The sequence below is a fragment of the Perognathus longimembris genome, chromosome 8 (genome assembly GCF_023159225.1).
Source record: "Perognathus longimembris pacificus isolate PPM17 chromosome 8, ASM2315922v1, whole genome shotgun sequence".
NCBI lineage: Eukaryota > Metazoa > Chordata > Mammalia > Rodentia > Heteromyidae > Perognathus > Perognathus longimembris.
In genome coordinates, this window is record NC_063168.1 from 25,306,211 (window position 1) to 25,439,604 (window position 133,394).

General features: G+C 43.9%; 2 protein-coding genes and 1 long non-coding RNA gene across 7 annotated transcripts; 1 reads left to right on the forward strand and 2 right to left on the reverse strand.

The window, feature by feature from the left end:
- Positions 1 to 9,665: 9,665 nt before the first annotated feature.
- Add2 (adducin 2) lies at positions 9,666 to 58,970 on the reverse strand. Of its 2 annotated transcripts, XM_048352693.1 has the most exons (16): positions 58,937 to 58,970; positions 54,705 to 54,823; positions 48,761 to 48,976; positions 47,103 to 47,241; positions 40,960 to 41,111; positions 40,437 to 40,517; positions 38,188 to 38,337; positions 35,387 to 35,530; positions 32,034 to 32,132; positions 29,139 to 29,315; positions 24,348 to 24,605; positions 23,415 to 23,534; positions 22,313 to 22,402; positions 20,383 to 20,530; positions 19,020 to 19,145; positions 9,666 to 11,973 (listed from the first exon to the last, which is right to left on the reverse strand). In XM_048352693.1, exons 3-16 carry the CDS (start codon positions 48,941 to 48,943, stop codon positions 11,666 to 11,668), a joined length of 2,175 nt encoding a protein of 724 aa, XP_048208650.1. In that variant the 5' UTR covers positions 48,944 to 48,976; positions 54,705 to 54,823; positions 58,937 to 58,970; the 3' UTR covers positions 9,666 to 11,665. The 2 variants fall into 2 exon arrangements, with proteins under 2 accessions (XP_048208650.1, XP_048208651.1); XM_048352694.1 differs by lacking the exons at positions 9,666 to 11,973; positions 19,020 to 19,145; positions 20,383 to 20,530 and having other exon boundaries at positions 21,840 to 22,402; positions 48,761 to 48,977; positions 54,706 to 54,823.
- A 143-nt stretch (positions 58,971 to 59,113) lies between these two features.
- LOC125356868 lies at positions 59,114 to 71,216 on the forward strand. 4 transcript variants are annotated; one of them, XR_007211969.1, is made up of 4 exons: positions 59,114 to 59,304; positions 60,723 to 60,826; positions 63,927 to 64,131; positions 70,922 to 71,216. It is a non-coding gene; the product is annotated as an uncharacterized LOC125356868 (long non-coding RNA). The 4 variants fall into 4 exon arrangements; XR_007211968.1 differs by lacking the exon at positions 63,927 to 64,131 and having other exon boundaries at positions 70,922 to 71,213; XR_007211970.1 differs by lacking the exons at positions 63,927 to 64,131; positions 70,922 to 71,216 and adding an exon at positions 70,547 to 70,616.
- Positions 71,217 to 125,851: 54,635 nt separating this feature from the next.
- On the reverse strand, positions 125,852 to 130,977 carry Figla (folliculogenesis specific bHLH transcription factor). Its single transcript, XM_048352209.1, has 3 exons — positions 130,756 to 130,977; positions 127,571 to 127,723; positions 125,852 to 125,995 (listed from the first exon to the last, which is right to left on the reverse strand). The coding sequence occupies exons 1-3, from the start codon at positions 130,975 to 130,977 to the stop codon at positions 125,852 to 125,854; spliced, it is 519 nt and encodes a 172-aa protein (XP_048208166.1).
- Between the last annotated feature and the right edge of the window lie 2,417 nt (positions 130,978 to 133,394).

The following is a 133,394-nucleotide window of genomic DNA, read 5'->3' on the forward strand; positions in this document are numbered from 1 at the left end:
GCCACAGCGCCGCTTCTGGCCGTTTTCTGTATATGTGGTGCTGGGGAATCGAACCTAGGGCCTCGTGTATCCGAGGCAGGCACTCTTGCCACTAGGCTATATCCCCAGCCCCTTGTTATCATATTTCTTAATCACGGTCATTCAACTGGAGTGAGGTGGAATCTCAATGTTGTTTTGGTTTGCTTTTCTTTTATGACCAGAAATGTTGAGCATTTCCTCATGTGCCCATTGGCCATTCTTATTGCCTCTTCAGAGAAGTCTCTCTTTAAGTCTTTAGCCCACTTATTAATGGGGCAGTTGTGTCTTTAGGATTTGTTTTGGGGGGAATTTAAGTTTTGAGCTCTAAGTATCTCATAGATATGAGGCCCTTGTCTGTTGTGTGGCTACAGAAGATCTTCTCCCAATCTATGGGCATTCTGTTTATCTTGCTAGCTCTGTCCTTTGCCGTGCAGAAGCTCTGCAGTTTCATGCAATTTCATTTGTCCACCTTTCTTTGATTTGTTGTGTTTCTGGGTCTTCATTAAGAAAGTTTCAACCTGTGCCAAGGAACCCTAGTGTTCCTCCTATTCCTTCCTGTAATGTTTTCAGGGCATCTGCTTTTACCTCAAGGTCTTTGATCCATTTGGAACTGACTCTGGTGCAGGGTGATATATCAGGATCTAACATTAGTTTTCTACAGGTGTTAAACCAATTTTTCCAGCACCATTTGTTGAAGAGGCTGTCTTTCTTCCATCCTAGTTTTTTTTTGCTCCCTTATCAAAGATTAAGTGGCCATAGGTTTGCAAATTCATTTCTGGGTCTTCAGTTCTTTTTTTGCCATTGGTCCCCATGCCTGTTCTTGTGCCAATACCATGGTATTTTTTTTTTATTACTATAGCTTTGTAATGACACACTCTTGTGGGCAGGAGTGTACTGTCTTCTCCTTTCTCAGTCAAGTCCTGTGTGGATAAGAATAGGCTATGGGGTCACATTGGCCTTAGGTGTTTGTTTTCCAAGCCACCAGAATAGGTCTTTAATGATTCAGCCTTCCCCATAATTGTGGAGGGAGGAGAAGTTTGTCTTAAGGTTTCTCCTTCCCCTCCCCTCTCCCCTTCTCCATGCTGTTATCCTAAGCTGCACTAGTCCTTCCAAAAACATCTGCCCACACATTCAGAGTCACTTGTGTCACTCCTTCCAGGAGTCATCATTGTGAAAGAGCAGAGAGATGATAATACATGCAGAGTCATGTAAAGCTGGATAAAGAGGACATTCAGGTGGCCTACAACTACCTGCTCCAAATGGATACACCAGAACCACCTTCAGGGGAAGCTCAGGGGCTGGCAAGGGTGCAGACAAGGCAAAGGCCCAGTGGGCTGGCCACCAGACCAAACCTGGGGAAACCATTGTGTTCTTCCACCAAAATAAACTTCAAAGGTAGTGATAAGGCAAGAATGCTGGTTAATGACAGAGTGGAGCTTCCTTTCATCTGGATAATCTGGAGACATTAATTACACGTTCTTCCTTGGCTGCAGGAAGAACCATGTGGTTGTTACCATAGCAAGACTTCTCAACTTCCTGGAACTGAGTTGGGATGGGAGCCAGGAGTTCCATGCTCAGTCCTATCAATGTAGTGGTAAATTCCTTACCTCAAACCTTAGCTTCTTAAAATGAGAGAACTTGTAGTACTTGTGAAGCATTTTTTGGTTCCCGGGGCTATACTGTCTTAACTCAGGTGGATACCCAGTACCTCGGGAGGCCCAAAATCTTACTCTGCAGAACCAATATCTTGTGAGAATGTGTGGCTTTTCCATTAAGAGGGGACTAGTATAAGGACAAATCTGTTGACTGCAGAGCAACATCTGTTGACTGAAGGGTTACTAATGAGGCAGGGTATTTGAAGTTCCTCAGAAACGTCCACCTTACATGGAAGTAAAAGGGAATCAAAGGGTAGGCTGTGGTCTTGCTTTGCGTGTCAGGCCTCAGGCTGTGGTGTCTCTGATCCCAATATCCCTACTGCTGGTGCTTCAGCAAAGACTTAGTGGGATTTCTGAGGACTTGATCATGTAGAAGGCACAGCATAGAAGGTCCTAGATTAAAATGTTATCATATTCCTTTCAAAACCACCACTCCAGCATCTGAAACCTTCTACCTAGGAAATCCAACCTGCCCAAGCCTCAATCTGTTCTGGGGCAACAATGGTCCAAATGGAAAAAATCATTGAAAAAATCCTATTGCATGGTGTATTGCTTTTCTGCCCTTCCCTTCCTTGGACTTGAAGGACATTGTTTGATGAGAAGGGTGGGGGAGGAGATGGGAAGCCTCTCCTCTTCTTTTGCTATTGAAAAGATCCATTTTGAAATGCATGATGGTGCACTTTAAATTAGCCATAGCACTACAACTCTGACCTATCAGGAATATCTGTGAAACAACAAGGTAGGAAGAAATTCTGGGGCCATGGCTCCAGACTCTCCAAGTATGTTGTTCCCAGTACTTCCTCAATGTCCCCAATGTCACTGGGCACCACAGTTATGTAGGGTGGAGGATGAGCAGTTCACTGACTTACATGGGAGAGCCAAAGGAGCTCCCACTTGCACTGAAGGAGCAGATGAAGTGGGCATAGAAATGTGGGGTGGCTAGGGCACAGCATGGCGAAGCTAGCCATGCAGTTAGGGCCAGAAACAAAAGGTATCCAAGCAAGTTATTTGAGTAGAGTGCTGACTGGGGAAGGCACAGACCTTGGAGGATTTGAAGCAAGGATGCCAGTGGATGGGATTCTGGGGTGAGAGTGCCCTCTAAAGGTGCATTTGGCTGACAGTTTGGTTGGTGAAAGTCCTCACTCTCCTTATGAGACTATTCAGCAAGTACCTGAATAGGCAAGGCACATTTAGAAAAAGGCAAAAAAATTGCTACAAGGGGGCCCAAGAGAGGTGTAAGCCAGGGAGTGATCCATCTGTAGGTTCCACTGTACTCCCTGCCCCCTGGGAAATTTTCCTGCTTCTAGCCCCTTGGCCCAATAAATACCCCCTTACACAAAGACAGGGTGCTGGTCTCTCTCCTGTGAGAGCTAGCCCGTTAGCTCCTGTTTACAATAAATTCCTTTTGCTGTACAGGACTGTGTCTGCGTGGCTTTCTGGGCTGAAGTCTTCATCAACTTGAACAGATAAAATCAACTACTCCTCAGGAACTTTCAAAATCCTTTTGTAAGTTGTTGCTGCTGTACTTGCTCTTCACTTAGGGGCTCACTTGGTGATAAGAAGAGCTCACATAGAGCTTTTACCTCATGTTCTGTTATTTTCTAGTTCTAAACAAGCTAACAACAGCCAAATGAGGTGGGCACCTTTACAGGGAGGACTTGGAAAACCAGGTGGCTAGTAAATACGGCAATGCTGGAACTTGAATCCAAGCATCATGGCTCCAGAGTGCTCCCTCCCCTGCCTGGCCTCTTACCTCCCACCCCCCTCTGCAACATAGCAGCTATCACTGCCTTCCCTTATCATTTAACACATAGGCCAGTATCTAGTAGCCCTGAGCACCAAAATGCAGGAACACTTCTCACTGGAATCAGAAGTACAGGGATTTGTGGATTTGTATATTTTGGTGGAGAGGGAGTCTTGGTACCTTTTGGATCCCAAATGTTTGAGAACCTACAGCAGTCTGGGGAGGGGGGGGGTAGGAGTCCTTGAGTAAACTCCTTCATCTCTGTACCTCAGTTTCCTCATCTGCAGACTGGAGAAGGGGAAATAATATGACCTTAATGACCTGTTCCATCTTGAATATTCCACTGCATTGTTTCAAGTGGGGTGTGTGTGTGTGTGTGTGTGTGTGTGTGTGTGTGTGTGTGTGTGTGTGTGTGTACACATACGTATATACTTTGGATTAAACCTCAGGCTCTTAAGCTCTCTTTTGGCTTTTTTTCTTCAAGGCTAGTGCTTTACCACTTAAGTTACACCTCTACTTTCAGTTTTTTGTTAGTTAATTGAGTATAAAAACCTTAGTTTTCTGCCCCAGATGGCTTCAGATTAGGATCCTCAGCTCTCAGTCTCCTGGAGTAGCTAGGATTACAGGCATGAGTCACCAGTGCCCAATCACTGTGCTAAGTTTGTTTGGAAAATGTCTGCTATGTACTGGCCAATGTACTCTGCTAGGTCTTGGGGCCTCAGGGAGGAATGACAGCCTCAAAGGAGGGTGAGTTCTCTTAAGAGAAAATTGCAACTAGGTCTAGCCATCCCCCAGGACATTTGGGGCTGAGAGAGCCAGCGGCATAGCCATGTTGGGACAACCCCTTAGTGGTGCTGAAAAAGGCAGAGCTTCTCTTAGAACAATGGTGGTCATTGTACTTACAAGGAGCAGAGACCATCCCCAGCTGCTGGGCTTTGGACCTAATCACCTCTATGTGCCAGGACAGTTATAGAGGCCTCTGGGGGAGATTTTACAAAAGAAATGCTGACAGCTTGCCAGCATAGCCCTGGAATTACTGATTCCATAGCAAGGGGAATGATAGGAAATGATAGGTGGTGATAGGAAAAAAATAGCCACAATTCCATTTGTTGCTCAAGATTTGGATTAAACCTCAGGCTCTTAAGCTCTCTCTTGGCTTTTTTCTTCAAGGCTAGTGCTTTACCACTTAAGTTACACCTCTACTTTCAGTTTTTTTGTTAGTTAATTGGGTATAAAAACCTTAGTTTTCTGCCCCAGATGGCTTCAGATTAGGATCCTCAGCTCTCAGTCTCCTGGAGTAGCTAGGATTACAGGAGTGAGCCACCAGTGCCCAATCACAAATTAATTTGTGGGTCATGGGTTATATTTACATCAATACAGCAAGCTTATAGGCCCAGAGCAAGAGGCCACATACGTCAATGCCATAGTGTAGGGGATGGCTATGCCTTTAAGAGGGGACGACTGGCTCTAGCCCGTCCTGCCTCCTTCCAGCTTCAACCGGAAGAGAAGCCAGGCCAGCCCCCGCCTCTCAGTGGCGAGCATGTATGCCACCATGGCGCCCTGAGACCCCAGAGGGGTGGTCCTTGGGGGGCTGTGGTCTCCGCCCATAGAGGAAGTTCCGTGACTTCACCATGATGGACAGTTCATTAGCCAATCGCTAGTGCCTAGCTAGGCACTCCAAGTCCCTCCCCTTCCTACAGTCACTGCTGGTATAAGTGTATTTGCACTTCCCCTTATTAAACGGAAATTCAAGGAGCTTTCCCCGAAGCAGCCCACGTGTCTCGCGCTTTTGTTCTTAGTGAGTCAAAAGGGAGGAAGGGCCCTTCGCGTTCACACACGGGTTCCGAGGCTTTCATGTAACCCTCGTTCTGGCCTTGCTACCTGCTGGTCGGGCAGCTCCTGCTTGAGGACGAAAGGGGTTACATTGGAGATAGAGACAGCCTGACACCATAGTCTATAGTGGCAGAAATAAAACTTGTCACATGGAACCTGGGATTGTGAGACTGCAGCTCTCTCTCCCCAAAGTAGTTTCAGTGTTTAGGAGATGGCTGAAAGAGGAAGGTAACTCTCTATATGTTACTAGAACTAACTTCCTGGAAATGCAATCTGTGGAAAACAAATTGTAACCCTGAATTAGATCACCTCTGGGTGATTTGATGAAGCCAGTTTTCTATCCCAACAAGAAGGAGAGCCAGGATAGTTGTGACCTAGCCAACTACACTAGGAGCCCGGAGAAACGAGTAGCTGATAGAGATGAGTCACACACACCGGGAGCCAAGCACGTTCGATTTACTAGGTAATATCCGCAGATAAAAGAACAGCACATACATACATACATACATACAGAAATCCATGGGCAGAAACACCACCCTGAAACACGGTCAGACACCAAAGCATCAGAAGGGCTCAGGAAGTGGCTTTGGAAAGTTCTCGTGAAAATCAAAGGGCAGCTTTGGTGCTCAGAGATTCAAACAGAAAACTATACAAAACCAACCCATAAATATATATATTATATATGTATAGATATATATATATATAAAATTGCAAAATAAAAGCCCAAGAGACTAACCATCCATCTGCACATCAATGGCTCAAAAAGTGTTAGCGTAGAGAAAGGCAGAACTGTTTGTGGAAATGGTGCACAATCTGGGGAGCTGGCATTTCAGTAGCAGAAAGAGTATTTACATGGAACCCCTATTTGAAACCTCACAATACTGGGAATAGCTAAACACGGACAATGTATGTACAAGGGAAGACAGGAAGTAGTACTCTCATGTGACGATTGTCAGACACAGACATTTCACTGAAACCATCCACTGAACACTCCCTAGCTAGACTGGGTTCCTGCAGCCCTGTCCCCCAACAGACCATTCCAGGCTCTGAACTGCTGTGTCTTCCCACCCCAGCCTCCTGCCTCTTCCCAGGAGAGAGTGAATATTGGCAATTGACACTTGTAGAAAATTGCAGTCGTTTAAAGGTGGTTACTCTTGCCATATCATATGATCACTCAGAAAGCAGGACCATTAGGCATGAGGTGGAGTTAACACAAGGGGATGGGGGTCCTCAAATGTATTCCCATTGTACATGGGGCTGTGATGTTTTTCAAATGTGGTCTCTCCATCCTTGATCTAACTGTTATCTTCTGAGTCACATTAAAAAGGAAAAGCTGGCCCTCTGGCTTCGAAGAGTTATACAAAATTATTTTCTAGAAGAGGAATGAGTTTAGGGTCTTCCTATAGTTCCTCTCCTCCCACCCCCTAAACTCTGTAATACCTACACTTCTTAGAGTTAAGGGAAATTCCCCCTAACAACCATCCTCATTCTGTGCTTGAGAAAATTAAGAATGGAGCCACGGTCTTAACTTCTAGGAAGACTACAGTGCCTTCTCACACCAAGACTGACTCCACCCTTGTCTGAAAACCTCTCCTGTATCAGACACAACCATCTTCCTCCATCTCCAGGCCCTGACTTCTCAGTGATTGCCAAACTTTGGAGAAAATCTTGAAGACAAGTGGCACCAATCATCAATTTGGCAGAATTTTCTACCACCTAACTATGCAAGACATATATCCAATTGGAGATTCTTTCCCATTGTTCCTATGAGAGGCCTACTTATCCTGGAAACTGTCTACATATAAAAGTAAAAGGTGTTTTCTCCACTAAAGGATGCTCAGCCTGAAGTCCCCACACTGCCTGCTAGGTGACTGTGCTCCTGGGAGGCACAGGACGTGGTGTGTCTTGGAGACAGAACTCTATGCATGGTCTCTCATTTTCCACAAAATGTGTGTTACATCAAAATAGGTTGGTTAGACAAGGCTTTTGGAAATGATGACACTAATAGGCATGATTTTTCACTTTGAGGCACAAGTAGGAATGTATACAGATAACCAGAGAGCTTACTATATGACCATAAAGTCACTGCAGGCCTCTTGGTTCTTGTATTAATTCAGCCTTGGGTTCTCACAGTAAGAACAGGCATGATGATGTCCTGTTGGGTTTTGACTTGTGGCGTGACCTATCCTAACTGTGGCAGCAGAGAGGGCATTATCTTCTCTCTCATTTCTTCTTAGTCATTGAACTTAAAGTCTTAGGAAGTTCAGTGGGAAAGTTCAATGAGAAATATATAAACACTGGTTTCTCTATGCTCAGAGTCAGCTGTAATTCCACTACCCAACCAAGGGCTTCTGCACACCCACACGTGTGCATGAGGAAGGGACGTATTCTCAGCTGTTCAGCAGTCAAGAACTAATTACTCTTGGCCTAGAATTAGGACAATGTTGACCTGAAACAAAAGACCAGCACAGTGGCCTACAGTAGGCCATATATTCACTGCTTATGTATACCTTTCCAGAAAAGTCCAAACTTAAAACTCTGGGGAGTAAATCATGCCATTCTTTCAATTTTACAGCAGTCAAGAAGTGGATTTATAGTATTTCTGTGCATGAAGGCAACAGTGGTAGCCCTCATTACCGTATCTGGGAACTCATCTTGCCACAGCACTATCACATAGGGACCAGGATTTCAAGGCTCAGTCTACATGAAGGGAATTGCTTTACCATGAGCTTCTTACTGTGAGAACCTAGTGTTCCTCCTCCAAATCCCATGTCCTTTAAAAAGAACATTGCTGTCCACATTGGCAATACCTCTTTTTGTTTGCAAGAATGTTGATGGGGTCATTTTTTATGTGTATAACCCTTATGAAATAGAATTACCTGGGTTAACTGCTGGCCAGATGAACATCAGCCCATCAGAATTGGGGTGGAGGGTTTCCCTTGACAGCACTTTTTACAATCTGGGGGAAGGTCACATGGTATGGATGGCCCCTCAACATCACACCTGGACACCAACTACCAGCGCATGAAAAGCCATCAGAACCAAGTTTGTCTCTATAACTCTCTTCTCCATTCTACTCCTGCCCACCTTCCTTATGGAAACAGTTCAGAAACCTCTCTGTTCCCAGATCAGGCAAACACACTACAGGATTTTCTTGACCCTCCCTGTGGCAAAACCCAGCACCCTGGTTTAACTAGACATGAACCCTTTGCTTATACATTCTGAGTTTGCAGAATTTCATTTCCTCCAGTTTCATGCCAACCTTTCTGTTAACTTTTATGGAAAGCCAAATAAATTTCCTTTCCTTCACTTTTATTGCCTGGGGGTCCTGTTGCTTTGGGGAAAGGAGGGACTGCATTCTGTTTCTGTGGCACTAAAGGCAGCTACCAGGGGTATGTCTCCTCTAGCCTGGTGCTAAGTGCATCACATCCTTCATGTCCAAGGAAGAAACATGGCGGAATAATTCTATACCATTCCCAGCAATTCTACACCTAGACAAACAAGATACTAAGCATTAGTTCTTTGAATAGTTCCGTCTCCTTGATCTCATCAAAAATCTCTCTTAAGATACTATATCAAAAATTTTTGTGGCAAGGAATTCCAGGGTAGAAACTCTTTGTCACAGGCCATCAAACATGTCAGTGTTGACATTTTTGAGAATTCTCATTATACTTCACACTTCACACATTTCCCCTATTTCCATTCAGCCACCAAAGGGATTCTTCCACAAGGCCAGTCCTCAGTGGCTCCTGATAAAATCCAGCTCCTCCCATTTTCCTATGAGCCCATCATCATAGAATACCCTCTGACACTGCTGTTCTTCTGGAAAGTTCCTCTTTGTTTTGAAAACTTCACTCAGCCACTGCTCCTTTCAGGAAGGTTTCTCTGGCCCCTAAAGTAGTCAGTCAGTCATTACTTTCTCACATTTCCTTTGTTCCTTTCCTGTTTTGTAATTTGTCTACATGCCTCCTATGAATCTCTTGAGGGAAGGAGCTGTGTCCTATCCTCCTATTGGTTCCAAAACCCAAGATCAATGCTTACTTTCTGAATACGTGAGGAATGAACAAATTGGTCAATTATGAAGTGGATCCATGGCATAAATTGCAAGGATGATGTTCCAGCAAGGCTCTGACATTTTCACTTGAGGCCTCACTGCTGTAAAGGGAATAGAGTTTGTTGAGATGACATGTCTGAGCAACAACCACTCACACTGTATGTACCCAAAAACTGTATGTACCCAAGGGCATGCATGTCCACATCTCCTTTCTCTCAACATCCTTTGCCACTTACGATCCCAGTTACAATGATCTTTTTTTTTTCAATGTCAGCATAATGCCTGATGCAAAGTGGATGTTTAACAAATATTATGAAAGAATGAATGTGAAATCTACTTTTTTAAAGAAGGCATCAAAGGATTGGCTTTTAAAGGCATTTCCCATGGAACAGGTTTTTCTGAGGCATTCATGCCTCTGACCACTAGGATGTCCATCATAAGACGTGACCCAACCAGAAAGCAGAACAGAGGGAGGGGGCCAGGCAAGTGTTAAGCACAGACTTAAGAATCTGCATTTGGTTTTCAGCATAAGATTTTCCTTGGTGATATGTCAGTTTCCTTCCCCCCTCAAAACTAGCCAGCCATGAATTAGCATTTCCTGCCCCATCCAGAGGCTCTTCTCTCTCCTTTGTCAGAGGTCCAAATGGGCATTGCCACAGTCAATATTTATCAGGAGCAGAATGCCATGAACCCAGGTAATTACCTACCTTCATTACACGTGGAGTAGAGATCAGTCACAGAAATGGCTCGGACTAAAACAATCACCCTTAAAACTGTCCATCTACCATAGCTGTTAAGAGCAGGAACTCAGGGCTCAGAACCTGGGTTGAAATCTAAGGCTCCTGTTCTTTCTGAGAAAGTCAATGATTTGGGGGGTGAGGGTAGGTTCGGCTTCCTCATCATGAAGCAGAAATGACTTTATCCACTTCACGGGATTATGATGGGGGCCAGTAGGTATAATATATGTGAAACTTGCACAGCATCTACAGATAGTGCACAGAATAGAAAACTATGGTGAAGAACTTTCGAAAACATTTTAACAATAATTAGGATAAAAAGGAAGACACTGTGCTTTAAAGAAAATGGATTGTCTTGGAGCCAGAAATGTTCCTTAATTTGTGCCCCGTGGAACATAGTGTTAGCATTTAAAACCATAGCTGTGGCTGTGACCAGGCCCAGGATGAACAAAATGACAGAGCTGGAGACACCCAACTATTTCTCTGAGAGCTGATTCATGAGGGTTAACCCTGAACACATTTCTGACTCTCCCTCTGCTGGACCCTAGTGACTCAGGGTTGGAATCCCCTTATAGGAGCCAAGCTCAAGCTGCCAAGATTAGGACGCCAGTTCTGGTCAGAGAGCAAGTGCTCCTGGGTGTGAGAATAAGGTCAGGGTGGGGGCACTTGACCATAGGACAGATGTAGCCATACTGTTCCATATATCTTGCAAAGCTAGACAGATACAGCATTTCCAGTGCTACTTGTATCTTCTTTGTATGACTCAATGCTAGTGGATTTAAACATTCCAAAATTTCTGCCCTGAGCATGAGACTTTTTCTTATACTAACTTGGTTTTCGTTTTGAAGCACTGAAGATGCACAATTCAAACAGGGCAAGTTGCTGGGCTCTTACATCAGTTAAAGCTTTCCCCAATCATCAGGCTTACTTGACTTGTCCTTATGTCTGTCAACTCTTACAAGCTCTTCCACCCATCATTCAAGAGGTTCCATGAAGAAAGCTCAGGGTTAGTGTTTGGGGAAGTACAAGCTAAGCCATCAGCCTTGGGATCAAAGAGTAACTTCTTCTACAGAGGGGATGGGTTGATTTGTCTAATTACTTGGAGCAGCAGGGCTGGGCCCCAAAATGGAAAAGAGTAGAAAGGCTTCTTAATGTGGAGACAGCTCCTCCAGCATGAGATGGGTTTCCTGGGAAGAAACAGACCTTACCCCTGGGGAAGCCTTGACCATCTGATTCCATCTGAGCCTGTGAGAGTTCACAGCCCATTTCTGGCCTTCCTGTCCTGGGCTCAGATTGGAGGGCAACATCCTAACAAAGGTGGCCCATGACTAGGCAGTGTTGTACAGTTGAAAGAGCACTGGACTGGGAGTCAGGAGGCCAGAACTCTAGTGCAGGCTCACTGCAGGCTCTGCTGCTAACCAGCTGTATGACCTTGTGTAAGTCACCTGATTTCCCTGGGGTAACTGTAAGATGAAGGGTTGGTGGGGTGATCTTTAAGTTCCCCTTCTGAGTGTAATCCTGGGTCCTATTCTATCCCTCCTGGCCCTGTGCTTCCAGGGACAGAATTGGGAAAAGGAAAGGGGAGGAGGGAGAGGATGCACAGGGGAGTCCACAGTGCCACCAATCAGGACTCCACTTTCTCCTTCTTTTTGCTCTTTTTCAGGAAGGAGGGGGTTCGGAATTTCTTTTTCTTCTTTGAGGGAGACTTGGAAGGCGAACCCTCTGGGGACATGGGGCCACTGGTGACCGACTCAGTTTTGTCCTTGGAGGCATCGACATCCGTGTCGGCGTTGGTGGTCATCTGGCTCATGCCTCTGCTGAGCATCTCCTCTGCAGTCTGCTCTTCCTCCCTCCCGTTCACCACCACTCCTTCTGGCTGGGTTGTTTTGGGTTCGGTGGTGGCTTTGCTCTTTTCTATCTGCTTGGAATCTTCTAGGGGGGGAAAAAAAAGATCAGAAGGCATGACTTGTAATATTTTATTCAGGTAATAGTGTCCACTTTCAACAAAATCACTTCTAGGCAATTCTGTTTGCCAAGTCTAGAGTTATGGGTGGGGTAAACTGCTGGGGTAGGGAGCAGGGCTCTCAGGGGCAGAGGTTCTCATCTAAGCCCTGTGCCCCTTCTACATGGCCTGCCCTGGGGACATGGCATGGGCAAGGCAGTAACTATGCTCCTGTCTCCACACTTAGAAATGCCACAAGGTGTCAGGGGCCCAGCAGAGACTCAGTTCAGAGTAACTCTAGCGGGGAGAATCCGGAAACACACAGAGTAGAAGAGATAGGCTGTTGGAAGGGGAGGGTATGTCATAACCACCTTGGTGGAAGCATCTAAGAATTGTAAGCAGCCCAGTTCCACAGGTAAAACTGGTGTAGGAATGAAACCTATTCCATTCCTACACCAGCGGAGAACCTAGGAAATTTCTGAGGATCTTAGCAAGAGGCAGGGAGGTAAAGGCAGAAGGAGGATGAAATACTCTGATCTGTATGGACTTCAAATTTTAGAATATAAATGTTAGCAAAAGCAGCTTGGACCATTTTAGCGCTGCCAGGGCCCAGGTCTTATTTTGCCTGGAATGGTTTAGCACCATGTTCAAAGGCAGAGCTGCTTAAACTCCAGAAAGTAAATCCTCCAACCACCTTCCACCCACCCTGTTTCCATGCAGACTTGGAAATGCCTGAGAGGAGAGGGAGGAGGAAGGATGGTAAAGCCTCAGACTTTGAAAAAGCAGACTTACAAAGCAATGTGAAGCTCATCTGGCTCCTTCCTGCCCACCTCACAGCTGAAATCTGAGCACAACTGTCCTGTGGTAGGCAGCGTAAGGCCATGAGTTCCTGTCCAGTGTCCTTCCCATCCCAAGAGCTGAACGGTGTTTCAGTATATGGTGTGTGTGTGTGTGTGTGTGTGTGTGTGTGTGTGTGTGCATTGAGAGTGTGGGGGGTGGGTACTGTGAGTGTCCTGTGTTTCCAGGGCACACAAAGGAACCCCATATGCTCTACTGCATAGGAATGTGGGTAACAGGGGAAGATGTACCTGATGTTACTGAAGGAGGTATAGAAATAAGTTTGAAGAGTAGCCTAGGGGCTGACAGGGGTAAACGGGAAAATTTGGTTCTGTGGGTGATGGGCTAGAGAGTGCTAAACTTAGGGCAGCTAGAATGGCCTACATGGGCAAGAGCATCTCATCACAAGGCCTTTCCTCACTTCAGAAACTGGCAAGCCAGAGTCTTCCCCCAGACCTTTCCCATGGACAGTCTCCCTCTTAGCACCAGAGACTATGGCCACTGATTCCCATCCTTCTCACTGCCTGCCATGGCCTATCATCATTCAGCCACCACATTCTCCAGGGTCCTGTAGGCCTGTGGCCATCACCTGCAGTGCTCCCAAATAGCACAAATCAGTCTGGACACTATGCTCTCTCTGTTCACCTTCTTCCAACTTCTTTTCTGCGCTTATCTAGCTCAATTGACTTCCTGGTCCCTGAGCCCCTTTGTGTCATCCTAGCCTGCTTCTTGTTGTCTGCAAGCTCTTCTTTCTGTGTGTCCTCAACCTGCACTTCAAACCATGAATTGATTTGAATTTGTCTTCCTTAAGGCCTTCCCCAGTCCTCAATCCCACTACCATGCAGAATTCACTCTGTCCTTTTTGCCTCTGCTGTAAGCTTCTACCACAACTGAAAAACTATACTTGTTTGTCTGTGTTCTTCTCCTACCTACTATTAACTAAAGTAGGGAAAGATTATGACTATCTAGGTAACTGGCTCCTAGACTCTACTCAGAAAAGTCTGTGGAACCTCTGAGTGATTGAATGCATGAGCAAACAATGAATTGATTTATTTTAGCAAAGCCAGTAAAATCACTCTTTCTTGCCTATCACTACCTGTGTTGAACTGAATTCAACTATATAAATAACCACCAGCCTGAGTGCTACCCTTTGGCCCCAGTACCTATTTCTCTGGTCCTCACTCTTATCTTCCTCGGTTCTTGTACCTCCTACTGCTTTACTCTTCAGTCTAGACCCTTATGACAGGTGCCTCTCTTAGATGACCCATTAGGGATACAAGCTTGGGCCTTGCTGCTCTTGTACGAAGATGATTTTTATACTTGCCTTCTATTTCTACAAACATGCTTGTGAAACAAGAGAGGATCCCACTTTCTATTCAAGTGTCATTTGCTGCCCTAGTGGTGATGAGTGTCCTCACTCTAATGGCGCCCTATTCCACGCCTCCACCCGTGTCCCTTCACCCACATCTGTTCTGCTGCCAACCTCATTTACAACCACAGCCCCTACCATGTATCTAGGTTTAGAGGAGCAATGCTCAATGATCTTCACATCATGTAGAAAACAAGGGCCACACCTGTACACTCTGTACACCCTTATGACCTCAGATAGCTTTGTCATGTGACCTGTTCTGGGGAGTAGTGGTAAATGTGGAGCTAGAGGAACCATGTTCCCAATAGGGGTCACTACTTAACTATAGGGGTAGAAAATGCTGGCAGGTTTTATAGGTCAAGAGAGGAGGCAGTGGGGTAGGATGCCAGAAAGAAACAGGTATTGGGCCCCTGGAGAGCATCAAGGACTGGCTGAGAGCCTCGCCCTCTCCTCCATTAGTAGCACAGGGGAGTTAAACTGCAGAGTAGGCTGAGAGGGACACCAGAAAAAAAACCAAGGTGCATGTGGAAGCACATCTTCCCACATCCTCTAAGAACAACTAGCCTTTTCTCCTGAGTAGGGCACTTGGAGCTCTGAGAAGAGGAAACATGGAAAGTGAGTAGAGTAGAGCTTAGGCTGGAAAATGAGGGGCTCAGTCCAATGGTAGATGGTAGAGGAGGAACTGAGAGAGCAGGTGATTTGGGGCAAGAGTGGATTTAGGAGAGATGGCCCACTTCTAGAGCCTGTGGGTTGGGGAACAGTGGGCTGAAAGGCTTCTAGAGGATGAATGATAAGGAAGGTAGGGAAGTGCAGAGCTTGTTTAGACACTTTCAGACTTCATTTCTCAGTATTCCACAGCCTCAGCATCCAACCACTCCTTGTCTCTTGCTCTATCAATGTCCCTGAGCAGTTAATGTTGTGTGTCAACTTGAGTGAGTCAAGGAATACCCAGGTAACCCATTAAATATTATTTCTGGGTATGTCTATGCAGGTGTTTATAGAAGTTAGCACTTGAACCTGGTAGACTGAGTAAAGATCTGCCCTCACTAATATGATTGGGCATCCTCCAATCTGCACAGGACCCAAACAGAACAAAAGGGTGGAAAACAGTGAACTCTTTTCTTCTGCAGCTGGGGCATCCATCTTCTTGACTAGCATGTTGGAGCTCCTAGTTCTCAGGATTGAGGGTGAATTACAGCACTAGATGTCTTGGCTTATCAGCTTGCACACATGCTATTGTGTGATTTAGTCTCCATAGTCATGTGAAGCAATTCCCTAAGTCTCCTTTAGTATATCCACACATAAACTATTGGTTCTGTTTCTCTGGAAATTCTTAAGGCAGTGCCTTTCAAGAATGCCCACTTCCCCAGTTTCGTGACCACTACTGCCAGATAGTGTGTTCCATTTCTATCTGCCAGCTCCAAAGGCTGGCTCTAGCCATACTTTGTGCATCTTCTCCTAGTGTTTGACAATTTTTAATAAACATTCAGGTATGCAAACTGAGAAACATGGATTAAGAATGGCATATCCTTTCTCACATTTACGTCTCTGTAACTCCCACCCACTCACTACTGTTGAATGAATTTGACAACACCGTTAAGCACCCAAATGGTATTTAGGCATATAGTATTGCTGATGTTCAAATACGGCCACATGCACAGTGCCTTTAGGTATTCACATGCTTGTTTGGTCCCCTCCCATATACTGAATCCAGGCTAGCCCAGGGATTCACTAGAACCACTAGAACACAGAGAAAGTACCTAGAGCCAGCTTTGGGCCAAAGACTAAACACTGCCTGGATATAGCTTTAGGAAACTTGGACTATCATATAAAAAGTCTGACTGCCACAATAAAAACAGGTGTGATGCTGCATCACATGTAGAGAGAAGGAAGAAAATTGGAGAGGAGAGGAGAGAAATGGTGATGGGGTGGGGAGAGCACACCGAGAGCCTTCTGACTACTGCTGGCAAGGTGCTAGACATGTGAGTGTGCTATCTTGGAAATTCTGGCCAAGTGAAACTCCCAGTCAACTATAGCCCCCACTAACATCACAGGGAGTTTGGAGCCAGCAAACTAAGCCCAGTCAACTCTAGTAAATTCACAGTAGAACTAATTCTATAAAACTCTATACATATTATGAGTTAATAATTATGTAGTACTACATAATAAACCACTCAAGACTTAAAACATCAAGTACTATATGAGTTCTCACAATTCCAAGAACACCGTGCATATAACTAACTGATGTAAATACACTGCAGAGTGTTTTTCTATTCTTTAGCTGGAAATAATGCTGTAACCTATGGAAAGCAAAGATCCATATTATTCTCCTATTTTTCAGTGCTTTCACTTATTTGAGAGAGCTAAATTATTTAGTGGCATGTGATGTCAAATACGGGGACATTTCTTTACAGGTTCAGCCAGTAGTCCTCAGACCTCACTGCAGGATGGATTCAGCAGGGGCAGAAGCAGTCAGGGGACAGTCACAGAGATGGAGGTAGCACAGTAGTCAGATGTAAGTGAAGGGGACTATAGGAGTCTCCCTCAAAGAAGCTGATGGGATATGAGTCAGGACAAATGAGGTGCAACATTAAGGTGACTTCACACAAGAAGTTCTAACAAGTTAATGAATGAAAAAAAGTCACCCCTGATCAGATGGGTAAGCTTCCTGTGTGATGTTGCCTACCAGTAGATCAGTCCCATCTACCCTGGGGAATTGGCCAAGGTCGCCCTTCATTGATCACTCCACACCACTGCAGCCCATACCCTCATCATCTGGGGTCAGTGGCATTGTAGCTGTGCTCCCCAGCTGTCTATGGCATGGGAAAATCTTCAGGGAAGACTATACCTTTTGTTATTCTAACCTCTCAAGATGTTATTCTAACATTTCAGTTGCCACTCCATGGGCCTGGACCAGAGCAGATTCCTGTTACAGTGAATCTAATGTTAGTTGGTGGGTGAGCAGTCAACCTACCTATCACACACTCTTCTCCTTTCTCCCTCCTAGAGGCTGATGACGAATCACTACCCTTTGTCCTATTCATCTCATCAATCTCCCCTCTGTCTCTGTGCTTCATTTCTGCAGTTGGTACACAAATCCTAAAGACAGATGCTGGAGGTCCTAGGCAGTCCAGGCCCCCTGCTCATCATCCTTCAGAGGCAGCTGGCATCCAATGGCGATGGCCCTGGTCCATGGCCCTAGAAGAGGCCATGGACTCCTTAGAGGCATCCGTATATTATGAACAGAGACAGAGGGGAGTTCTGTCACAGAAGTGCTGAGAGTGGTCCCACTGCCCTGCTCTGTGGGGCTGGTTGCTTCTGGATGAGTGTGCGGGTTGTGTTTGTTCATCTATGTATACATCCAAGCCTCTAACACCAAAGCCTAGTCCATGCATGATGCAGGTGAATTTCATATCCAGGAAACCTCCTGAAGGCAGAGTTGTGAATAGTAAAGGAAAAAAATGGGATACTATATTCCTTTTGAAAGTCCCTCCCTCCCCGATTGCACACATTGGAGTGCATTATTAGTAAGCAGCCTCTCTATACTTACTACAGAGACAAGTATTCAGAATCGGAGGAAACTCCTTTGATGAAGGCACAAATGGGAAAAGAAAGGAAGACGTTGTGGAGACAGGTTGACAACACAACATCACAATGAGACGCAGTGAACACAAACAGTTGCGGACATCCACTTGGGGCTCTGGCCTCAAGCAGATGGGTTTCCTCTGGCAATGCCGGGCCTGCACTCCAAGCAGAAGTTGGCAGGGTGGGAGATCAGGGTGGAGCTTCTCTGAGTTAAACATGTGGCCATTTCACCCAGGAGGGAGAAAGTTCCAGCAAGCCAACCAACTTGCTGCCCTCTAGATGGCAGTGCAGCCCTCTCTGATTGGGTCTCTGGGGGATGAGGAGGAAGAGTCTTTTTGCCCAGGAGGGAGTCTGGGAGCCCATTACATACACTTTTATGATTTAGGTGGCCAGAAACATAACAGCATCATTGTCCCACCATATGTAGAATCATAACTATAATTAGATCATAAAATTAAGTTATGCTTTTACTCTTTCAAAACATGCTTTCATCAATACTTCCCTTACAAATATGAGAACCTTTAAAGAGGAAAATAGTAGCCCCCTTTGGTGGACAAGGTAAACTGAGGCCCAGAAAGGTTACCTGATTTGCTGAAATTAGCAGTTCAGTTGGGCCTTGAATTCATTTCTCTACACCAGTGTCTCTAGTGAAGTTTTCACAACTGGGCGTATACTTAGATATACCCAGAGAGATTTTATAACTCCAAGCTGTACCCTGTCCCCACACTCCCTCTAGACAACTTAAATTGGAAACACTAAGGTGGGCTCCCAGCAGCAGGACCTTGACACCTTCTCTGAGTGGTCCCAATGGGTAGGTGAGGTTGAGAAAGATACTACCAGCCTCTCCCTAGAAAAGTCAAAGAGAGTCTCAGGTCCCATCCCAGTCTTCATGGGTCAGAACCTTCATTTTAGTAATATCCTCAGGTGGCCTCTATGCAGGTAACAGTCTGAGCACCAGGCTGGCACATCTGGAAAGGCCCATCAGCCAGTGTGTCTTAACTGGAGATGAGAAGGTCAATCATTGGCTCATTCATCATTGCTTGGCAGGGGTTATACTGCAAGGTGTACTGTCATAGCTTTATGTCCAATTCCATAGAAGTAGCAGGGGAGAAAGCTTTTCCAAGGGTGCAGACAACACCTATTGAAAGGCAGCTACCTGCAATGTGCAGACATCCTCTGCTTCCATGTAGGTACCTTTCCTAGAAGAATGTTCTTCCACCCTCCTGTATGCTCTGCCCAACTCACCCTCTATCGATTTGGTAGGAGAAACTGCAGGGCTCTTAGTCTCTGCCTTTGATGGACTCTGCACTGGAGAAGCAGGTGTAGATTTCACAGGTGAGCCAGCCTCTTCAGTGGCAGTATCCTTCTCTCCTAAAAATACAGAAAAGCACTTTAGCATAGAGGTGGAGAGGGGAGGAGAAGAGAGGGTGGGAATAAAAATGATGGTTTATTTTTTCTACTTGGTCATTTCTCTCAGCTGAAGTTAGCTGTTTCTCCTAAGCTTTTAAAATTTCTTCTACTTCCTTGGGGAGGCAAATAGAAAGAAGCAAGAATGACAGCACATTTTCATCAAAGCACATTTCCCAATGACTATGGTACCTGGTTTGGAGGGTAAGATGATAGGAAATGTACATATGCTCAGACTAGACCCTGACTCTATGTCAATCTCTGAAGAGGACCAACCAGACAAATACCACCAATGGATGAGAGTAGGGCCCTAAACAGTCACTGATTGCCCTTAAACATGTTCATCATTTGTTTGCATAGAACTTATAAGTTAACTTAGCTAATTTGTACTTTCTACTCAAATAATCCCTAGCAATTAAAAAGTCATGGTTTAAAAACATACACATTTTTGCTGTTGGCACAGTTGGATTACAAGCTAGGAAATATTTTGTGTTCTGCTTACATGCCTGGTCCAGTGGGAAGACCGGTAGTAGAGGAGCACTCTACCCCGGGAGAATGATGGGACACAGGGGACACAGCTGAAAGGTGGATTTTATATCTCATACCCTAGGTGTACTTGAAGCAAGAAGAGACATCTCAAATTGGGTGTATTGGGGAGGCCTTCCTAACAGGAGGGGGACTTAGAGTGGAGCCTGCAGTGTTAATGACTTTGGAACAGGCTAGTCAAGAAGGGAGCAGTGCCAAAAAGGTACAAAACATAAATCAGGGCCTAATAAACATATCTGGGAGTCAACATGGAAACAAGACTGACTGAAGACTTTGAAATAAAGGAGGGCTGAGAGAAGACACAAAGGTGTCAACTGACTTCTAGGCCAAATGGTTTACACCAGACATCATAAGTCATTAATAATAATTACGATGACTATATCAATCTTATTACACCTACCATTTACCTGGTGTTTACCAACCTCACCTAAACCATAATTATAGGCACTATACTAAGTACTTTGCATTTAAATAACAACTCCTTTATTCCCAGGCAAGAGAGTCAAATGAGGTCACAAAGGCACTGTATAACTGTTAGGTACAGAGCAATAAAGGGGTATTATTGTGGCTAATAGGATATTTTTGGTGATAGCTTGTCTGAGCCTCCCCTGAAGCCTGGGAGGTTCTGAAGCCAGGGTTCCCCATTGTTATTTACCTTCCAGTTCTAGTTTCTTCCTCTCCACCTCTTTCTTGTACTCCTCCAGCTCCTGGTCAGTGAGTTGGCTGAAGGGGTTGGGCACAGTCTCCTCCGAATCATCTTTGGTATCTGCATCACCCTTGGACATCAGCTGGCTCTCTGTAGACTGAAAGTTAACCACAGAGTGTGTGTTGCTCTCTGAACGCTGTGGTGGAGGCCCGGGCCCATACTTCCTTTCAGACTCAGGTGGCTGCCAGCAGTCTTGCTAGGAATAGCGTGACATGCAGCTCCTTGGAAACAGCTCAGGGCCTTGGGGTAAGGCTTGTTTATTCCTCCCCATTGCTACCTTATCCTCAGACCCAGATTTTGCAACTGCCTGGATGAATGCAGGGGATCACCCTGAACCCCATGAAATAAAATCAAAGGATGCTCCCAAGCAGAAGGATGACACACCTTTATTACAATCCCTTTCTATGGGTACTTCCAAGCCATCACTATGCAATACAATCAGTGGCCCAATATCAGTCAGCCAAAGTCCAGCAAGCATAGCATTAGCTCAAGCAAGCTTCATGCCCGCAATTCCTACCCCCTCCCCTCCCTTCCCCTCTTCCACAGAAGTGCAAGCCACAACACACAGCATTAAATGCAACACAGCAGATTCAGCATTCTCAGTCCAGCGATCAGTCCTGTTTTGCAGTTATAAATGACAAGGGGGGCCAATGTCCTGAGTCTCAGATCTTCAACCTGCCTGTTCAGCAGGTCCCTGCAGGGATATTGGCAAAACCACGTTTCACCAGCTCTGTGGGCCTCTGTTACTGGGAGGATGACCAGTTGGATGCTGTGTAATCTGTGGGAATCCTCTGGCCCCTGTAGCTCAAGGTAATGACTAAAATTCAGACTCTAAAGCCTTTTTTTTCCTAATTTAGCATCCTCATCTTGGTCTTTAAGAATGCAGTGCTTTGAAGCTGAGAGGAAGCCAAGCCAAGCCAAGGTGAGGTGAGCTTAGAGTAGCCCATGCCCCTTGCAAAGGGGAGGCAGCAACAGGCCTGTTGCAAAGAGTTATGTGGTCAATGGAAGATCCAAGATCCCAAGGAGAGAGACTCTGAGGAAAGCTCTTGTTGTAAGTGGCAGAGACAGGTTTTAAACCATCTTGTTCACCATAGTGACTGTTCACCTCCCTTAGAATCATGGGCAATTTTAGGCTTGATCCTATGGCATGTTCACCCTGAGTGGGGTGGATGGCATGTGTGTGAAGACCTAGTGCTCACATTCTCTTAACAGTGGCACTGCAGCTTGATCTAAACTGTCTCCTCATCTCCATTTGCTCTGCAGAAAGGAACATTGCCTGCAGTTTCTAAATTTCACTGCTAAGGAAAACATCATGTCCATTGCTACCTTGCCAAGAGTAGCAGGGATTTTGAATTTTATACCGGCTGTTAAGTACAAAGTGAGACAACAGTCTAGCTCAAGCACAGAAGCAACAACATGAAGCAGGCCTGAGCAGGCAGCTGGGTGTCCCTCTCAGGGGGTTGGGAGCATCTTCTCAGAGCTGTGGTTGGATGATACCATATCTATGCAGAGAGGTTGAAACTCTGAGAGCTGGGCAGGCCCCGGGCACCTGGGAGCCTCCAGCCTCCGTGGGGCACTAACAAGGGCCATGTGGACTTCCACAGCAGGAGGTATGGCGTATGCAGCCGGCCAGCGGCACTCCTGTGGGCAGCTGGGCTCTGTTCCCCACCCCATGCCCATAAGGGCAATTAGCCATTGTCCTCCCAGGACCTTGCAGCCTCTGGGGGTGGACCTCTATTTCGTAGTAGGAGCCCCAGTGCTCAAGACCACAGAGGAAAGTGGGCATAAGGACTCAGGGGTCCTGCTGCCCAGTTCCAGGCATGGAAGACCCAGAAGGCAAATATGCTTCCCCTCCAGCCAGGGGCGGACTCTGCTGTACCGGGCTTCGGCTCTTCTCAGCAATGACGCTTGCCAGGAGCTGGGACTGTGGCCCTGCCGACTTCACGTCTTGTCGGTTTTGCTCTCGAATCTGTGTGGAAAGGGGAGAGAGAAGGTTCAGCATCAGAGTGTGAGAGAGCATGTTGGGGTACAGTGTATCCCAAGGCTGGGGTCTTGAAAGGCCCTCGAGTGGTGCAGGAGCCTGTCTCTTCTATTTTGACACAACCTACCTACCCCACGAGATGGCTCTCTACTATCTTCTGGAGTGATTCCTAGTTCATGCAAAACACCAGACACGATTAACTTTGACAAGTGTTTGTAAGAGGTGAATACTCCTAGGAAGTCCTTGAAGATTTTTTTTCAGTGTAAAATCAGGGTTTTGAGCTTGCTAAGCAGGTGCCCTACTGTAGAGCCATGCCTCCAACCCTTTTTGGTTATTTTGACACAGGGTCTGTCTGTCTGTCTGTCTGTCTGTCTGTCTCTCTCTGCTCAGGTGCATGCCTAGACTGCAATCCTACTATTTAATGATTTCCATAGTAGCTGGAATGTCAGGTGTGTACCAGCGTACCCAGCTTTGTCCATTGAGATGAAGTCTCACAAACTCCCCTATTCAGGCTGGCCTGGAACTACCATCCTCCCAATTTCAACCTCCCATATAGCTAGGGTGACAGGTGTGTGCAACCATACCCAACTATTCATTGAAAAGGAGTCTTGGAAACATTTTTCCCAGGCTGACCTGTTGAAGGTGGTCTGCAACAACTCACTTCATTAAAAGTATAAGGGAACGAACTTTCAGGCAAAGATCCAGAAATAATTACAAAGGATCTCAAAATCTTGAAAGTAAGCCAAAGGAAAAGAGCATAGAATTCACAAGAACTTGTTTAGTGTCTAGGTCTTGCAGGTGTATGTATAAAGCAAGTGTAAAGGGCAGTCCAGGACTGTGTAAGTCTAGCTCTCAGTACAGTGTCTGGAACACTGTCATTTCATGCTCCTGTGATCTGTGGGGGTATTGGTGAGTCAGCCTCTCCTGGAGCTTAGCTTACATTTGAAGGACTACAATCCCCTTTCTGACAAAGAGGGTGACACAGTAGCCACCAACTTACCTTGTTCCTCATGTCCAGCACTTCTTGAGGGTCAGTGTAGAGAGGCACAAATTGGTTTGGGTTTTCAATCCGTATTGGCATGCCACTGCTGGATTTCTCTACCTCATCAGCTTTCATCCACTGCGCAAGGCAAACCAGGTAGGTGAAGAAAGGAAAATGACCCCTGGCCTCCCCTTTGAGATCTGGGCCCACCAGCCTACATGGAAGGTCTTCTCTCCTCTTTGGCACCCTTTGAGAACAGTCTCCCAGAACAGATATGGGGGACAGACCCAGCTGACAAACAAGGCCCTCACAGAGAAGATGGGAGAGCAAGGGATCAGTTTAGACAGGAAGCCATTTGGGCTTCAGGATGAATCCAGGTAGATAGATTTGAGTTTCAAAGGGCTTTATATTGTTTCATGAACAACCAATCTGTTTTGCTGCCAGCTACTTTTGTGTTAGTGAAATATCTAATTGAGAGTCTGTATGTGAGCGGAATAACAAGAAGATAACTCTATATAAATGGCAAGTGCCTACTCCTTGAGTTTGAGTAGGCTTGTAGCCTAAATGTCAGATGCCCATCCCAGGAATTTCCCAGAAGCCTGCCTCCAGATGAAAGAGCAAGAAGCAAAGAAATGACTGTCTCAGGTCTTGTGCTGTCTGGCTTCCCCTGAGGGGTTCCACCTTGTAGACCCTCAAACTTGGTGCAGAAGAACAAAAACAGGTGGTCAGAAGTTCAGCAGAGCTGAGCTGCTGCTCCCAGAGGCCCACCAGGAAGTCATAAGAGGAAACTGTACAATCTTAGGCAAGGGGAGATTTTCTCTGCTTCCTTTATAAATCTGTTTATCCTCTCAAGTAGAGCCAGTCTCCTTCAACCCCCCCCCCCCCGCCCGCACACGTACCCTATCCGTTCCCCCCCTCGCCGCCCCCGGACTGTCCTGGGCTCCCTCTTACTGTTGTCTTGGGCCGGGGACTGCCCATGTTCCTCTGGACCTCATCAGCCACATTGACCCGCAGGTAGGTGTTGGGTGTGTTGAGCCAACGAGTCTTCTCCTTCTGCTGCTTCTGGGCATGTTGACGCAGAGCAGGGACTGGGGCACCATCCTCTTCAAATACGAAGGCTGTGACTGTGGCTGGGATTTCCACTTCACTTTTGTGTTTGGTTTTCTCTTGGACAAAGGGATGGCGGTATGTGTAGCCTGTTCTATAGCCCTGACAAGGAAAAAAATAGAAGCACTTAGCGGGGAGGAAAAAAGTGTCTGTACATGCATGTGTTCACACACATTCATATGTTGTGTCTTTCCAGTTAAAGGACTCAGTTTAAACCCAAATCTCCATGAGATAACTAATGTCTTCCCACTCTTCTAGCAGATTTCAGATCTATTTCCTCCTGGTCTCCAACTCAAGCCATCTGGTCAGGACTGAAAGTCCCTAGGACCTTATGAACATAGACAAAGCTCCTTCCTGCACACAGGCATGATCTGTTCTAGCACATATCAGGGGAACTAGAAAAATGCTGCTGCCTGAGTCCCCACTTTAGAGTTGCCCATTTCATTGCACAATGACATGGCCTGAGAATTGTTCAACTCAACAGTTGATCCAGTTACCTCTCCCTCCCTTGACTCTAACCCCCCTCAGCTATTTCCATCTAGGAACCCTGAACCTGACTTAAGACCCAGCGCAGAATCACATCCATGAAGGCAGCACCGAAGGCTGTTCAGCGAGAACAAACGGGAATTTGGGAACCAGTTAGAGCAACATTTAACTCTGTTTTCTTCTTTTATTTTTTAAAATTAAAATGGCATTAATGTATTTATCTGATTATAAAGTAAATATAAGGCCATGTAGAACAATTAAGCTATATAGAAAAATATTTGGGTAAAAATAAATGTTTGGCAAAAGCTCATCTCCAAATCCAACCACTAAAAATCTTCTGTCAGCACTATATAAATGTGTGTGTGTGTGTGTGTGTGTGTGTGTGTGTGTGTACTTAATTATCTGTAAAACTGGATACTTTAAATTATATGCAGTGTTCACTTGGTTCTCTTTCTTGGCAAATGATTGTATGTTCTCGGACCACATTTCTATTGATATGGTTTTCTTTTTCACACCAATAGCACCTTTTTCATATTAAGATTATTAATCTTTAGCTGCCAACGGGTGCTGCAAATATTTTTCTGTACTACATATCTTTTAACTTTATTTATGGTGGGGGAGTAGATTACAGAAATTCAAGTTTTGAATTCTTTAATGTAATGATATCTATCAATACTTATCATTACATTGTCATCCTTTTTAAAAAAATTTACCTTCCTTGACAAGGTCTTCCCAACATAGAAACACCGTAAATATAAATCTATGCTTTTCAGTAACTCTGTGAGTTTGCTTTTTATATTTTAATTTTTTAGAGGAAAGAGGCAGCAAATTTTGCCTTGCTTTCTTTTGGAATGGCTAGCAGTCTATCTTTTCCTCACTTGTTTATAAAATATGTGCTTACCTTGTACAGGGCTGGGGATATAGCCTAGTAGCAAGAGTGCCTGCCTCGGATACATGAGGCCCTAGGTTCGATTCCCCAGCACCACATATACAGAAAACGGCCAGAAGCGGCGCTGTGGCTCAAGTGGCAGAGTGCTAGCCTTGAGCTGGAAGAAGCCAGGGACAGTGCTCAGGCCCTGAGTCCAAGGCCCAGGACTGGCAAAAAAAAAAAAAAAAAAAAAAAATATGTGCTTACCTTGTACAAATTCTTACATAGCCTGGGTCTATTTGTGGATCGCCTCAACTGTTGAATGGGTTGGCTGTACATTTTGATGGTGTCCTACTGTTTAGTTAGTGAAGTCTTGTCACATTTTACCATGGAGTGGAATTAAACCCTAGTGATTTTATGTGTATGTGTGTTTGTGTTGGTTGTGGGGCTTGAACTTAGTGCCTGAGCACTGTCCCTGAGTTCTTTTGCTCAAGGCTAGCACTCTACCACTTGGAACCACAGCTGTACTTCTGGTTTTTGAGTGGTTAATTGGAGATAAGAGTCTCACAGGGACTTTTCTGCCCAGGCTGCCTTTGAACTATGATCCTCAGATCTCAGCCTCCTGAGTAGCCAGGATTACAGGTGTGAGTCACCAGTGCTCAGCTTTCCCAAATGATTTTGTTTGCAGCATTTTCCTAGCCATTCTGAATTTCATGTTAGAAGTATATTTTGGGGGTGTTTTGGGTCATTATTTTAGAAATGCATTAAGTCCTTGTACCTTCTCTCTCTCTTTTTTCTTCAGATAATTACGTTGAGATTATATATTGGTTTGGGGCCTATTACCTCTATAACTTTCTTGAATCTTCTGACCAAAAACAAATCATAGTTCTTCATTGATTGCAAGTTTTCTCTGATTTCAATCAAAAGTTTAAGGTTTCCTTAAAATGAGATTTGCTTAATGTTTGTAACTTTGCTGCATTTACATCTAAGATTATTTTCTCTGAATTGCTTTTATTTTGCAAAGCTGGGGTTCAGATCCAGGGCTTCATACATCATGCATGCTAGGCAGGCACTCGGCAGCTGAACTATGCCCCTAGACCTTGTTATCTTTTCACAACAGTTGATATTAAGATGTTTATTTTTGTACATATTTTCATTAAAATTGCTTTAAGATCCCTTCATTGTTTCTAATATTTTTTTCAGTTGATTTTTTTGGACTTCATAGGCCTGTAACTATAGTATTTATAAAGATTAGCAACCTTATTTCCTTTACACTTGTTATTCTTTTATCACACTGCCTGGGGTTCAGTTTCAATATTATCCCAGAATATCAAAGAATAATGCTAAGAGCAAGAATCATTGTTTTGCTTTAAAGTTTACTGGAAATATTTATAGCAATCCCATACTTCTACTGGCTCTTGTTTTAGGGAAATCATTTTAATCATGCTAAATAAGTATTCTCCTCTTTTAGTCAGTGACTACTGTTTTTACAAATTGATGTGAAATTTTTTTATCAAATATCTAAAAAAATTTTGCCACTACCTGGTTTGGATTCAGGGCCTCACACTTACTAGGCTCACTTGGCTGGTATTCTATCGCTTGAACCACATATCTAGCCCTGTGTTTTTCTAATTATGTTGGGGATAGAGTCTCAAATACTTTTTTTTTTGTCAAGCCATAGGGCTTGAACTCTGGGCCTGGGCACTGTCCCTGAGCTCTTCAGCTCAAGGCTAGTGCTCTACCACTTGAACCACAGCACCAGTCCTTTCAAAGACTTTCTGCCTAGGTTGACTTTGATCTTCAATCCTCCAGACCTACTAGTGCAGCTAGGACTACAGCCAAGAGCCAATGTTATCCAGATCAAATTACCTTTTGATGTTTATTAAAATGATAGGAGCTAGGCATTCATGGCTTAGATCTGTAATTCCAGCTACTCAAGACACTGAAATCTGAGGATCAGGAAAGTCTGTAAGACTCTTACCTCCAACCAATCATTAAAAAGCTGGATGTGGAGCTGTGGCTAAAGTTGTAGAGTACTAGCCTAAGCAAGAAAACTCAGGGGCAGCCTGAGTTCAAGCCCCAGGACCAGAAAACAAAAATAAGAATTTTTTTTACCTTTGACTCTCCAAAATAAGGAATTGTATTTAAAGGATTTCGAATATTAAGCTACTCTTGCATTCTAGGGAAGAGGCCTTATTTGGTTATTGTGTATATCATGATTCTAATATTATATAGATGTCGCTTTCTAGTTTTCAGTTCGTCTTTGCCATCATTGCTATGGTGTAGTAATTTTCCACTCTTCTCTGAAACACTGTCAATAGCGTAAAGGTTTAAAGGGATTCCTGTATGAAACTATCTAGTCTTGGTGCTTTAGGCATAGATTTCCAAGCACACAGATGGTAACAGGAGCTTCAGTTTCACTGTGGATTGCATCTTTTGTCCCTATAATGTGGTCCTCGTGGTCAGCCTGGTAAAAATATAAAGATGTCTTAGAAGAAAGAAAGCAGGGGAAACGTATTGATTACTCCAATCCTTGGCATAAATAGGATTAATTATTGCAATGACCTCAGGGCAGTAGCAATGATGGAGGAGAGAGAACCCAACAGAAATGTTATGAAGATAGATTCATCTTCACTTTCTGAACTACCTAAGGAATGATAGAGGTTTCTTTTCTTTACCACTAACTCTTCATTATATATGCTTGCCATTTGTTCTTTAATTGTCTCCTGATTATATCCTATGTCATTACTAAATTATTAGCCTCTGGAGGGAGGAAAAATATCTAAATGAATGAGACCACTTATGACAGCAGTTTCTTTATGTGACTCATTCATTCATTCACTTGCTGCAATAGGATATTATCACAAAGCTGCTGCCCAGGAATATGGAAACTGGTGTCTTTATGTGCCTCCTGCATTGAAATCATGATATTTCAGAAAGAAAGGTGGGGCCAATAACATAAGAGGCACAGACTAGGCTTCAATCTGAGAGAGGCTCACAATGTAAGAGGTGTTTTGACATTTATTGGATTACTGCTTTTTGTACAGCACTCAGCGGGCAGGAAGACAGCCACAGCCCTTAGTAAGGGATGGCCAAGGCTATCATTTAAGAAAACTCAATTACTGTTAGAACAACTACAAATTCTCAAAATGCCCATTTATGGGGCCTTCAACAACCTTGTTGTGACACTGGCAGTGTCTGTGACCCTCTCCTCACCTCCAGTGCCTTATAATGCCAGGTTCTGAAGGCTAAATTTCCATGACTGGCCTTGGAGGACTCACCAAGTTATCCAGCATCCTCATGAGGGCCTCAAACTCATGCTCACCCAGCCGGCTCTTCTGCATGGGCCCGAAGGTGCTCCCAGCCCACTGCACAGAGCCCACCTCGTGGGGCCTGTGCTTCTCCTGCTCCAGGAGGATGAGGTTCTCCACTCCTCCCGCGCTGGACAGAGCCGACACCTGCCGCAAGAAGAAGAGAGCATACGGGACCCCGCCTTCAATATGCTCTTGCATGCAACTGGACAATAAACACCACAGAGGAGAACTAGAAAGTATACATGTTAAACCTTAGGAATAAAACATTACATTTAAACAGCAGTACCTACATTGTGAGGAGTCTTTAATGTCATGGTTGTGAAGCATTAGAATAGTCCTGGTATCTATGGAGTGCTACATGAATGTGGCTGGTATGGGAGTTCTGAGCTGCCACCTACCCTGGGACTGGTCACTTATGGAGAAGGAGAAAGGGAAGAAAACAACCTATAACCTTGCAAGAGCTTCCTCCTTCCAATTCCCCCTTCCTCTTCCAGTTCCCATGGTGATGGGTAGCAGATATAGAACTGCCTGCACTTTGTCCCATCTGCCTGTCAGCAGAGCAGGAGGCTGCCTCTACCATGTAGGGATGGTGCAGTTTCCTAGAGCCCCAAACTGATGGGGAGCAAAGAGAACACTGTACCCAAGAGAAGAACTTGGCCTGGAACCATAAACATGATCATAGTCACGTCTGCTTGTTAGCCAAGGTCATTGGCAGAGAAGACTGGACTCACGATTGAAGCTCAGCTTTAGGGACGGCTACACTGCCCAAAAGGACCAGGTGCAATTCCAACAGCACCTGCAGATGGAGCTACCAATGCTTTTCCATGGTCCAGCCAACCAGCTCTAATTTTACACATCTTCTAGAATCTCTCATCTCTCTAGGAGCCTCTCTACCCCACTGGCTGGTCAAAAGGCATTGGAACGTTTCTAGGAGCTGGTTGCCTACATTGTCTAAAGTACCTTAACAAAGTCACATTAAACCAGTCCTGAACAGGAAGTGGCAGCAGCCTGAAGGGCTGACAGAGTCAGTGGCTGACAGCTCTGCCCTTTGATCAAAGGGCAGTGGTTTGTGACTGCCATCCTAAGCTATTTGGGAGGCTGAAGTTAGGAAGATCATAGCTCTTGGCCAGTCCCAGCAGAAAAGTCTGTGAGACTCCACTTGGTGGTATGTACTTGTCACCCCAGCAATGACAGAAAGCTAAAACAGGCAATTTATAGTCCTGGCATGTGTCTGGGTTGAAAGAAAGACAAAATCTTAAAAAGAGCCACTGAAAAACAGGGTGGAGGTATGGCTCAGGGGTAGTGCACCTGCTTAGTAAGTGTGAGGCCCTAAGTTCAAACCCCAGTACCTCCAAAAGACAAAAAAAAAAAATATCTAGGTATGGAGAGGGCAAGTGCCTTTTCTCATTGCAGGAGCTCCAACAGGTTCTGCTGCCACTCAGCAATCAGAGCTCGGGTCAGTGTCCTTGTTTGGGAGGGCAGAGCACTGTATCAGAGAGGCAGCACCTGGGTCCTGTGCCCTCTCCCCCTGGTCTCCAGTTAACTGCTGACGTTTGGGAAAGAGGAGGCTCACACCGTTTCCTATAACGCCTTGGCATGCCTGGCTTCACAACTCTCATCTCATTGGTGACTCAGAGAGAAAGGCTCTCCATAGAGTGCTGCTCTGCCAAGCCAGCCAGAACAGGGCAGATGGGGCACCAAGAGGGCCCTGCAAAGAGCTGATTCATCCTGGAGCAAGCAGCCTCCCCCTTTGTCCTAAAATACCACCCCCGCTGCTTCTCCATCTGAGGAGCCTCGTCCTCAGAGCAACCATCTCTACAATAGAAGAAACGGGTTCACGGAGGACAAATCCTCTCCCCAAGGACACACAGCCAGGGTTGGGGATGACGGAGTCCAGTACACCTGCTAACAAGTCTTCTGGGATTGAGCAAGGACTCCACCAAGTCACACACTCAAGAATGGGTGCTTCGTGGCCTCACAACCACCTTGCTGTCTGCAGAATACCATTTGTTTTCCTGTTGCTTCTCCACCAACTCCTCTAGAAGGTTCTGGTTTTTTTTGTTTTTCTTTTTTTTCTCTCTTTTTTCTTTTGCTAGTCCTGGGGCTTGGATTCAGGGCCTGAGCACTGTCTCTGGCTTCTTTTTGCTCAAGGCTAGCACTCTACCTCTTAAGCCACAGCACCACGTCCAGCTTTTTCTGTGTATATGGTGCTGAGGAATCGAACCCAGGGCTTCATGCCTGCTAGGCAAGCACTGTACATCTAAGCCACATTCCCAGCCCATCCTCTAGAGGCTCTATGATTTCCAATGGTTCCCACCTACCCCATTCTTACCAGTTAGGGCACTGCATGATGGGCTCCCCACACATCACCTGGAGGCTGCCCTAGCTGTTCAGGCTTCCATGTCAATACTCCAGCTGGCCTGCTCCCACTTCCCTTCCCAGATTGAACTATATTCTTTGCCTTTACAAACGTCTATCCTCACTCCACTCCACTCCCTCACACAAAATAAATAAAAAAACAAACACCTTTGTGCCTCCACTGGCACAGGTAGGTGTAGTGGGCACACCAGGTAACACAAGAACATGGTAAGGACTTTCATGTGCCCCATGACAGTTTCTCTCCTTGTCTAGTGGATGATCCCAGGCAGCTCTCTGGTGAGCCCAGGCACCTCCCTGTCCTGGGCTCTGGGCCCCCCAGACAATGGTGATCAACTGGCTCCAGTGAGGCAGAGAAATACAAGGTCAGGCTTAAAGGATCTCTCCTTTACCTCAGACTCACAGCCAGTAGGGCCACCACCATCACCCAGAGACTCTATTGAAGTTGACCCCAAAGTCAGCGTATTCCCAGAGGACATGGCTCACCTGTATCTCACATGCAGCCTGCAGGTGGAAGACCTTATAAAACGCCTCCTCCACAGAGTCGCCTAGAGCAACCACACCATGGTTTCTTAGCACCAGGATCTGGGAAGGAGAAAATAGCCAATTAAACCCCAAGCCTTCAAAACTTTTCTCTTGAGAGATTTTTCATTTTATTTAGATCAATTCCATACCCAAGCCCAGCGCCCCTCCCTCAGTTCTGTTTATTCTCCCTAAACAAATACCTCAATAATACCGAAAGCATCAAAGGGTTTTTGGTTTTGTTTTCTCTGTACTGGGGATTGAACCCAGGGCCTCATGTGTGCTAGGAAAGTGTCCTTACACTTGCAACCTGTCACCAGTCTGTTTTCATTTTTATTCTGTTTCTGAAACAGGGCCGTACTAACTTTGCTTGGGTTGGCCCTGAATTCCTGATGCTCCTGCTTCGATTATAAACATGTACTATTATACCTAGCTGAATAGGCATTTTCAAACTGAGACTATATAGCTTGATTTCTGTGGGCAATGCATGGGTTTTTAGGCCTTGGAGAACTCAGAACTCTGGAAAACTGGCTTGTGGTATTAAAGTGAATGAAACTATTTGATGTCCAATACAAGGGTCCAACCTAAAAACAGAAAAACAATAATCTTTTGGCTGAGCATTGGTGGCTTACATAATCCTAGCTATTCAGGGGCTGAGATCTGACAATAAAGGATGAAAGCCAGCCTGGTCAGGAAAGTCCATGAGACCTTTATCTCCAATAAGTTATCACAAAGCCAGAAGTAGAACTGTAGTGCATGTGGTGGGGCACTAGCCTTTAGCAAAATCAAAAAAAGGGATCAGAGGGCTGGGGATATGGCCTAGTGGCAAGAGTGCTTGCCTTGTATACATGAGGCCCTGGGTTCAATTCCCCAGCACCACATATACAGAAAACGGCCAGAAGTGGCCCTGTGGCTCAAGTGGCAGAGTGCTAGCCTTGAGCAGAAAGAAGCCAGGGACAGTGCTCAGGCCCTGAGTCCAAGCCCCAGGACTGGCCAAAACAAAACAAAACAAAACAAAACAAAAAAGGGATCAGGGACAGTCTCCGGCCCTGAGTTCAAGTCCCAGCACTGGGACAAGAAAACAACAACCCAACAACAATCTTTTGCCTCAGTGACTTGGTTGACTTGGGGGTTCCAAACCTTAGAAATGAGTTCTCTGAGAAGTAGCTCTGCAGAAAGATGTGATGGCATTGCCTCCCTGGGACAGAGGCCTCGTAAGCTTCTCTTTTTTGCAGGGGGTGAAGGGGGGTTCAGTCCTGGTGTCCTTGTAATCTTCCAATCTACTTGATTTTACAGGCAAGGAACTAGAAGTCTAAAAAACTGAAAGTCTCCAACTAATTAGAGGTAGACTCCAAACTAGACCAGCAAGAGGCAGGCAGAATAGGCAGGGAGACCAGAAATCAATGATTTTATCCTTGTAGAGCCTGGGCTAGGGCCTTGTGGTTCTGAACACGACATCCTCACTTGCTAAAAACAGCTAATTTTTCCTGTCAAATGCCAGAGAAATGAAAAGACAACTTTGGCTCACAAAAAATAAAATACTAGCAAACAACAAATACTCATCTCAAATTCTTGTAGTCATAGATGCAGATACCTCAGCCCAGCACTGCTAATACTATTCTGGATGTCAGAAAAGAAAGGTGAGATTTCTTGGCCCAGTTATAGATAGGGAGATGAACTCAGACAGCAAGCGACTTGAACAATAAGTGTCTTACCAAGATGGCAGCAAGTAACCACCAACCCAGGCTCCGTTTCAAAATTCTGCTGTGCTGAGCACTCCCAGCTCTGTCCCGTTATAAAGTAATGCTACAGCATTAAGCTAAGCAATGGTGAAGCCCCCATTTTTTTCTCTAGCAAGTTGGCAATGAATAAATAGATGTGGTAACAGTCAAGTTTAGAGAAACAACAGAGAAATGGCCTTCTTTGCACTAGATATGGATGCATTTGGGCAACATGAATTAAGAGTTCTAAAATGTGTGTCTGCAGAAATCTGTCCTAGGGAAATTGTCTGAAGTATGTGCAGAGATTTAGCTGAAAGGGTTTGTACCACAGTTTTGTTTATATTATAAGAAAATTCAGGAGGCAGGGCCCAACCACTGATGATTTTTCAGATGAAGTGGTGGCAGAGCCATTCACAAAATGAGGTCTAATTTAATTATTTAAAATGGTGACAGAAGGGCTGGGATGTAGCTCAGGGGCAAAGTGCTTGCCTTGCAAGTGCAATGACCTGGGTTCAATCTCCAGTACCAAAAAAGAAAAGACAAAAAAATTAGTGACAGGAAATACTCAATGACAGGCAAAGGTGTTTACAGTATATTGCTAAGAGAAGAAAGGATTTGTTTTACCATCCCAGTTATGTAAGTGTAATGGGGAGGCCAGATCTGCCTAGTGCCATTAATAGCTGTGGAGGGACTTCAGGTTGACTCCAGCTCAGATTAGAGCAGAAGCCAACTCCATCTCCACTAAGCCCTCCCCCACCCTATTCAGGGAAGCTCCCTTTACTATGTAGATTGACTACCTGAGGCCTGGGAGCTTCAAGGGAACCTGTGTCCTCCTCTTTATTATGATAAGTTATGTAGATTAACCATCTGAGGCCTGGGAGCTTCAAGGGAACCAGCTATGGGTAGGCATATCCGCCTGCATCATGTGATCCCCACCAAACCCATGCATCAATTCTAACTAGAATGATAGGTTAGTTCAAATGAATATTATGAGACAGACTGTAACTCTATTGGCCACCTGCGTGTGGCCTAGCATGCTCTGTAAGTGTTGTATCTTCATTGGTCACCTGCGTGTGACAAGTTTGTCTGTGATGTTTGCCTTATAACCAGGCTGGAAGGCCACATGGGGGTGGTCCCAGCTCCCGAGTCTGGGCTGCACACGTGCGGGCGGTCCCAGCTCCCGAGTCTGGGCCCTGCTCCTGCACACGTGGTCGGCAGTTTCGGCTCCCGAGTCCCGGCTGCAACCAAGGCCGGTCGGTTCACTTTTTGTTCACTTTTTACTTCCCCAATAAAACTGTCTTTTTGTCACCTTGTAGCCAGAGACTGTGTGGTGGACTCTTGGGGGAACCAGGAATCCCCTCCCTTGGGGGGAACCCTGTTTCATTGTAGCGAACCCCCACTCTACTTCAGTAAGTACATGTAAATAAATTTGAAATGTGCGTTAAAACCTCAGTAGTGTCATAGGTCTTTCTTTTTATTTCATTTACTTTTCTTAAAATTATCTGCAGCATCTGAATACTATAATGCAGTCACACTGGGGGTGTCAGTTCTTGACAAGGCCATTCCAGATCAGCTCCCCAGAAGAACTGAACAAACCTTGCAGGTGGGTCCAAGGCACTTCTGCAGGTTGATGCGATCAGCTTCCTGCTCCATTTCCCCATTGAAGTCATAATAAGCCATATCCCCCACCAGCAGGGCATTGTGGGAGACAGGCAGGAGGCCACACTTCATGGCAGACACCTGTAGAAAAACAATGGCTGCCTAGTGTCTGCAGCTCCAACCCTATAGCACAGCTGCCTTCCCCTCAAAGTAACATAGGCCACCTTTGTTCTGGAGCCAGCAGGGTGAAGGGAGCAGGCATGGGAGAGAGGCCATGGCCTCCTCCCCCACAGACTGGTGTGTTGCAGTCTGTAGTGGCTTTCTATCACTGTTTTCACACCAATATAGCAGCTGATAGAACTGATGGTGAGACAATGGAATACTACATAGCGATTAGGAATGGTGAAATATTGTTATTCGCAGGGAAGTGGTCAGAACTTGAACAAATAATGTTGAGCAAGACAAGCCTAGAACACAGAAAACAAAGGGGCATGATCTCCCTGGTATATGACTGTTAAGAAAGGGAGACGGAGAGACAGTAGAGACCAGGTCTGTGAAACCAAAAACTGCTTGTCAAATAGTATTTCCCACAGGATTGGGGGAGCGACCCAACAGTATGTAACTAAAACCAAACAACTACTCAACAAAAAGGTCAAAAATTGACCTCTCAGTAGAATACAATAGCTCAAAAGTGATGTATGTACGTTCATATAAGACTACTGTCGACATATTGTGTAATATCGGCATTACATTTAAAGCCCTAGGCGAATTTTCTTGGGCCTGGCCACATGGCTACTGTATATGTTCTTGATATATTGTATATTGTATATATGTCTACCTGACCTAGAGAAGGGATAGAAAAACAAGGCGTATGATATCACAAGAAATGTACACACTGCCCTACTATGTAACTGTACCCTTTTTGCACTACACCTTGTGAAAAAAAACTTGTGTTCAATTAATAAATAAATTAAATTAAAAAAAATAACAACAACAATGAAAAAAAAAAAGAACTGATGATGAGAAAGCACTCCAGAGAGCTACTGCTGCCATCCCCACTTTGCTCTTCCTTTGTGAGTCTGGGAAGAGGTGAGGGTGGTAGAGTCTGTATCAGGCTGGGGGGAAACAAGATTCAAATCCGCTGGAATGGGCTTTTGGAGACTTTCACCCATAGTTTCAGTGCACAAATGACCATGTCATCTTACTAACAGGAAAGGCCTCATCTTATGGCAATGGGAAAATATGAGCACCAGAGTCCAGGCTATATTCCCGATTCCTACTTCTCACCATCAGTGTGCATGGAGAGGTGTCAAAGGACCTGACCCTCCTTCACTCATTGGGCCCCATGTGTCATCCTGGCATTCTACAGAAATGCTAAACACAAATGTCTTGTAGTATCTTGGTCTCAAGGCTGCTAGGTCCTGGTGCTCATGGCTGCTGTGCTTCCCTAAGCAAGCAGTAGGCTTATGACAAGTCTTCTTGACCCTTGTAGGGGAGTGGTCTGGGGCAGGTGGAAGGAGGATTGGAGCAATGGCTAGAACTGGTTGTCTACTGACTCTCAAGTGATAATACAGTGTTTTACACAGGTGAGAGATGGTCAGTGACTATTTGGGGAGAACCTGTTTTTTCTAAGTGATTTCTTCTATGATTCCCCAGTTTTGCTGCTCATGTCTCTAGCTCTTAGTAACCCTAAGCAATGAAAAAGTGGAGAGATCATAGCTCCCACCCATACGCTATCTTCTGTTAAGAAATCCCCTCCCGGGCTGGGGATATAGCCTAGTGGCAAGAGTGCCTGCCTCGGATACACGAGGCCCTAGGTTCGATTCCCCAGCACCACATATACAGAAAACGGCCAGAAGTGGCGCTGTGGCTCAAGTGGCAGAGTGCTAGCCTTGAGCGGGAAGAAGCCAGGGACAGTGCTCAGGCCCTGAGTCCAAGGCCCAGGACTGACCAAAAAAAAAAAAAAAAAAAAAAAAAAAAAAGAAATCCCAATTCAAAGGGAATACCAAATTTGAGAGACACAGGGTAAAAAAAGAGAAATAACTACAAAAGCAATACTTGCAAAACTGTTTGGTGTAAGTGAACTGAACACCTCGGGGGGGGGGGGGGAGGAGGGAAAGGGGGGGAGGGAGGGGGGCATGAGGGACAAGGCAACAAACAGTACAAGAAATGTATCCAATGCCCAACGTATGATACTGTAACCTCTCTGTACATCAGTTTGATAATAAAAATTTGAGAAAAAAAAAAAAAAAGAAATCCCCTCCCAGGAAGTGGCAGTGTAGCTCAAGTGGTAGAGCACTAGCCTTGAGCTGACGAGCTCAGGGACAGTGCCCAGGCCCAGAAGTTCAAGCCTCACAACCAAAAACAACAAAAAACGAAAAAGAAATCTCCTCCCAGAGCCTGGGCTGTGTGGGTCAGAGGCAGTTTGTGGCCTGACAGGACTGAGTTGGATAGGAACTTGCAGGCACCATCCTCTGGGCACGTGGCCCACCTGTGCATAGCAGGATGCAGGGGGTGGGGGGCGTGCAGTGGAGTGGACATCCCACACCTTACCTGATGTGAAGACTTTGGTAGGTAAAAATGGAGGGAATGGGGTGAGGGTTTCTACACTGGGAACTCTCTCCTCACTTTGGCCTTGGGTCCAGATCTTTCCAAAACTGCCTTAAATAATAAGATTGCTGTATATCAGATGACTTAGGCCTTCCCTTGGAGAGAGAAACGGGTGCCCTGGATCGTGCTGTCATGTACGCGATGTGATCGTAATGGAGGGCTCGTGGATCTGACGGGGCCCCACTCACCGCTGCCGTGGCAGGTGTGTGCAGATGGATGACACAGCGCACATCGGGCCTGGCTGCATAGATGGCTGAGTGCAGGCAGAAGCCCGTGGTGTCCACTGGGAAGCAGCTGCTGCCCTTTTCTACCACCTCTCCCAGGATGTTCACCTTGATCTAAGATGGGGCAGAAAAGAAGTTTAGAAACTGAGGCAAGAAAGGACTCTCATTCATTTCCCAACAAATGTGGGTCCAACATTTGTTCCAGAAGCAATGGTTGGCCTTGACAGCCAGGGATAATAACCAGCGCTGCTCTCAGAGTATGTATAGTCTTTAGGGATCACAGATGCTTACAGTTCAGCAAAGAATGTTGCTAACGCAGCCACTCTTGGACTATTGTGCATGAGAATGACCTGGAGAGCCTGTCAAAATACAGAGATGACCCACAGGAGAGTCTGTGTTTGCAGAAACTTCCCAAGAGGCACCCATGCTGTGGGTTCTACTGTGAGTAGCGAGGAACTAGAAAAAGAGTCACTTATAGAATTCCCTAAAAGCAGCTAGGAGTAAGCGGGATTTTGTTTGTTTTGTTTTCATTTTAGGGTATTTGGTTTTAAGGCTCGCCTCAAACTCATGATGCCCCTGCCTCTGCCTCTCAAATTCTAGAATTATATACATGTGCCATTGTGGCCAGATATGAGGAATCTTCAATATCAGCCTCTCCAGATCAGACGCCTCTCCAAAAGAAGTCCAGTTTAAGCTGAGCCATTTCATTTTTTCAGAAAAGTTTTAAATCATCTGTAAAAGAGAACAGGGCTGGAGATATAGCTCAGGTATAGAACTCCAGCGTAGCAAGTGTAGTGCCCTGCATTTAAACCCTAGTTTTCTAACCCCCAAAGAAAAGTTAAAGAGAATTGTACACTGCACACTGCACACCCATTTATCAGCCATCCAAAAACCAGGTCTTACAGGACAAAAAAAATTCACCAGTTGTATTATCTGCCTTGACTCCAAGCAGTTTATGTGGATATGCATGTATATGTGCACACACGCAAGACAGAACAAGATGGGATGAGGGGAGGTGGAGAGAATGATAGTGGCTAGTCATAGTGTTCCCTACTTAATATAAACATTTTCAAAGAACACCAACATCAGAAAAGGTCACTTTATGACTGTAATATAAGACAAATGACCACTCCTTAATTGTGCTTAAGCAACAAAAACTGCTTAACACTGTGCAAGGATAAAGATACAACACTCCCCTCTGCTGACTACCAGAGGAATTGCTGTTTGTTAGCAAAGAAAGCTAAAAGCTTCACTCCACAGACACACACTCACCACTACCACCAACACCCTTCTCTTGCAAAGAAACTGGTAAAACATCCATATAGCCAATCTTAGAGTGTCCCTTTATCTTCATAGCACACATTACATGGCCACACCTCCTTGGAGACCCAGATCACCTAACACGGGCCCCCACATTCCAGTTCCCCATGTGCAATCTCCCTGCTGCTGCTGCTGGTTAACCTATTTACTACAGCTGTCTCTGAACACGAATAAGCTGGATTATAGTTTCTAAAAACCATATAACTTTGATCCTAAGGCTGAAGCACCCATGGCATCCTGAATCTAGCAGCCAGAGCAGTTCTATAAATCACCCCCATACCCATCCCAGAAAGTCCCACAGATCAGATAGGGAGCAAAGGAAGGAGACATCGGTCCCTGGTGTGAGGGAGGAACATGCTATTGACATGAACTAAAGTAGAAGTAACAATAATGTGCAAGAAATCCTCTGAAGAACTCAGCATGAATTCTATAAAACGGACATGACTTTGAAGGCATGCTCTGCTTCAAGACAGTCTTTTCAACCAGAAACTTTTCCATATTGATATCACTTTCTGCAAATCTGTTTCACCCTACTTAAGAGGAGTAGTCTGAGAGAGACCCAGAAGCAATCTCTGGCCTGGGGGCAGACAAGTTTTACATTATGTTGGTTCTTGTTTTAATGGCACCCCCTTATTACCAACTTGTGTGGTTCAGTGACAGGCTTAGCAATCCTATAAGTCTTCCCAGAGAACTCTAGGCCCATCTCTTCTCTTTTTCCCATCCTGTTGTGCTTTCTGCCTGCACCTCCTCAGTCTCTGTAACATTTTCTGCAGTGTGCAGACACATGTTCGTGTGTGTTCTCTGCTCCACTAGGGACAGGACCATAGTAGCTGATTTGGCCCTTCACTCTCAGAGCAGAGGGAGTGGACAGTCATGCATTAAATTGTACTCACCAGGCTGGAGGCTGTGACTTCACTGCAGGAAACGCCCTTAGGGCTGATTAGGAAGTGGTCCTGCTCCTTGCTGACTCTCAACTAGAAGAAAGACATACCTTGTCAGGAGCAAATAAGAACAGGGGACATTTCTGAGGACACAGTGTTTGGATTCCTTCTTACCCTAAATAGACTGTGCCCATCTTCTCCCAAAGAACTCCCCCCTGCCCCCACCATTAAGACATAAAGTGACCTGGCCTGTAATTTGAACTGAGAAAACGTAGCTTCAAGAGGAATCTCACAATGTTTGAGAACAGCCCTATACAGCAGCCAGGAGTTCCTCATTCCCATCCAAAGAAATCCCTACTGCGTAAGTTGTCTATTTTTGTGACTATGGTGACTAGAAATCTTGGAAGAGTTTAATGCATTTTGGTGACACGCCACCAACATGGCCCTGGTTATGCAAAAGACCAAGGGTTCTCTCTTTATGGTTTTGTGGGGGCCACCCACAGTGCCCCATTCTATTTCAACGTGCTCTCCTCACCGTGACATAGGTGTCACTCAGCTGGGCCCAGCCGTAGAGGTCCAGGAGTCGGTAGACACTGCTAATCTTGCACCGCATGAGCCTCTCCCCCTTGGCCAGGTTCAGGGAGTCAGCGGTGTGGAGGTCGTTGATGGGTGTCATCATGGAGAAGTCTGCAGGGACAACAGTGAGAACTGGGCTGTGTTCTCGTGGTCAGGAGATTTCATCAGCTCCTCACCCCTCCCTGCCTAGTCCTTGCTGTAGGCATCTCCAAATTTCACTAGCACTACAAGTGAATAAGAAATATCGCTAGGCTGGGGGTAAAACATTCTTTATTCTTACCTCAGGGGGAAAATGGTCACACAATGGATATTTTTGCCTAAGAAAGTCCTCTGCATATTGGAGCAAACATGAAATTGCTTTTGATGGAAAAAATATGCAAGACTCAAGGCCATAGAACAAAGCATGTCTGAGATGCCTCATGTTAGGGCATTACACCCAACAGGCCTTTATGAACCAATATATGGTACCCCTCCAGGGCATCTGTCCATTAAAGCAGCAGTCAAAAGGTCTACTTAGCCAAGAACAGCAATAAAATTCCCAAGTCAATGATTTTTTAATACAAATTGAATAGTCTTGGGTCCTTTCCTTCTTCTGTGAATCTTAAAGAATACTTATATGTCTTGTCTCATGACAGTTATGGCCAAATGCCATGTTCATGGCACAGATCTAACTGGGTCATTTATTCCAAGCATGTAAGAAGACACAGAGATGAAAATTCACAATCCACTGAAAACGAACAAATGAACGAACGAAAGAAGGAAGGAAGGAAGGAAGAAAGGAAGGAAAGAAAGAAAGAGAGGAAGAAAGGAGCAAGGGAGGAAGGAAAGAAGGAAGAAAGTTCTAAGGAAAATAAATCTAGACAGAGAACATCTATTTGGCATTGAACTCATGACACCTGGAACTTCCTTTCTCCACAGCCCTTGCTTCTGAGATCCTAGCCACATGCTCATCATGAGCTATAATGAATGCTTATGCTCTAAATATTTCATCAAGATACATAATGCTAAGTGAAATGAACTCCACGTTACAGAAACAAGTGCTATATCACTGTTGTAATTATTTGCAACATGCCATGTGAAACCATACCTTTTGTGGTTTTTTTCCTGTCTGTTTCTTTGATTGTTTTGTTTTGTTTTGTCTCTCTTGCATTCCCTCCCTGTGGTTGTACCCCCCACTATCACTGTACCTCATCTGAGTACCCTGGATACTGTATATAGGTGTATTAGAACTAGGGAAGGGAAAGGGAATACCAAATTTGAGAGACAAAGGATAAAAAGATAAACCATTCCAAAAGCAATACTTACAAAACCACTTGGTGTAAACCAACTGTACAACTCATGGGGGGAGAGTGATGAGGAAAGGGGGTGGGGGAAAAACGAGGGAGGAGGTAACAAGTTGAGCAAGAAATATACTCACTGCCTTACATATGAATCTGTAACCCCTCTGTACTACACTTTGACAATAAAGAAAAAAAGATACATAAAGCAAAAATTACCAGAAATACAAAATAATGAACAGAAATCAAATACATTTGTGACAAGAATATATTGACAAAAAATTGTGACAAAATCAAATGCAAATGGAAGATTAAATACTATGCCCTAGTGATTGCCTATGACTGTAAATCATTTAACTATATATTATTTATATAATCGAGCCACAAAAAAATCTTAATAAGTCCCCAGCACAGAAATTGAATATTAGGGCACATTTTCAACTACTTGGAACTTATACAACACATTCCATGATAGCCTTTAGAATAAAAATAGAATAGGCTGGGGGGTTGACTCAGTGGCAGAATATGTTCTTAGCATCTGTGAGGCCCTGGATTTGATTCTAGTGCCATAAAAAATAAATAAGCCGAGTGTTGGTGGTGCATACCTGCAATCCTAGCTTCTCAGGAGGCTGAGATCTGAGGATTGAGGTTCAAAGCTAGCCTGGGCAGGAAAGTCCATAAGACTGTTATTAATTAGCCACCAGAAAACAGGAATTGGTGCTGTGGCTCAAGTGGTAGAGCACTAGTCTTGAGCTGAAGAGCTCAGGGACAATGCTCAGGCCCAGAGTTCAAGCCCCACAACCACCACCACCAACAACAAAAGTGAAAATATAATCAAAATGTCAACTGTAAACTATGTAGAAATTAGCAATAAAAGAAATAAGATGGGTCAAAGTTCATAGGATGAAACCCAAACATATACTCATCCATACCCTTAAATGTCAATCATGGAATTTAAAAAATCAAATTAATTTTATTCTATTCTATAAAACTGTAAAGAGAAAAATAACCAAAGAAAAGTTACAGAAAATAATAGAATTGGCATGGGGTACCAGTGGCTTAGTCCTGTAGTCATAGCTACTAGGGAGGCTGGACTCAGGAGGATTGTGGGTCCAGTCCTGCCTTGGAAAAAGAGTTTGTGAGATCACATCTCAAAAGCAAAAGCTGGACTTGGTGGTGTGTATGTGTTATCCCCACTTCAGTGAGAATTCTAAAATGATGAGATTGAAGCCCAGGGGAGCCCAGGAAAGGATGTGAGCCCTATTTCAAAAATAACCAGTACTGCTTAATAATCAGCACAGAGCCCTGAGTTCAAACCAAAGTACCGAGGAAATAACCAAGAAAATAAATAAATTGGGTATGGTGACACACATTTGTAATTCTAACTCTTGGGAGGCTGGAGTTAGAAAGATTGTGAGTCTGAGGCCAGTTTGAGCTAGAGTTACTTGGAGACCAGCTGTTAGTGAGATCTTGTCTCAATAAAACCAAAAACCAAAACAAAAGAACAGAAAGATGAAACTGATATATAAGAAATGAGGAAAACTGATAAGAACCACTAAGTAAATTCAAGAACTGGCAATTCAAGATCCATAAATAAGCATCTGAACTAGTTGACAAAAATGCGTGACTACACAGAGCACGGTAGAGATGGGACATCATCTCATCGACTGCAAACTTTAATACAAAGACTAGATAAAAACTGTACAAGAAATGCACTGCTCAACAATCATTTGCATGAAAACGAACACAAAAGTCCTTGATAAAATTCTAGCAAATCAAATACAGAAGACTATTTTTGGAAAAATGTGTAAAGATCAGGAGTTATTTATTTCAGAAATTTAAAACAGGGGTTCAATAGTCAGAGGTCTCTTACTATAACTCATCCTGACAATAGTTCGAGGAAAGAAAAATCAATAGGTGTCTGTAATGCATTTTATAAAGCTGAACTTCCATTTCTGAGAAAGGCCTATTAGTGAGCCAGAATAAAGAGATATTTCCTCTTCATGATAAAGAGTAACTATCTCAAACTCAGTGGCAAGAGAATTTCCATTAAACTCAGAACCAAGATGAGGATGATTATTCTCTAATCTATTATTAAACATAGGACTGAAAGTAACATGAGAACTGGAAAAAAATACACCAAAGGCAAATGCTGGAATTATGGAGGCACTGACAGTCATTTGCAATCTGTAAATATGATCTTCAATATGCAAAACCTAAGAGAATTTATATATCTCCAGTAGAAAATGAAACAGAGAAGTATTCATTGAAAAAACCTACTGAGCTCTTTTTAAGTGAATATGAAAGACTCAAAGTTTGAACAGGGGGCTGGGAATATGGCCTAGTGGTAGAGTGCTTGCTTCACATTCATTAAGCCCTGGGTTTGATTCCTCAGCACCACATATACAGAAAAAGCTGGAAGTAGAGCTGTGGCTCAAGTGGTAGAGTGCTAACTTTGAGCAAAAAGAAGCCAGAGATAGTGCTCAGGCCCTGAGTTCAAGCCTCAGGATTGGAAAAAACCTGAACATCCTACATGTCTGTAAAAGATTTAAAATTCATTCATAAAAATTTCTTTAACCACTGCCTATGTACCAGTCACTACTCTCAGCTATAATATTCTAGAACCAAACACATAACTTTTCTAGGGAGCTTATAATCTAATATAAAAGTATAAATTCTCTACAAAGTCAATCTATTCATCTAATACAATGCCAACCAAAATCCCAAAGGGAGCCAGGTGTGCTGGTGGCTCATGTCTGTAATTCTAGCTACCCAGGAGGCTGAGATCTGAGGATTGAGGTTCAAAAACCAGCATGGGCAAGAAAGTCTTATCTTGAATTAACCAGCAAAAAGCCAAAAGTAGAGCTGGCTGAAGAAGTAGAGAGCCATCTTTGAAATGAAAAAACTAAGGGACCAGTATGTAGGCCCTGAGTTCAAGCCCCAGTATTGGCACATGCACATGCATGCACGCATACTGACACATAATCCCAAAGGGAACATGTTAAAGTAGATGCGGTGAGAATTTGACAAAAATAATTCTAAAGTTATTTTCAAGAATAAACTTTAACAAACAGTTAAGAAAACCCATCCCATTGGGTGGTAACATCTGGGGAAGGCGCTTCTCAGCGTGCAACTCAAAGCAGCACACACAAAGGAAAACAACAATGGATTCAATGCACAAAAATTTAAAAGTTCTAAAAATAACAACAAAAACAACACCCCACCATGAACGCAGTTAAAAGGCAAAGGAGAAACCAGACAAATCATTGTAATATATTTGACATAAAACCAGGGAACTAGAATTTGTTTATAAAGATTTGAAAAAATCTATAAGAAAAATACACCAATAGGAAAATTGACAAAGGCTATAGACAACTTATTACAAAAAGAAAATCATGCCCAATGTGTCTCTAAAAATATAAAAGAAATCCAACCTCATTAGTAATAAAATAAATGTATATTAAACCAAAATATAAATCACCTGTCAGATCAGGAGGCTAAAGGAAGTGGTGATTGTACTAAGATAGTGTAGAGGAAGGGGCCTCTAGCGTATTGCTGTTGGGAATGTAACTTGGTTCCCTTTTCTCTAGAATGAAGAAAAGATATAATCTTCTAGCATGCATTAATCTTGAACATGCATGTGCTTTGATCTAGCCATTGTACTTCTTGTCATTTATCTTTAAGAGAAAAGTTACAGATGCAATTGCAAACTTATTTACCAGGATGCTTTCTTCGCTGGTTTTTTTGTTTGTTTGTTTTGTTTTTTGGCCAGTTCTGAGGCTTGAACTCACGACCTGGGCACTGTCCCTGAGCTTCCTTTTGTTCAAGGTTAGCACTCTACCACTGGAGCCACAGCGCCGCTTTCAGCTTTTACTGTTTATGTGGTACTGAAGAAACAAACCTAGGGCTTTATGCATGCTAGGCAAGCACTCTATCACAAAGCTGCATTCCTAGCCCTCTTCATGGTTGTTCTTAATAGCAAAAAGCTGAAGCATCCTGGAAATCCAACAATGAGAAATTGATTAAACAGCATGTACCCACCAAAACTTACACTGCAGAACAACATTTTCTTATGTGGAAAACATAGTTGGAATGTTATTAAAATTATATGTATCATATGATTTTTACATATTTGTTTTTATATTTATATGTTTTATATTTTTGTATAACTTTTATATGTTAAAGAGAAAAGGTTGACAGAATATATACCAAATGATTAATAATAATTATTTCTGGGGTTTGGGTACACAAGGTAGTGATTTTTGCTTGTCTTTCTTGACTATTTCTTAATTTTCAACCATCACCTTGTATTAATCATATTGAAGTAGAACATACATATATATACATATATATGTGTGTATATATATATACACAGGATATATACATATATAGGATATATATAGATATATGTATATATATATCTATATATATATATATCCTGTGGGCAGAGATTCATAGCCTAGAAAGCTGGGGTTATGCGTAGCCCTAGATCCTCTTTGCATTCATTTATGGTAACAGGTTGAGATGCCTAGTGGAATATGGACACACAGTTTTCCATGGCCCCCTCTCATCCCCTGAAGTCACCTCTATCCTCCCATTTCTGGCATCACAGATAACTCTCCTATGGGTTTTTAAATCGGAGTAACATCAGAAGCAGAGCCAGGCATCTCCCTGGCTTCTGCTCAGCTCCCCCAGGCCTGCTAATGCAACTGCAGGCTTACACCGTTGCTTGGCAACCAAGCTGCTGCTTGCTGCTGCTCCTTGTTCCTTTCCCTACCCCATCCCTCCTCCTTTCCTGCTGGCAGCTCCCCAGGCACCCACTTACTCATGGAAGATGTTGGGAAGACTGTGTGGGAGGTGCTGGCCATGAAGTCTGCAATCTGCCGCAGGGCCCAGATGTTGGAGGAGTTGTTGCCCTTCTTCATTTGCTCCTGGATGAGGCCTTCCAGTTCCTCCCTGAAAGACTGAAGCAGATCCGGAGATGCTAGTCCTCTCAGAGCCTCTCTCAGAGACAACTGGAGGTCACTTAGCTTTAGTTGCTCAATGATGAGCTCTTCTACTCCTGGTTCAGCTAGGGTGAGGCCCTGCTTGGGGCCTCCTAGGCATCAGAGGCAAGTCCACTAAGGTCTCTCCAGATTGCTGTGTGGGAGTACCAAGGACATGCTAGAAATGACTCCTATGCTCCCTTTTCCTTGTGGGCTGGAATCCAGATTCCAGGTCCTTCCTGCATCTGTATTATGGCCAAGGGCCATGTCCATCAGATAGGGCAGAACTTCACTATAGAAATTAAGGACATTTTTTATACACAGAACTGAATTAGGAAAAATACTGCCTTTCCTCTCCATTAGCCATACCTATGGCTCTTCTGGGCCTGTTTCCTTGTGTGCTTAATGAAAGGCTGAGGAAGGGCAGAAGGATCTGATGAACTTTAAGGTCATTTCTACTTTTGAAATCCTACTCTTCTCCCCACCTTTTCACCCCAACAGGCAGTAAATATGGCATCTTGGCCACGAGGTGGCAGCAGGAAACATGGGAGGAAAGGAGCTGTTTGCTGTTGGAGATCCTGTAAAGGACAGAAAGAACCCTTCACTAGTCCTAGCCCACCAGAGGCCCTGAAACCTGGCTGGTGCTAATGCAGCCACTGTCCTAGACACTCTTTAGGGCTCTTCTCAACCCAATGCCTTTTAGCACCTGGCAGTTTTCTCCAGGCTCCCCACAAAATGCCATCAAGACCCTATGTCCCCTGTCTACGAGGTTTGCACAGATTCCTTCCACAAGAGATCCTTCACCATGAATGTCTGTAGGAAGGGGGTAGGGCTGAGGCAGAACTAGGCCTACCCTCCAGAGCCCGTCCTGACAAGTAACAGGAGATAGCTGCTTCTTCTCTGGGCTTCCCAAGCCTAAAGATCACCCCACTCTCCTTGTCTCCCTCCAGTGCTCTGCCTCCCCATCCGAGGGTGGCAGCCCCCTCTGCCCAAGCAGGACAGCAGGCCACATTGCCCTTTCCCAGGCCTCTAGGATCAAGTCTGGAGAAACCCACATCCCAAGTTAGCTTTCCTTCCTGGGTTCCTGTCCCACAGCTCCGCACCCTCTCCTTCTCACCCCTATATTGAGTCTTACTTTGTGGTGTTCAGTAAAGGGAACCCCCTGCTGGCTCCAGTTTATATGGATTCGCTTGTTCCTTGTTACAGGAGAGAAGACTGGAAACAGGCTCTGAAGGAACACCGCAAACAGGAGCCGGTGTCCTGTTTTCCCACTTCCACAGCAAAACTGTGGCTGGCTCTGGCCATCCACCAGGGACCAGGGAGGAATCAAACTCCCACGTAGCCAGGCCTTTCTTGCTCAGCAGGCCTAAAACCCTAGCAATGCTGAGCAAGGGAAGAGGAGTTACTGGTCTTTCAGGTTCCCTAGAGAATCAGCCAGCCCTTCTCCCCGCCTCTTTTACCCTGCCTCCCTCCCTTGCCCTCTCTGCCGCCCACTCACTGGGCTCTGCAGGATCATGGTGACACGCTTCTTCTGCTCCATCAGGTTGAAGTCCTGCCTTAGGTCGGCCGCACGGTTGCGAAGGCGCAGGTACTCAGGGTCGTCCTCAGAGAAGCGGTCAAAGTAGTGCTGCCCCTGGGGAGGTGGCGGAGAAGTGGCCTCGGGGACCGTCTCTTCACTCATTTTCCTGCTGGGGATACAATCTGCTCACCAAACCCTGTAGCAAAAGGACAGAGAAAGTGCATGATGGTGCTCCTGGTTGGGCCATAGGCTTAGGGTCCAGCTGGATTCACAGTGGGCTGTGCCACTTCCCAGGAGGTTAGAGCACAGACACCCAGTGGCAAAGCAGGCTGATGGGCAGAGGACACTAATGAATCATCAGGTGCAGTACAAGTAAGGGCCACACTGGGGGTGAAGTAGAGCTCCTCAGTGGAAACATGATGTGCAAAACTTTTTGAGCATTTTTGTAATGCATACCTACCTACATGGGGTGGCTATTCACGGGTTCAGTACCTCATTTAAAGTGTAAGCCTCCTATGAAACTGGGGTGTGGCTTGGTGGTAGAGCATATGTCTAGCATGCAGGAGGCCCTTGTTTCAATATCTGGCATTACTAGTTAAGCAGAGATAGATAGAACCCTTCTTTTACAAAGCCTCCTCAAAAACTATGGAGGAGAAACTGCTACTAACTGTCAGCTTATAGAATGCCCCAGCCCAGACATAAGATCTGCCCTTGGCAATGTGACTCCACCCTTAATGATAGCTGAGGGGCTTGTGGGTCACCTCCCACCCTAGCCTCATGAGGGCATCGAGGTCCCCCTGGGAGACAGTTCCGATGCCATTTTCCTTACTCCTTTACAGGAACTTGGCCTTGTCGGCTCTGCTGGCAATAAACTTTTCTGCTCTATGTGACTTTGTCCATGGCCTGTGGTCTTCTGGGATAATTTCCTTTCACTAACGAAGACCACTGCTACTAAAATGTGGGAAACACTTTGCTTATCATTTTCCTTTAGAACTTTGCTATTCTGAATCCAATTCTTCTACCAAGTTTTTTTTTTAAGTATGGAATTTTTGTTAAAGGAAAATTTATTCTCTACTAGACAAAGAATAACATGGTTTGAGGACAGGCATGCTGTCATGTCCTTGAGTTCCATACACTGAGCTTGAGCCCCTGCAGTGAGAACCAGGGAAGTCTTGAGAGTCAGACTGGAAAAAAGTTTGGCATACTTCTACTAATGCTTTAAAAAAAAAATGTACAAGAGTAAAAAGTGAGGGAATATCTTCTGATGCCCCTCTGAAAAATGAGACTGCAGTTTTAGCCCTCACTTCCCAGCCATAGAACTTGGGATAAACCAGTCTCCCTTCATGTATTATCTCTGCTAACCATTCTAGCCCTGAAGTCTATGCCATGCCCCTCCACCACCCAGTGCCACTGGGAAAAGAGCAAAAGGCAGGATGTACTTTAGCAATAATAATGAGGTTCTGAATGGATCTGTGGAGATACAAATAGCATTAAATTGAATTAGAACTCTGGGTCTCATCTGTAACCTGCCAATGTCTTGCTTTCCCTCCTTGAAGAACATTCTTGGGCTCACATTCTATGAGAGGACTATGCGCCTTCTTGTGCTCTGGGAACACATCCCTCCCAGTTCTGATCTGCACTTGACCTTCAGCTGACTCTTGCCTCCCTGCTGCCTTGCTGTCCTGTATGACCCAACCTCAACCCTCATTTCAGCCAGCAGCTCATACAAAGGAGGCCCTGCTGGTGGTCAGAAGAACATGGTGTTGAATATGAACTGCCTGTGAGCTCTTCTTCCATTTCTATCAGGAGCCCACTCTCTTATAGTGTCTTTCAGTGGGATGGGTAGAGGATGGTGCTATGGAAAGCCCAGGGAGCACAAATGGGTTCCCATAGTATTGGGTTAGAATAGAAAACCAGAGAGCTGCAGTTGTTACTGTTCTTTTCATGTTTCCTGTTAGGGAAAAGTGACTAGCAAGTGCAAGGGAATGCATGTTGTCAGAGTCGCTCAAGGGTTGGTTGATGGTCTGAACCATTGTCCAGAGCAGTGGATCTCAACTTTGGCTACACACTGGAATTACCAGCAGACTTTTAAAACTAAGAACACCAGAGCTTCTGATATAGTCATCTGGTGTGCCCTGGACAACAGGGTTAGTGGCTACGGGGTACTGGGATTTGAACAAGGGGTTTTGTAATTACTAGGCAGGCACGCTATCACTTGAGCCATACTCCCATTCCTTTTTGCATCCTCCCTCCTTTTTTGTCCTGGTAGTAGAGCTTAAACTTGACCTTGCACTTTTACTTAGTTTATTTTTGCTCAAGGCTGGTGCTCTACCACTTGAGACATACCTCCACTTCTGAGTAATTGAAGATAACATCATAGTCATCATAGTCATCTTCTGAAAACCCTTACCAGACTGTTCCCAAAGCAACACCTCCCCACTTACCAGTTGTGTTGATATTTGGTAAAAAGAGTTGGGAATGAGAGACAAGGATAAGGGGAAGAACTGCTGGAAATGTGACAGTAACTCAAAAAATATGCTCTAAAGAAAGATATTGAAATGGATATGGCCAATTGGTAGGACAATTTCAGGTTATAGTTAGTAATACTTACATCCAAGCCTTCCATCTAAAAATGGAAAGAGGGCGATTGAGTGCTCAGGAGTTTTTCTTTGTTCAGGAGTGGGTTTGCTCTGGGCCAGAAGTCAAATGGCCACCTTGCCACTTCTATGACTCCCCAGCTGCATGGGCATGGAGAAGTCATTTCCCCTCTCTGGTCTCACCTTATCCATCTCTCAAGGAGGGAGTGAACAGAATGACCTCTGGGACTCCCTTCCAGCTCTGGCACTATAGGGTCTGTCTGAATTGGAGACAGATATATGTGTTCAGAAAAAGGCAATATTTGGAAGATCTGGCTTTTCTAGAGTGAGGAACCTCCTTGTTTCCCTCATGGCCTGTCCCTCAAGCCTGATCCCCAAAGAGAAACGTGTAAAGAACACACATGTGCAACTGACAGTGGCCTTGTGGGATCAGGTTGATCCTATGCACGTGGGGTCAGTTAAAATAATTTCACCTCCATCATGCTTCTATCCAACCTCATCCCTGGACCTTGGGAATAAGAAGGGACTGCAAGGTCGAATACAATGATATTGCACTGGAGCTGTGCATTCATGTGGTCACCACCACACTCTCCTGGGCAGACAGCACTGCAGACCCAAATTCTTCTCAAGGCATTCCCCTCATTCAACCCCACCACTGCTTTGCTTAGTGACTCACTGGGGCAAATGATTGTCATTGGCACTCTCAAAGACCTGAATTGTGGATGTTATTTTTAAAACAGTAACAAGCAATCCCCAGTGAGTACTTTGGATGTGAGCATGAGATGTAAGCTCCCTGTGTTCCCTAAGACTCCAGGCCACCGGCTCCAGAATGACCCACACTCTCAGGTTCTCTAGTCTTGGGCTTATATGGGCCAACATAGTCTCATACTAAGCCTGCCTGGCCTCAACCCTACCCATCCAGGCAAGAAATGTTGGGTTCTCTCTTCTTGCTTTTGGAGTGGTTGCACTGCCCAAGAACAGGTTTGGGAAGCTTATAAAGCAACTCACCCCTCCATTAAAGCACAAAGAAACAAGATATTCAAGGCCCAAGGGAGAGAAGTCCACACTACCATGTCCCTAGACACCTTCCCCTTCTCAGAGCTCAGCCCATAGGGCTGTTCCAGAGGCGCTCCCATGGGAGGAGCCCATGGGTAGATGTCCTGATTCCATTACCATGACAACAGGACTTGGTCAGACCCTTGTGCTCCTCCTTTCCCTTCCTGCAGTGCTGTTTAGATGATCAAAATTACATGCAGAGGGCCTAAACGTTAAAAGCACAGACACTGGAACAAGAAATAAATAGGTCCAAATATCAATTGTGCCACTTATTAGATGTGTGATCTTGGACCAACTAATATAACTGCTCTGTGCCTTTTTTTCCATATGTAAAACAGAAATTGTACTCATTTGTCTTAAAAGGAGGCTGTGAAGATTATCAGACTTTATGAACCTTAAGTACTTAATACAGGGCCTGTGATACATGAAGGGTACTATTAACTCTTTGCTCTTATTAGGTGTCATTTAGGAGCTACAATCATCTTCGCATTAGGAATTTGAGTAATGAGAGGGTTGTGATTGAGCTGTAAACAGGTGCACAGTAAATAATTGAAATTATTGGCTTTATGTTTGTTCAGCTATAACAAAAAGAGGAACCTCCAGAAAAAGACTGGTGAGAATGCCCAGTTTCCTGACCAGGTAATGGGAATACATCAGCCTGGTCCAAAAGAGACCAATGTTTATTAGGCCAAGTATGGTAAAAGGAAGAAAATACTGGATCTTTGTTTCCAGTTTCTGTCACAGAGCTTCAAAAATCCTTAGAGATTTTTTTTTCTTCTTCTAATGTACACAAGATAGTAGAAATATCTTCTGTTGTTCATACTTTGCCTTTCAGGGAGACCTGTTTCCTAAAGTGACTCATGTGGCTTCTGGCCAAGCACATGACTAGAAAGTTGCAACTGCAGCTCCATCCTCCACATGCTTCACAAACTGAGTTCAATAAGAGGGAAAATGATTTAATCAACCATACCTCTCTATTGAAGCTTCCTGATTAAGAAAATAAAAGCAAAAACCTGCACACTGAGGTTACAGACACCTCTTGATCATTACAGGCATTGAGAGAGTGGTATATCTGCCAGGCACTGCTGGCTCAGGCCTGTACTCCTAGCTACTCAGGAGGCTGAGATCCGAGGATAGCAGTTTGAGGCCGGCCCAATTAGGAAAATCTCTGTGAGACTCTTATCTCCAATTAACCACTCAAAAACCAGAAATGACTCTGTGATTCAAGTGGTAGAGCCTTGAACACAAAGAGACTCAGGAACAGTACCCAGGCCCTGAGTTCAAGCCCCACAACAGACCCAAAGAGAGAAGAAAAAAAAATTACAAAGCTCTGCATGTCCCTCTATCCCAACCCAGACTCTGTCCAGTGTTTTTCATTTGTCCGACTCTGACTTTAATCTTTTATAATAAAACTATTCAAGTAGCTCGCTTTTTATGAATCATTCTAATGAACTTCTGAACCTGAAGAGGGGCTGTAGGGACCTTCCCCAACCACTCTACACACGTAAAGCTAAGGAAGACAGAAGTGCAGGTGGCCTAAGGATCTAAATTGTGGCTGATGTCTGAAGTACAAGCAGTCTTTTTGGCGACTTTGACTTTAGCTTTTGGTAGCTACTTTGTGGGTCCTTTAACTTGGGCACACAATTCTTCAATTGAATTGAACTATACAACAGCCAATTGGTGACAGAATTAGTGACATCACACTAGGCAACTTCTATTCATGATTTATTTCCACACCCTGGAGCACTCTATGAGAAAGATATTGTCCCCACTTCAGGTAAAGAAACTAAATCAGAGAGGGTAGCAAATTTGTCCAAAGTCACTTGGGCAACAGTGGATTCATCCAAGATAGTGTCTGCCTCCTGGTCTTCTCTTCACTCCAGCATGCTGTCTGCAAACACCTGCTAGGCCACCTAGTGGAGGAGTGATTAGGCTGGAGAACTGGAACTGGAAAGCCAGGTGGTAGCTGCAAACAGGCAGATTACTGAGGTGATGGAGAATTTCCTACCAGCAGGAGCAGCTCAGGAATGGGAGGATAGGATAGCTGCTTGTAAGGTGGTGAGCTTTCTCCTGAAGCTGGTGCCCACCAGAGGCCCATGCCCTTGCTGGGGATGGAACAGAGGTAAGGGGCCGGGCCTACTGACTTCCCTAGCTCTCATGTCTGCAAGATAGAGGGAGTGTGGAGCAATGACCTGAGTGTCTGGAAGTTCATCCTCACTCATGGATCCAACTTCATAGTATGCATCATCCCCAAAAGCCATGGCTACTTACCTGGTGGCTGGTTCAGGCCTGTTCAAGAATCTGTCCCCTCAGTGCTGTGTCTTCACACACCGCTCCCCACTCAGGATCGACAGCCACGTCTACACAACATCACACATCCAGGGATAAACTGGAAAACATAAGCAGCAAACATCAGGATTTCTACCCTGACTTTTCATCCATTTTCTTTTATGGACAGCAAGGAGATGCTTAAAAATGAATTTTTATTTTAAAAATAAATGTTATCCATAAAAAAAGTTCTTGCTATCTTCACAGTTTGGATTATCATTCCTTGTCCATCCCTTTCCAGCCTCAAAGCAGGCTGCTCTGCATGGTGGAGGGGGTTGAAGGAGGATGTTCTGCAAGAGACCATGGGGACGAGGGGTAATGTTGACAAGTTGCTGAGCTGGGAGAGCTAAGGCTCCTTCCTCATGGTCAGAGTCCAGAATTGGTCCTGAACCCCAATTGTATCACTGTAAATAAAGAAGCCTCCAGGAATTGTTCCATTCCTTTTCTTATCAGTACAGTGTGCTAACCAATTGCACCACTGGAGCTCCATTCCTTTTCTTTCTAGATGAGATACTGACAGTGTGATCTGGGGATCTGAATGCTAGGGTGAATGGGATGGCCATTTGTATCAAAGCATAGGTACCTGTCTGGAAGAGTCTTGAGTAAAAGTTCTCCCTAGTATCACCAGACATCAGGCCTGCCCACCCAGAAACACTTCGCCAACCACCACTAAGCTAACAGATGCTGTTGGTGATGCTGAGGTTCAGCCCACAAGGTAGAAAACACCGAAAATATGTCATCTCCAGGAAGTGGGAAAGCCTAAGATTTAACACAGGTCATGAATTGATGGGTCCAGAACAATTCCAACTACAGTTCAAGCAGAAGAAAGCCCCCACCCATTAATACCAGGTTCACAGATTATAAAGTACTCCTAAAAGAAGGTGTTAACATCTTACAAACATGGGAGGTAGCTATTTCAAACTTCCTGGAGACCAAGCTCTTCAAAAGATTAATCACAAAAAATTTTCAAGTGATATCTTTTATTTTCACTTGAGTGGCCTATGGTTCAGCCTTGCAGATGCTGGGGTATCTGCCTGATGGCATGCAACAACCCTAGCCATCACCCAAATGTTCCCCTGCCTAGAGCTCTAGCTCAGCTCAGCTCCATCCTGACCTGATGCTATTCCTAATAGAGGCATGTGGGAGGCTTGTCCCACTAGGGAGTAGCAAGGAGAATGGAGTTGGTGGGTACAGGCTGCCTATTGGGGTTCAGGACAGTTGCATGCAGATTTGGTCTCCTCAGCCCTGATATTCAGTATACTAGTAATTATTTCTTGGCTCAGCACGCAGCACGTCCAGCACTACATGTCCAGTGCTCACCAGCACAGGAGCCCTCCCTTCCAGAATGAACCCTAGGTGGGGTTCCTTATATCCCCATAAACACACTGCTATCCCTAAAGACCAGCCGTGCAGCCAGGCGAGTTTTCTCAGCTCAAGCATAGCTTCCTCCTCTCGCCTGGTCCGTCCATGTCATAAGCAGCTAAGGCTGGAATTGTTGGAAGCTGAGCAATTTCTTGTGTGTAGTAATACAATATTTTGTCCCCACAAGGGACATATGCTATATAAAGTCAGACCTCTTTGCAGCCAGCCCAGGCAGTAAAGTCTGTGGGACTCATATCTCCAATAAACTACTCAGAAAAGGCTGGAAGTAGCTCTGTGGTTCAAGCGGTAGAGCACTAGCCTTGAGCACAGAGGCTCAAGGACAGCCCCCAGGCCCTGAATTCAAGCCCTAGGACCAGAAAAAATAAATAAGTAAAAGAAGGCAGACATCTGTTTCTTGGTGAACAAAATAAAGCACTAAACAAAATCATTCATATCCCATTCTCTATTGATATTGAGATTCCACCATAAGAGCTCCAAGAATAAGGCTGCTATTCTAGGGCCTCTGATGACTTTGCCTAGGACAACTCTCTGACCCTGCGGCAGAATCAAGCCTAGTGTTGCTGCCCATCAGCTTGAGGCTTCCCAGCACATACTTGGCTCCTCTCAGCTTCTAGCCATCCGTCGCTTTCAGCAGAGCTGAGAAGCAGGGGGCAGTGTGAGCCATACATGATGCCCAAGTAAAAGAACAGACACCTGATACCCTCCTACTTAGGATGTAGCAATTGGGAAGGTCATGATCCAAGGCCAGCCCAGAGAAAATTCTCCAGGAGACTCCCATCTCAATCAATAAAAATTGGTTCTATCTAGCATCTATTTGTCATCCCTGCTACATAGAAGGCATAAATAGAAGAATCACAGAGGCTGGCCTGGGCATAAATGCTGAGATACCCTTCTTGAAAAACAGTTAGAGAAGGAAGAGCTGGGATTATAGCTCAAGTGGTAGAAAAACTGCCTGGCAGTTCAAATCCCACCAATAAAAGTAAATAAAAGCTCAAGGACCTAAAAGGGAGCCTGGACTCTTCCCAATTTTTGCCCTATGCATCTAACTGGTCACCAAGATTTCTAGCTTTATGTCTGAAATTTTTGTTTCTCCAGGATCCTGAATCATGACTTCATCGATCCTCCTCTGCTTCAATAATCTCTCTTTTGTCATCCTTTTCCCACACACCATCCACAATCAGTTTCCAGAGTCACTGTTCAGAAAGAATAAGTTAGGCCTCTGCCTACCACAGAACTGCTGAATTCTTGCCCTTTTACCATGGGCAGGGGGCCTGTATCGTTTTATAGACCTGCTCGTCCACAAGACTTTCTGTCAGCTATTCTTTTGCCTTTTCCAAATATAAACTCTTAATTTTGAATTTGTGTTTTCAACCCAATTGCATATTTCATGTTATAAAATCAACCTCCAGTGAGGGGACTATGCTTTTCTCTCTCTGCCCACCCCTTTCTCCTTGAGAACGGCCACTTTGTAGGGTGATGGTCCACCTTTTACCACCCACCACCCTACCGTCCCTGCCTGCCATGCTCTGAGGGCTACTTGCTGGACCTGAAGTTGCCACGTAGACTCTCCATGGGCACTCATGTCTGCCAGCAACACTCCTCCTGAAGCTCAGGAGTCCTGTCTCCTGAGAGACTGTCCCCACAGCCTCCCTCAGGCTGACACATCTTTGGCTCACCTCTTTTATTCCACATGCAACCTAACAGCAACTTCTCTTTCCCTGAGCTCCAGGAGCATGGGAGCCCCTATGTTAGGCATTTCACACCCAGGCATACAGTGCTGGGGCTGGGATTAGGCTGGTGTTGAATGGATGCTAACTGAACCCCAACAATGTAATTAAGAGTGCACTGGGAAATCAAATCTGACCAGTTTAACAAAGTGGTCTTGAGGTCCACCCAATCTCTGTGTTCCTAAAGAGGAGGAACTGAGGGGAGCTCATAGAACCCCAAGCAGCCCATTTCAGGGCAAGGTGCCAGGTGGTCATGGTGGCATTGTGCAGGTGCCCTAGTGTTTATGTCACATCTTCTTAAACTTGGTGCTTTGAGGCCCTCTAGCCACTCTTCTACCTTGAAATACAATCCTGACATCTGACTGTACCTAATTAGTTCAACTCCACAATGCAACATAGGAAGACAAAGTAATAGGCAATATCACATATCACACAGCAGGCCCTACAGTCCTCTGGGCCCACCGGACCCCATTCTGTCTCTCCCACTTCTCCCATCCAGAACCCTCATTCTGCTCAGGGGGCCCTGGAGCTCCATTCTGAACACTCCTTACCAGTCTGAACATGCATACCTCTTTCCCTCCTCAGCAAAGTCCCTGCTTGGCATTTACCCTGGGGCCATAAATCATGAACATGCACCCTGTCAGGGAGCTGTTTCTTCCCTGCCCCACCAAGACCAAGTACATATGCCCATTGGAGTATGAAATCACATTTTAACGGATTGCTCCTTGTAGTTGTAGAAAGAGCAGAAGGTCAACAAGGAGGATAACAGAAGCCAAAGTTGCCTCGCCTTTTGCTAAAATCTGCTTAAGTTCTGTGTACCCCAGGAGAGGTAGGTGATTATCTCCCTGCTATAGGGTCTCCAGACCTGAACTTGGCACCTACAGCCCCAAAGGAAGAATACCCATAGACCACCACTTCCTAGCTGCCCACTACTGTCATAGTCACAGCTACCACTCAGGGCTGCCCAGCCTGTCAGCCCCACCCTGCCCCCTCCCAGGTCAGTCCTGGGTGAGGAAGCTTGGCGCAGCTGTGAGCCAAGACCTGGAGTCAAAATCCAAACTCACCGACCCTTGAATATGACACTCGAGTCACTCCTGGCCATGCTGGTGCTGCTGCTTTACAGAATAAGTGGAGGCAGTTGAATAAGAGGCTGACCACACCCAGCCTGGTATGTCCAGATAAAGAGGGCACTCACACCTCAGCTTATCATCATGTCTTCACATGTTTCTGAATTCTTCAAAGTTCCACATCAGATATTCACTATTGTGATCATTTAGGACAAAAGTAGTTTCAAAGAAGAAAAGAAAGAAGGAGAGAGGTGGTAAAGTCTCACTGTGTCCATCTCTGGAAGCCCATTAGCTGGAAGAGTGTGTTAATGGCTACCGGGTGAAGGCTCCTAGAGGACTAACTTCTGGACATTCCTGATGCTCTGGTAAATAAGCTTTTCCTTCTCTTACTCCTCAGAACTTGTATGTTGTGGACTGGATCAGATCCAGCTGTGCTTCCTAATTGCAGACTTGGAACTGGTTCCATTCCCACTCACTGGACAGCACTGGCATTCCCGGTATCTACTAGTACTCAGGAGTGAGCAAGAACTGGAGATGGACATGAGAGGAAAGATATCTGGGTTTTTCAGATGAGGAAACTGAGTAACTGAATTTGGGTCACAGAGCTGGTTAAGGGCAGGGCCTGAGTTTGAAGCCATCCAATTCCAGAGCTTGTTTCCACTACGTTTTCCATCTTCCTTCAAGGGAAGGTGAGTGGATGCCAGGGGGCCAGCAGAGCAGTGGGGAATGGAAATCAACAATGGCCACTACCCAAAGCCCAAGCTTCATCCCTGGGTAGATGCCCTGATGATTTGGTTCTGCTCTTGGCAAAACGTCTTAGAGCTGAGCCCCCAACACAAAAACAAACAAGGATTAGGAGTCAAGGGTGGAAGTGGTACCTCTGGTACTCAGTCAGACAAGGTGGGCCATGCTTTGGGATGAGGAGGAGGATGCTGGCCCTCCACAGATAGGTTGTGATGGTGTCAGATGGCCACAGATCACCTGTGCATGCTTCCATGGTTGCTGAGACACAAAGTGAGATCTCACTTCTGAGCACTGCTTCATCTGGACTCAGAGACAGTTCTAAACATCTGCTTCAAGCTCAGACTGGCTCACTCCTGGGACCCACGGGTGTAATTCCTAAACCTAGCTCTCAAAGGCCTACAGTGGGGATTGGGACTTATGGGCAGGTTGTTGTAGTATTTGGTGGGGGCAAGGGATAGAGAGTGCCCAGCAAAGACTCGGGAAGGCATCAGGTGGTTTCTAACCTAGAGGCTCTACTGTTGGATTTTTAATCCTCTCAGTCAGGTGGCTCTGCCACTGATCTCAAAACCAAATTGCCTTCATATCTTCATGAAGGGAAAAGAGGGGGCATTCAGGACACCCTGGAATACAGAGGTATCACTGAACAAGTAGGATAGCTGGGCTCAGCCTTCCTATACGTAGTCCCTCCAGTGAAAAGGTCAGCTGACCTTGGAGAATACACAGATAAAAGCACTGTGAAACAGCCAATCGAGCTGATTGTCCTCTGAACCACGTTCCCCACCTACAGATCTCTGAAAATGGAGTCGGAGATCCTTTTAAACAATCAGCTATCCACCTTTTTGCCTTTACATAAAACTGTACCTAAGGCCAATAAAGCTACATGTTGAAAAGTTTCAACTCGATCAAGTAGAAACATAAAACAAGGATTCTTCTATTGGGCTCAATCTGAGAACTTTTGTTCTGTAAGAAAGAAATGCATCCCACTGAATCATGAGGCAAGGGTCTCCAAGTGCCTCCCCCCCTATTCCCCCACTCACAGCCAAGAGATTAGAAAGCAGCTATTAGACAGTGTATTCCCCATATCTAACATTATAAATTATATCCTAGGCCAGCAGAAATGGACCTAGATGCTCTTTTAGCACAGTGAGTACAAAATTGCTTGTTGGTTTCATCTTATTTGGGTTTAGGAGTATTTTGTTTCACTAACTGGACACATAAGAAAATAAGGAGACATCTGGCATCCAGGATAGGATGACAATGTGACCTCATCCTCCCCTATCTCCTTTGGAGAAGCTCTGAAAAGTCACAACTCCAGTGTGATTTGGAACTTGCTGGTTTGGGGGTGGGGAGGAGGGAGAGAGCCAGGTGCCAGGCCCAGGAAAGGAAGATGGTGGGAAGTAGTAGAAGATGGTGCCAACTGTCTTGGGTGGGAGGTTCTGAGGGCCCCCATGGGAACTGCTGAGCTGCAGACATCCATGTGGAGACATCCCCAAAGCATGAGCCACAAGGCTCACACCATCACAGTCTGTCAGGAATGAGATGGTGAAAATTGGGTACATGTTACTGACTTTCCACAGCTCTCCCTGATAAGTCTGTAGGGTTTATATTTTTTTATTGTGATAATGTTGGGAGGGGAGAACTATTCCTACTTATGTATATTTTTGAGTATTTGCCTATCCATGTCAAAGATAGTGTCATGTGCTCCCCAAACATAATTCATCTATTACCTAGGCACCCACATTTCCTAGCCCACTCTCTCTGGATAGGGGCAAATGGGAATGTAAGCCACAGGATGTAAGTAGAAGTGATGAGCACCACCTTTGGCCTAGACAACTGCTCTAGTATGGAGCTGTTATGTCTCCCAAAGGCCCATGTGTTAAAGGCTTGGGAGAACCTTTAAAGAAACAAGATTAATGGGAGGTAGTCAGAGTGCTTTAATACACACTTGGGGGTGTGCCCTCAAGAGGGACTGTGGGACCTCCACAATCTCGTCCTCTCTTTTGTACCTAGGATGAAGTAAAGGAGCTTCTTCCACCCACCATGTACTCCTACATGATACAGTGCTGCCATAGGGCCAGAGTAATGGGGTTCACTGGTCACAGATAAAACCTCAGTAACTAGACCAAATAAACCTTTCATCTTTCTCAGATGATTTCTCTAGGGTAGTTGTTACAGTAACAGAAAGTTGACTAGCATAGCCATAAGAACAAAGGTACTGTCTTCACACTCTTTCTCAGTCATTGGATCCTGGGTAGATGTAGAGAACCCTGTGGAAGCTTCCAGGCCTGAGGGATGATGTAGCCGCCAAATAGAAGAAAGCCCACTGAGCATTGGTGTTTCTAAGGTGGTTGTTACAGCACATAGTCTACACTGAAAAACAATCACACCTTGTCTTTAGCTAGGGATAGTTTTCTATTAACTGTATGGTCTTTGCTTCCATTCCATTTATTCCAGCATCTTACTCAGGGTTACCAATTATCCATGCATAGAATCTCTGTCTTCAAAATTGATCATTTTTCTTCTCACTAGTTTTATTGTTGACATTTTTCCTTCCTTGCATTCTAACCATTTGACATTGCTAGGTTCCAAATCAATTATTTTTTTTTTCAGATAGTCTCATTATATAGCCCAGGCTTCCCTCAAACTCATGATCCTTTTTCCTCCATTTCATGAATATTGGGATTCAATGGTTGCAATTCAGCAAAATTGTGGTACATTTTAATTCTTTTGATGGGCCAACACTGGGGTTTGAACTCATGGTTTTGTGCTTGCTAGGCACATATTTTACTGCTTTCAGCCATGTCACCAGCCTTAATTATTACACTTAACGTTTTATTTTTTAATACTTTCTCTAATCTGTAGTTTTGTTTCAGGCCTTTTTGTGTTAGTCTATTTTCTCCTTATAACTTTCCTCTTCTTTTTTTTTCAGAAAGTATATCTTTTTAAACTAGACAAAGGCTATCAAATAGTTTCTGACATTTTTATTCTGGTTGTTTTAGCAGGTTGTTATCAGAGGTAAATGATTCTTTTGAGTCTTCCAGATTTATTTTCCTCTAAAGTGTTTTCTCTCAAGATACTTGTAATTTATTTTCTTTTAGTTTACTCTCAGAAAGGGTGAAATCAAGTCGCCTAAGATATCACCTTCAGGGGAAAATGGTTTCTAGCAAAAGATGATCAGGAAGCTATGTGTTTTTCAGAAATCTAGTGTAATGTTTTATGCCTCCAGGCAATTTCTGCACTGACATGGCCAGAGCAATTGCCCAATATTAGTCAGACATCAAAGGACAACTATCAAGAAAGCCAGCCCAATCTTACATTCAGGTTACAAAATCGGTGTTTCTGCTACAGGAAACCTAATAAAGTTCAACCAAACTCATTGTAGGTGGTAGAGTAACTGGACTATTAACTCAGATCCAAGGAAATAATTAGGTGAACCCACAAACCTTACAAAATGACCTTCTATTTCACTATTTCCACAAAACTATTGCTAAGATATAAGAAGGGAATGAAAAATCAACATCGTAACAATTTAGGACTGTCAGATACTGGTGACTCTATGACGTGGAAGTGAGTCACAGTAAACACAAAGAAGACATTCGATTCTGGTCCCAGAAGTGATTTGACAGTGAGGGATAAAAAATAAACATTGGCCAGGTGCTGGTGGCTCACACTTCTAATCGTAGGTACTCAAGAGGCTGAGATCTAAGGACTGTGGTTCAAAGCCAGCCTGAGCAGGAAAATCCACGAGAGTCTTATTTCCAATAAACTACTCACAAAAAGCTGGAAGTGGCACTATGGCTCATATGGTAGAGCACTAGCCTTGAGCCAAAGAAGCTCAGGGACAGCACCCAGGTCTAGAGTTCAAGCTCCAGGACCAGCAATAATGAACAAATAAATGGATATATGCTGGCACTACCATGTTTCTTCAAATCTAAGACATACATGGATTGATACACCATTATCTTAAATATTACTGAGAAAGAAAAAATGCTTCTAGTTATATCACCACAGATTGGAAAACAATTTCCAGTTTGGGAGTTGTTGTTTTTTAATGCAGGGAAAATGTGTCTTACAATTGATGAAGCATAGGAACCCAAGTTAGACATTAGTGTCATCACATAGTAGGTAGCAGGTCATCTTCAAGGTCAGGAAGTCAAGAGAAACAGACCATGGGGAATTTAGGAGAGCTTCTCAACAGCCTATTGACAGACATTGTTTGCTAACTGTCTATCTGCTTTTGCAGTACTGTGTTCTGAGATCCAGGATAACCGGGAGACTTATGGACAAAGCTCTCAAGTAGGTTTTCACTCCATGTACACCCATGGTATGATGAGGAAGGAGCCTTTTCCTTGTGAAACAGGAGCATCATATCATGAGACAAGACTAGTTCAGCATGAGAAGGCCAAAGCTGAAAAGATGCGATGGAAATGCAATGGCTGCTTCACTGGGTAATAAATATTATAATGGTAGAAAGATTCCAGAGGGACGAACGGATAGTAGACGTTCAACCACTGGTCATTCTAAATCGATACTAGCCTTCTAAAAGTTCTCACAGGTCTGCCATCCGATTCTGCTTGTATTTTCTCAATGGTGGAATGCAGCAATTAAAATGTAAAACTATAGAGATTGATGAATTACTCAAGAGGAGTCCAGAACTCTTCCCATCCTAACAACTCAGAGAACTGGCTCTACCATGCAGCACCATGGGTAAGAATCCAACTTTAAAGGCCTAAGGCTCTACATCCTTCTAGCTGTAACTTAATTTTTCCAAACTTCAATATCTTCATTTATACAAGGTGAAGAAAAGCAGTCATTCCTCCAAGGCTTGTTTGAGACAATATATATAAAAGGCTTAGGCCTTGCACAGGGCCTAAGGAATAGTAAGGACTCAATAGATGGTAGATTTCCACTACTAAATCATTCCTAGCACTGTTTACTAATATTGTAACAGCTTAATTTTATAAGTTGCTGTCTGGATTCTATCTTGCCAGCAAGCATGCATCTGGGCTGGTTGCCTCCTCAATGTTCTCAAGGGAATGTCAACGAATCTGTGAGATGGAGCTTAATAAAATCAGGAGGTTATGCATGTAGCTAAATTTCTGTACTAAACACACAGGTTTTTGGCCGATAAGCACTTTAAATGGTTGGCTCCACTTGCCTTTCTCAGTACTTGCTCTTGTTTGAGTGTCCCTGCCTCCTGCTGAAATTTAATTGGCATTGTAATAGTATTATGAGGCAGGAGCTTTAAGAGGTTACTATGTCAGAGTACTACCCTCATGAGTGGATTAGGGCCATTATCTCCAGAGTGGGCTCTTGGTAAAAGGATAAGATTGGCTCATTTTTCTCTAAGACCATAGTGCCCATATCTGCTTCTCCTTCTATAGCAAGAAGGCCTTTATCAGATGCTGAAACTATGGTCTTAGACTTCCCAGTCTGTAGCACTATAAACTAAATAAACTTTTAATCTTCACAGAGTGCCCAGTATTCTGTTATAACAGTAGAAGATGCAAGGAGAACAGTAAGCTAGAGTCTCCAGTTCTGGTTACAATGCTCTTTGCATCAGTGGTAAAGAACACCTGGGTTGGGCTGCAAGGTTTTCCAGGAAACTCCTTAGTGTCTTTGGCCAAGCCATTGATTATAGGCAGTTAAAGGCTGGCTCAGTCATCTCCTACCATGTTCAAGCCTTGGGAGGGTCTTCTGGTGCTTCTTAGGAGACAATAGTAGGGAGTGAGATTTTTCTGTCTGAGAAAAATTAAAAATAGCAAAGCCTGCAAACCTAGACTGGAAATTCATGACATGTATGAAGTGCATAAATGCAAGAGGGACCCTATCTTTGATCACTCAAAGAAAGAGCAGAGAGCATTTGAACCAATTCCATGAGGCTTCATGTACTAGTTAGAAAACAAATGAAATGTATTAGCCCAAAGAAAAGAACCAACCAAAAGTGCCAACTGATCCTGCCTAACATCCTTCTCTGACAGTGCACATTCACATGATGTTAGCTATTGCATGCTACCTCAGGGAAAAGTGGACCCACATGGCATTAAGTGGAAGAACTAGTAGTTGGAATAAATGTATACTTTTCATCAGGAGCTATTTCTAGACATTGGGCCAGGGCCTGTCCCATTATGAGCTCTGTGCTATTGGGTGAGGAACTCTGCAGCTGTGTGACCTTGGGCAAGTTTTACACAGTGTGCCACACGTCTACACAGCAGTCCTGGCAGTTGTCTCCTGAGAAATGTGCCACTGACATTTCTGGGTGGCTTCTTCACAGAGGGTTCGAACTTGACTCTATCAGCTCCCAGTGAAGGCGGGTACCTGTATAAGGTATGTATGTCTCTGCTCTCCAACCCCATTCTTGATTCCACATATGGTACATGTATGGAGTCAAGCACTGTGGTTGTTACCTCCTATGCCAAAGTCTTTGCAAATGTAATTAAAATAAGGATCTTATGATGATATTATCTAGGTTACCCATCATAAGAGTCCTTATAAGAGAGGCAGAGAGAGGGAGACCCGGCACACTTAGAAGAAAATATCATAGAAGCATGGAGCCAGAGAGTGGAATGATGTGGCTAAGGAGTCACCTAAAGTTGGAAGAGTCAAGGAAGGACCCTCCTGTAGAGCCTCTGGGGGGCGGGGCGCGGGGCGCAGACCTTTGCTGACATCTAGATTTCTGACTTCTGGCTTCCAGAAGTTTCCCTGAACTTCACCAACATGAATATGTACACAGATCCCCTGAGGATCTTAGGAGCTATAGATTCTGATTCAGCAGGTTTATGTGAGGCCTGAGATTCTGCATTTCTCAAAGATCCCTGATGATATTGCCGCTATTTGGCCATACCACACTTAGAGTAGCAAGGGTGTAAAAGCACCCTGTGATCAGCAGCACCACGGTGACAAAGAAACCACTGGGATAGAGAAGATGTTGTAGATCTGGACACCCACAGGGTGGGGCCACTGTGACTGTGCAGAAGCTCTGCTGTTAGCTGTGGGATCGAGAGTGGATGCAAGTCATTGACCTTTGGTGGCACTTGTCCCAGGGTTCAATCGATGCTTTTGAATTGAACAGCTCACCCAGGCGATGCTAATGTGTTCTGACTGTTCCAGTTCATCACTCTTAACAGGGTCAACCAAGGATGGCCTTGACCTTTTAGTCAGGAAGACAAGTGAAAAACACTCCTCATCTCTGGCTTACATCTCCAAGATCAGAACAACTTCTAGGAGAATGGAAACCTTGTCAACAGTATCCTCTTTTTCTAATTTCAATGCACTTGTTGAAAATGACAAACCATTATTTTTGTCTTAATATATTAATAAGCAAAACTTGATCAAAAAGGAGATAAGAATTTGCCTCTAGTGTAGCCTAAGCTCTTCCATGACTAGACAATACGAAGCTCAGGGAAGTAGACAAGGGAAGAAGGGCTACTGGCACAAACACTCCAGAATGAGGTAGAAATAGCTTTGCCCAATAATAAACCCTATGCTAAAGAAAATAAGCCAGCCAGCAAACCAACAAAAAGCTGGTCCATCACTGATTTAGTGCAGGAGTGGGCAGATGTTTCTTAATCTGAATTTTCACTGCATGAGTCCTCCTAACTCATGCCAGGTAACACATGGTTATATGTCTAAGACGCTTCACAAAAATCATGGTCTATACTCAAGACAGTCCCAAGGCTTTAGGTCAGGCACTGACTCCAATCAATCAGTAGCAGCCACCTTAGAGAGGTTGAGTGCTTCCCTGATTCAATTAGGAAGAATGCTGGGATTGATCCCCAGTGCCCGCCATGGGCTCAGGCAAGCAGTGGCCCTGTGACTTTTCTTTCAGGACAACAGGATAGTCATCTTGGCTTTCAAGCTTCACAGTGTCATCTCTCACTTTTGCGCCACATGAAACTCTCCGATCAGACAAAGACCACTTCCTCCACCCCAGCACGTGACAGCACTGTCTCCATGGCTGGGCTCCAGTCCCACCTTTCCCATTCCCTTTATTACTTGGTCTTTTGAATCTCCAGCACCTCATCCTCCCTCCTCTCCTTAGCTCTGGGACCTCTTATTCATCACCTAAGTGCCTTCTTTTTTTTTTTTGGCCAGTCCTGGGCCTTGGACTGAGCACTGTCCCTGGCTTCTTCCCGCTCAAGGCTAGCACTCTGCCACTTGAGCCACAGCGCCGCTTCTGGCCGTTTTCTGTATATGTGGTGCTGGGGAATCGAACCTAGGGCCTCGTGTATCCGAGGCAGGCACTCTTGCCACTAGGCTATATCCCCAGCCCCCTAAGTGCCTTCTTTATCTGCTGTTATTTGTTCTCTGTAGGTGAGTCAGACCAAAAGTGATTAAAGTATGAACATCTCACTTTTTCCAAACTCCTCAGTCCCTTGTCTTCTGTTATGATTTCAATGCTCCCTCCAAGACCTGTGTTGAAATTTATTGCCATTTAATGTTGAGGGTGCATCTCAAGAGATAGAGCTATTACCTAGTATGCATGAGGCTCTGGTCTCAATTTCTGACAGAAAGAAAAAAAGGGGAGGAGGAAGGAAGGGAGGGGGAGAGGAAGAAAGGAAAGAAAGGGATGAAAGGAGGAAGGGAGAAAGGGAGGAAAAAAGGAGAAAGGAAGGAGAGAGGGACATCAAACAAAATGAATGGACATTGTAACAATTTTAATGACTTCTTAGAGAAGAAGTGATTAGGTTATGAGGACTCTGCTTTCATGAAGGGATTAAGGCAATTGGTTCAGGAGTGGATTGACTGTTCAGTGAGATAGTTTCTGACAAAAAGGACCAGTTCAGCCAGGTGTGGTGGCATGTACCAGTGGAGCCTGAAGCAGGAGGCTAGAAGTGTGGTTCCACCATGGACAACACAGCAAGGACCCCATTAGGAAAGAATGAAAGGCTACATGCCAGTGGCTTGTGCCTATTCCTAGCTACTCAGAAAGCTGAGATCTGAGGGCTCAAGGTTCAAAGCCAGCCCAGGGAAAGAAATTCAAGAGACTCTTAAGCGCCAAAATGCCACAAGTAAAGATGTGGCTTAAGTGGTAAGATACCAGCCTTGAACAAATAAACTCAAAAAGAACACGAGACCCTTAGTTTAAACCACAGTACTGTCATAAGAGAGACAGACAGAGAGATAAAGACAAACAGACAGAGATATGGACAGAGACAGAGAAACAGAGGGGGAAGGGAAGAAGAGGAAGGGAGGCAAAGAGAAAGGAAGAAAGAAAGGTTTTACTTGGTGTATATTTACATGTATTTTAAGTGCTAGAGATCAAACCCAAGGCCTTGTACACAGTCTACCATTGAATTACATCCTTAGCCCACCTAACTCTTCTCTGTTCATTATATCCACTTGCCATGTGATGTGTCTTTCATCAGATGTGGCCCTTCTTGGACTTCCCAGCATCCAGAACTATAAGCCAGATAAAATTCTATTATATTTTGTAATAGCAGCAGGAACAGAACAGAGACATGCTGCCTCAAGTCCAAGAAGAGCCTGCCATGCCTCACGGGCTTTTTTGATCTTTTGCATGTCAAACTAACAGGGAAGTGAGATGGGTGAGGATGGAACCTTTAAGGAAGGATGTGGAAATTTAGGGTTATTGTGTTAAGAGAAGCTTTGTCAGGTTTGAGGATAACAGTAGTAAAGAAAAAAGTGGATTCGTAAGACATAATGCTCCCCATTTCATACGTCTTCCCATTCTGCAATGAAGAAAGTCAAGCAAAGCCCTAGGTTGTTATGAATCACTTCTGCTGGTCACTTAAGTCCAACCTTAAAGCTGCAGGAGCGTTCTCTGTCTGGACCTCATGAGATGCAGCCTTATGTATAGGCCTCATGTTAACCTTCATGGTTTTTTTTTTCTCTTGTGTAGCTTTAAGGGACATTTCTAATAGCTGTCTGCAAATGATGGTTCCAAAGTGAAAAGAACTAAGAGGCCCTTAAAGCACACCCAACTAGAGATCCAAAGAAGAGGGGTCCATTAGCACCTTGAATCCCCTCAGACCAAAAGAGTGGGTCGTGAGTTGATATCAGGGTGACTGCTAATCACACAGAGTCCCCCAGTGAGGAGTTACATTCAGTGACCAGATATCAAATCCAGTTTCACTGGTACTGAAGATACTCAATGGAAAAGGTGCTTTGTGTGAAAATGTGTTGAATATTCTAGAAAAAAATAGCTATGAACTCCGCTGTGTTGTGGGTTGCTTTATGATGAAGTATACTTTACACAGGCAGTAACCATCCCCATTGGGGAAAGTCTTTTGACCTCTGGCTTTTGGGGCCTCACCTACCCCACTCTACACACAGGCACAATTCCTGTCCTGTCTCCCCTTTCTCATCTTCTCTCTATCCTGTACCTTCCCCCCTTGACAGTCTTCTACATAGACGCTTTCCCTGAAGGCTTGTCCTGTCCTCCCAGGTAGGCAAATCAATGCAGAAAAACACAGGTGTTCTTTGTAATATTTCTGATGGTGAGAATAGGGAGGTCTCATTGAAGATCATTAGGGCCTGTTGGTATGATTTTTCCCATTAACCTCTCAAGGATACGTGTGCATCCAGCTCTTGCTGAATCTCACTGGTACAGGCCATCAAAGATGACCTCTCCTGGGCCTATACCAGCCCAGCCACTCCTCAGCCTTCCCACTGCCCCATGCTGCTGGGGTAGCACTAGTGGGAGGCAGACTGAGGAAGATTCCAGGCCATTTCCTCACTCATGCTGAAGCTCCAGTGGCATCTAGATAGCCCTAACACCCACCAGAGAGATTTGCCATGTTTCAGCTTCCACATAGCCATCCTAATCCCCAGCTTCAATGTGGAAACTTCCTGAAGGGACAAATCTCTGGGTGACTTTACCATGTCTTGTTTGTTTTTCAGCTCTGCCCTTATGTGTTTAAACTGCCTACATAAAGCTCCTTCTGTTGAGATGCTTGAAGACGTTATTTGCCTTGTTGGATCCTGACTGAGATATAGCCCAACCCAACCCTCCTTTTCCTTTTCATTAAACCTATGACAAAAACAAGGTCAAAAAAGATGTGATTTGTATAAAAGAAAATACACTGGTACTTATGATTAGTGGCTGAATTGAGCTTCTTAGTGTCAGCCCTCTGTGCTTCTACAAAATATGGAAGGAAATATTTCCTTTTTACTTTTAATTCAGGAGAGCCAACTCATTGGACTCAACCATTTTGAAACATGTGACTTCTGAGGAAGAGCCACGGCCAGACTTCAGTCCTTTCACTCTCTCAACAGGCCCTCTGGAAACTAGGAGCCACTGAACTGCACCAGGTTTTGACCAGAACCAGCTCATAGCCTGCTTCCAGGCTTTAGTTTCCATTTCTAAGGACCCAAAAATTGTATGAAAAACCATTTCCAAAAGCATTTAGAAATGTCTCTCAATATAGGCTGCAGATTTTTGGACCAGATGGCTTTGTAACTTTGCAAAGTAGACTTAATTTTATAGTTATTTAAATATGCCACATATTTTAAATCCACAGTGCTTCTGCTAATTAACACTTCGTAATTTCTCAAGAGTCCCACAGGCAATTGTTACCACTTGTAACTGGTGAAAGATTGTGTCAGGAAAATGAATCCTATTTCTCTTCCAAATAGCAGCTCTGGGATAGTGTATGTGAAACACCTCACCTCTCTCCCTCTGTGTGAGTGGAGTGGTGTTAGAAGGCGAGTGTGATTTGCTGATGTTTGGAGGACCATAGGAGCGCAACACTACATCCAGCCCTTGGACAAAGATGCTCTTCAAGGCAGACACTATAACAAACACACACACACACACACACACACACACACACACACACACACACACACACACACACACTATGCAGAGGGCAAAATGGCATGGTCTATGAAAGTTGCTGACCACAGATGTGGAATGTGGGTGGAAATCCTGAGCCCCAATTAACCAAGCCACTTAACCATCCTCCCCCACACCTTTTTGCCTCAAGTTTGATCATTTACAGATTTAACTAATATTTCCCATTTTTGAAAGCCAGTGTTCCAGGATGATATTTCATCCTTCCAACACCAATGTGATCTACTAAGACAGCAGTTAGGGAGGCACACAGAGAGGCCTGTCTAATGCAGGCCTCCTTTCTTTAACACAACAGCAGGGCCTGGCTGATAGGAAACAGGGGTCCTGAGAAGTTGATGGACACCTAAGAGCAAAGGTGTGCCTAGAACTTCCTGCCACTGTCCCAGCTACTCCCATCTCGGAGCTATTTCCTCTTTGTGGGAGAAGGAGACATAGCAGAAGTCTGACAATGAGGTAGAAACAGAAGTAACCTCAGAGACTACGTGTAATTGGGAAAAAGCTCATTGTGCAAAAACTTCCTTGAACTTCTGAGAATAACAGATCTAGGACCGGTTACCTCTGCCACTACACTGGAAGTTTCAGAGGGCAGAGCTGTGTCTGCTGTTGTCCATCAGTGTACGCCCAGCATCTGGATTTGCCCTCCCTGAGAGATGCTCCATCACAATGGGCTTGGTGAATGGAGTGCAATGCTTCAGGCAGTGAGGTGACACTCGAGGCCCTTCTAATCACAGCCATTCCCCCAGGGACACTGAGCATGAGCAGCTGCTTGGTCTTATGCCTAGGGAGAGGCCTCAGCAGACCACCCCCACCCCCACCCCCCTACTCCCCAACTAAGAGGTGCTGCCAAACCCTGCTGGCTCTTGGCTGCTCCCCTGGGTCACTGTCCTCATTAGGCAGCATCTGTTCAGTGGCTAGCCCACGCATGTCACATCAGAAAACACAGGCTGTCTCTCCTGTGTACAACCACCTTCGGTTACCCTTAACCAAACCTGTCCGTCATTAACCAGCCAGCAGGCTTCATATTGAAAATCACATGGGGAAAATCTGGCATGGAGGAGGCACAAGAGGGATTATTCACCCTTCATTTTTAAAATATGAAATCCCAGATATTCTGTTGGACCCAATTCCCAGAGGCAATAGTTATGGTCATATTTTCAATACTTCCACTCCCACCCTTCACACACAGGGTTAGGAGCATGAAGCACTACAGGCAACTGTGACAACAAGACATACTTCTGTAGAAAGACAGACTAAAGTTAGCAATTTGCAACTAAGTCAAGAAGTAATAAACAACAACAACAACAACCCAATAGTATGAGGCCTTTACAGTTCATATGTGTCAACCAACCAGAAACAGTTCTGGAATTAACCAGTGACACTTCTTAAAGCCACCCTACAAACATTTAGGTCCACAGCCTGCCCAATGGCTAGGCTTACCACAAGCCGGCCATTCATTTCTGTCTACCTGGGAAATGGGTGCTTGTTGCAAGCCCCTGAGGTAAGTCACATACCTATGCAAAACAAAGCATCTCCTGAGCTCTGGTGTACACACACACACACACACACACACACACACACACACACACACACACACACTGCAGAGAAGCCAGGACACTAAAGTGGCTTTGTCTTGGGGAAAAAGCACTGTATGTGTTTAAGAGACTGGGAATCTAGTCCTGAGGCATCCTCTGATGGCTCTCATGAGTGTGGGTAGAAGGGACTGCTCCAGACAAAGGGCTCAGCAGACTGAAGCCACCTCTAGGCTGAGGCCACTGTTTGCCTGTGGAAGTCAGTGGTTCTCCTTTGGGAACATGAAGTAAACAAAGGAACTATGCAGAGAGCATTACAATGCCACAGCTCACTCCCCAGCTATTGAGAGGAGAGGTAAATGCAGGAATTAAATTTGAGCCCCAGTGTTATGAATGTCACAAGAAGAATCATTGAAACGCCTGATAGAAAGGTACCAAGCTTTGACTTCCATCTCTGTTCCTCCATCTGTCTGAACCTTTCACTGCTAATTATTTCCCATCTCATCACAGTCCCTCCTGCTCACAGTCGCCCATATGTATCATTTAGCATTCAAGAATTCTGTGCACTGACACAGACATTGAAAAAAAAAAGACATGCTTCAATAAATTGGCTATTTTTATTAGCCCAAGGTCCGAGGCCCATCTCCATGCAATTTGCCATAGGCTACAATTTTGCAGAATATTTTCCCTGAGTTTTTCTGGCAGCAGATATTGCTTCTTGTGGGGAGACGTGAAATCACTGCTGGCTCATCTTCTCCCCAATGATCCCTGGCTGCTTTTTGAGGAGGTTTTAATTATGCATAGGAAGGGAAGGTGGTGCATGAATAAATCACCAAGCCACGATCAAGACGTGCTGCATTGAGATCAAGCCTGGTGGTTAAAGCAAACCAACTTTCTGTTAGCCAGAGTTTTTTGGTTTGCATCAATAATGAGGGGTTGGGTCCCTGAATCTTTGCAAAGGATGCCATCTGACATGTTCAAGTTTGAGCCAATGTCAGCTTGTCAAGTGTTGATTTTAATTTCCTCCCGGCAGCCTGGCCATATACATCATTGCTAGCTGACAAAGGAAGAAATGCTATTGATGTAGTCTTTTGCAGTAAGGGTGACTACATATTTGATATTTTAAAACAGGTTATCAAAAAATGTGGTATGAGTGGTAAAATACATTAAGGATCAGAGGCAACGCAGTGGAAACAAATGGAAGACTATATCTGGGCTCCCAATTTACAGATTACATAACTGCTGTTTCTGTGCCAGCTGAGAAGGTTTTAATATTGTTAATAATACAGTAAAGGTTGGCATATTTTCAGAAATGGCTTGCTGCACTGATAAAGAAAGGATTGCCTTTCTTGTCCCCAAGTCCCAGAGCTTTTCACAGACACACAAAAGCCCATCCTGAGCAGCAGATGAGCAGACTTCATCTCTGTTGTCAAGGAAACCAGTCTGTTCATAGCTCTAGAATTAGAAAGCCTGGGCCTGGCCCCACAGTGCCTTCCGCCCACTCCTCCTGGAGGAGACTGCCATCTCTTCCCCCAACGTATGCCAGCATGCTGAAGACCCCTTCTCTAGCAAGATTCCTAGCACATCACTAGAGTGGGATTCCACTGGCAACCCAAACCATCCAGCAGATGAGCACACAAATAAACTCATGTGGAAAAATGAATTTTTCTACACAAAGAAGACAAAGAACAATTGGCAAGGGCCTGGGACACGTGTCAAATGATTAACCCGTGCTATCAGGAATGGCTCAGAGTTAATAGGATTGCCCAGTGCCGGCCCTGCACTTTTTCTCTCTACAATAACTGTCTCACCTCCATTTCTCCAAAAGGAGCCTTAGCCCATTGCATCCACCAAGGGGCTGAACTTGATATTCAGATCTGAGGCAGGAAATGTATCCCTGAAAGGTCTTTGAAATAGAGTCAGGAGTAGCATAAAGATCTGAGAGAAGGGGAGAGGGAACCCCACTGGAGGAAGCTAATGAGAATGATGTGTATCTTTGGGAACATGCTTGTTTGAAATTTGTGGACAGAGTGATAAATTAAGGGAGACTGTGAGGATCACCTACCAAGCACAGTCTTGACAGAATGGTTCATCTGCAAACTCCCAGGCTACATACGTACCGCACAAGAGCAATGCTATCCATAATGGACCACAGTACACAAGTGATCCCATGAGAGGGTTGAAAACTGGAGTTGAACTTTAGAGAACAGTATGGAGGTTCCTCAAAAAGCTCAGCATAGACATAACCTATGACCCAGCCATACACTCCTAGGCATCTATCCTGAACAACAGGTCTCAGGATACCATAAAGACATCTGCACATCCATGTTTATCACTGCACAATTCACAATAGCCAAAATATGGAAACAACCCAGATGCCCCACTACAGATGAATGGATTAAAAAAATGTGGTACCTGTACACAATGGAATACTACATAGCAATTAGAAATGATTTTAAAAAATTGGTATTCGCAGAGAAATGGTCAAAGCTTGAACAAATAATGTTGAGAGAGACAAGCCTAGAACACAGAGAATAAAGGGGCACGGTCTCCTTGATATATGACTGTTGGGGGCAGGTGGGGAGGGGAACAACAATAGAGACCAGGTTTGCAAAATAACAAACTTCTTTTCAAATGGTATTTCCACAACTTTGGGTCAGCGACTTTACATTATGTATCTAAAACCAAACAACTACTAAACAAACATAAAAAGGCATAGAATAGACCTATCAGTGGATCACAATAGCTCAACAGCTATGTACATATGATCATATAAGACGAGGATAAGCAAAAAGAACTCCAAGAGAAGGGCACAGGAGGTTTCTATTGTTGATGTGATGTTTAATGTTCTAAGTGAATCTCCTTTGGTATACCCTACGTGGTTACTGTATATGATTTTGGTACACTGGATATTGTATATATGCCTACCTTATGTAGGGAAGGGAAAGAAAAATGAGGGTGTAATAGAAATCACAAGAAATGTACTCACTACCTTATTATGTAACTGTACCCCCTTTGTACAACACCTTGTCAATAAAATTTAATTAATAAAAAAAACTGGGGTTGAAAAACTCCTGTTGCCTTGTATTTGAGCTGTTCTTTTTCTATGTTTAGGTAGATAAATCATTCATCATTATGCCTACAGGACTTAGCACAGTAACTCGTACAGGCTACACCATATAGTAGCCTACGTATAGCAGGCCATACCAGGAGTGTATAAGTATAGGAGTATATAAGTATACACTATGTTGCTTGTATAATTCTGGAATCATCTACCAATGTAGTTCTGAGAATATATCTTTTCAATAGACAACACATGACTGTACTCAGTCTTCCGAACTCCCCAAGCCGATCTGTGTCTGAACCCTCTGCCTGACATTACACTTACTTGAATATGTATTTTTATCACAAATAAACCAACAGCCCTGAAGAATCACATGCTAACCTTTCTTCCATCCCTATACCCCTGAAGAATAGTTTGTAGTGGCATCATAGAGTATTAATGAAAGTTTGCTGAGTTTTCATGAATGGATGAATTCCTATTCTGGACATTGTGAAATCATCTTCAAAAAGTGTGCATAACTTTCTTTAAGTTTGTCTTTCACTCTTTGTTTTTTAGATTTTTTTCTCTAAATTTTATTGTCAAGGTGATGCACAGAGGGGTTACAGTTTCATAAGTCAGATAATGAGAACATTTCCTCTTGAACAGTGTCATCCTCTAAGTGTACAGAATTTTATAGGGATGGTAGCTCACATCTGTAATCCCAGCTACTTAAGAATTGGGACCATCATGGTTCAAAGCCAACCTGGACAAAAAGTAACTGAGAACCTATATCATAATATAATCCAGGTGTGTTGTTTCATAGCTGTAACCTCAACTATTCAGGAGAAAGAGGGACTGGGAAGTCTTGACACTGGCCCCAGGCAAAAATGAAACCCTACCATAAAAAAAAAACAGCAAAAAGTTCTGCAGGTATGGCTCAAATGGTGGGGAGTGCTTGCTTAGCAAGCACAAGTAGGGAAATAATTTTTTAAGATTTTCATTGGTAGAATTTCAAACAATATTAGCTAGAGTTTCATTCCTACTGGTGCTTTGTCCAACTACTCAATTATTGCAGTTGCTTTATTATCAGCAATAATGATGGAGAAGTCCAAGTGAGAAACCTGACCAGGGAATTAAAGGCCTAAGAGCCACTCTGAATAAAACCCTTCCAGCCCACACAGGACTTTGGCTTGGGATTTACAAAATAATTAACTGAAAAACAAATGACTTTTTGACCTGTAGGACTAGACTTTAATTAGAAAGACATACACCTGGGTTTCTCCTGGAAGAATCTCCTAGTTAAGCAACTGGAAATTGAAAATATCTCAAATCCTGTGGCAGAATTTCTCAAACTCCATGACAAATATAGATCCCAGTAGTGCTTTTTGAACCCCACCCCGCTTCCTCTCTGATTCACTGTACTTCATGCTCAGCTACCACAGGCCTTGCTCTCCAAACCTCCACTTCTCTCCCCCGCTCCCCACTGCCCCAGGCTGCTCTGCCTTGTTCCTGATGTCCTCCTCCCTCCCTTCCTGTCACTGCATCCTGACAACCTCAACATTACTATGCAAATATTTCTCCTCTGCCCAACTGGCCCACCTCTCCTCCAAGCCCACTCTCTGCTCCCCCTCTTAACACACAAGGCTGACATGCCTCTCTCCCCTCAGGAGAGTGGGACTGACAAAGGAAGAAGCCACAAAACACAAAGCCCAGTGAGGCTGACTGCAGGGGAGCAAAGAACAATCAGACGGCCAGGAATGACGGTCCCATCACATAGAAAAAGACTATAGTGTAGGAGGGAGGATTCCATAGGCACAAAGGCATACGTGAAAGAAGCAGAGGTTGGCATGGAGCTGGAATAAAGGGGGCCCCAGCTGAGCTGAGGTTTGGAGTTTTAACCATCCTGCTCTGACAAAATATCATTGGTATAAAGTTGAAACAGCATGAATTGCTTTGGCTTTCTCTAGGGGACAACTCATGTTAGGGTGAAATTTAAACTGTTTCTGCAACTGAGAAGACAGAAACGTTATGACAGCTCCTCGCTTGTGCTGGCCTGGAGGTTTTAAGTATCTCTACATAACACCCCTCCAGGTTCATGGTATAAGCATGACAGTCCTCAAAGACTGTTACCACATCTACTTGATATTTCTAAGCCAAATAAGACTTGACACAGTTTTATGTAATGAGATCAGCTATCTAGTCTATATTACTTCTAGAACCTTCCATGTGTCTTTGAAGACAATATCCAGCTCAGAAAACCTTAATAATGCTTTCCCTATTTTAGACATTAAGAAAATCGGTTTCTCCACAGGCCTTCTTTAAAAAAAAAAAAGTAAATTAAATAATCTCTGTTTGAAAATAGAATCATTAGTCCATCCAGGACTCTCATGAATACACAGCCCAGGGGAGAGGGAAGTCACACCTGTGATAAGAGGCTGACACTGTTGTCAGTTCTTTCTTCCAGGTTCCCTGTTATGATTCCCTCTCTGTAAGAACTCCTGGATATGACTCAGCTTCTCCTCATCTAGAGGCCAAAAGAGCAAGGCCTGGAGCAGATTCATTCATTCATTCATTCATTCATTCTCTCTTTCTTTCAGATTCATATACATACATACACAGACACACACACACACACACATATCACCTCTGCTTTTCACTATATCCTTGTTTGTCTGTAGTGCTGGGGATTGAACCTAGCATTTCACATGTGACAAGAAAGCACACAATATGCTGAGCTATATCCTCAATATTCAACTCCTACTCCTCCTCCTCCTCCTCCTCCTCCTCCTCCTCCTCCTCCTCTTCCTCCTCCTCCTCCTCTTCCTTTTCCTCCTTCTCCTCCTCCTCTTCCCTTCTCCCTTCTTCTTCTCCTCCTTTTCCTCCTCCTCCTCCTCCATCTTTTTTTTTGCCAGTCTTGGGCCTGGGCACTGTCCCTAGGCTTCTTTTGTTCAAGGCTAGCGCTATGCCACTTGAGCCAGAGTGCCACTTCTGGCTTTTTCTGTGTAGTTTACTGGAGATAAGAGTCTCACAGGGACTTTTCTGCCTGGGCTGGCTTCGAACTGCAGTCCTTAGATCTCAGCCTCCTGAATAGCTAGGATTACAGGCATGAGCTGCCAGTGCCCAGCTTTATTCCCATTCTTTACAGGGGGAATTATTATCCTCATTTTCTAGAAAAGGAAACAGAGGCACACCCACAATTTCAGCAAGTTGCTCTGGAATACACAGGTAATGAGCTGAACTTGAGCCTGGTGTATCTGACTCCAAACTAGTTTCCTGTGAGGTCTTCATTAGCTTCTATAGCTTGTTTAATTTTTCAAGTTAAGCACACTTAGGAGACCTAACCATTAACAAAAGCACAAATCTTTACTAAAGAAAGACTAGAATCTTTAAAGTGATCACAAATGTTGCAAGGACTTCTAGTTTAGCATGCTGGCTGACAATCCACATCTCACCCTCCTACAACTTTTCACTGAAAGGCAATGTCAACTGGCACTCAAAGCCAATGAATAACTCCTATGAGCTCCAAGAATCCTGCTGGTAATTTCCTTACAGGCAGAGGATGGATAAAAATGACTTATCACAAGACCTGTGAGACTGGAAGAGAGGCTGGAAAAGTGGCTGGAGCAGGCACGGGAAGAGAGACAGCTCATGGACTGGAAGGTGATGCTGCACCCCTCCTTGGGGCTAACCTTCCACCCTGCTCAGGGGCTGAACTCTAGGAAGCTTAGCCACCTTCCACAGTAACAAGAAAGCTGCTTCTCAAATGCCATACCATTTCACACCCAAATCATCCCTGTGTGAATATTTCATGCTTCCTCCAAACCAGAGTGTCAGCATCAGTCACATGACGTGGCCAGGGACACAGGTGGACTCCAATGCTATGTTGCAGGCAGTGATTTGAAGACACACAAAAAAAAGCTGCAAATCCATCTCCAGCTACTAATAAGGACATTTGTCTATAACAAAGTCATAAAATGATTAACAAAAATCACTGGGATAAGTATGCATCTAAACAAATTAGGAGTTATAACACATACATTACAGACAATAAAATTCCTGGTAGAAAGCTCTAGATCCTTTATCGGTTTGAACCCAGCTGGAAAAGTCCCTGTGAGACTCTTATCTCCAATTAACCACTCAAAAACTGGAAATGGAGCTGTGGCTCAAGTGGTAGAGGGCTAGCCTTGAGCAAAAGAGCTTAAGGACAGTAGCCAGATTCTGAGTTCAAGCCCTATGACCAACACCCCTCCCCACAAAAAACCCCTCTAAATCCTTAAAGACTAAGAAAAAACAAACAATATTGTGTGCCAAATACCCTAGTATTAGACTATACATATAAATTAAAAACCTCAAGAATGTATGAAAGATAGCAAGCTTACAAAGATAAAGGGTGAGATTATAGAGGCTTATGGGCAGGGAAGAGGACAATGAGGGAACTGTACAGAATTTGAACAGTTTGATTAATTAGACTCAGACATGCTCCTCATTATCCACATGTTCCCAATGCACAGTCAGGAGGTCCCTGACAGATTCAGATAGTGAGGTGTATATCGGCCATTTTAGTGAGCAATTCCACCACAAGCATCTAGAGCTGTGTGAGATGCCAGTTCACACAGACACTCTGGCGAAACCCTTCTTCATTCTACAGTGTATCATTCTACATTGTATTATTTAGTCCTCAGGAAGAGAGGGGAAGGAAGGAGGCGAGGAGATGTTTTAGTTTTTGAGGTTTCAGTCTAAGATTTTTTTTGTGCGAGCCCTTAAAATATAAACAGGGTGCTCCCATCTCCTTTGCCATCTCCCATTGGCCTTGAATGGAAGGAGATAATGAAACAGAGGGACACTTTGTCCTATAGAGAAAGTAACAACAACCAAAAAAATCACATGGCGAGCCATCAGCAAACAGAAAAATGATGAGAGTGTAAGGACAATCGGGGACACCTGTTAGCATGGCAGACCCTGAAGGACCATACAAAGAAAGCCAGTGAGCCCTCCTGCCACTGCTAGAATCTTCCATGTGGTTTTGAGAGTCACTAAATTTAAATGCTCAGTGCCCCACACCTATGACCTTGTCAAGTACACAGTGCTTTGACTGAAATTGTAACATGCAGGACAGCCTGGCTTGAGGAGAGGGAGGAAAGGCGGTCAGTGTTTAGTGAAGACTGTCCTGCTGGACACGTTACTTCTATTTTCTCCTGGAGGAGATGGCCATGTGGCTTTTTGTGATCAATGCCACCTGAACACAAGTGTTTCTGGGAAGATGCCCTGCAGAGTGCTCCCTCTGCTGCATCCACTAGCAGCTTTCATGTGGCAGGACAGACCCCACCACCACCACCACTCAACAGCCCTACAAGCAAGAGCAAGAGATCATCTCTGCTGGGTTCAGCCATGGGGATCATAGGGTGGCCTGATGTGCAGTGTAACTGTTCTGTGGAGGCCTGAGTGAGTCACCATTAGCTGCAGCAATAGTGCAGAATAAGAGGCAAAAGCAGGTAGGCAGTATACCTGTACTCTCAGTACTCCCTCTGGCTCCTCAACTACTGGGAGGCTGAGGCAGGGGATCACCTGAACCCAGAAGTCAAAGGCCAGGCCTGGCAACATAGTGACACTGTGTCTCAAAAGTAAATAGAGGTAGACAGAGGTGCAAATCTCTCCACCTGAAAGTCTTGGGGAATTCATGAAAGGCACTGACCCTCCTATAGTTAATAGAAGATGGACTTGGGCCATTTTAATTGCATATTAACAGAAAAAAAACCCACAAATTAAAAGTAGGCTAAAGGTCTTCTAGATACCTGGGTGAAATATAATAAAGTATTTATAGGGGCTGGGGATATAGCCTAGTGGCAAGAGCTCTTGCCTCGCATACATGAAGCCCTGGGTTCGATTCCCCAGCACCACATATACAGAAAATGGCCAGAAGTGGCGCTGTGACTCAAGTGGCAGAGTGCTAGCCTTGAGCAAAAAGAAGCCAGGGACAGTGCTCAGGCCCTGAGTCCAAGGCCCAGGACTGGCAAAAAAAAGTATTTATAAAGATTTATACTGAGCCTGGTACACACCTGTGATCCCAACAATTCTGAAGGCTGATACAGAAGGATCAATAATTGGAGGCAAAGCTAGGCATGGTGGTTAACATCTATAATCCTTGCTACTCAAGAGTCCTACAGCAGGCTGGCAACTTAGTAATGAGATCACATCTTAAATAAACAAAATTTTAAAGGCAAATCAGACCTCAGAGGAACCTCAATAAACCATAAAAATTGAAGCATATTCTCCAACTACAAATTGAAACTAGGTAATAAGTTTTAATGAGAAAAAAAACACCTGCTACCTAGATATCCCCCAAACCCTCCCCATATATATATCAACCACTAGGGGATAAGTCAGAGTCATATTTAAAAGCAAACTTATTAACAAGAAAAAAATATCTAGGCAATTCTAAAAGTTAGAAAAAAACAGTAAAGATAAAGGGAAAGGATTTGGAGAGTACTTTGCTTGAGCCACTTCACTTGAGCCACACTGAAGCTGGAGGAAAGCAAGTTAGGTAAACTAATGAAAGGCCCAGAGGAAATTGTTTATGAAATCTAAAAGCTAGTTATAAAGATAGATACATTCCTAGCAACTTGATAAAGAACAAATAAGTACCTAAATATAAGGCTGGAGACATGGCTCAAGTGGTAGAGTAAAAGAGTGAGAGAAATGAGAGCCAAAGAGGGAGGGAGGGAAAGAAAAAGGTAGGCAAAAGAGGAAGAGAAGAAAGGAAGGGAAAGAAAATTAAAAGGGGAAGGAAAGGGAAGCTAGGTGGCTCACATCTGTAATTCTAGACTCCTAGGAGGCTGGAAAATCATTAAGCTAGGCTGGGCAGAAATCTGTGAGATTCTATTTCCACTGCAGGCAAAACAAGCCCAGGCAATGATATGGGACCAAGGGTGGAAGAAAGAACCAAGTGATGGAACCAGGCTAGGCCTGGCCTTGGCTACATACACTGGATGTTGATCTTTAATGTGGCAATCTCTAGAAAAGATTGTATTTTCTACAATCCACATTCATGAAGAGTCTACAAGAAACACAAAAACATATTGGTGACTGATTCATCATCCATCACACTGTCTCTGCCAGGATGTTCTCTTCAAAATACCACACATATTAGAGAGGTAGAAGGGAATCACAGTTGACCTGGGAACAACTCACCCCAAGATGTAGTACCAGCAGAATATGCTACAACACAGATGAACTGGCCTTCTATGGATGGCCAGGATCTAGACCCTTAATTCTCTATGTGGGACCAAAGCAAGCCTCCAACTTGAGCCCTAAAAGTATTATTTGCACTCAAACTAAAACACTCTTTCCTTGATAAAATTCATACTATAACTTGTAACTACAATGTATAATTATTTAACATAATTGATATTATAATTTACTAACTTCCCTCTCTCCCCTTTCTCCTTTTCCTCTTTTTCCTTCCCCATTCTTCTCTCACTTTCCTGATCCCTCAATCCCGCACTAACCACTCTGGAGACAGGATGTCACCATCATAATAACAGCTGTACACATTCAATGACCCAGCCATGAGCTCCCAAGCAAATCTGTTACCCAAGATATAAAATAGGAAGTCCAATTGGATTGGACGATTATAAACTGTGAGGACCCTAACAGATCAAAAGGTGTTTATCAGAGAATCTGTTTGGTTCAATCTAACTAATCGAGTACCATTATAAGCTGTACACTTAGTATGTTTAATGGTAAGAGGCTGAGACTACAAATTCCTTATTCTACTTCATCTTTTCCTTGACATTCCTGACTCTGCAAATTTGAGAACCTGAACTGGATCTTTTTATAGAGAAACAAGTCTGCTCCTGTTTGTTCACCTGAAAATATATGATTAATTATGTCACCCAAAAATTCATACACTAGGTCCAATGAAACGATGAACAACTTAACCACATCTCCTTGATACCAGCTCCTCAAACAGCAGAACTAAGTTTTGGGTGTTACCTTTTGGGGGGAAGGGGTTTTCCTAGATTTTGAACTCAGGGCCTCATGCTTACTAGCCAAGCACTCTACCAGTAAAGCATCCCCAGTCTTTTTTATATTTGTTTGTTTTTTAGTTAGGGTCTCCTTCTTTTGCCTAGGCCACTGACTTCTGCCTCCCAAGTATCTGGGATTATAGAAATGCACAATCAAACCTATTATCTAACTTTTTAATGTCATTTCTTTCAGGTGAAGCAAATTAGTCACCTTCAACGATAAATGGACTGCTAGTTGGAGAGGATTTGTAGTGTTGTTTAGTTGTGGGGCTTGAACTCAGGGCCTGGGAACTGACCTTGAGCTCTTTTGCACAAGCCTAGCACTCTACCACTTTGAGCCTCAGAGCCACTTCCAGTTTTTGAGTAATTAATTGGAGATAAGAGGTTCACAGGAACATTTCTGCCCCTGCTGGCTTTGAATTGTGATCCTCAGATCCCTGTCTCCTGAGTAGCTAGGATTACAGGCAAGGGCCACCAGCACCTGGCTTGAGAGGAAATTTTATTTTTTTAATTATTTTTAAGTAGGTGTGCAAAGAGGTTTCAATTCAATGTATCTGTTCATAAGTACAATCCAACTTGATCAACATCACCCCTTCCATCCACAAGACAGGGGATTTGTGAAGAAAATAGGATGATGTCTGTGATCCAAGTAATCAAGTTCAAGGCAAAACTTCAAGTCAGACTCAACTGAAACCCACTGAGCCTTCAACACTTGGCTGTAGAACAACAGGAAATGAAAGAAAAAGAATACCATAACGCCGCAAAGCTATGCTGTGTCTTTGGGACTTTCCTTTGTTTGTAATCAAATCCATTCAAGCCCTCCTGTGCTCTGGATAGGAAGATTTGGCAAGACTATCAGCTACCACTACTTGGAAGCAAAGATAGGTGGAGCACAGTTCAAGGTCAGGCTAGGCAAAAGCATGAGACCCTATCTGGAAACACAACAATGGCAATAAAAAGCATAAGGCCCTGAGTTCAATCTTTAGTACTAGAAAAAGAAAAGCTTTCATACGAACAAAATATTTTCTTTTGGTGTGTAACATTTCAAACAAGTGTGTACAATTCTGATAGATTTTCTGGATTTATTTTTAAAGAAACATTGGAGTAGCAGCTTCCTGGAAACTGCGATATGACATTTAAAGACAAACACAAGTTCTTAGGAAGGTAGGTTTGCCTTTCAAAGCAGATTTACAGTTTGCCAAGCAAATTAAGACATTGTCTTCGACTTGCTTCTTCAGAATTACTCATACTACTTTGGATAGTGAATTCTAGAATACTTGTGTTTCATCAAAAAGTTTATTGGCTACTCCAAGGCAAGCTGTTTATGTAACTGCTTCAAATGTGACAGGAAATTATTTTTTATAAGAATTTCCTTTCTTTCTTTCTTTTTTTGGTATTCTCGTTTACTTGGTAGGTGCTCTTACCACGGAGCAACATCTCAATCCCTGTTTTTGACTGGTTATATTTAGGATAGGCTCTCTCTTCCTGACCAGTTATTCAGTCTGTCTATGTTGGGCTCCTCATTATAACATGAACCACCAGGACCAGATCTCCCCTGAAAATGGATCTCCTCAAATTGTTCTGCCCACCTGGCCTTGAATTGCCATCCTCTCACTCTAGAAACACTCGGTTAAATAACCCCAGAACATAAGGGTGCACTAGCATCTATGTCTTGTTGATATTTTTAATAATTCAAATGAGTTTAATTTGGCAATTTAGGGTCTTGATATCATCTGTCTACAAATTCATTTAGCATTGATCGTGAAGACATTCAGACTTAATATTCAGAATAAAATACATTTGGTTATTGTAAAGCTGGGCAAATATGTGACAGAAGGTGGAGCAAATCTTTAATAGCTCTGCTAAACATTGCATAGTATTAAAAGCACATTGAGAATGTTTTACCAAGCACCGATGGTTTAATTGTCTAAACAGAACATTTGCATAGAAGAAAAGAAGGCTGTTATCAGCTGTTGCCAGTGATCTGGCTGACAAAAAAAAAATCACTCCGCAAACACCACCTAGAATGCAGATTGGTAAACAGAACCAGGCAGCATCCCAAGGAGAATGGCACTTAGCCTGGTTTGGATGGCACTACCCGGAATGCCTACACAGTCACAGTCTTTTAACATCAGAGATATGCTTGGGTTTGTTCTTTAGCCCAAGCTGGCCTAAAATTCATGATCCTTCTGCCTCTACCACCCAAGTGCTGAGATGACAGATATGCACCACCACTCCCAGACTGTGTGCATACAAACCTATATAAGAAGCCACTACACACTTAGATGGTATATATTGTATACGGGGTACATCTCCTGGCTGAAGCATTGTTATGCTGTAGTTGGTGAATGCGGCCTCCCAATTAAGGAGGCCAGGGAGCGCTTCCTTGAGAAAGTGACATTTGAGCTGTTACTGTAGGAATGCATTAAAAATTAACAGTAAACTGGCATAAAAAGTGTTTGAAGCCAGGGCACTAGTACATACAAAGGCCCTGTGGTGGGTCAGAGCATGGCAAGCCCAGTGAATCAAAGGAAGGATACTTGAGGTACAGCAGAATTGAGGAGCCTTGAGAGGCCAGTGGGGGTGACACATAGAGCCATCCAGCTACTTCATCACTCACTCAGTAACCAAATATTTACTAATAACCTGTTCCAAGCCCTAGAAGAGACACTGCTGCAAACAGGATAGATAGGTAGGGAGACCATTTTCCAAGTTTATATCCTGGATGGATAATAAATATCATACTTTCAAAACCTTGGTGATAAAAGCTCTGAGGAGAATTAAGAGTGGTATGGTTGGGTGAAAAGAGGACAGGCAAAAGTAGGGTGACAGACCGGATGCCTATAGTCACAAAGAACCTCTCCCATGAGACTTAGTCATGTCAAGAGATGAACAGTGTTGCTCCAGGATAGAAGTGTGGCACACACCAGCTTCATCAAGCAAAGTCAGGGTGGACCACCTGGAGAGTGCATGGAAAGAGGGCAACACCCCCTCTTCATGTCCTGCCCCAAACACATAATGTGAGCTCAATTCTGTGGCGACCAGACAAACCCTAAATGAAAACCATGACACAAGCACTGTCCTGAGACCTTGAAAATGTCGAAAGTCACAAAAGCTAAGGGGAGATGAAGGAACTGGTCCAGACACAAGGAGTCCAGACAGGCATGGTCTTGGAGCAAGTCCTAGACTAGGAAAAATTCATTTTATTTTGCTGTAGAGAATATCAGAACTGTCCATGGCAGAGGACAAATGTCAATGGTCAAAAATTGCATTTGGGGGCTGGGGATATGGCCTAGTGGCAAGCGTGCCTGCCTTGGATACACGAGGCCCTGGGTTCGATTCCCCAGCACCACATATACAGAAAACGGCCAGAAGCGGCGCTGTGGCTCAAGTGGCAGAGTGCTAGCCTTGAGCGGGAAGAAGCCAGGGACAGTGCTCAGGCCCTGAGTCCAAGGCCCAGGACTGGCCCAAAAAAAAAAAAAAAAAAAAAAAAAAAAAAATTGCATTTGGCTATGTAAAAGGAAGTCTTTGGAAGACACACTGAAGTCTTGGGCAAGTGGCAGCAGGGTATCTACACTTTGCTCAAGCAATTTGGAAAATACCATGTCTATGCAGGTGAGTGTGTGTGTGTATATATATATATATATATATATATATATATATATATATATATATATACATGTGTGTATTCATAGCACAGACACACTGTAAGATTGCCCAGTGAGGAGGTAAAAGTTAGGATTCTATGCAAATGACAAGAAAGAAAAAACAAAAGAAGAACCCATGGAAGAGCATTGTAGACCAAGGGAACAGCTGGTGCAAAGGCCCACAGGTCAGAAGACATTTGGCGAGTTGAAGGAACAGGAAGAAACTCAATGACGGCTAAAGCTGAGTGGGCAAAGGGGTTACATGTCATGAAATTAGGACAAAGAGGAATTGTGCCTTTTTACGAAGAGTAGTAGGAAGCACCGATGGGTTTTAAGCAGGATGGCATGGTTGAATTTGCACTTATGAAGCAGAGAGTATGGAGAGGGGGCAGGGCACCCGCGGGCAGGAAGAGGCAGTTAGAGGCTAGCAGCAGGCAGCAGGTGGAAATGATGGAGCTTGGCCTTGGGCATGGGGGAGCCAAAGAACAGTGCTTGCCCTGGGGGTATATAGGAGACAAAGATTCAAACAGGACTTGGTGTGGCCTGGATGTGCCTGCTGGTCAGCCAAGAGAACAGAACCTATTATTCATGTACTGCCACCCTTCCCTGGTGCAGGGTGTTTGCTCTGGACAGTGACACAAAGCACCGAAGCAGAGGTGACATCCTTCCTGCTGGGAAGGGCCTTTCAATGTGAAGGGCTGGTTTCCTCCTCAAGCCCACACACCTCTGAGTGCATATGGGTGATTCTGACATCCCAGCACAAAACAAGAAAGCGCTATGAGCGAGCGAGGAGCAGGTGGGAGAGGGCAGACTCCACCCTCCATGGTCCTCCCAAGAGAGCAGCTGTCTCTGCTAACAGCATATTGCCTGTCTTTCTTGAGAAAGCACAGCAGATGTGATGCTTTTTATATAATGCCCGATTACCCCAAGGAATGTCACCATTTTTATGATTAATCAGTCACATGCACTCAAGGACATGTGTGAGGTGTGCTTTGAAGGACAACAAAAGACCCTGAAGAGAGAAGAGATATGGAGCCCTACCCTGTAGCCAATTGTTAGAGAAATAAATTAACTGCATGCGTTACATAACTACCTCTCACTGCAGATGCCAAGATAAGGGCGATTTTCATCTAAATTCATTGTGAAACAAAACCTACAGGTTATGTAAATGATGGGGGAGAACTGCAAACAACAGATACTCCCTTTTCAGAACCCCAAGAATAATGAGCTTTGGAGTCTGCTGTTATGATAATCACATCTAAAATCCCACCAATAAATGAAATGGCTCATGTACTTGAAAGGATTCTTCCAAGAAGGAAAGGAACCAAGCTGAAATATTCCATCTCTCTTTGTAAGGCCCAGCTCACATGTCACCCGCTTTGTCCTGTTTTCTCTGATCTTTAGAGCAGAATTAATGGGCTTCTCCTCTGAGTGCTTATAACACTCATGAGCAAGAATTATTTATCATGGTAAATCTCAGATGACTGTCTTTGATTGCGGTACCTGGCATGCCACTCAGTTTCCTTTTTATTCTGGGGCTTTTAAAGAAGATGCAAATAGGAAAAGCATCAGCAGCCCTAGAGCTGCCAGCTGCTGTCACTCATAAATCTGTTAATGACAGCAGGCATGCATACTGCATGTTAACCCTGTTAGTCCTCACCATCACCTTTAAAAGACAGGAACCATGTTTCCAGGTATGGTGCCACACACCTGTAATCACAGCTGTGTGGAAAGCAAAGGCAGGAAGGCAAAAACATAAGACCTTATCTATCCCCCTAAAAAATCACTACAGCAAAACGGGGCTGTGGGAATGGATCCAGTGGCAGAGCACCTAACCAGCAAACATGAGGCCCTGAGTTCAAGGTACAACAAAAAAAGAAAAGAAATGTAGGGACCGCCAAGATGAGGAAATGGGAGAAATGTCCGAAGTCACAGCACCAGTAATTGTGGACACCAGGCCAGGTAACTTGACTCTGCCACCTCACAGATGGGTTAAGATGGGAGCACAGTGGCCTAGAAGGCAAGAACCTGGAAGCAAGTCTTCCTATTGTGGTGTGTGATCCCACTCAGGGTCTTGTCCACTCTAAGCAAGCACTCTACCACTGAACTTCAGCTCAGGCTCTCAAGTTTATTTGGTAGTTCACTGGCTGTGCAGCACAACAACACTTGCTGAGCTCCTTGAAATACCACTATGTCTTGGAGTTCCTTCATTCCCAAAGTTCTAGCTTTCATCTGAGTTTCCTGGAAGATAGAAACAGCCCCTTCCTGGCCTTCCCGCCCTCCACCACAACCTGAGCTTCCAGATTAGCACCTGAGCCAAATGGTTTTGATGAAACAAATAACATGGGATACATTTACTTGAACATCACTGCTCTATAATTGTCTTTACTCACCTCACAGCTTTTTGTCTTATTTGTGTTTGGTAGTTGTGGGGTTTGAACTCAGGGCCCAACACTTGCTAAGCAGGTTCTCTACTACTTAAGCCATACCCCAGCCTTCACAGGCTTTAAAGACAAAAGGAGGCTTTGGGCTAAGAGATGGGAGACAACAATGATTTAGCAAATGGCCACTAAGCTCTGGAAACTTATACACCAAAGATGATTCGCCCAGGAAGCAGTCCCCAAGATTGCACTGCAGAGCTGTAGGATAAATGCTCTCCCATCATGCCCTGTGCCTCCCATCACCACCCAGCAGTCACTCAGGCAAGAGAAACTCATCTTGTCTCTTGCTATACCCTTTCTATCTTCCACATGCATCGTGTTCCAAATAAGCAACTCTCTATGGGCCAGTGGTTGGGAGCCATTTCCAGTTTCAGACTGACCTTCTAAAACAGTACTCAGTGATTAAAATAAAATTTCCTTCATGTTCAGTGGATTGCCATTTCAAGTTTTTTCTTTTGTATAGCTAAGCCAGCTATCAATGCTAAAAGGACCCTTTCAGCCACTGCCTACTGATGTGAGGTTTATTATGACCTGTGCTTTCCTGGAAATTTCTAATGGCATAAGATGATAATGGCTTTTAAATACTCTTGAGATGGTGTTGTGGATAGAAGCAGGTGTCCTCTTGCTACTGATGGACTACCTCTGCCCAGAACCTAGGAGAGCTTAGAATCCTTCAGGACAGGTTGTAGAGCACAGCACAGTCTCCATGATGCTTGCCTGGGGATGTCACTCTTCCTTGTAGAGAACATGACGACACAAATACCCTCCTCCCTACCCCAACTCTCCACAGGTAAGATTAAAAATGTCACCCATCTAAATACAAATAAAAAAGTCTTTTTTGACTCTACACTATGTCTCTGTATCTTTTGTGTTTGATGCTCTTTGCCAGGAGACATGGAGTTACCCAGTGGGAGGAGGGAAGGAAGAGTTGGGGAGAGAGAAAGAAAATCAAAAGGAGAGATTTGTGGCTCCTTTCCCTACCTCCATAGGCTCACTTTGGGCCCACCTGGGATCCAAGACAGAAAATTTCCTATCTGGAAATGGAGACTTGTGCTTTGGTTCCCCGTGATTACAATGTTATGACCACTCACATGGTCCCTACAGACCTGGGCCACTGGCCAGGTCTCTGAGCCACCCCCCTACCCCTCACACACACACCACACATTCCCTGGTAATGCATTCTGCATGTACTACTTTCACCAAGGCAGCAATATGGTTAAGAGATTTGGGAGATTGTAGAGAGGTACGTTCCAAATTCCATTAGAACACGTTAAAGAAAATGACATTAGCTTAGGAGTGCAAACATACATCAAGCCATTAAATAATTTAAAGAGCTCTTAGAATTACATGGAGTCATGTGAGCTTGGGCCCTCAAAATGCTTGAGTTGTACTGAGCTAAAATGTTTGGAGGATTAAACTGGAGGCTGATGCTAGAAACCTGAATTCAATAGGAAGCACTCTCTTGGGAGGATAACTACAAGTGTAACAGGGTCCTCTTCTGGCCACCTCTTTTTTTTGTGTGTGTGTGTGTGTGTGTGTGCGTGTTTGTGTGCGTGTGTGTGCGTGTGTTTCACTGCCTACACAGTATTTACTTCCCAAACAGAACCTAGAGTTTATGTTATGGAAACAAGCTCACTTAAAAACTGGATTTACCGGGCTGGGAATATGGCCTAGTGGCAAGAGAGCCTGCCTCATATACATGAGGCTCTGGGTTCAATTCCCCAGTACCATATATATGGAAAAAGGCCAGAAGTGGTGCTGTGGCTCAAGTGGCAGAGTGCTAGCCTTGAGCAAAAGGAAGCCAGGGACAGTGTTCAGGCCCTGAGTCCAAGGCCCAGGACTGGCAAAAAAACAAAACAAAACAAAAACTGGATCTACCAATCTTCCCTGACATAGCAGCAACCATTTGAAACAACCCTGGCCCAATAATGTCCAGGCAAGACCCTGCTAGGAATTCTGAGACAGCCTAATTTCCAGATGGAAATGCCATCCCTTCTCCTCTCCAAGTGTGGAAGGTAGAGAGAAGACTGGAAGTGGAGTAGCTGGTTTGCAAGCTTTTAAGAGAAGCAACCCTCTTGCTGAGCATAGCAGGCACAGGTCAGTAGCCTGGTTATGGCTGCACCATCCTGAACTGCTACCCCAGCCAATCGCTGACTTGCTAGGTGGGACAAATGATCCCTTACTTGGCTAAACTGCTATAGCTGGGTTTCTGCTTCCCATTGTGGAAGGCAATCCTTAGCCAATGTAGAGTGTTATACAGACAAAAGATCCCTGTCAGGCACATTCTGGAATCAACAGAGTAAACACGGTCCTTGTGGGAGAATCATCTTGAGCTCTTTTGTGCCTTACTTGCCTGATGATGCACTAAGAAAAAATTACAATGTCTCTCAAATTCTAATAGCCAGGGAGCCTTTTCTTTCATTTTACATCTTTTTGGAATGGTGTTCCACCAAATACATTTCAGGAAGCCAGGTTCCAAACATACTTATTCTTTATCTCTTGGACCAAAGAAATAGCATGCCCCTCTATGATATACAAATTCTCAGCAAAAACTGAAATAGAAACTTTGTAAGCAGTGCAATATCTACCAAAGTTTTGTGTCCATTTGAAACCTGTGAATATGTCCTTATTTAGATATTAGGTCTGTACAAATAATCCATGTTTTCTTATGTGTGGGATATCTAGATTTTTTTTAAGACATGAAAGTAAAGGGGGGGGGGGGTTGACGGGAGAGAGGACCAGCAGGAGGTGATGGGGGAAGAGGAAGGAATGGTGGGTGAATGTCACTTAAGTAAGTACATAGTATACAAGTATGAAAATTACACAATGAAATCAATGGTTTTTTTAAAGGGAAAAAAATCAGGGCAGGCCTGTGCAGACTAATCAAGATAGAGCCATAGTGGATTAGGACAAGTCCTCACTTGTGCTGTCAGAATCCTTATAGGAGAGGAAGGTTTGCACACACAAAGCCAGAGAAGGCATACACACAGATGAGATCAGGGGATCTGCCTTCTACCCAAAGGTACTAGAGACAGGGAAGGACCCACCCTTTAAGTCCTGAGAGGGAGGACCGCCCTGCCAACACCATGATTTTAGACCTGAGAATACATTTCTATTGTCCGGGCACACCAGTTTTCAGTATTTTCTAAACTAATGTGCTTTGCAAAATTATGACACTTTTTCCTGTGGGGGTGGATATTAAGGGTCAACATTGACCCTCTCTTCTTACAGCTCCTCCTTTACATTTTAGATGGTTGTAAGAGATGTATATTTTTCCTGTCACTTCCTTGATATCTAGTAGTATCTTGGAAACTTGGACATTAAAAAAGAATTAACTAATGTGTAAATAGCAATGTCTAAAAGAGCAGTTTCTCAGCAACCCAGGACTTGCCATTAAACACCTGGCTTGAGTCGGTGTGTCTCAGCCGAGTTTGGGCTGGCACGCAGCCCTGGTCTCTTCGGCTCAGACAATCTAGAATTCCAGTGGGGATCTTCTACATGTATGACATGTTACTCAAAGACATAAAGATGGATGGGGCTGGTTGGAATCAGGCTCAGGGCCCTTTGTAACAAAGGAAAATTTGAGCAGTCATTTGTGAGACTGGGAACCCCAGCCCAGGAGCATGAACTAATGTTCCAGGAATGTTCCTGGAAAGAATAATCACCTTCATGCATCCCAGAAACTGCAAGTGAGGAAAAACCTTAAACATAAATTCCAGAATTTCCTATTTACTTATATGTTAATCACAGTCTAGCAGTTAAATTCTACACCCTTCAACAGTGCTCTTCCATGGGAAAATAGAATTGATGTTATATAGCTAAAACAAAATAAAACTTCAATATGATAACCCACGGCATTAATTTTCCATTATCTAAAAATCAAAAGACTTCCTTATAGAAAAGTTTTTACAAGTCTAGTTTCATAGTTATAGAAAATACTTTGGATTCCTTCTTGATTTGCTGACTTTTGGATAATTGTGTGGTGTCTGGAACATCTTTTGGGTATTATCCTAACAGTCTTTTAGTCTAGTTTCTCCACATTAACATTTTTCCCCCACCTCCCCACCCTCACTCCCCAGCCCCTCTCCCACGTTCTCCTTCACTTTCTACTTAGGCTTTTAATTCCAGCCTGTGGATGGACAAATGGAATTTATTGGCTTTGGTGTCTTCTGTTGGTTTTTCTTTTCCATTTTGATACCAAAGCCTTCAATAACAAATCTGCCTGACAATCCCAGATTGTCTCACTCTGTGTCTCCTCATCTGATAGGTTCTCAGATGTTTAATGCCTAGGTCACACAGTTTTCCCCACAAAAGTTGTCTTTTTTGTACTAATTCTCCAAGTTCATTCCATTTCTTAACAAGTTGATCATTTTCAAATCCTATGACTCTTATACATTTGTATCCAGTATCTCCTGTGGTTGAAAGGTATGACTAGTTGTTTGTAACTGGTTTTCACCTCCAGTTAGAGCCTTTTACAAATAGTTACGTGTTCTTCTTTAAGGTCTATAGTTCGTTTCACATACTTTGATGCAGACTCTTGTCTCATCTATTGCTCCAAATCTTGAAAAAAAATTCCTTTGATGGCTCATCATACACACGTACACACACACACACACACACACACACACACACACACACACGTGGCTTAGTAAATATGATAAAATTCTAGAAAGAAGGTATGATGGCCCTTAACAAATTTTGTTGATGTAGCTGTTTTCTGTTTTGTTGCAGTTCAAATTTTTTTAATTATATTGGTGTACAGAGGGGTTATCATTACAATGTCAGGAAATGAGTACCTTTCTTTTTTGATAATGTCATCCCTTCCCCCCAGTTTTCCCATCCTGTGTCCATCCACAAGTTTTACAGTTCACCTGTTGTCCCTCCATTTCTGTGCCCCTCTTACTATCCCAAAGACTAATAAAAGAACAAACAAGGGGCTGGGAATATGGCCTAGTGGCAAGAGCGCTTGCCTCGTATACATGAAGCCCTGGGTTCAATTCCCCAGCACCACATATATAGAAAATGGCCAGAAGTGGCGCTGTGGCTCAAGTGGCAGAGTGCTAGCCTTGAGCAAAAGGAAGCCAGGGACAGTGCTCAGGCCCTGAGTCCAAGCCCCAGGAAAGGCCAAAAAAAAAAAAAAAAAAAAAAAAAAAAAGAACAAACAAGACAAAAAGAAAACAGAAACAACAAAGAAAAATCTCATTTCCATTTCCTGGAGTTCATTTCAGTATATATTATTTTATATTATCAGAAGCACGTAGGTCTTGTGCCTTTGTGTTCCCCTCCTAAAAGTATCCTCTTTTGGTCTATGTGTGAATGCCTAGAGACTTGTATAATTTATGTGTTGGTGTACTTTAGATCTACCTTTTTCATATGAGAGAAGACACGCACTGAGCTTTGCTTGCCTGTGATTTCTTCCAGGTCCATTCATTTCCCTGCAAGTGACATATTATTCTAATGGCTGTATAAAACTCCATTGTGCATAGGTACCATATTTTTTGGATTCACTCTTCTATTGTAGAACATCCAAGCTGGTTCCATAACTTGACTATTGTGAATATTGCATGGATTGCAAGTGTCTTTATGGTATCTTGGCTTGTGATGTTCTGGGTAGATGCCCAGTAATGGGATGGCTGGGTCATAGGGAAGATCTACGTTTAGATTTTTGAGTAATCTCCAGACTGCTGCCCAGAGTAGTTGCACTAGTTTACATTCCCACCAACAGGTTGTACCTTGTCTTGACAGATTTGAATTTGTTTCCTGTATGCCAACCTATCTTTGTTGATGCCTCCACTGTTTATCTTTCAATTTGGGCAATTTCTGTAGTTTGGAGAAAAGTTAATTTTTATCACTAATATTTGGTGCATGTGGTTGACATCTGACACAATCATAAAGTATGTCCTTGACATGTTTAGTGTACTCTACTGCTGAATTAGTTCCAGCAGCCTGGATTTCAACAGCTGTGGCCTCAGCTAATTAGGGGCTCTCAGTTTCTTGCACTCTCTTACTGAGCAAGGGGGTTCTGCATTATTTTCCTTCTTTGGCTATCAAATGAAACCAAGCTTTGAATTCAGAAGTTGTCCCTGAATGGGCAACTCTTTACTTCAGGCCTCTTCTTGGTGTTTGAGGTGGCCTGCCACAGTTTAGTGCCCTTGACTGCCCATTTACCCCTAACAGCAGGAGGGTAGTAGCTTTTGGGGGGTCTCAAGTCAAATCAAATAGTCTTGGTGCCCTCTGCTTTGGGGATGCTCACGTCAAATTGCAGGGTCTTGGTGACCTCTGCTTTTGGGGGGCTCAAGTCTAATGGCACAGTCTTGGTAACTTTTGAGGACACCTTGCCCTTGCAGAGTTTAATCTCTTCAGCAGCTGAACATCCTCAGCAGCCAGGTTCCCAATGGCTCTACCTTCAACTAGTGGGGTATTGGACATGTGTTGCACACTGTTGGTACTCAAGGAGTACTCTTGGAGTTGGTACTCTTAGAGTCCAAGAGTTTGGCCCTTGACTTAGGGATTAATTTTTGAAGCTGAGAGCCCAGGGTTTGGCCTCCTCTCTGGGGGCTCACAATAATAATGCCCCTTCTTGTTGGATGAGGTGGGCCTTGGAAGTTTAATCTCCTCTGCTGCTGATTTAGACTTGGCAGCCTCAAGTATTATAGCTTGGGCTCACAGGATTTCAGGTTTTAAGTTGATAATGATGCTGTAGTTGGTCACTAAGGTGGCTCTGCCCACATTTCTCTCCTTTAAGGCAGAGATATGAGACAGTAGATACTTGTTTGGAGGCTCCATCCTTGCCTATTTGAGGGCATACAGTGGTTGTACAACTGCTACTACAGATCATCAAAGAGGGTCTGCACAGTGACTTCCTCCATGGCAGAGATATGAACCCAGTAGATGATGCCCTGAGGACTCTGTTCTTCACTACTTGGGGGTCCATGGTGGTTGGACAATTGTTGCCACTGGTCACCTAGAAAGATCTGAGCAGAAGGTTCTCCACCTTATACAAATAATCCTCAGTGGAGGGCACGCTGGTGGGTCTGACTTCTGCTACTTGCTGTTGGTAGTCCACAAGGTTCTGTGTAGATTGCCATTCTCCATGGCAAAAATAGAAACACTGGTAGATAGTGGTCTTGGGACTCTGTCCTCTACTTGGGAGCCCACAGGACCCAAGTACTTGCCATAGCTGATTATCACAGGGGTCCCATGCAATTCACTTTCTGAACATAAATAGAGGTCACCCCTGAAGATGGATGGTGGTAGCTTTGTCTTCTGCTCTCTACTTTTGGGGCCATATGTCCCTGCTTCCCCCTGCTTGGGGGACCAGGGCTGTGTTCTTCCTGTGTCTTACCCTATAGGATGCCCTCCAATAGATATCTCACTAAGACTATCTTTAACTACAAAAACAATTTCAAATTAGCAGCTACTGTACCCTAGATTATATGAACTGTAGCATGTTCCATGATTCTTATTCTAGAACCTAAAGCAATATAAATTATTTGAACAATTGGAGACTAGAATGTGAATGTCGGGTGGTGACTCTAGCTACAAAGTGCCTCTATGATTCTGTGGGCAGGGATGGAGGAAGGATGGCATCACACATTAATGGAGCGGAACCTGTGCTCCTTCATAATTTTCCCTTAGTCCCTTGTGTATGAGCTTAAAGAATGACATCCAAAGAAACCAATGATTTCTAAGGCATGGGTGTGGTAACTGTACAGAAGCTGTACAGAAGGGTCCAGAGAAATTGAAGGCTTATCTGACTTTGGGCAATTGGAGGCTCTAGACTTGGGAAACTAGAAGACAAAAGGTGAGGTGAAGGCAGGCCGGGCCCAGAGGCTTAAGAACAGAAGATGAAGGGCACTCCATGGTACTGGTAGCCACCTCAGGAGACAGGTCTGCAGGCCAGCGCTGCCCTGACCACTGCAGCCCACTCCACCACGGCCACCACCACCCCAAGGGCGCCCCTGGTGTGCCTGCCACAGAGCTGTTTGCTCCCACCACACCACCCCCAAATAACCGAAACTGAGCTTTTTAAAGTCACAAATTGCAGCTCTTTGTAGAGACACTTAACGTATGTTACAAAGTTTATTCATTTACTCAAGCCATAAATACGTATTGCCTATGATAGATCTACTTTTTTCATCGAAAAAATTAATGCCATCTACTCCCATGAAGTGGTTGTGATGATTAGACTTGTAATATCTATATCTATATCTATATCTATATCTATATATCATGAATACAACTTAACATGCAGGAAGTAGTAAATATTATATCCAGCCAACAAGATTTGCTGATGGAAAGATTTGCTGAAGGAAACAGAGAACCAAGCACAACTCCAACATATTTGGCTTGAGCAACTTGAAGGACAACATAAGAAAAATGCAGAGAGAGAAGTGAGGAGAGGAATCAGAAGCTTTAACAGGTCCATGTTAGGATGGGCCTGAGATGCCTGTAAAATATCGCCCTAGCAATGTCAGGAAAGAGTAGGTACAAAATTCTGCACCTTTACATAGCTCCATGCAAAGGAAGATCCAAAGACCAGTACAGCGGCAATAGCACCACCACCTGGGAGCTTGGTGGACATGCAGAGGCCCAGCCACACCCAGCACTATAGAAGGGAACCTCCATTTTAACAGTCTCCCCTAGTGATCCATGGTGCATCTTAAAATCCAAAGAACTACTGAGCTAGAGTTGTGGGGAGAATTACTTCAGACTCAACACCACATAAATATAAATGTAGCCTAAACCGAAGGCCTATATGAGCTTTCAGAACAGCATGTACAGCAAAGGCAAGTCGGAGCCCTGGAGCTGGCTCAAGCTTAGAGTTCTGGTAGAGGGAAAGGGAACTGCACAAGGGAAGGAGGACAGCCAGCCAGTGAAGCAAAGGGCAAGTAGGTAAGCAAGGTGTTCCAGATGACCAGATAGCAGAATGTTCCAGGAAGTAGTCATCTATGTTCAACGCTGCTCATGAGTAGAGTAAGGCAAGAACAGAGAATACTCGGTAGATTTGCTTCTGTGCGTATCATCATTACCACCCTTGGCAAGAACAGGCTAGTGTCATAGAACAAGCCCAAGTATGGGGGTGGGAGGAGCAGGCAGAAGGGAGCAATGGCAACTGGTTCTGGGAGTTTTGCCAAGAAGAGAGTAATAAGGAAGTAGCTGGAGATGTTGAGGTGGGAGATACTGGAGCATGCTGCCTGCCAATGAGAATGCTGCAATCTAGAAAGATAGACATATTTAAAAAAAAAAAAAAAAAGGCACCAGGAGAAAATGGCTGCTGCAGCAAAGAAAGGCCCAGTGCCTTGACGATGACTTTGAGAAGGTGGGAGGGAAAGGGCTGAGACCTGGAAGCCCTTAAGAGCAGATCACTCACCTGAGCAGCAGGTCAAGCAGTGGGAAGACGGGGTGCTCTGTCAAGTCAGAGGCACTCCGAAAGGTTGGAGGCGAGGAAAGAGATTTAGAAAAAAGAGGGGGAAAATAGTCATCATTTTGGAAGTAGGAATATCTCAAAATTTATAGGTGTTCTTTTGAGATTTTGGGCTATACATGTTTTTTTAAAAACCAGGCTCTCCCTTAGAAGGCTACATTTCTCCAAAACTTTCCTGCAGTAGTGTAGACAGTCATGAGTCAGGAGAAAGTACATCTTTCCCATTAATTCTCATTGTTCCTGTAAGCATTTTCTTACGTTAAAAGTCAGGAGCAGCAGAGCAAAGCTAGACAAGGGAGTCGTCAGAGCAAGACAGTGATACAAAAGGACAGGAGCCTTCTGTCTCCTCCATGAGATGTACGACTGAGGGTGATGGGAATTAGAGATGGGAAAACGCAAGATGCCTCAAGGGAGAAGTCTTTCCTCTCCTTACAATGCACAAGAACTGCGGGGAGATTTCTCCTGAGACAAAACACTCAGGTAAACACCAAATACTATTAATTGTCTGTGATTGAGTTTTGAATATGCCCAAAGTCAGTAACACCTCTTTAGTTACCTTCCTTCCTGCTTGGAAATCAATCAAGTTGAACAATCATAATTCTTGGCAACACTCCCTAATCCAGCTACATAAAACCCATTTCTGTGATGTGTAAATTAAAAGGCACACTCGCCCCCTCATTCCGCAGTACTTTCTCCCATCTTTTATATTCAGGGCTTGCCTGAGTGGTGTGCACATGCCCTAATTGAACCCTACAGCCACCTCCCTCCCTTTCTCTTCCTTCAATAACCCATCACCTTGGAGGTGCACACCTTCCCACTGGCACTCTGTTCCTTCCCGTTGGCTCTCCTTCTGGTCAATCTCCTCATTCTCTGAGGACATCAGCTCCTGGTTGACCATCCCCCTCCCATCACCATCCTTATTCATTCCTGATGGCTTCCACTTCCACACAGTGACTCATCCAATGCCAGCCTCACATCCCCATGGCCTTTGATGCCAGTCATCTTCTCATCCCACCTCAACCGTGACCATTTCTCACCATGGTCATACCCCACATGTTTTGCTACAGGGAATTGATTTTGGACAATACCGGTGTTTGAATCTAAGCGCATGATGCCAGCCCTTTGTGCTTTTGTTTGTTTTAGATACTTGCACTTTTGCCCTGGCCAACTTTGGACAGCGATCTTCCTACTTGTACCTCCTGAGTAGCTAGGATTACAGGTGTAGGCCTCCATGCATAGTCTCATACATCATGTCTTGCCATCACTAGTAAGACTACTTCCAACAGCTGGGTGTCAATTCCCCATTCTTTGACCCTCCCTTTCCGGTATGCCTCCTCTTGTATCCCTGACCTCACAATTATCCAATGTCGCTGAGACCTCCTAGTCACTTTTTCACTACCCCTTTCTACTCCTCCCAAAGTTTAAATGAAATGATCCTGGTGTAACCACTCCCTTACATAACACCTGCAATTGCCCTGCCCCTCTCCCCCTCCACTGTTCTCAGCTAGCAGAGCCCCACCCTTGGTTAAATACTGCATGATCTTGCTCCCTATCTGTTCCTCAGCTGCTGAGCCTTGCACACAACTGTGCAGGAAGGACTCACTTCAGAAATGTCCTCCATCCCTTTCACATCATTTCTTACCACTGCTAGGCAATCTGCCCTTCCCTGGCATAGACTCTTCAAGAGTCTGTTCACCTCTCCCCAGATCCTCATAGGCTGCTCACCCCACTCTCAGCTGATAAAGTGACCTCAAATAGCACAGTGAGCATACCCACAGTCATTTAGCACCACTCATCATCAGATCCATTGGCTCAATCCCTTGAGCTCCATGCCACCTCCCAGGGCCCTTCCCTGGCCACGCGGGCTAGGCAGTCTCCTCCTGTCACTCTGGGCTGCCAGAATTCTCTTCTGCATAGCAGGTATCAGTGCTTGGCACTGTTCATTCCTTTGTTTGTATGGTTAGCTTTTCCCTCCTGACTGGAGTGGGAATAGTTGGCTCTGGGTGGCATCCCACTGCCTGTAGCTGTGGCTGCAGTAAGCTTGTGGGTCCAGCAAGCTTGTGTGGACTGATTGGTTGATTCACTGTCAAGTCATCCAAACTAACCTACCACTGTGACAAATTCCTTGTTGTTGCTAGCATACATCAAGCAAATTTAAATGTACATTTTCTTCAGCATCTCTCACTTGCCTCATCCTGTAAAAATTAACAGTGAGGCTGCTATCTGAGCCATACTTACCTACTTTAAAAAGGTATTTGCTGAACTAACAATAAAACAAACAGAACTCAGAGTAAGCAAATTAAATGGAATCAGTATTCCTCTCTTCCTAAGGGACCACGTGTAGCCCCTCACAATACAAATTGCAAAATCCTCATGTAAAGAATTCTGGAAACTTCTTGTGCAGGAAGCAAGGATCTGCTCCTGACTTCATCTCTTGAAAATCACTTTCATCTTAAGCAGCTTGCATCCTCCCATCAAGCCCTCTGCATGCTTCTGTCCTGTCTCTTTGAGACTAAGAAACCACCACCCCTTCGGCTGGGAATGAATGGTACAGCCTTATTGACATTTTAAAGACAAGCAAGCAATCAGCCAAGAGATGCTATGGCATTTAAGCACATGAAAAGACACTTAGCAGTACTGATCACTGGAGAAGTGCAAATGAGCATCAAACTACTCTACACCTACTATGAAGGCCAGAGAGTAACTAGAACTCTCCTACATTATGAGTAAAATGGCACAGACATTTTGAAGAACAGAGTGGCAGTTGTGTATGAAGTTAAGCACATATCACCCTTCACTGCAATCCTCCTCTTAGATGTTAGCCCAAGAGAACTGTACTAACTGTTCTCATAAAAGTGTATATGCCAAAAGATAGAGGCTTTCTTTATCACCTAAACTGGAAACATTCCAATAGTTAACCTATTGTGGTATAACTATCTAAAGGTATGTTACTCAACAATCAAAAATAACTATTCAGGGGCTGGGGATATGGCCTAGTGGCAAAAGAGCTTGCCTTGTATACATGAGGCCCTGGGTTCGATTCCCCAGCACCACATATACAGAAAACGGCCAGAAGTGGCGCTGTGGCTCAAGTGGCAGAGTGCTAGCCTTGAGCAAAAGGAAGCCAGGGACAGTGCTCAGGCCCTGAGTTCAAGGCCCAGGACTGGCCAAAACAAAAAAATAATAATAACTATTCAAGTTTGTAACAACATGGAGGAATCTCAGAAACAGCACAAAGCCTTGGTGTAGTTCAAATACAAAATCCCAAGGGCCCTGACCCAATCAATGATTAACTCTTTATGGTTTAGTAATAGTCTGATGGCATACTGGGAGGGATAGCAGGAAGTGGGGGCTAGCTGCAGGAAGTAGCACTAGGGATGTGCCCTAGAAAGACATGCCTTGTCCGAGCCTGTTGCTCTGTTTCCTGGCTGCCATTCAGTAAGCAGCTCTTTGCCGCACCCTTTCCCCATGGTGTTCTACTTCAGCTCAGGCCCAGAAACAAGGATCCAGCTGATCATGAACTGAAACTTCTGGAACTATGGGCCAAAATAAATACTCCTTAAGCTGTTTTTCTCAGATATTTGTCACAGTGATGAAAAGTCTAATGCAACATGAAAGAAGCCTAACATTAAGCAATACTCTATGATCCCGTGTACATGACATCCTGTAAAGACATAAACAAAATCAGGTGGGGGGTTGCCAGGGCCTCCAATTTGGAGTCACAACACAAAGGCAAGAGGAAACTTCCTTTTTGTCTTGTGAAAGCATTTTGCTATGTAATCCAGGCTAGCCTGGACCTCATGACCATCCTATCTCAGCCTCCCAAGTAGTGGGATTATAGGTAAACACCATTATGCCTGCCCCAGAGGAAAGCTTTGTTCAATCTTGATTGTAGTAATGTTTACAAGATCATACATTTACAAAATTCATAGAAATATGCATGTACAAAAGATAATTTTTACTATATGTAACTTTATCTCATTAAGTTTGGCTTAAAGATATAAATACATAAATTAACAAGCAGTCTGTATAATACTGGTGGAACACAGGAATTAATAGTACTGACAACACATCCTCAGAAGTTAGGAACTGTAAAAAAAACTGGTGTCAGATCCTGCAGTAGCTGCACTCCAGCCTTGGAAGAACCCCCATAATGATGCACTATCTAGCCTGGCAGCCCAGCTTCCTTTCAAGGTGCCACCGCACAGTCTGCCATATGGAAGCTGAGCATAGACACAAAAGACCTCACTCCCAGTCCACCCCCCATCCTATGATTGGCAGAATCACATGACTGACATCCTGAAAGGTAGGCCCCACCCTTTCAGCTTTGTCCAAGTGTCTTCCCCTCCACCTTACCACAAGTCTAGCTGTGAAAACATCAGAAAACCTTGCAATAATTGAATCATGAGAATGACAAAGGGGTGGGGGGGCAGTGAAACCACCTTCTTCAAAGTTAGACTCACTTTAAACGAATACTTTACAAGGGAAAGGATATGGAGACTCTCAAATACGAGAGGCATTAAGACAGTTACAATGAGCATGTGGACTTGCTCTGCAAATCGAAACCTTGCTTTCTCAGTCTTGCTCTTGTTCTAGCAGATTAGCTCTTCTGGAGATAGTTCCTCTCAGTTATAGCATCCCTGGGATCCCAGTGCACAATAGCAATGAGGCCCCTTTGCATAAAATGAAGCTATAGATCACTTTATGACACATCCACTTAATTAACTACTGCTTGCTGGGTGCAACTGTTGCAAAATCTGTAGATATGTATTTCATTATGAACCAACTTAATCGATCTATCCTTTAATAATATTCTATAGTTGTTTTTATTTTGTGCTTGAAGTTGACTAGTCATTAATGATTTGATGAAAAGCTCCAACTTTAGTAAAACAGTAAACAGTACAAAATAGTAGACTTAATTATGGAAAAAAGAGAAAATACATGAACTTTTGGAACATGCTACAATGAACCCTAAAGACTTGTCTCTTCATTGCTTGGCAAGTTGCCCAGAAGATCCAGGTTATGTCTCTTGTACCAGTGTTATTATGCAGAGCACACCTCCCTGCATCATCCAGGTTAGATGATAGATTATACTCTGCTTTAACAATGCCATCTCACTGTCTACCCTAATTTACCTCTAGCCCCATTTGTCATCCTGCCCTGCCTCCCCATACAAAAATTACTTTGAGATAAATCCTATACATTACAATATTTTCCCCATAAATACAATAGACATCTTAAGATGTAAGTCCTTTGATATCCTTAAACTTGATGCATCTTTAGTTTGGAACTAAATGTAGCAAATACAGTCATCTGTACTAACAAGTTTTGCAGCCTGTAACATTATCAAAGTTAAGCTCTATGTAGGAAGAGTCCAAAACCTGTATTCAGTCTTAATCATTGCTAAATCTGGAAAGTGAGACAATAATCAAGGTGATGGAAATATGGAGACAACTGGACTTCCCTGGGTATTATAACTCCAGATATCCTGAATGGAGTCTGGTGCCCACAAATCCAGCTTTCTCTTCCAGGTGAAAATGCCATCAGCCCTTCCTTGTGTAGATCCATTGTTGGTTCATTTACTTTGTAAGTTTCTTACTTTCTGGGACTAAATCAGCCATCTTACTCCTGGATTCATTATACATTGTTTTGGCCAAGTGCAGCTAAAGAAATTTCAGAGACAAAAAAGTATGAAATTCCCACACACATTTTGAAATTCAGTTGATGCGGAGTGCAGTTGGTCCTGCCTTATTGCCAGTTGTGTTGAAATTGTGTGATCTGTTTCCTCACCCTTAACTTTCTGACAAACCTGCCTCCCAAAAAGCAAATGATGTCCAAAACAAGCAAGGTAAAAGCTAACGTGCTTTACTGGATTGATAAAAATAAACATTTGAGATTTGTTGAAAGGTGGCATGTCTTTTGTGGAAGTTGGGAGGTGTTTGGGGAAAGCAATCAAGCATCCACAAAACAGTAGTGAGCGGTCAGACCTAAGCACTCTGGGATTTTCCTCAACAGCAGCCTCCTTGAAGCCTCAGACCTATAGACACCAAGTATCTCCCAGATTTTAGCAGCCCTCACCAATGATCATCCCCAGTACCCCATTCCTAGGAGAAGAGTTCAACTCTTAACTCTCATTTCATCCTAATCCCTTTTACACTATTAGCCAAATTTTTCTTTCTAATCAATCTGTCACTTGTTTTTCTTCTGCTTTCTAATGAGATGTATCTGTGCCTGATAGAATTGTATGTAAACTAAACAGCAACAATCGAGTAGAGTAGAAGGATATTCCAGAGTTTCTGGGCTACTCTCGTTGGGAGAACATACTGAAATTGAATTATTAAGTATGAAAGCTAACTTCACCAGGCTTGGAATTTAAATTATATCCCTGATGCTGATTTATCTTACTACTTTGCATGGATAGGTTGAAAAGTAATGCTCCTGGCTTTGGTTTCAAGATGGCAGGGTCTGGCTCATGTAACTCTCACTGGACTCTATCACATTGATCATAAGGAATAAAAACAATTCTGTGACAAAATGAAAGGAGGTCATAACCAAAGGAAATGCTTGAATAACTTCCTAGAGGCCAGCAAAGCATATGGTAGACTAATGTCTAAAAAGACTTGGCCTAGATTCTAAACAGAGGAGTCTAGAGCCATGGAAGCAGCCCATCTGTGTGGCAGAGCTCTAAAGATGTCTGAAAGTCTTAAGATGGTAAGTACTCTACAGAGAGCAGGAAGGGGAAAAAAGATGCTGAACATGGGTACAAAGCACCCAATACAACCTCTCTCCTGGTCCACATATTGGTCCATATGTGAGCACTCCAGAGATAGTTTACCTTTTTATTTCAAAATGATGTGCATTCGCTGCTTTCTGAGCTCATCAGCTTTGATCACAGGTGGTCTTTCTTAAAAGAAGGCCTATCGTTCATTGCAGGAGAGGACTAGCGTAGAGGCAATGCTACCCCTCAAGGCAAGTCCTTCTCAGGGATTGTCTTTGGGCTCTCAAGATAACAGAATCAACTTGAACTTCACCCTGAGAATGCTTTCCACTTAGTGACTTAAGGGTTGAGATAGTGAATATGAATATCACTTCACTGAATATCAGCCTGCTCACATAATAAGCATATTAGTTTTCAGCTTTTACAGTTAGCTTATGGACATATGATACAGACTGCTATGATTGTGAAACAGAATGAATATTTTATCCGCTTTGACAATACAAAAGTAGATGTGGGGCTAGAGTGATAAAGTAGGTGATGGCAAGGGTAGGTGTTAGTGAAAAGTGATCTAAGTAGAAGGTCAAGTAACACTGAAAACAGATGAAGGAATGAAAAGTCTGGTTCTAAGACATACATCATCTGGTATGACCAAGAGAAAGGCAATGAGGAGATGGTGGCTCAGCACAAATAAGCTTCATCTTCCACTTTCACGACAGAGTCACAAGATGTTGACTGAAGGTAATGAATTCAGAAATGACTTATGTGCAGATTAAAATACAGAGGTAATCACATACAGAAGCCAAAACTAAAAGTGGTTTGGGATGAGACAAAGGATTAGGAGGGAGCAGGGATTGTTGCTTTGCATTAGAACTCCCTTCAGTCCTATTTGCTTTATTAACTATGTGCATGCCTTGCCTTGAAACTAAAAATTTCTCCAGGCATGATGATGCACACCTGTAATTCCAGCAGGACAATCACAAGTTCTAGGCCAACCTGAGCTATACAATGAGATGCTGTCTTTTAAAAAAAAAATGAAGATGGGAGAAGAAAGAAAATAATCTATTTCATAAAATAAGATAAAGGAAGCCTTGCCCTGAAAAGCTGAAGCAAGCATGGAATGGTTAAGTTGGCTACTGCATAACCATGGTAGCAGATGTAGCTAATTTAGGACACAAATGAGGGTGTTGCAAAGAGCTAAGAGAAACCTTGGCGTTCAAAGGGAAAGAGAATTCTAAATAAAGGGATGCTGAGATAATCAGTATGGATGCTCTGCCATCTGACACAGTAAAGAGGAAAGAACTCCAGCCGCCCTTGCTTCTCCTGTGTCTTTTCACTGTAGATTTTTTTAAAGTAAAAGCCAAATCCTTATGGGGGCCTTGTGCCAAGTAAAGAAAACAAACATGAGGAAATTTATATTCAATAAAATGACACAGATGGAAAGTCATGTCCATTGTTAAATGCAATTCTGTCTTCATAAAGTCCCCACTGCATCTCAAAGTTCAATAACTTCATTTATTCTTCCAGAAAAACAATCTGCCAGTGACATTCAAATGCACTTGCATGGATTTTCCCTTCAATAAAACATTTCCGTATTGAACACCAGCATTTAATCACCCTTTCAAAATTCTACAGAAAATTATCAAAGGAATGTGAAAATAGGAACACGCTTGCTTCGCTCTGGGCCAGCAGGAGGTGCCATCCACGCACAGGAAGTGTGGGGGATTTGCATCTTTGCAACAAGGTCTTCCCCCCCCCCCCCCCCCCCCGCCTCCAGCCAGGAACATAACATTTGATTCCTCTAGTGTATAGTGAAGTTGGTACTTTTTATGAAAACTTGTCCATTTCATTAAGAACTTCACATGTTGGGATTCAATGAGGCAGTGTCCTTATTATTTTAAACCTTTTCTCCCCGTTGATCATATGTTGTTCCCAGCATGGTGAATTGTTTTTCTCTTTTTAAATTAGTATTGCTGGAAGTTTGTCTGTTTTATTGACTTTCTGCAAGAATCAACTTACTAGACAAAAGGTATGGGAGGACATGTGGGGAAAAGGACTCACAAGAGATGTTGAAATGGAGGGTCCTCCAGCCTACCTCCCAGTTGAGTAGAGAGGAAGAAGAGGGAGGGAGGTGGTGGTAGACAAGTTCTGGCTTTATCCTGAGAGTAGAGGAATGATAAAGCCCCATTTCTGTTTCAGAAAGATCAACTACACACAGCAGGAGGTCAGATTAGAAGCAGGGAAGAGAGGAGGGCATCTGAGTACTTCAGATTCCAGCCAGGAATCATGTAGCTGAATGAAACAGAGATCCAGGCAAATGAGCCCATGCAGAATGGAGGGAACAAGCTCACTGACATGGGGATCAAAGTCTAGCTGGGTCTCACAGAAGCTACTAGAATTGGACACATTCCACCAAATTGCTTGTCTTGTTATCCTGGGTGTAAGGTATTATTGGGGAGTTACTTGATCAGTATTAAATGGAAATATAATCCAGTTATGGCTAAAACCAACAACAGTGATTTATTCATTACATTCTTTCTATAACACCTGCTGGTAATAAATTGTTGCTACTTGGTCGAAAGGAAAGTCAAATTGGCAGGAGATCCTCATTCTCTGTCAACACAGCAGTGGTCACCAGGAACTGTTCTTTTGAGTTTGGCAAGCCTATACCCTTTACAAATCAACCTCTCCCACATTCAAACTTCCCGCCCTTCATCTGTGCTGTGACCAACCTACCAGACCTGCCCCTGGCTCAGCTCAGGCCCCGATATAGTGATATATAGTGATATGTGGCTTGCCTTCAAAATGATCCAGAGAATATTTTTATTATTACTGGAATGAGGCTATGCATTTTAGAGAATATAAGATCCCTTAAAATATTTGTATCCTCAAGGGTGTGAGAGAACCATGGTGCGGTATCATGAGCTCATATCCAGGGCCACTAACATTTTAAAAGGGTGACACATGTCTGGTAAGATCACTGAAGACTTTACCTCAAACACTGCATTTGGGGGATCCTTCCTGGAACTATTGTGGTTCTCTTAAGTTTTTTATGTCTTTTTATTTATCTTTAAAAAAATTTACTTATTTATTGTCAAAGTGATGTACAGAGGGGTTACAGTTTCATATGTAAGGCAGTGAGTACATTTCTTGTTCAACTGGTTACCTCCTCCCTCATTTTTCCCCTGCCTCCCCCCTTTTTTATGTTTTTATATTATTCATGCTCATGTGATATTTTATGTTGTTTTCCTGCAATAAATCTTATCAGTTTATAATTTTGAGAGGGTTCTTTTCATTATTGTGGCTGTTTGGGGTTATTTTTGATAGTAGGGTTTGCACTCAGGGCTTCATTCTTGGTTGGCAGGCACTCTACCACTTGAGCCATGTCTTCAGCCCTTTCTACTCTGGTTATATTTGAGATAGGAGCGTGTTCTTTTGCTAGCAAAGGCCTGGATCACTTCTTCCTATTTATGTTTCCTGTAGTAGCTTGAGTGACAGTCCTGAACCACCCTACCCAGCTTGTTTTGTTAAGATAGAGTCTTACAATTTTTTTTTTGCCTTGTCTAGCTTCAAACCAAGATCCTCCCAATTAGCTATGGTCACAGGGGTGAGCTTCCAGTACCCAGCCAAGAAATGACATAATCCACGTCCATTTCTTGCATTTATCATTAAATGACTTAGAGCAGAGACCCTGTCTACCCCAATTACTTCTTTGTTCTCAGAACTTCTCACAGAACCAGACACATAGTAGGTTCTCACTGAGTGTTAAGTGAACAAGTGAGTTAATGAATAAATAAAAACATGGAGCCATGGGCTGGCCAATTACTTTCCTGCATAAGCTGCTAGAAGGCTTGGAACAGGATATTATTTCCTGTCCTAGCCAACATCTCCAACCTGAATTTCCTTTTTCCTACTTCTGTTAGACTACCTTGTTATATCCTACAAACAGTCTTAAATCCTCTGTGAAGCAAGGTAAAAGATGATTTTTCAAAGATATATAGAAATATAGAGATATATAGATGTTTAAAGGCTCAACATTAAACTCTGCCAACAAAAATATTTGATCATCTGTAAACCTTGAGAATAGCTGATCTTAGGTCAGGTGCCAATGGCTCATACATGTAATCTTAGATTACCCAGAAGGCTGAGATCTGAGGAACATGGTTCAAAGCCAGTTCAGGCCAGAAAGTCTATGAGATTCTTATCTACAATTAATCACCAGAAAACCAAAAGTGGCATTATGACTTAAAGTGGTAGAGCACTAACTAGCCTTGAGCACAAAAGCTCAGGGACAGCATCCAGGCCCTGAGTTCAAGCCCCATGGAGGAAAAAAACAAGCTGGAGCTTCACTAACTCCAGTACTATATTAAAACTTAAAGAATATTCCATCCATATCCAGAAACTCCAGGTGGTATGGTAGTCCAGGTACCACTGAGCGCTATACATGGGACAATTCTGTGCAATTCTGTAGACAAGAAAGAACAGAGTGTTTGCTATTAAATTGTTGTGGATTTGGGGTCAAAGAATTAGTTTTTAGTGGGCTTTCAAAACATATTGAAATCAGGCTCATAATGAAAAGTTTGCTTTCACTTGTGTCCTGTGTTGGGGAGATGGAGTCAGAGTTCTGGGCAAGATCCTGGCTCATAGGCATTGAGAAAACAGAACAAAGGTAGAGTATAAAGGCAAAAACACTGGGCTGGGAATGTCTATCAGTGATATAATGTTTGCCTAGGGTGAGTGAGATCTTAGGTTCTATTCCCAGTATAGTAAAACAGAAATAGCTAAATAAGTAAAGAGCATTTAGAAAGGAAACCATACAAATATTGAATGGTTTAACCCCCTTTTTACAATCTCCAGCTTATGTTATTCATGTATTACTGGGAGGCTGAAATTTCCCTGGTCATTCTCACTTAAACCACCTTCACTTCAAATGTTGACCAGCTAATTTTTTTCCTTAAGTGAAATATAACTTCCAAATCCCATTCAAATGAACACTTCTAACTGCACAAGTTAAGCATCTCACAGATCCCACCACAGTCCACAAACTAGATGAAAAGGAGCTGAATCTCTCATTACTCTGATGACCCCCCCTCTACCACCACCACCACCACCACCACCAAGGCAACCCTTCCTTACTGGCTCATGGGAAAGGTCCACACAGGAAACTGAGCTTTGACTTCAGGGCTTATAAGGCTCATTTGAATCTTGGATGACAAACTGCCAGAGGAGGGAAGAGTGGGTGTAAAGTCACAGATGGGTAATAATCATGTGTCATAGATAAATGACATTTTTTAAAGAGAATTTGATAGAGTGTGGGCTGGGGCTTTTTTTGTAATTTTTATTTATTTATTTTTGACAGAAGGTGGAGATTAGGTTTAAGAATAGGAAGGAGGAAAAAGCAAGACAATAGGCCAGACAGAGCGCCTGACCAGCATCCCAAAGCAGCCTGCTCCTCCCTCTCTTCCCCTACAACCCAGGTAGCCTGTGGATGAGATTTTTAAAACAAGCAGCAGTCAAAAAAAAAAAAAAAAAAAAAAAGAGCAGACACTGCCTCCAGCCTCCTGGACTGAGGGTACCCTCTTCTCTGGTGGCAGGAAGGAGAGATAGAAGCTAAACAGACGAGGAACACCTCCTCCTCAGGCACAGTAGCCCCCCACCCCACCCCAAGTGATAGAATCACATAAAAATTTAATCCATGGGGGCTGCTCACGTGCCAGTCACCCTATCCAAATGTGGGCAACCTGCTCCGCGTGCGCCCCTGCGCCTGCGGTGGGGCACTGGCCCCTGGCCCCCGGCCCCCGCGAGAATGCGCCCAACCCAGGCTGGACCAAGCCCACAGCACCAGGAGGGCGGAGGCCAGCCGAGCTGGAGGGGAAGGAAGAAGGCAGGAGTGGCCCCCAGCGGCAAGGCAGATCAGGATCAAGATAAAAGCAACATCAGCCCCGTCCCATCGGCCCCATATGGGGCCCTGCATTTGCAGCCTCAGTTTCCAAAGAGCTCCACGTTACACCGTCATCGCCAAACAGCTTTAGGTGTAAACCACACAGGGCACCGCCAGGCTGCATCACAGATGCGCACCAAACAGCCCTTCTCTCACTGGACCAGCGAGCAGCAGGACGTCTCCAAAGCTAAGGCTATTAACCCTCACCGGCGCCGCGCCGCCCAAGACCGCCTTACCTCCCGCACGGCGCCGCATCCATCTCCGGTCTGCCTCTGCAGGTTGGCGTGGGTTTATGTGGCTTTTGAGGGGAGATGCGCTTCCTGAGTCCGCCCAGCTACTCTGCAGGGCAGCGTTTCCCACCCATCCTGCAGTCTCTGGGTCAGGACTGCGCGGAGCCCCGCGGAGGAGCAGCCCCAGCCCTCTTCTCGGTCGGTGGGAGGTAAGTACAGCGCGGAGGTTGCCACTCCCTGACAAAAGGCTGGGTTCCCGCGCCTCCGTCCCTCACCGCCCTGCAGTCAGAATCAAATCCATTTCCCGCAGGAGGCTGGGAGGAAATGGGAGCTCTGGGCTGTGCGCGCTGACAAAAGGCGGCCGGCGGTGCCCACAGCGCCCCCTCTAGCGGGCCGCGCTGGCGCCCGGCGCTGCTGCTGCAGTGTCCCCGCCCGACGCCCGCAATGCCACTGCCCTGGATGCCGCAGACCCCGCACCCCTGGCCCACGTCCACCTCGCTCCGCACGCCGCGCTCGCCGCCCCAGAACCCAGCGCCTGCGGCGCCAGGGCCTGTCAGGAGGGAGCACACACAAGTGGGGTTCCGTTCGGGGCTGTCCCGTCCCAGGATTTGTAAAAACAAAACAAATGTCCTCTACTTGAGAGGCGAATACTTTTTGTAGGGAAGGGCCATGTCTGTGAAAGGCATCTTACAAAGATAGCTATTAAGTGATGTGAATGGCGGCTCCCTGAATTCCAGACCAAAATTCTCCTTACTCTAATTCGGACTCCATTTCCAGCTAGGACAACATGTTTGCTTGGGTTCTGCCCTCCCAGGGTGTGGGCTCACCTCGCGCCCCCAAGCCCCTTTTCCTCCCTCTCACCTCTTCTTACCCCACAGAGAACAGCGGCGGTGAGTAGGTGGCTGAATGGGGTGCCAGCATTCAGCCCTGCCACGAATCAGCTGTGTGACCTTGATGATGCCAACCAACTCCCTAGGCCTTGCCTGCCCCCAGAAAATGACTATGCACTTATGAAGTTACTTGGGCCATTCCATGTGTTTCAGACGGTAATTTTCAAGGCCTGGCCCTCAGAGAGTGGGACGTCCAGCCCTTTACATCTCCATAATCTGCACCAGCTCTCCAAATCTCCCCTAGATAACCTTCGCCCTGCCTGCCTTGCTGTTTTATACAGGTTCTCACTTCGTAGCTCAGGCGGCTTCCTATTCAATCCTACTGCTCCAGCTTCCCAAGTGCTGGGATTGCAGGTGTGTACCACCATGCCAGGTCTTCTAAATGCTTTATTTGAAATAAGTTTTCCAAATGAAGCCCCAGCCCCTCTTCTCCTTCTGGGTTCTTCAGCGTCAAAGCTTTGAAATGTTTTTCTGTATGAGACATAAACTCACTGAACTCCATCCCAGTGCTGTTAGGCGACCAGAATCTCTGAAATGAATTGTTTAACCCCCTAGACATTCAAATGTCAGGCAGGAAGCAAAATGTCCTTAACTTCCACATTAGTGGTCTATATGAAGCTTGCTTGCATTAGGGTTCCAAAAATCCCCACCTCATTCAATTCCAAATTCCCTTTGAAATCCAACCAAAGGAAGTATAAAGGCCAAAGCCCTCAGTTTTAACAAACACGAACCTAATAGGGTAGGCTCCAAAACAATAATGGGAGATTTTAAAATCCTATAGTACAGGATCAAATACTTAGTGATTACAGAGCATTCCATCTAATAGCAACACATGGAACTTTGTCTACAACACAACATATGCTAGGCCACAAAACAAGTCTCAACAAATCCTTAAAAACTTGAAATCATATCCTGTCTATTTTCTGATCACAATGGAATAGGAACAATGAAATTTTAGAAATCATATTGTATATATGTATAAATGTATGGAGAGTGAACACACACTCTTTTTAACTTGTTTCTTTATTGTCAAAGTGTGGTACAGAGGGGTTAGAGATTCATATGTAAGGCAGTGAGTACATTTCTTGTTCAACTTGTTACCTCCTCCCTCATTTCCCCCCTCCCCCTCTCCCCCCAAGTTGTGCAGTTGATTTACACCAAATGGTTTTGTAGATATTGCTTTTGGAATGGTTTGTCTTTTTGTCCTTTGTCTCTCAATTTTGGTATTCCTTTTCCCTTCCCCAATTCTAATACCCATATAAACAGTATCCAGGGTATTCGGATGAGATATAGTGGTAGCGGGAGTACAACCACAGGAAGGGAATACAAGAGAAACAAAACTGAACAAAACAATCAAACAGACAAGAAAAAAATAATACAAAAGGTACAGTTTCACATGGGATGATGATAATAGTTACAACAGTGGTATAACTCTTGTCTCGGTAATGTGAAGTTCATTTCACTTGGCATCATCTTATATGATCATATGGGTGCAGCTATTGGGGTATTTTGATCTTCTACTATGACTGGCCTAATCCTGTACTAGCTATTCCCTATGAGGGACACCATAGGGTTTATGCTTCTTTCCATCTGGGTTACTTCACTTAATATGATTTTTTCTAAGTCCTTCCATTTCCTTATGAATGAGTGTCATTCCTTCTGATGGAGGCATAGAATTCCATTGTGAACACACACTCTTGAAGGATCAGTAGATCAACAAAGAAGTCAAAAGAGAAATTTTCTTATAATACATGCAAAGAGTGGTACATGCCTATAATTACAGCACATAAAAGGTTGAGTCAAGAGGATTCTAATTTCTAGGCAAGATTGGGCTACATGAGAGAATACCCATCCTTTCTTATCCAACAATTGTATTTTGGACATACTGCTTTTATAGATCACAGCTGGGGAATAATTTTGCCTCTGGATAGGAACTACACTTCAAGCTTTACACAAACCAGACTTAGGTGACATTTAGATAAGGCTCTGCCTTAAGATTTCAGGTTTAGTGGTACTCACTATAGAACTATATAATAGTTCTATTTTTTAAAAACTATAGTGTCTATGAACTATACAACTTGTGGGTGGGGGTGGGAGGGAAAAATGGGGAAAGAACAAGGGTTGTCATTATCCACCAAAAAAAAAAAAGTATGCTTTACCTGACTTATGTAACTGTAACCCCTATGTACATCTCCTTTATAATAACTAATAAAAATATCTCTACATTTAAGAAATGATTTCAGATTTGATTTTAGAATGGGTTAATGATTCTTTGCTGTTGCATGCTATTTAGCATGATAGGTCATGAATTTGAGGGAAGGTAAGTGGCAAAATACTCCGGACTGAATTGTGTTCTTCCCAAATTCACACAGATAATAATTCCACTGTGACTACAGTTATAGTATCTTTGGGGGATATGGGTGCAGAAGGGACAACCTGACTCTTGACTTCAGGGCCTGGGTGCTATCCCTAAGCAAGTACCCTGAGCTGGTACTTAAGCTACAGTCCCACATCTAGCTCTTTGGTGGTTAATTGAAGGTAAGAGTCTGCTCAGTCTGGCTTCGAACTGCAATCCTCAGATCTCAGCCTCCTAAGTAGCTAACAGTTAAGTGTAGCCACTGGCTTCTGGCTAAGTTACAGAATCTTTTGATTAAGGACAAATAAAGCCTTAAGGATATAGCCCTAATCCCTATCAGATGCTGTCTGTATAAAACTGTAGAGAAAGACCAAATCTAAGTCCTTGCTTATAAAGACATGGGGAGAAGGCAGACATCTTTAAGCTAGGAAGACAGACCATAAGAAACCTACTTCTATCCTTGATCTTGAATTTCCTGATCTTTAAAACAGAATTCTAAGATTAAGTCACTTAGTCTGTGGTATTTATTGTGCCAAACTGAGATAATACTGGGCCTCAGTCTTTCCATATGCAAGAGAGATAATTATACCCATCTATTAGGACTGCTATCGGAAGAAACACAAAATGTAGAGTGAGGTACCAGGTCTCTGTGAGCAACTGTCAAAAGCCAACACTTCCAGTGCTTAAAGTGCTTGGGGGGCATTTGTCCTTAGCTGGGCATTTAGAAAACCTTGAAAATTTTAATTCTTTGAGCCAATGCGTCCAATTCCACACCTTTTAACCCTGTATTCCTATTAAAGGTTAATTTCCTTAGGAAAGTTTACTCATTCCTCAAAGTGAAGAAAAACAGATGGAATAAAGGCTGTAGTAGGTGTTGTTCTGAAAATATCAAAATAGAAATCCTATGAGAGGTTGGGGGCAAAGGCTGAAGCCCCCAAAGTCTATTTCCTCCAATCACTACACACAAAAATGGATCTGAGTGAATGTGACAGGCAGGCCCAAAGGGTAAATGTTAAAGTTAGAATTATTGCAATGATTTTTATTTTTTCAAAAAGACTTTGAAGGGGCTGGGGATATAGCCTAGTGGCAAGAGTGCCTGCCTCGGATACAGGAGGCCCTAGGTTCGATTCCCCAGCACCACATATACAGAAAACGGCCAGAAGCGGCGCTGTGGCTCAAGTGGCGGAGTGCTAGCCTTGAGCGGGAAGAAGCCAGGGACAGTGCTCAGGCCCTGAGTCCAAGGCCCAGGACTGGCCAAAAAAAAGACTTTGAAACTTTCAAGGTTACATTTATTTGCCTCTAGAAGGTAACCCTGAGCCTTTTCATTCTCAGAGTCTGAAACAAAAAAAAATCTACTATTTGTAAGTGGCTGAATGATAGGAGCACACAGGTCACAAAAGAAATACAAGGACTTGGGGTGTAGCTCAGTGGTACAACGTACTTAGCCTGCAGGTACTGGGCTTGATCTTCAGCACCAAAAACAAACAAAATTAAATTCAAATATCATTTTACTAATTTTAATATGTCTCACTGTTGGTGAGAATGTGATGAACTTGGCATGATGGATTTAAAAATCAGCATCAGGTCAGGAATGTACCTACCTGTGACTCAGCAGTTCCATTTCTGGGGGGATACATACATACATACATACACATATACACACACATACATATACATACACAGAGATATACACACATATACATACATACACACACACACACACACATATATATATATACAGGAAGGGCTTTATAAGAACAAAAAGCTAAAGACAAGTGTCCAATAATTAGAAAACATTCCATCCATGTACAGTGGTACGTATCTATAGTTCCAGCTTCTTGGGAGGCCAAGATAGGGGAATCAATTGATCCCAGGAGTTCAAGACTAGCCTGGGCAATATAGTGAGACCCCAACCCTGTAAGAAAAAAACAAAAACAAAAAGATTATCTCAATTAATGGTCCATCTAAGCATTACCATGACAAAAATATTAAAACACAGGACACATGGTGTATAGATAATTTCTAAATTTCATTGCATAGGAAAAATGTGGAAGATTTGACTAGATCTCTAGTAGAGGTTTTTTTTAAGGTGGTAATATCATTATCTCCACTTTCTGAAGTCTTGGCTGGAAGAAAAAACTAAGTTGTGACTCAAAATAAAGACTCAAATCATTTCTGATGACTCATATTTGAACTCTCTACATATATGATTGTGGATGACAAAATACATCAAATGCTTTAGTATTTAGATTTTCATCAATTTTCTGGCCCACTGTTAATTATATTTCACAGTTAATCTTTGTTAGAATGAGACTGGATGCACAAGTGTTCACACTACTTACCTGTATATCCCAACCACACCTCACTGATATGCTGGGGATCTGTTCCTAAGCCTCCTCATATGTAAAGGAATATAACTGTGTCACAGAATCATGATAAAGAAAATTAATGAGATTCCCATACAATGTGCTGGGAACGGTGTCTGTCACAAAATAAATAGGAACAATTTTTTTATCTTGGTTCTTTGCATGTGATTGAAATTGTTAATATTTAGTTCTGGAAGACTTTCTAGATTTTTAGTGGTGATGGTATTCCAGTGAGGAAATTGAACCCAGGAACACAAATGTGCTAAGGAGGTGCTCTCCCATTGGGCCTTACTCCTTGTAGCCAGAATATTTGTTTTTAAAAGGAATTAAGCTTTTAGGTGTCTAGAATATTTTTAAACTTGAGACAACTCCATATACTGCTTTGTTTACCTAAAGAGTAAGAGAACTGAATCCTATCAGCATATAGTCTAACATAGTTCAGTAATGTTTTTAGTTTGTTCTTAGAGTTACTAGAAAGTTTCAACAATGTAGTAGCTATGTATTAAAGTAGGAAAACTTGTTAAAGTTTATCAATGTTGTCTTTAATGCAGTTTACTAAAAAATGATAGTTGGGCTTATCTAAGCCAAAAAAATTAAGGTACAACAGGGGGAAGTTGAGGAATAGAAACCCAGTTGTTACTCAGTTTCTTTGATGGAGTGCAAAGCTGGGTGGCTGGTGACTCTCACTTTTAATCCTAGCTCCTCAGGAAGCTGACATTCAGAGCCAGACTGAGCAGAAAAGTCCATGAGACTCATCTCCAATTCACCACCAAAAGGCTGGGAGTAGAAGTGTGGCTCAAATGGTAGAGTACTAGCCTTGAACAACAAAAAACAAAAACAAAAACAAAAAACCTTAATGTACAGTATCTAAGTCCTGAATTCAAGCCCTAGTCCTGGCACCAAAAAAGTTAATAAAAAAAAGAAGTACAATCCTATTGTTGGTTGGGGAGTGGGATAATTTTGCATTTGCTTACTGAGCCAAAGCCTGATAAGGGGATGAAGGCAGATAGAAGTCTTGCCTCTTGCAACTTTAGTAATTTAGTCTCAAGCCACAAATAAAGCAAGGTGCTGGGTACAAGTACCTTACATCTCTAATCCTAGTGACTCACGAGGCTAAGATTTAGGATTCTGGTTCAAAACCAGCCTTGTCAGGAAAGTCCATGAGACTCTTTTTCTAAACACACACATACACAGACAGACAGACACCCACACATCCAGAACTATAGCTGTGACTCAAGTGGTAGAGCCATTAGCCTGGAGCATAAAAACTCAGAGACAGCATCCAGGCTGAGTTCAAGAGTAAGACCTATGTGAGGAAGTCTTCCACAACAAAAAATAGAGACGAAGTTGAAACATGAGGAAGTAGGAATTCTAGAGGATATGAATGGATGTATAGAAGCTGCCTATCTCTGAGAAGGGCCCTCTGTGATGCTCTCACAGACTCACCCAAAGGTATGCTTTACTCATCTCCAAGGCATTGCTCAATCCAATTAAAATGACACACAAGGTTAACCATCATAGCCACCAATGTAGCTCAATGTAGTCACATCACTTCTTTTGGGGTCCTGGTCTTGATCACATGATGTATGAGAACTCTGTCACTTGGTTCCTCACCTCTATCTCTGAGAGACCTTCTATCCAATCTGCATTAGTCCTCTACCTATCTGCAGTCAATAAGATAGGCTTTCTATAAGGCCCCTTTAAAAATTCCATAGGTGAAGACTTGCTGTAATTAATTTTACTCCAGAGCCCATTATATGAGAGAAGAAAAGGAAGGATTTACTAGTTCTCTCAAATAATATTCTGCTTACTGGCAGGCTTAGGCCGCACACACCAAGAGTTCTTGTCACAAAAACACCAAACTTCATTCACATTAATGTGTATGCACACAGAAACCACATGGCCCACCACCAATTCAGTTTCCTGTACCCATATATAAATTTAAATTGCAATATAAAGGAACCTACTTTTATTTTCATGCAGAAAAAATAATTTATCTTCCTAAAACATTTTCTTTTTTTAATAATAATTACTTATTTATTGTCAAGGTGATGTACAAAGGGGTTACAGTTTCATACATTAGGCCATGAATACATTTCTTGTACTGTTACCTCCTCCTTCATTCCCCCCTCCCCCCTCCTCCTTTCCTCTCCCCCTATGAGATGTTCAGTTGGTTTACACCAGATGGTTTTGCAAGTGTTGCTTTTGGGGTCGTTTGTCTTTTTATCCTTTGTCTCTTGATTTTGATATTCCCTTTCACTTCCCTAGTTCTAATGTACAGTATCCAGGATACTCAGATGAGATACAGCAATAGCACCGGGACAACCACAGGAAGGAAATATAAGAGGATCATCAAGAAAAGAAGCTACAGGGGCTGGGGATATAGCCTAGTGGCAAGAGTGCCTGCCTCGCATACATGAGGCCCTAGGTTCGATTCCCCGGCACCACATATACAGAAAACGGCCAGAAGCGGCACTGTGGCTCAAGTGGCAGAGTGCTAGCCTTGAGCGGGAAGAAGCCAGGGACAGTGCTCAGGCCCTGAGTTCAAGGCCCAGGACTGGCCAAAAAAAAAAAAAGAAGCTAGAGTTTCACATGTTGAAAGTAATTACAACAGTGAGCTCAAACCTTTTCTTATCTCAGCTTTAAGAGTCATAGTGGGCTAGGAGTGGTGGCACACAATCATAATCCCAGTTACTTAGAAAATGGAGATTCTAAGGATCTCATTTAAAGCCAGCCCAGGCAAAAAGTTAATGAGATTCCCATCTTAACAAGTAAAGTTGGTATGATGGTTTACACATACAATCCCAGCTACTTGGAAGGCATAGATAGAAGTCAAGTCAGCCCCAGGCAAAAGAATGAGACCTTATCTGAAAAATAAAGCAAAAAGAAAGGACTGAGGGTGTGACATTAGTGGTAGAACTCCTTGCCTTTAACAAGCCAAAGTCTGGAGCTCAAAACCTCAGTACTGGAAATTTTAAGAAAAAACATCTTCTTGTAGTGTCTCATTGGATTTCTCCCTCAGTAGCACAATTCTAAAGATAGATTCAACCTGTCCCCTTCTCACCTTTCTAAAGTCCAGAGAACAACGAGCATATATACCATAGCACTGATTCCTAGACATCAAAGCTTAGAGGAGATAGACAAGTCCAGAGGAAAGTGCAGTGAATGGCCAAAACTTTCAACAACGTGGGTCTAGTCTGCACAGTTACTGGCCCAAACGGGAGATATGCAAGTCCTGTACAATGAGTGGGGAGAATGCTGCCAATCCAGAGCACCAGCTCCATTGAAAGGGAAGCCAATTGGCCAAGATGCATTGTACTCACAAACTGACATCTGTAACTGAAACACCTTGCATAATTACTTAAGGATAATTTTTTAAAGGAAAGCTCAATTTGTCGACACATTCTGCTGGTTTCACTCAATCAGAACATACCCCCAATCAGGCATCAGTAAACCCTGGGCAATCAAAAACGTGCCCCCCCACATGCAAAAACCTAGACCCTAGCTAGGGCTGTGGCTCAAGGTATAGTATCTGCCTAACAAGCACGTGGCCCTGAGTTCAAACACCAGTACCACCAAAGTCTCAAATGTGTCAGTGTGGAAAAATTGCACTATTCCACTTAGCTCTCCGGGAGAAGTATAAGCTGGAAGATGAAAGAGGCTTCAGGCCTTCCCCCAGCGTGCTAATAAATTCTTCACAACTACTCAGACCACTTTATTTCAGACCTTGAAATGTTATTAGAATATAAATGTTTCTGAAGACTAATTTTACAGATTACAACAACCTAGAAGGGGCCATGGGAATCCCTACTCACACTGGCTTCCTTCTCATAGGAACTCATTCAAGGACCATGCCCGTGACATACAAAAAACTTAGAAGTCTGTGCTGGCAGCACACCCAAGTTCTTGGACAGGCAGTTATGTTCATTAATATGCCCCTTTCCAAGGTTCCTGGAATCCAGGCACTTTTGGAATCCTAGACCAAAACTAAGGGTGAGTGGTTTACTGTAGAGACATCACCTATAGTCTCTATGGTATCACCAGCAGCTCTGAGCACAGTTCAGAGCCACAAATGACAAAAAGTCCTGAGCCATAGTCACAGGAACAAAAAGGATTCTATCTCTATACCTTCTAAGTAGCTGGGATTGTTTGTGTAAACAACTATATGTAAGCCCAACCATAATACAGCAAAAACAAAAATACCTATACCTCAATTCCTTAAATAAACATCTCCCAAACCTTGAAAATCCTCATCTCAAACAGAACAGATGTGTGGCTTTGCTTGGCTCACAGCCCTGGTCTTTCTGCACACACCACTTGCTGTTTCTATTTCCAAATGAACTTGCTCTGGCCCCAGAGGCTAATCTCCCTCCCTGCCATCAGCAGATTCTTCTGCACATCCATTCAGGAGCCTGCCTCCCAGGAATGTTGTTGATCTTGCACAGCCTGTTCCAACCCCATCACCAAATCCCCAAGAATGCCCATCCTTGCCAACTCCAGAAATTCCACTCCCAACTCTTCCCTGAAGACAAGAAGGATACCACTTCTCCAAACTGAAGATGGAAAGGACCGCCTTCTAAATTCTAAGCCTGTGTGCCAATGAGCATTTTTGTCCAATGAGCTGCACTAGCTACCATGGGGTCTCCAGTCAGGATATCTGACCAGGACTGTGAAACCTTCTGTGGTCACTTCCTCAGGTTACCTGGGCTGAACCTTCATGGTCATCTTTTTGTCACATAAAGCTAGCCTGAGCATTGCTTCCTTGGTCCCTTTTGCAAGCCTTTTAGAAAGTCAGTAAGAATTGATGCTGAAAAACTGCTCAATTCACATGCAAAGAGGAGTTCAGAGTCAATTGTGTTAATGAAGAAAACTAGCTGGAAAAATGCTATGTAAGAACTTCAAAGAAAATGTGATTTCCCTTCTTCCTTCCCACTCCTGAGCAAGTCTATCCTAATGCCAGTAGCTGGGTCACAGTAAGGTAGAAGTAGCTACAGAGACCCAAAGTGAAGCCTCAGGGCCCAAGAAAGGTGAGTTGGCACCCCAGGTGAAAAAGCATGAGGCTTGGAGTGGGAGAATGGCCTGAGTTAGAGTAATGAGAGGATTCTTGTCAAGTGTAAAGTATGACAAAGCCCATGAAGGAGAGAACAGTCATGTAGGGAGGAGGTGCACCAGACAGAGAAGAGATGTGCCAGGCATGTTCTTAGAAACGCAAGCAGTTTCAGGGCTGGACAAGTTAAGAGGAGCTCAGGATCTCCTCTGACAAAAAGTGATCAAGCAATGACAATGAGAGGCCAACCGAAGATACAGTAGTGTTAAGACTTTTCACTGTTATGACAAATATCTGAGGAAAACAATTTAAAGGAGAATGTTGGCCCACTATTTTAGTCCATGGCTAGCTGGTTCCATTGCTTTTAGGCCTGTTGCAAAGAAGAAATACAATCTATTCAGGAGGAATCAGTAAACACCAAGAAACATCCTATATAAACTGCTGGTTAGTAACGTTCAAACTTGTCCAGATCATCAAAGTCACAGAAAGGCCAAGACTAAAGGAAACTAAAGACATATGACAGGATGCAATTCATTATTTTCATCCGATTTTTACTTATGCAGGACATTACTGAGACTACTGGTAAAACGTGAATGCAAGGACAATAACTTCCTGGTGTTTGTGATCATGTTGTGGTGGCTCACTTGAAAGAAATCCACATGGGAAGTAACTTAAGTACAATAGGGCACCAGGCTGGCGATTTGCCTTCTAGAAAAGAAGTTACTTTGTACTACATTTGCAATTTCTATATGCTAGTGTTTCTATGTATGTATGTACCAGTCCTGGTGCTTTCCCTAAGTTCTGGGGCTCAAGGCTAGCTCTACCACTTGAGACACAGCTCTGTTTCTTGATTTTTTTATTTTTTGGTGGTTAATTGGAGATTAAGAGTCTCACAGGTATTCCTGCCTGGGATAGCTTAGAACTCTGATCCTCGGAACCCAGACTTCTGAGTAGCTGGAATTGTAATGTGCCACCAATGCCTGGCCATGAATTTTTTTTTAAATTTAAAATAGTTCATTTGGGTGTCAAAGTATGAGAAATCCTTCACATAAAATCCAAAAATGCTCCTGCAAAAATATGGCTCTTTATAACCAGGCATTGGAAGTCAGCTTTGAGGAAATGACATATCCAATAAATAAAACTCTCAACATAAATAATTCATTCTTTGTTCAGCCTAAGATTTGGCACACTCTGACTAACAAATTTTGTAAGCTACAAAGACAAAAAAGTGATGAGCACAGTGATGCGTACCTGTAATCCTATTATTTGGGAAGATTAAGACTGGAGAAAAATTCCAATGGGAACTTTGTTTATAGAAAATAAACATTTGTTTATAGAAAATATTAGTTCTCATTTTAAATTGATGTGTAAGTGACCAGTATTATCCCAAGTGACCCAGTATTATGCAGGGACTCCTGCCCCAGCCCATGCCCAAAGGAATGGTAGGAAAAATATGATGATGACACTGAATACAAGTTGGATTCCTGCCTTAGTATCTAGCACTAATAGTAACTTAGAAGGTTTACATCTCAAATGGCTAGAACAATGAAATCTAGATTGAGTTTGTACTTGCATGGACACCTTGGAAAACTGTGACCAAATTAGAAATGAAAGGTAAGGTTGGCTGCTGTCAGAGCAGAGTGGAACATTGGGAAGAGCCAGGTGAGAAAACCCATGCACTTGCTACAAATGGAGCTGGATGCTACAGACTCGGTGCTGAAGAACACCCAATACCGATGACTTGTGGCAAATCAAGTAAGTATGATCATGTGGAGTGAACAATGACACACCATACTCTATGCTGGACATGCCACTAACACTACATCATTTTTGAATCTCACTGCTATATCATGTTCAAGTTAGGTGTCACCACTATTCCCATTTACAGATGGAGAAACTTAGGATCAGAGCCATTCAAGTAAGCAAAATGGTAAAATCAGGAAACAAACTTCAGCAATCTACCTCCAGAGTCTGCATTCATTGGCTGTTCTAAAATGCTTGCACCAAATGACATTTGTAACACCAGCACTTCTATACCCTTCCGGCGAAGTAAGCAACATCCTTGACAGTACTCTTGGTTCAGTTGCCTATCAGCTGTTCTTATTTTAATGGCATTTGTTTCAGGAAAGGATAGAGAAACCTCATTTGTGTAACACTGATCCACATCAAGGGCAAGACCCACCCTCTGGACTTGGGAGGCAGGCTACTTCCAGCCACCTCTCTAGTTTGACAAAATAGTAAGACTTACTGCAGTGCATTGCATTATTATTACTCCCTTATAATAGCAATAGCATCATCATGACTATTTATGCATGCAAAGCTATTTGCTTCTCTTTTTCTATAAGACCAGAGTTCAGGAAGCTCTTTGATGTGTCAAATAAGGTTATTTAAATAGGCTTATCTCTGTATTAATTTTATGGTTCCAGAGGAATTCCTCTCCCCTAGAGTTGCCTACCAGTTAATTTAGGAACATAATAATCTTCCAAACTATCCAGCTGACTTCTCATGTAGGTCCTTCCCCAAATTATCATGGTTTAATCATATTTGAGCATGGAAAATGCCACACTAGTGACAGAGGAGCTATGCAAAGTCTAATCATACACATTTTTAGCTTTTTGACATCTACATGGCTATATAAAAAGGAATCCTTTACCATATTCATTATCCAGGGAAATAACTTGTAGTTACAGCACTGGCTCACCACTGCCAGGGCCCTTCCTCTTCACTCTTCAAGGCAATGGCATTGCTGGCATGCTGGATGTTTCTCGATAGCTCTCTAGCCACGGACATATGTGGATCAGAAGTATTGTTGCTATGGATCTGCACATCTGGGCCCTGTTTCTGGAAACCATATTAATTGTCAGGCAATATAACATGTCAGACTTAAGATTTAAATCAATCTATTTCAAATTTTTAACTAGCAAAGTTTCATTTAAGTCATCGGAGCCATGCATGAGTTCTGAAGTATTGTTTAATGAACTGAATTTTGTTCTTCTATAACCTCAATATATTGTGCAATGGATAACTGAATTTGTAATAGTGTGGCATGAAAAAATCACGTCTTTTATAATGAATGCAGTACTTCCATTACACAAGACACAAGTGAAGATGAAGGTAGCACTGCACATGTCCAAACTGTTATGATCATGCCACAACCCAACCATCCGATTGGGCCAATAGAACAGCTTATTCGTATCACTGCAAAATGGTTTTTCAGTTACCTGAGATGAACAGAAGGAAGAGACATATATACACGTTTCTTGAATGGTTATGTTTCTTTCTCTTTTGCTCCTAATCATGAACACATTGCTGCTTTAAAAAGATTTTTCACAGTAAGCTCAGACTCTTGAGTTCAGTCCTTAGTGTCTCTCCCTCACCCCTCATCCCCACAAAAAACCCACAGTATTCTCCCACCCATGTTGGTCTTTCTTTAATTTTCAAACTAGGTTGAATGGACTTGAAGTTTACCGCTTCCCTCTGCTGGAATCGCAGATAATTACCAATAATGTACGCTTGACCACCCACTTCTTTCCATCTTTCAAATGCTGGACTATTTGCCTTCTCATCTTTGCCTTCTTTGGTCTTTGTAGTATCTCCTACTTCTCAGCCTGTTTCTCAGGTGTCCTCTTCAATGTAATGGCTGCATCTTGTTCCCTGACCTTGCCTCTCTAATAAATCCCTCCTGCTAATGGTGTCACATAGGGCTCATTTTGAAGGTCTGATCTCTTCCTGTTTTATGGCCCCTGATGACCGATCTTTTTTTCAGCACCTCAGTGTTTGCCTCTTTGTGAAACAAGCCCATGAATCCAATCTGCAACCTCTATTGCCTACTGGACACTTCTGCACCAACCTAGCTGTTGGTGATGGTGGCACTACGGAGCTTCACAATTAACAAAACAGATTCATTTATATCACCCATTGAATAACACAAAACCCTTTTCTGTGTCCTGTCTGGATGATGATCTGATCACAGGGGAAATCTGCCACAAGGTACTTTTATGGAAGCTTATGTCCTAATCTTAAGTCTCACTAAAGATTCAACAGTTAGGAATGAGGTGCCCTGAAAAGTGAAAAAAGTAGATAATCAGGGACTTGGCTAGCTCATCAGGGTCTCAGTTCAAATCTCAGTCCTGATACTTCTTAGCTATGTGACCTTTACCTATATTTTTATTTCCTCCTTTATCAAGTGGGAATCATAAAAAGCTAAGGTGATTGGTTCCCATTCCTTTTGTTTTGGCAGTACTAGCATTTGAACTCAGGGCTTTGTATTTACTAAGCAGGTGTACTATCACTTGAGCAAGTCCCCAATATTCAAGACCATATATTACCTGGGAAGTACATGTAAATTATGAGGCATGCCATCTACACATAGAAAGGACTCAATAAGTGGTGGCTACCCTTGTCCCAAATCTTTACCTTTGAGTCTTTGGCTCCTTCCAAAACATCACTGAGAACTCGTATATATTCAGTTGCACCCTTAAGGATATCGACTTTGCTAGGCTTTCTGTTTTGGGGAAGAAATGGCACCAGGGCCTTCAGCTTGGCAAAACCATGGTTGAGGTTTTTTATCTAGAAAACAAAAAGTCACAGTGACACAGAGAACAGCTCACTTATATAGACATTCCTCCATGCCACAGGAGGAGGTTAGAAGGGATGGACTCCAGCATCCTCTTCTCTGGGCAGTGAATCTAAGCTGGCATAGGCCAAAAGGTCTCATTTCTCCTGCACTCTACTTCATTGCAAAGGAAGAGAAGGGGGATGCCTGCAGGTACACAGACCATCCATGCTGACCTCATTCTTCCTCCACTGATAACCTACTCACTGCATTATCCTTTAGAAGCAAGAGTAGTGGGGACTAAAAGTCATCATGAACTATACTGCTCCACCATTTACTACCTTTCCAAAAGTGAGATGTTTCTGTTAAGCCTCCACTCATCTGCAAAGTAGAAGATATCTCCCCTCTATCTTTTGTGGTAGTGGCGATCATGGAACATAGTGTACACACAGAATGTACAGCCTCACTCAGATCTGGCACATTTAAAATCCTCAACAAGTGGCACTGCTTCTGATAAGTACAATGTGCCAATACCTACCTACTGAATCACTACACCCTCAACTCAACCTCTTTCCCAATGAGTTAATGATAGTCAAGTATGAGAGGCTGCCATGTTAGTGCTCATATCCATCCTCTTGTTCTACAGGGTCTAATACTCTGTCTTTGAAGCCAGACCTCTTATAACCATCCCCTAGAGGACTGAGGCCTGGGAGACCAGGTTCTTACTAGGCCATAAAGCCAAAATATACCATGCAGCCAATAAAGTCAATGAAATTGACAGCCCTCTTCCGTCATGGGAGGACATGGGAAATACAGCTAATTCACAGAAGAACTCAATGACTAGAAAAAAGTTGAAAGATTAAACATTGACAAATCAAGGGATAGCCTAGGCAAAAGTTCAAGATCCTATCTGGAAACTAATTAAAAAGCAAAAGGACTAGTGTTGTCTCTTCAGTAGCAGAGTTTAGCCTACTTGCCAACCTCAAGGCTGGGGGAGTTCAATTCCAGTACTAAAAACAAAAACATGAAATTGTGAAGTCCAGTAACCCCACTTCTAGTATATTATTCTTGTTCTAAGGCAACTGTTACACATACAAGTTTGTGTAACAGCAGAGAGCTACAAACATCACACATTCCCTGTGAGAGAGGGAATTCAACAATAACTTATGGTCCACTTATATAAAAACTCTGCAATCAAACGTTATTCTGTCAAAAGCCTATCACAGTCAACAAGGAGCTCAAGACCTGACACATCTGGGGCCCAAGGTTGTAAGAGTTCCTAAAAGCTACCAGCTGATATAGCAAGTACCACTTAAGTTGGTTAAATAGATCTGAATATCAGAGTTTGAACTAGCCCTGGTAGAAAATTTCAGTTAGACTCCATCTCCAATTAACCAGTAAAATAATGAATGAACTGGAGGTGTGCTTCAAGTGGTAGAACACCAGCCATGGGCAAGAAAAAACTCTCCTCTGTAAAAGACTACTTAAGAACATGAGAACTGGTGCCAGTGGCTCATGCCTGTAAGAGCTACTCAGGAGGCTAAGATCTGAAGATCACAGTTCAAAGCCAGCCTGGGCAATAAAGTCTGTGAGATTTTTATCTCCAACTAAACAGAAGGGGAGCTGTGGCTCAAGTGGTAGTGTGCTAGACTTCAGCATGAAAGCTCAGGGACAGTGCCTATACCCTCAGTTCGAGCCCCAGGACTGGCACAAAAGAAAAAAAATGAGGAAGTGTGTTTGATAGTGCTAAGTGAAAAAGCTTAAATATTTAGTAAATGATCACAATTTTGTGGAATTATATACGTCACCTAGAAGAAAGGCCTAAAAGAAGGATGTAGACAAAGATGTTTGCCACATATATCTGTGGTATGAGCAGTTCCATTCCCTCTTCAGGTACTTCGATATCTTCCAGGTGTGATAATTTTATCACAGAATAATAAAGATCATTAGCTTTGAGCGGATAAAACTAATGTTTTATGGACCTGTGCCAGGAACTCAAACTCAGTAGCTGATGCTTTTGCTCATTGGTTAGTGCCCTACCAACTGAGCCACGCATCCAACCCCAAAACCAATTCTTTCTAGAAGCCAATTCCTTCCTATTAGGAAGGGCTGCTTCAAATATTAGATCCTAATTTCATTTTAGGGCAACCAAGTCAGATCACAGGTTTTTATGAAGTGTCTGATACAAGTGTACTTCACTCTTGGAATTTTCTCATTTCCCTTCCCTCTTCTGGTCCTTTCTCCTCACACACTTTCCCACACAAAACTCCCAGTCAGTTCTGAGGCTGATTTACACTTAGGCATCTAGGAAGAGCTCGAGTAGAACTTCTCCAGTCCTAGGCATACAGGTAGTCCATGCTCCTTGCCTCAGCCTCACCACCAAAGCCTATCACAGTCAACAAGGAGCTCAGACCTGACACATCTGGGGCCCAGGGTTGTAAGAGTTCCCAAAACCTACCAGCTGATATAGCACAGTACCACTCAAGTTGGTTGAATAGATTCAGGCCTTTTTCCTGATGGGTGGAGAGTCTGAATGCACGCTGGGATATCGTACTTTGTTTGATTTTTTTTTTTAATGACAAGTAGCTTCCATCCGACTCCTTTGCCTTTATTTGCTTTGAGACCAGGGCGCAGTGGACATAGAAAAGAAGCAGGAGTCCCATTTGCACCCAAGTTCCCAAAAAGGGCCTGCAGCTGAGACTAATGGCAACTCCATGAGCCGAGACCCCTGCTGAGAGGCTCCCTCTGTCCCCCTAGGACCTGGCTCCTTCACAAGTCCCGGGGTGTGTGTGTGAGGGGGCGGGGGGGAGGGAGTCAGAGGCCAGCAGCCACCTCAGTGACCATGGGCGAGCAGTCGGACGTGGGTGGAGGAAAAAGCCACTGTCATCATTCTGGCCTGCTACAGGGCTTCAGAAGGTCGAAGTCGCCAAGGGGTCCATGCGGAGGTTAGGGGGTACACCAGGAATCAAGATCTGCGAGGAGTTGAGTGGGGCCCTTACAAACAGGGGGCGGCAGCTGCACACAAGCGGCCCTGGGGACGCCTTACCCGCTCGCGCTCCTTGGCGTTGGCCACGCGCCGGCGCTCCAGCACCAAGCCGAGGTCCTCGGTGGATGAGTAGCCGCCAGAGGGCAGCCGCTTGAGCCGGCAGATGGCAGCCATCTGGGGCAGCGGCCCAAAAAGCTGGTGCAGCACCTCCTCCAACACCTCGGGCTGCGGAGTCACCAGGAGGACGGGCACTGCAGATCCGGGCTCCGGAGCAGCGTCCATGGCGACGCCCGGACGCATGGGGCACACAGCCCCAACCTCCTTTTATCTGCTGCACCTGGGGCGGGCACGAGGCCCGCACGCGCACGAGGCCCGCACGCGCACGGGGCCAGCGCGCGCACGAGGCCGGCACGCACGAGGCCAGGACAGGTGGCAGGTGCGGGCCGGGGTGAGGAGCGGGCCGGGGCCTGGCCCAGCCAGACGACAGGCCTCCACTCTACAGGCCTGGGACTTGGAATCCTCTAACAAGCCAGCTGTACAGGTGATTGTGGTTAGAATTACTCGTGAATTACAGTACGAGTTCTCAAGTTTGCCGGCTCCCAGCAATCACTGAACAGGATGGCGTGCGGTAGGAGTGGTTGCTGTTGTTTTAAAGCCATAAGCTAGGATACCGATCCTACCTCCTCCCCAAAAATCTGATTTAATCAGTCTGTGCTGAGGCCTGAGCTTTAGGATATATCTGTGTACATGCGTACATGCATGTGAATATACAGTATACAGTATAAATCATTCTGAAATAAATAAAACCCAAAAAGTTACAAAAACAGGAACCAAGGGTACCTGTGCTCCCTTCAAGTGAGATTACATGGAATCTCACATTTGTTTCCACTCCTTCCTCCTCCCATGGCTATTACCATTTTCATTATTCTTTTGCCAGCATGTCTGTAGCTTTTATTTTGGTGGGTAGGGATAACAGAGCTCACTATGCTGCCCAGTCTGGCCTTAAGTTTATGATCCTTCTGTGTCCAATACCTGAATGCTAGGATTATAAACATGAACTACCACACTCAGCCCATGTTAGTTTCTGTTGCCACCGTCCGTTTTGACTTTTTCTGTGTCATTATTTTCAAGAGAAATGAGAAAACTCATAGGTATCATTTTGAAAAGAAATTACCTGGAGTACAGACTTTGAAATTGTTTATTTAAAATTAACAAAGTGGTTTCTTTACCTAGGGAGAGTTAGAAGACATACAGTTAAAAAAAAAAAAAAAAAGTAACTCTTCACCTTTCCCTGGGGCCTCTCTTTCTGCATCCCCCTACCCCAACAGGGTAGAAAATGGAGTTGATGTCTTTTTAAAAAATTTATTGTAGGCTGGGAATATGGCCTAGTGGCAAGAGTGCTTGCCTCGTGTACATGAGGCCCTGGGTTCGATTCCTCAGCACTACATATACAGAAAATGGCCAGAAGTGGTGCTGTGGCTCAAGTGGCAGAGCGCTAGCCTTGAGCAAAAAGAAGACAGGGACAGTGCTCAGGCCCTGAGTTCACGGCCTAGTACTGGCCAAAAAAAAAAATTATTGTATATTATTTTACAAAAATGTTTCATTGTGATAATTCCATACATGAATATAATTTACTTTGGTCAGTTGGGGTTAGTGTCTTGGTTGTACTGCTGGCTAGGTTAACATTGGGTCAAAAGTATGCCTTCACAAAGGAGAACAGACAGAGAACACCCTCCCACACCCTGGCTTGGTCCCCAGGGGATTGCTGGAGGTCATGGAACCCTTAGCTCAAACATTTTTGCTCATGTTCCTGAACTTCAAGCCATATGACACAGGAAGATCCCTTGAAGCCTTGAGAAAAGGTAGATGGAAGCGCAAAGGGTTGTGGGCTATGGTGGCCATAGAGGAGCAGAGACATGGCAAGGCCTAGGGGATACAGCAGAGGGTAATGGGAAAGGGGAGGAGCTTCTGCAGCACTAAATTGACCTTGGGGCAACTCACTCAAACTCTTTAGGCCTCTTTTCCCCATCTGTTAAGTGAGAAGAAGAGGATGTGGAACAGAGCTCTCCAGAGAGGCAAGTAAGGAATCAAGCAGCCACTTGCAAACCAACTGCGATTGACCCTTGGACAGTGGCATGTGTGTCTAGCTGTCATCCTATGAGCTAACACTTTTTTTCCCCCAATCTGGATGCAGTCCCTTAGCTTTTTTACTCAAAACTAGTGCTCTGCCACCACTTGAACCCCAGCTCCCTTCTGGCTTTTTGAAGGTTGGTTGGAGATAAGAGTTTCATGCACTTTCCTGCCCAGGCTGCTATTGTACTATAATCCCAGATTTCAGCCTTCTGGGTAGCTAAGATTTTAGATGTGAGACACTGGCACCCAGCCCCTATGTGGTAATTCTGTTTCCACAATGGCCCCGAAAGGGACATGCTCTAGCTATTGCTATTTCACAGAAAAGCAAACATATTAAAATCAAAAAAGAAAAAGAATGCTGTCTTTCTTAGCTCAACTATAAAGGGCAAAGCCTGGGTCTGTCTATTTCTCACAAATCACATTTCCTCTGCCTCCTATAACTCCCTCATGCTGTAAGTGGTGGCTAAATGGCAGTGACAGTTTCTGAACCAAGGAGAAAGGTAGAAACTCTGCTATTGTGAGGGGCCTGGGCTGAGGGTGGCCTCAGCGCCAGTGCAGAAGCTGCT

What these genes read in the sequence shown, in the direction of transcription:
- Add2 (XM_048352693.1), bottom strand. Translation starts at nt 48,943, where the DNA reads ATGAGTGAAGAGACGGTCCCCGAGGCCACTTCTCCGCCACCTCCCCAG. An exon ending in CCATGATCCTGCAGAGCCCA is followed by an intron (nt 47,242 to 48,760) that starts GTGAGTGGGCGG and finishes GATCTGCTTCAG; the next exon opens with TCTTTCAGGGAGGAACTGGA. An exon ending in TCCTACCAAATCGATAGAGG is followed by an intron (nt 11,974 to 19,019) that starts GTGAGTTGGGCA and finishes TTCCCCCCCTAG; the next exon opens with AAGATTCCAAGCAGATAGAA.
- Figla (XM_048352209.1), bottom strand. Translation starts at nt 130,977, where the DNA reads ATGGACGCTGCTCCGGAGCCCGGATCTGCAGTGCCCGTCCTCCTGGTG. An exon ending in ACGCCAAGGAGCGCGAGCGG is followed by an intron (nt 127,724 to 130,755) that starts GTAAGGCGTCCC and finishes TTTGTTTTCTAG; the next exon opens with ATAAAAAACCTCAACCATGG. An exon ending in AAGGAGCCAAAGACTCAAAG is followed by an intron (nt 125,996 to 127,570) that starts GTAAAGATTTGG and finishes TATGGTTTCCAG; the next exon opens with AAACAGGGCCCAGATGTGCA.